Consider the following 144,179-nt stretch of genomic DNA (forward strand, 5'->3'; position numbering starts at 1 on the left):
GGCATGATTGTGCTGTTATCCGTATTGTAACAAAATCAACTAAATGTACAGTACTACCTCGGTTCTCGACCACAATCCGTTCCAGACGGCCGTTCGAAATCTGAATAGATTTTTCTCATTACAATGAATGGAAAAAGAAATGCGTTCCAAGCCTTAAAATAGTCTTTTGTAGGAGTGAATGTAGAGTGTCTGCTGCAGGTGCGCTGTTCCTCTATGTGTGTGGCCGCTGCATGTGGGAGGGGTTGCCGAGTGAGTGACGTCTCTCCAGAAGTGAAGAGGTGCCCGGTGCGTGTCCAGCTCTGAATGTGCGCTTCTGTGCAGTTTGGCTGTGACAAAGTCATAAACCAAGTCACGCTCTGTCCCAGACTCGCCTCATCCCTGTCCCAGCTCCAGCCCACAACAGGACATCAAACCCTGCAGTGAGTGCTCCAGCCTCGGAGGTGTGGAGAGCGAGCACCTCCCCTGTGACACTCTACCACAGTTCCGTGCGGAGACAGGAAAGGTTTTACACCTCAATATGAAGAAAAAACAGTCAGTAAATGTAGCTAATGGGACACGTCTGCATACAGAGGCTGCGTTATACACAATAACAAAGTGTGTCGTGGGTCAGCTGATCCGTCCGCGCACGTTCCGTCTTTTTCGGGGCATTCGAGTTCTAGATTTTCGTTCAAATCTGAAGCACAAAAATTTCGAAATTTTTGTTCGAAGTCCGAGACATTTGAAAACCAAGGTCGGCAAAGGCAGCCCTCCACACAGCATGCTGACATTTTAAGCTTTCAATTGAAGCACATCTGCATCATATCCTGACGCTGTGGGCATAGCGTCGTGTAAAAAAAGACAAAGGTCGGGGTTAGGTAAGGCATGGGGTGGCACTACTTTCGTTCTACATGGAACATAGTGTCAACTGTAAGTGTGCTTCAGTCACAGTGACTTTCTGGCACCACCAGTAGATGGGAGCAACATAAGGATTTAAATACAGCAACTGTTTCTGAGTTTCAGAACCCTCCCTGTGCCTCACGCTCCCCACAACACTTGATCCCCCCAAGACTCCATTTCCTCAGCATCAACATGCAACACGGAAGGCATTTTTGTTAGTACAAAAAAGTCCGCTTTGTCAACATTAATATATTCCTCCAATGGGAATGACTCGAGTCTTTTTTTTGTTTTGTTTTTAAGTACTAAACAGGTTTATTTAAGGGATGCATATCAGCCATCTTTGTAGACCTTGTCGCTCTTTTAAAGCGAAGTGGAACGCTTGCTTTAGAATAGATTTGATTGCCTTTATTCTTCCCTCAATAGTGAATTTACGTAGATATAACTATGAAAATAAGAACATTTAAAAAGTACTTATGACAAGTAACACTATTGAAAAGTGAGATTTGATTACTGGTGAAAAGAAAAGCGCTTCTGACCAAGGGCCAAAATGATCCTCCTACTCATGGACCGATTGTTGCCGCCAATTACAATGAGTTCCTTCTGTAAAAGGAACGTATTCACTTTCACTAAGGAGGTCTGATTAAATAAAGGCTGCATCAATGGGGTGAGGTATGGAAGGAGGCCCTTTTCTGGGTGAAGAGGTGGTGCCACCAATTCTTCATATAAGGTAAAACAATGAAAGTGGAACCTTCTGAAAACGGCAAAATTGAAGTGTGTAAATTCCAGCAGCACAAAAGTTACTTCATATATTGTCTGCGGAAGTTTTCAAGTGAGCGACACGACAGTGAATCAATAATGATGGAATGAGATGGCTCGACTTCTCTGGTTCTTAGTTTTCAGGACACAAAAAGCTCTGCTATGGATTTGGATATCTGCAGTTGAGAGAGGAGGTTTCATTTTCACAGCTCGGGATCAGAGGCTTATATAAATCAGTAATGACACGCGCACACACACACAAACATGCTCGCAACTTGCTACTGAATCATTCTCTCTCATTCTGCCTTTTATACGTTGCTCTGTGGTTTCCACATCTTGGAGGAGAGCATGTCGTGATGCCATGTTTTTTTTTAAGGACAAACATCTTCTTGCAGCTTCGCTTGATTAGTTTAAAATGTTCTGAATTTCAGGATCTGTGTCAAAGTAAAAGAAATACGACGGCGAGAATGTTGTTCCTCAGAAGAATGTGTGGGTGTAAGACAAAAAGACTGCACACGGCTCAGACACTCCAAACAGTCACACGGAGGGAAAATGAAGCAGACGTTTAATCAACGTCAAACAGATCCCACTTTTTTTTTTTTTTTTTTTTTGGAAAAGAGTTTGAAAAAATGAAGAAAAAAAATACTGGAAAACAGACAAAAGACGAACTTGGTATGAGACGTGGAGGCGTTTGGAGGTTTTCGCTAAAAGCAGATGAAACAAGTTATTTAAAAGGGAGCACCATGCATCCCTGCGCTTGGGAGCAGTTGCCATGCAGCACGTGAGCATGGAAATTATTTCTTCAAAAGCAGTTTGCACGGAAATCCCCTGACTCTGAAAAAATATACAACCTACTTGAATATTTTCTCTTCCAAGGAGAGTATTTGTCTCATGCGGTAATGTAGTTGGTTAAGTGTGTAGAAGTAGTTTACTTAAGACCAGCTTTCAGACTTTTTTTTCTTGGACTTGTTACTGTACCATAACATTGCTGTTCATTCATCCATCCATTCATTTAAAGAGAGTAACTTCAAAATGGACCAATATATTTCAATAAAACATTCAAGGTTGGGCGGTTATGAGAGTGCTGTCTTTACCAACCGAAACCAAATGCAGTCGGGTTTACACACACACACAGAGTACAGTAGAAATGATTTTCTAAATATGACATACTGACACATGGGTGGGTGATTAGAACGTATAATCCTTTAAAGCCAAATACTATCCCTCCTTATTGTGGTGTGGAAGCCGAGTACCCTGAGGAGCAAAGCGAGGAGGGCCAAAGATTAGGGATGAGTGGTTAAGTAGATGAGGGATAATGGGTAATAGTTTGGTTTCAGAAAGCATATGATCACCTGGGATTGTGAGGAGAGCTGTTTCTGGCCTGGGCAAGGGAGGAAGACGATTATCCAGCCTCCCTTTGTGTGTGCATTCAGGATCAGAAAGCAAATCCTCTATTTGGAGAGCGGCGAGGAGAGGAGGGGCAGGTGGGAGGCCATCGAAAGACGAAAAAAAAAAAAGAAAATAAAGTGTGAAGAGAGCCATCAGAGTTATGAGGACACCAATATTTGTTATGTTTTTTGTGCGAGTGCTTTTATGCAGACAATGCTTCTGAATTTCTGAAATTAGAGGCGGTAGAATGAGACTCATTGTAATGAACTGTAATACATTTTATTTAAAGGCGGCCCAGATCTGGGTCATCAGCGCTGTCTGGTTCCGTGGATGAGGCCATCAGCGTTACTGCTGCTCTGGATACTTTGTCTGGCAAAGCGGAGATGAAAAGTGCCACTCGGAAAAAGTGCACATTTCGGGTTTTTTTTTTTATTTTTTTTTTTATGTGTGGCGGTCTCACACAGAGCTTTGCACCTTTCATTGTTACCTGCAGCAATACAGCACCCATTAGCCACTCTGCAAGAGATGAGACGACACAGTATTCATTAAAAAGACATTTGGCAAAGACTGGAGGCTTAGCATTGTTATGAAGTGAGAGATAAATGCTCTCATCCGCCTCGAGGGTTCCTTGAATCACATCGCGGTTTTAAAACGGCGAGAGAAGAATTGGCCAGTAAAATAAACAACAGCGAGTCATGACTGGAACATTCGGAGATCAGGACTCGGTGTGCGATGAGGTACATGTTAGCGTGAGGGAGCAAAACGTGCGCGGCATAAAGATGACTTTCACAGCGAAACGTGTCAAATAGCAAAAGAGGGAACCTGAGACGCCGTTGCTTTCAGCTGTCACAGAATGGTGAATTAATAAGAACTAATAACCAGGGTTTGCAGAATAATGAGAGCGGTGGAATGATGGAGTGGCGTTATTAGTCGTGTCTGTGACATCCACCGCGCTAATCTTCCCGGTTCAGTCGAGGAGAACCACCGACAATCTGTGATGTGCGCCGTGCACTTAAGGAAGATCACGTTCACATTCCTTCACACCCGCTCAGACGGCGCCGCTAATAAGCCTCAAAATACTTGATGTGAACTGATGCTCTATTACCATATTTTGACTTTTTGATGGAGAATCATGTGCCTGGAAGCTTCGACTGTGCTCATTTCATCGCTAATGAGTCTGTGACTGATGCTTTAGTTTTACACAAGTGCTTTTAAAGTATTTTTGGAGAAGATAGGCTTTGACATGTTTTATATTCGCTGCTATGTTCGTCTATAAAAGTAGTGGTTTCTATCATGCTGCTCCTGACTTCCTTTGTGGAACTGGTTTACTGTTTGTTAACAAGTTTTCACTGACCACAGTCAAATTTAAGGTTAAAAATGATGCTAGGTTCCATTAAAATAGTGGTTCAAATTGCAGAGCATAGTGACATCTTGTGGGGGGGAGAAACTGAGGCTTCATGATGCTTCATCACTCCTCACAGACCAAAGAAACACTGAAGAGACAAACTTGGTTTGACCATGACCCCCAAATCCCCCACCACCAACCATGTACACTTACTGCAATAGTCGACAAGTCAAAGTACTGATGATGATCTGTTGCGGTTTCATGAAACAGTGTCATCATTTTCACCCCTCAGTAGGTGGCTCACAGATTAAAAGTGATGGGAGACACCAATGAAATTCAAAAAGCCAAAGGTTAAAGAGGAAAGAGTGCCATCTTCGGGGCTCAGAAAGTTAGGGTGCTGTTTCATGAAACCTCATGAACCTTTACACCTTCAATTCATGTCCACTGTTTCTTACGCTGCCTTCACGGTAGGGCCACTACATTATTTTACACTATTTCAACTGCTGCTTTGGCACTTTTATTACAGTTTAATACATTTCAAAATGTTTCAGCTTTCAGAGAAAGGTTTTAAAATAGAAAATGTATGAATAGGAGTAACATGGAATGACTTTTTGCAGCACATACTCATACTAACAAGCCAGGAATCAACAGAACGGAACATAACTCTGAGGGAATTGCAGATAGTCAGACTCCATGTGACCATACTGCTGAATGAGATTTAACTGCTGTAGCATAAGAACATGACTAAAACATGAAATAAAAACTTTGGATTAGCGCTTTCGAATAATCCTATATATGTTGCATTTTGACATTACCTTGTTTTCGGGCTGAAACACCTCGAGACAGCTCAACTTTACTGAACAGTGTGCTACTTTTTATTTTTGACCAGTAAAGCCTGAAGACTTTCCCTTTAATTAGGCGACTGCCAAATCCCTTCACGGCTTCAATGTGGCTCGGGTTCCTTCAGTCACCAGGCACCATGAATCACCACACTTTTATCTCCCCAAAAAAAACTCAACGTTGAATACTTACACAGTCAGTGGATAAGTTACACTCCATAAAAAGTTGGGACTGTGGATAAAGTGCGTGAAGATAGTGAGTTAGCACGTGGAGAGTGATGTTATTGGACTAGCACACACACACACACACACACACACACACACACACACACACACACACACGCAGCTCTAACTATGTCAGAGAGATACCCAGGAGAAGGAAGTTAGCCAGTCATGAAATTACTATACAAATTGAGGTTTGCAGGCTTCCCTGCTCAAACATTTTCACTTTGCGTTGAGACGTGCAAATAAGAGAACGTGTCCGCTCTGATGCTAATAACGATAATGATGACCGCGCTGACAGGTAAATGTACAATGATTCTAATGGTCCTTTATCATGGGAGTTATTGTAGCATTAGTATGTGTTTCAGCCCAGCACATGAAACGGAATCTTCTGTCGCCTCGAGTCACTTTCAAAGGTGGTTAGTTACAATCTAATTTTCACACCTCAATTCATACAGTGGAGATAAAATAAATGTTTTGGTATCATTTATGTGAAAACATTTCACAGTAGAACTCGAGAAATAGAAGCTAAAGAAGTTAATTACTGTTAGTTATATGGGTTATATTCAATACTGGCAACATTCACTTCAAAAAGTCAGAATTGATACAATGAAAGAGTTTTTTTTTTTTTAATGCTAATACGTTTAAGGTTGAAATATTTATATCTCAATACCTGAGCTTTTATCGGAGGTAGAAAAAATGATCATGTGTTTTTGGTGTGCAATTCTGTTTTGTATCTGTAACATTTTTGTCCCGGGACTTTTTAACAAATAAAGATAATACATGCAGTGGTCGACTAGAACAACATTATTTTGCTGGTTTTGACCTTTAGAGGATGAGTGCAAGACATAGTTTTTTTTGTTAGCTTTGCACCCAGCCAGAAAAACTCGGGTTTCACGAAACAGTGTCCTGATTTTCAGAGATCTGCTGTAAAATGTTAGGACTTAAACCACTAATTCAAAGAAACCTCACATCATTTCTAAATTAAGAGTGGCATCTAGTGGCCTCTGAAAAATAGGACACTGTTTCATCAATGCTGCAGTACTGTTTCATGATACCTCAGCTACCCATCACTATCTATAAGTTCATTTGAAGAGAGTCGCTATTTGAAACCTTGGAAGGAAGTTTTTCACGTTCCGCTTGTGCCTGTTTATGCATTCATTTATCACAGCAAAGCAAAAAAAGAAATTGACTTAGTGCACAGAATCAGCATGTTTTTAGAATGTGGTCTTCATGTAATATGTGCAAATATTTTTTGTGATGCCTGCTTGTTGGTCTGTGCGTGTGTGTTTTACAAACACATTGTTAACTGCGTTTAGTGTTAGCGGTACTGTTAATATTCCACCTTGAAATGAAAATGATGACCATATTTCTAATCCACAGATGATACATTTTCAATGTGGTTTTACCCATATTAACAAGAGCGCTCCCTTCTTTGTGGTCAGAACAGCCACCCAAAGCTGACACTTTATCTTCCGTCATCTTGGAACACCAGAGACTCCAGCGCTACAGAAATATGCCCCATGCCTGGTTTTCGTCCTCTCTTTACTATTTATCCAACTATCTATCTTGCTAAATAACTTCACTTGTGAAAAGAGTTTTTCTCCTTTCATCTTTCAGCTCAGAACTTGAACAGACAGAACAGAACAGAACTTGTCACCAGCAACCAAGTCCTTAACAAAAACTCAAAATTCCACCAAACTATGAAGAGCATTTCTAAAAGTATGTGGCTGCAGTAGTTTTCTATTTGTATTACCAAATACCTCTTAAAAAAAAACATGCTTGCGGACTGTCAGCGTCAAGTACGTAACTAAAATCAAGAGCAGAATTATCGAATCAGGCTTCTTTCACCACAGACTCTTGTCTCACTCTTTGTCATGAAGGCTCCATTTCATGTTGACTAATACATTTTTGTCATTGGAAATGCCTCCAAAATCCAAAGTTTATTCAATGTTTTTTTTTCATAATGCCATTTAATTCGCTTGTTTGGCCTCACTTACTTCCTGTGATATATATATCAAACAAACAGTGAGTTGACAGGCAATGCCCGTAATGTCTATAGATACTTCAGAAAACGACAAATTGTAAATGTCTACATGCAACAAGAGAACTTTAGTTTGATTTAAACTTCAAGTCATTTCATTTTATTTTTTAAAATAATACTTGAGATCTGACCGTCACAGCCCTTGAACCCTGATTTTATTTTGTCCTTATCCTCCGGTTTCTGGTTCTTTTATCTCGTCCTCCACTTGACGCTGTTAAGCATGAGGAGTTGCCGACCATCCATCGGTCTCAGCTCAGTTTATGTACTTCTCTTTGTCTATTCCCTTTTTGTGTATTTTTGTCGATGATTTACTGCTTTTCACCTATGTGCCACTGCACCAGAACATTTCCGTCAGTGATTCTTCTCTTATTTTCTCATTATTTTTTTAGTAACGGTGATTATTGTGCTTCCCTGCGACTGGAAATTGCCTTCTGTCCTATGAGACCGTGCTCTGCTGGTATAAGTTCAGTTTTGATTTGTTTTATTTTGTTTCTTTCTGTTTTGGCGGAGCTTCTCAGACGATTGTGTCGTCTCTGACAGCCACTCATGGATCTCCACCTCGGTCAGAGTCAGCAAGATTTGTTGGCATCTGCTTCTCAGTTGAGCCCTTTATTTATTCTTTTTATTCACTTCATTCGCCGTCCTTCTCTTCCATGTCCAATTATTCATTGTATCTATACTTAACTAAAGGAATATTTCCCAGCTTCATCTCCGATTCCCTTTGTGGCTGATGACTCATGTTTGTAGGCTTGGAGGGAAGTGTGATGTAGGTGGTGGTGTATTCCAAGAAAAATAATAGTAATGACAATATTAATAAATGAAGAAAAGATCGCCGTGTGTGTGTCAATGTGTAAATCCTGTTGGCTGTCACCTGAATCAAGGTTATTATAGTTAACAAAAAAAAAAATGTAAATCACTTTTCTTGACTGAAATAAAATAAAAAAATAACTAGCTGAGACTTCATTGTTTGTTTACAAAGCTAATTGAAATTAAATAAGAGAGTAAAAATAGAGTTACTAGAGTTTCTAGTCTTGATACAGAGAATCATGATACATATATATATATATATAAATAATATATATTTGAGTCTAGCTTTAACAGCTCACTTTCAGGCTAATATCAAATACTTTTTATCTAGAGGATAGGATATGGTGCTTATTTCTAGGTTACATACGTTCACCACAGAATACTCATTTCTAGTCCTGAGCTACTGGTCAAGGAACAATATCTCAATGCATGGACGGATAATTTCACTAAAATCAAGCACTTTTATGCTTCATATTAGTGATAAAATCTTAAATTTGGAGCACGACTAGATTCATTCGAAAACTTGAACAGAATGTTTTGTTTTCTTTCAGGAGTTGCACGAGTCTCGTGTCTTTGTACAGTGTGTGCTTGTTTTCCTTCCTTCTTCTTTCTTTCTGAAATGGGAGTCGTATCGCTGCAGGATGGTGCGGGAAGTGTCTCTAAATGTGACTAATAGATCTGCATTTTTAAAAACAAAGTATTGAAAGACAAATACCTGGACGGGGGAATGTACAACGTTAATTCAGAGCATGTCTCATTCACTTTCTTCATACCTGCGGCCTAAAAAAATATGTTTTGCTCAGTCCAAACATACAAATAAGAGCAGCAAAAGCCCTGTCATTCAAAAACACTTGAACAACACGTAGCACCGGTACTGTACTTCAACAAGTGAGACACGGGATACTAGGTGGGTTCCCGACTGTTGTGCATGACAACTGTTTTTATTTTATTTCATTCATCAGGGACTCTCTGCTTGGTGACAACAATATTCCATATGGAAGAGAGGAGCAGCTTAGTTCAGCTTGCAGGAAGCAACATCAAACTATACAGGGCCTCAGTATCGGCTAAGACGGAGGTGAAAAAATCCCCGCTAATTCTAATTCAATTTATTCAGACCTATCACCATGGAAACTGTCAAGTGAAAAGCGTCAAGGAATTATCATGAGAAACAAACAAATCTATATCTACGAGTCTGCCCGTGGCTATCTTACCTAGATCTAACAAGATGTGTGTTTCACATCCTGCCCTCCCAGCAGGGCGCGCGATACGTCACATTTCATTGACATTAATCTTGGCCCTTTCAGTGTTGTGATATCTGCTAACCCTAGAGGGTCGAACTGAAACTTATTCTCAGTGAATCACTGAGTCAGGCGGTGAACAAATTTCCATTTAACCTGAAGTCATAATTTGGCCTTCTTAGGTGAGTGCTGTGCTCAGGGATGCTGACGGAACAGCGATGTGTTTTGAAATGAAGAACTGTCACTGTCTTCTACCTGTTTCTGTGGTGGCGTCATGACAAAGGCTTGTGTGATACTGAAGAAGGTCCAAGGTGCAGATTAAATGAGGCCACATTTTGCATGTGCACATGATCATTTTGCTTTGGTGCGATGAGCCACGACAGAAAAACAGGTATTTACAATGGGATGTTGAAAGTGTTCTCATTTTCAGGCACTTTACAGTGAAAACTGATTGAAATTGTAGATTTTTACGAAATTTATAGAGCAGAGAATGACATCTTAAGTGCTCTGAAAATAAGCAAACTACTTCAGGAAGCTAGTACTACTATTACCAGTAGTACATTGTTTGACATGTTCACATTTAAGTACATTACAGAGTAATAACTTCAGGAAGTAGTGATGGGTACATGTGGGTGAGGTTAGACCCAGGTGCAATGAGTGCTGGACGACAGAAGGCACGGAGACAAGATTAAATAAATGATTTAATGAACAAAGACGACGAACAGGAATGAAGAACGAAAGGCGGCGGAACCAGAACATGGACCGGGAGTTACATGTAAGGTAAAAACCTGGAACAAAAGAGAGGCGGTTTATCATCAAGCCTTACAAACGGGGAGAACACAAACGCACTCTGAAGTTACTCGCGAGGCCCAATTAACGTAAAACGCTTGGTGATGTAAAACACACTCACACACACGAGGAAATAACTATATCAATGAGAAAACAAAAAGTGAGATCTACAAAATACTCACGCGGAAATCTACCATAGAGGGATGGTGAAAGCAGAAACGAAGCGAGAAGAAACAAGAACTAAGGAAGCCAGGCGGAGTGAGGGTTGAGAGAGTTTACCGTCAGGACGCGAAGCAACCATCTGGCAGCGCAGACTGGAACCCAGGAGTAGAAATCAGTGGAGTCTGATCAGCGGAATGGGATGCAGCTGCACTGCTATGAAGCTGGGAAGAAACGAGGAAAAGGAAATGACACGAAATAACAAAAATAAAAGCACAAGAGAAGCTGTTACAGTGAAGGGACAGAAACCAAGAAGAAGCTTGCAAAGTTGTCTGTGATTCTTTTTCTGAATTTCATCCATGTCACTTTTGACTGACGGCTGTCTGTGTCATATTTTTCACGTTCAGAATAGTTTGCCATTGACACAACCCCCCAGCTTTGTAGTGGCAGGATTCTCCTACTTATTTTCACACACTAGCTTTAAAGTCTTCATTGAACCCTGAGGAATAAGCTCATTGCTTAGATGTGGGGAGATAGTAATGGTGTAATAGAATGTCAAAATATTCAGGGCTTTGGGGCACAAATCAATGTGTGATGACTTGAAACACGGAACTTGAGAGAAGCTGAAAGCGGGAAGTACAAAATCCGGCAAAGCCTTGTGTTTTTGTTTTTTTCCTTGCCCATGGCATTCGATAAGCGTATGGCTGAGCCAGAGTCACAAGCTGAGCTCACAGAGAACACACTGCAGTCTATTTCTAAATTTTATTTAAATGTATCTTTAGTGCAGGCAGGGGGCCTCCAACCTTTTGTTTTCTGTGTGATAAATTTACGCAGTGACAGAGAGAGCTACTAATGTCTGGTTAGCATCTATTCATATTAACAGCTATGCTCATAAAATTGACATGACATTTATTTTACCCGACTAAATAACACCACAGGAACTGCCTACCACACTGCATAAGTGGAGCGCCAAGGCATCCTACGAGAATTTTGCTCTGCAGATTCATACATTGTGAAGTCAACGTCTCCACTGAAAGATGTATTTTCCACATAATTTTATCCACCCAGACCAAAAAAAAAAAGTGTGAGATATGCAAGATATTTTCAGTGGGTATCGCAAATAACAGTGCCTCCTTCATCAGCGCACATTGTTCGACAAAAAAATCACCAGGGTCTGATGTAATCCCAGGTAATCTCAGCGGCGTCTATTGCAAGTCAATGTGCTGGTCCATTCCAAGTGTGCGGTCAAGTTGCTTTACCAAGCCACTTAAACGTTGCTGTTCTAAATGGCTGCCAACAATTTCAGTCGTAAATAACTGTTTTGATTCTCACTGAGAGTGAAACAATGTTGTATTCTATAGTCTGTAACTCTACATATTAAGGCTTCGGGGATAAAATAACATATATCCGAGGGATAAACCCAGGGATCCTGCTGCATGGATAAGTATGTTTGATATTGATTGAGTTGGTGGAAGCCTTTAATCACTGAACGGCGATCTCCTCCTAATTCGCTCCCTTGATCGGCGGACTGATACCGTCAGGCGCGATGGGAGGAAACGTTGGTCTTTTCACCAAAGACGCAATCGAAGGCGAGCAGCATCAGGCGCTCTCTAACACGATGATCCTGTGTGAGCTGTAAGCAGCTGACAGGCTGATGGCGAAACAAGAAACACCTCAGTCGAGTGTCGGGATCAGACAGGTGTTGTATATGTAAAGCTGTGTGTGTGATGCAGGAAAGATGTTTCTTGTTCACTTGTTATTCGTCCACAACAGGCGCTGCAAATAAGTGTCTTTGTTTGATCTACTTCGTGGTGGTCACGTTGGAAGCCATGTCCTTATTTTCAGAGGTAGGTGGCGCTCCTAGATTGAAAACACCCTGTGGTTTCATTAAAATAATAAAGCTAAAGCCAAAGATTCTGAAGCTAAATAGTGACCTCGTAAGCGTGGACCGCTATCAGTCTGTCATCACTGTCTACAGTGCAACACCACATTGGATGCAGTGGAACAGTGGACACTGTGGACCCAAATGTCTTCAGAATGTAGACAGAGCATGGATTTTATTTTTACGTTTTTTTGGGTTTTTTTTTTTTTTTATCTAGAATCAATTTGTAGTCAGTAGTGTCGAGTAGTTAAGGTTTCATGACACAGTCTTGAAGGGTTGATGAGGTTTCATGAAACTCTCCACATCTCCAGAGGCCACCAGATGGCACTGTCTGCCGTAAAACGTTTGGACTTGAATAAGTAATTCAAAGAAACCTCACATCATTTCTCAACCAAGAGCGCCATCTAGAGATTAGGACAGTGTTTTGTCAACCCTGAAATACTGTTTCATGATACCTCATCTACCCATCGGGACTAGTCAGTCTCCTCTCAGCATGCCATGGTGCATTGCCAAAGTGGGACTTGGCTTCACTCCACTTCAAATATTCAATGATTTTTCGCACTCTGCGCAGTCGTACAGCTTCAAGTTGGAGTACAGAGGATTGTTGAGGAGGAAGTCTGAAAAACCAGAAAATGTTCATCATTATACTCCATTTAGACTTGATTTGCATTCACGTGAAAGAACGGGATAAACATCACGTCATTACTCAGAACAGATATCGGATAGAGAGGAGCCAAGTCGCACGCTTGCCAAGTCATCATTTGGCGGGTAATTGGTCCCTTTAAACGTGGTAATCCTCACATGATCGAGTGAATGGGAAAACAACCGCTGCGTGGTGCGTTCCTCTAGTGATGGGTCGATGAGTTTTCATGACACAGTATTTGAGGGTTGATGAGGTTTCATTAAACAGTGTCCTGATGTTCAGAGGCCACAAGAAGCCACAAGTCTGCTGTCAAATGTTTGGATTTGAACAACTAATTCAGTGAAACTGCACATCATTTCTAAACCAAGAGCACCATCTAGTGGCCTCTGAAAATTAGGACACTGTTTCATCAACCCTGAAATACTGTTTCATGATACCTCATCTAACCATCACTACGTTCCGCGGCAGTGCCATTCCACTCCACTTCCGGCCTCGATGGAAATTTGGAGCTAGCATGTTTGCTACAACAACAGGGGGAGACGACCCACATCCCTCATGAGACAACCCTGACCCCTTTCTCCTTTCTGGCTCTTCGTTCTATATTTGTTAACCACAGTAAACAAATCCTGCAAGTAGCAGCAATGACTTCACCACTGAGGTTCACCTGCAGTTCAACTCAACAGATGGACGGCGTCTTGTTTGTCATGTGGCATTGAGGGTCGTGTGGCCGGCTTAGCGTGAATCCACCCCTCACTGGATTCAATCTGTGTAATGCATTTTCTCCTGCTAAACCAGAGTCTGTTTTAATCGAGAAAGTTACCACGATTTGTTGCTCTTCAATTTTCCTTGACCTATTCAATGCTCCGTCTCTTTGCCTTTTCACTTCTCCGCCTCCTCCAGAGAAAAGCCACTTTCTCTGTGAATGTTGCCGCTGCTCTAAGCCTTTATTCTCACACCATTTCACTGGCAAGTGTTTTTCTTTTCGCTAACCTCCCAGGAGAAGGACATTGGAGGAGGAGATGTTTGGTGCAAAAGGCGGCCAACCGGAGCGCTGGAGCATGTGCTTCCTCACTTTGCTTTCATTTCTTGGGTACAATGTTGTTTTATCCTTCAGTTCTCACTCACTTGACCGGAGAGCCTTCCTGGAACATTTGTTAATCACGCTTCTGTCCTTTTTATCTTTTCTTTTTTTTTTGGTTTCCCGTAGCAGTGGAGTGTCTGGATGATCAATTACCGAAGTGTTTGCAGGAGTCATAATCTCTTCAGTCGGACACTGTGTTGCCAGGTAACAACAAATATACACTGAAGAAGGAAAGATGCATAATCAGCTCAGCCAGGCAGGTGGTGCGTTCAGTGGCAATGCCGAGTGTCTCTCTCCTGGCCTGCCTGCTTCTCTCTAAAAGTGTTGGGGTCTGGACTGTACCTCTCAACAGGTAAATCCCAAACACCACTAAGAACCACAACTCCATCCTGCTGTACGGAACCTGCCCTACAATGTTCAACCCAGCTCCATCACTCTGTCATATATAATAAAACAAAACAAAACACTAAACTTACTTTTACATAGCCAAACTCAAACAAAACCCGGGATAGTTTGAACGCATGATACAGGATAAAGGTGGAATTAAACAAACAAAACAAGCCTATAACAGTAACTTTAAATGAGACAAATGGGCAGTCACAGTCACTTTGTCACAGCGGAGATTTGCACTTCCTCCTGTGCTTTTCCAATTCTATTTTTGGTCAAGTCAGATCAAGTGAAAGTAGGAATGATTCCATAATAAAGAATGCCTGGGACGGATTGAAAATACTCAGGGTAAGGACGAAATCATATCTATATAACCGTAATTTCCGGGCTATAAGCGGCAAGTTTTTCTCATGGTCTAAAACCTTCTTGTTACACAACAATGTGGCTAATCTATGTATTTTTACAGGGTAAAGCGTCATGCTGCCAAAATATTTAGCCTGGTCACATCAAACCGATGAAATCAAAGGCGTTTTATTTACCTCTTGTTTTTGCTCGCGTGTTCGCAGCTCTGCCAACAGAGACGATCTCCACCAAGGACAAGAGGCTGCAGCTGCTGTGGTATCGGAACTTCGATCACGCAGGAGAAAACAGCTCATTTTGAGCGCTTTAATGTAAAAAAAAGATGTGACAAGCTCATGATTCAAGTGACCCTCATGCAGATTTAAGCTGACCTTCCTACAGTGCAAACAGCACCACTGCACCCTCGACTTATAGGCCGGTGCGATGTATGAAAAAGACCTATTTCCCTCCTTAAATTTTGAGGGTGCACTATATAGTCTGGAATTTACAGTATATGATGCTGTCAGGGTTCACGCATTGATGCAAGAATAGCAACATACACTGCTGACTTCAGTATATATACAGTATGTAGCAGATCTAAGCACCATATATATTTTTAAACACTTTTAGTGGCAGGATGGTTTTGACAAGGTCATTTTAAAAGCAACAGACAAGTAGAAGGAGGGTGCTGATCTTATAGTACAACGGACAAAGTTTACAAAGAGACTGTGTCTTCCCAAAACCACTTTGATGTTCCTGCCTTTGTTCTGTAAATCAGAAATATTGCCACACAATAGACTTGCGCTAAAAGGCGTCCGCTATCTCTGGTGAAACTCCCTCCTGCTGCCTTCTGAAGCAATTCATTCAGAGGAGAAAAAAAACCATCACAGATTGGTTAAAGCAGGTCACAGTGGTCAAGTGCAAGATCACAGATGCATTCACTGAGCTTGTTCCCATATTGTTGACATCACAACACCATTTATTTATTTGTTTTTTTCAATAAGAATTTTTAAGAACGTTTAAGGATGAAAGGCGGAAACTGGTTTATAAGACTGTCTTGAGAAAATCTGGGAAGGTGTGTGAGCTATCTTATCAGGGTCCGATGGTTCTATTATCAAGTTTGAAGGATATTGGGGTCAGAGTTCCAGTTGTTGAAGAGAAGGTATTATTTTTATTCTAAAGTCTGCGGAAACAAGGTCACGGTAGGTCTCCAGAGTCTAAGAGACTTACGGTGAGTTATTTAATTGTGTTCCACGGCCTCCGCCTCCTTTAAGAAAGCACTGACACACTGCTCCACACAGAACCTCCTCGTACTTCTTTTTACCTTGATATATACCTAACTCTGTAACATCATTGCGGTATGTCAACCTCCACCAGCCACTGAATAAATACAGCCTGTGTTACAGGAGAATTAAAATGAATATTATAATATATCGATATAACAGGATATTAACAAGAAAAATGAGTCTAAACAGAATACGACGCCAGTCTCCCTTTTAACTCTTGAAACTTATTTTTGCAGAACACTTCTCTGTTTGTCTCAATAGACATAAATAGTGCACTCCACAGAAACACTCCTTGAAGCATAAACACATCTTTCATTAAATTCCCTTGCAGTATTGTGTTGAGATAAACCGACACATATCTCTCTCACTGTATTACCGTGTTTTTTCAATGTGACAGAGAAACCTTGGACTTATTGTAAATCCAAAAGTTAGCACGGCTACATTCCCAGTGGCGGCAAAGCGGCCTGGTATCGGGAGACCTGCCAGACTTCAAGGTCCCCGGTAGCCATAGCTCTAAAAATTGAGTTTGAAAAATGTGTGCTTTTGCAGGTGCAATGCACATCTTTGGAGCCAGATATCTATTCTTCCGAGGCTTAAAGTGTGTCACCATGTTGTTTTTAGGAGCTTGACCATTAGTGGTGTTATCAGAAGATATGGGAAATGGATAGGATACACAATACATACAGTAGTAATATGAGGTTTCATGACACAGTATTGAACACTTAATGAGGTTTCGTGAAACAGTGTCCTGACTTTTGGAGGCCAGATGTTACTGCAATAAAATATTTGGACTGCAACAACTAATTCAATGAAACCTCACATCATTTTTGTAGACCAAGAGCGCCTTCGAGTAGCCTTTGGGACACTGTTTTATCAACGCTGCAATACTGTTTCATGATACCTCATCGACCATCACTACATGGATCATGACTTTTAGGCCTATCAGTAATTGAGATGTCCTCTCCAAATGAAACTATTGTGTCTGTGTCTTCCACCATCCAACCGTTTCTTCAATAGCGAGTAAGAGCTAAGCTCAACAACACAGATCGCAACACGCGTTGGATCTGATCTAGTATTGAGTCTAAGACTTCAAGCTGTCCACATCAAGGGACTTCAGTTTGATGCTTGTAGCATAAGGAAAAGCATCCTTTTGATTCAACAACACGGGAAATCGTAAAAGAAATTACTCAAAAAATTTGGAAGAGTAAATGTCAAAGAAAGTTGGTTCAACTTAACTAACAACGAAATCAAAAGACTTATCTTCAAAAGGTTAAAAAGTGAGTATCCAACAGGTTTACTGCAGGTACATGTAATGAAAGATTCAATAGTGAAATGAAAGGTGGATCATGACATTAATAATACAGTCATACAACCTTTAAAGGAAAGGATAAAAGGTATGTTTTACTCCACACTTTGGAGTCAAAATCTCTTTATCTAGTTCAGCTATTCATGGAAAACAAAAACACTGCTGTTGAAAGGTTCCGACACCATGTACCATAAATGTCTCAGTACATAGTGAGCTACTCTTCTCATACATGAGATCTTTGCTGAGAGTTTCATCCCTAAAAGAAATGAAACATTTACCCTGTTTTGCGTAATTGGGTTACAGTCACATATTTTTGAATCGAGGAACCATCAGATAAATTTTCCCCGAAGATCCCACTGCAGCAGAATATCTTAAACGAGCATCCGTGTGGTCTGCAGTGCACAAAACGTCCTTTATGCACCGGCAGTTTTGGTTACAAGGAGTCACTTTGCATTTCTCCCCTCCCTACACATCTTTCACATTGTGTAAAACGAAAACAGTGGCAGAGTATTGATTGTTAGAGTGTTTATTTCCACCAGGAGTTGAGAGTGGTGCTGCTCAAGAGCCTGAAACTGCTGTAAGTCAAAGGTCAGAACACAAAGTCCTCTGGGCCAAACAACAGTCTATGTGTGAAAAGGAAAAAAGAGGGAGGGAGAGAGAGAGAGAACAGTTGACTGCAGCTGAGATGTATCAAGTCCTGTCGTCTCCCTTCGTGTGGAAGAGAGAGAACTGCCTGAAGAATCCAGTCTAATTAAATACCAAAATAAATGGACCAGAACAGCTTGAAGTCAAGAGATATTAGAGAGCTCAGCCACACGCCTTCACTTGAGCCATGAAGACAATGACATATGTTTTTTATCAGTGAAACATTCTGGGGAGAAGCCCACTTTAATGTCATCTATTTCTGAAACATTGTGTAACTCCATGGCCGCCACCGAATATTCAGGAAGAATAGACACATATTGTATTCCCTTATTTTCCCCAGCAAGCCTTCCAGGTAAGTGAGTCTCTTTCCCGCCATCACAACTTAACTTCCCTTCCAGTTGACTTTCGCAAAGACAGTTTTATTGAGAGGAATCTTTTTATAGCATATCAAGTATTATGATCACATCATCTGCATATGCTGACATCCATCAAGCTGAAGGACAAACGGGTAAACAAACCGAAAACTTTTCTTCTGCTTTGTTCGGCTGATCCTCTAGAGAGTGAGGGATTGTCTACGAGGTGTTGGAAAAATCTGTTGTTCGTTCACAGAGATCTTGGATCCGGGCTTTGCAACCGGAGTTGAACCCTGTCGCCTGAAGTGTTTCCCTCAAATGGTGCAGCGTAAACCAGCGTCAAAAGGCTTTCACTTTATCAACACTTTTTAGCTCATAAAAGCAACACTCCTGCGAAATGCAGTTACAGCAGATCTTTCAGTCAAGACCCATCTATCCTTTCACAGACTATCCGTGAGGACATAAGATTTGAACCTGAAGTCCATCTACAAACAGCCTACTTTTGGCCAGAGCCTCTGCATTCACCCCCACAAAGACTGTTCTCACAATGTCTATATCAGCCCACATTTGGCAAGTGATTCAGTATATCAAATATAAAGAGGAGGCTGATCGAGCACAGTAAGGAATGTAGGTCTGAATTAAGGCGAGGTAGCGTTGCCTCTATCAATGCTATTGGTATATGTGCCAATGTTTGTCAGTCATGTACATCAGGGCTCTCAAACTCTAACACAAAAAGGTCGCTTTGGGTGCACACCGACCGATCAAGAGCACAACCGATCTGGAGTCTGGATTAGTTGTGGACCTCTGATCTATATGTGCACATACATTTCCTTTTGTATACTCAAATAACGCCACAAACCCAAGGTCATGTTGCCTTCCTCACGAAAGTAAAAAAGGGAGCTTGAGGGTCTTTTTCTATCTCCCCCTTCAGAATGCAGTGGTAAATGTGTCTCACCAAACTGACACATCAGCCAATCACAACGCATTGTTCGGCAATCCAGGAAGTGGTCGGCCCGATTCCGTAAAGTCAAAAAACAAGACATCAAATATTGTCTTTTGCACATGTAAATGTTTGGCGTGTGGTCAAAAGTGTCTTTAAATCCTTTATTCCAGGTTTATCTGGTTTATTAAACAGTTTTTAAAAACCCGATCGTAGATGCCAACGTCGTCATCCTGCGGCAGGTAGGACACATTTCACAAGCCGACCGATTTGGTACGTACAACAGCCTGACGCTGTTTTATCTGACGACTTTATTTCCGAGGCAGTTTAGTGTGACAAATGACAGATGTTTTCCTGAGACCTGAGGATGTCCTACTATATATACCGTACAGTTGATACCTTGGAAGCGAGAATGTGTTGCTTTTTGTGACTTTCTCTGGTTGCATCGTTACGTGGATCATTTAAGTATTTCACAAAAACATTTTGGATGAAGTCAGTAGTCAAATGAATCCAGAGTGTGGCTACCTCTCAAAAGCAAATGTGTTTCCTGGATGCCGCACATTGCCTCAGCAGGTGGACTTTCATCACTATGGCAACAACAAAGAGCCAATTCTCCTAACTATGGAATTAAGTGTGCCTTAAGTGCGAAGTGAACCAACTGCAATCCACTTCTGATGGTGTCCACGACATTTTTTGCACCGCTGCCTTCGACCCCGTCTCATTTTCTGTCATGTGCTATTTACTCGCTTTTGGATTTATCACATTTGCGATTCCTTTCACAGCAGCTAGCAGGACACCCGCGGTTCCACTTTCAGCAGTTTCTGTCTGCGATTTCTCTCCGACTTTCCACAGCTCTCGCATTAATAACTATTTCCATTTTTTGTGATTTCTAGGGTTTTCGTCTCTGGTGTCGCCCTGCAGGTCGTTGAAGCTGCCTGACCAGAGTATGTGATTCAGTGAAGATGCTTCATCAGCTAATCAATCATTCCTTGCATCGATCCTGCCTGGCCTTGGACTTCAAGATCCAACAGGATGGAATCAAAGCAGGACAAGGTAGAAAATCCCTTATCTCTGAAGCTCCGCGGTTCAAACAAAGCCGCTTCTTCAACTGTAAAAATTTTAATGTCTTCATCGCTGTGTCGCTTTAACCATTGAAAGGATTTGTTTTTCACAATTTCTTTCCATTCTATTAAAGTAAAATTGAAATAAATGTTCACATATTTTTCTTTCCATGTTACAAATCTGTTGTTTTCGTTATTTTCCTCTTGATTTTTATTTCATTTTACAGCACTGGTTCAAAAATTATGTTTTGTATTCTCTTTCTTGTAAACCTCTTTCTGTAATGATTCGAGCGGAGCGGGACCCAAATGCCTTCATGGACAAGACTCACGGGAGATCAGAGTAGCAAATAATAGTATTTCATTTTAACAAAGAATTCACAATAATCAAACAAAGGTCGAAGAATCCAGACAGAAAGCGTCACCGAATTGGGAGATATACACAAAAATGGAAATAAGTCTGAACCGGGAAAAACAAACTAACAAACTGTCTTCAAAACAAACTCACGTAGGACAAAAACACACGGAGATCAGAAGCAAACAATGTACTATAACTACAATAACTCAGGTACCAGGGAAAAACCAAGAGATCCGAAAAACACAGAGTGAGCGGACGAGGAGAATTATACGCGGAAGCCAATTAAATACAGATGAGATGGCACCCTGCACCATGACCATCACCATCACAAACTGCACCATGACTGCTACCTGGAGTAAGAGCTGAGGGACACTGCATAGGTATAACTATTCACACCTGAAGCCGATTGAGGGTCATCAATGAACCCTTTATTTTCTAGTTTTGCCAAGCCAGTGCACTCGTAACGTTGACATTTGAAAACAAAAAAAAAGTATCTGAAAGATGAATTTACGAGGTAGTGATGGGTAGATGAGGTTTCACGAAACAGTGTCCTGATTTTCAGAGCCCCCCCGGCAGTCCTGTTTCATGAAACCTCATCTACCCATCACTTGTGTGAGGAGAGAGAGTCAAGGAAAATAAGATGTGTGTTACAAGACAAAAAAAGAGCAGAATTAGTTCAATGAAAGAAAAGTCCCGTGGGCTTATCCCAGCCTCTACTCAGGGTCAAAGTCACCAGGTCACACATAGAAGGACAACCACTCATATAATTGGTTCACCGCTGTGTTCTGAGACTGTAGCAGGACACCAACATTGTTCAAGCGTCAATACAGTGTTCACTGAAAATACTTTGAGGAAAGAGAGACTGAACACTGTGAAACCATTCCATCTCTGGTCGAACAAAGCAGGCCTCTTAGCTGACTCACCGACTCATGAAAGTCCTCACACCACATCCCAGTGTGACACCTTTTTTGACTCGGCACGAGTCCAACAGAGACATGACACCTTACCCTCCGCCAATTTAACCAAACTGATGACACAACAAAAACCTGCCAAAAAAAAAAGGGTTGAAAAGAAAAGCCAGTGTGCTGCGCAGAACTCCAGAGAGCCTGGAGACAGCTTCCACTGAACCTCCTCTTATTAGCTTATTTACTTTGCTTAATAAAGAGCCAATCAATGATCGCAAACAGTCATTGCAGATTTCAAACACACAGCCACTTTATCGTATTGAACCCTGCTTTAATTGCTTTTAATCAATCCCCCAGCCCGACCAGAGTCAACAGAACAATTGAAGCGGCAAGTGAGTAAGTTCAAATCAGGATTTCTCTGAGGATTTCGCTGCTGATGTCTCTCCGCCAGGGTCTGCGTGACCGTCTCATCTCCAGTATGCGTGCTCCGCTATTGAAACCACTGGCCTTCCTCTTTCATTGAATTGCCGCGCGCACCTTGAAAGGGCCTGTTCTGTTGTGGCCTCAGTAGAGACGCTGTAATGAGGCAAAACTCTCCTGCTGCGTAAATTCTGCTATCTCACGTGAAGAGAGAAATATGGGATTCATTCGCCAAAACACAAGCGCTAACTCCAATCCACCACTTAGGGGTTCAGAGTGACGGATGAAGGAAGGTGTATTTGAGTCTTTAGTCTTTATATTTTACCTAAAAACGTGTAATCTCTTTGTGCGTGCACGTAGGTGAGTGCTGAAGAGCCGAGTCATTACGGTCCTCTGTGTTGTTGTTGAGTCGGGGAGACAGGTCGGAGCCCGCGGTGTCGAGGGCGAGACAGATGTCAGCAGCGTGGGTTAAAATGTGTCGCTGCCTGCTGTCTGTGTGGTGATTTTCACAGCGCACAGTTGTGACCAGGGGGCACCATTACTGTGCCGATGTACCTGGATGTGCTCCGGGGTCCAGCTGAAACGCACAGCTTTCTCTGCATCATAGTGTCCCGGCTGAATGTGGCCGCGCGTGACCTGATCGACATGAAGCCGCTAATGTATGAGTTGAAGTTAGACGATTTGTGATCCAACATGCTGTGCATGAAGTATTCTGCTTCCTAGATGGGACATGGCGACTGGAGGCTTTGGGGAGTCACAGCCAAACAGAGTGGTGGTCATGGTCTTCCAGGAATCTGGCTGCAAATAATGTGTTCATTCAGTGATGAAGGGATGTAAACATTATAATGGAAACATGAAGAAATAGAGGGAATAGGCTGTTAGCTCAGTGGTATTCAAATAGCGCGGAGAATTGTGTGGATACCAACAACTCTCTGGCTTGGAGAGAAGCCAGAGCTGTGGAAGGGATTCAGGTGAGTTGTTTCAAAAGACCCTGATTTTCAGGGTTTAACAGCCTATAATCTTGATTCTCGCTTGAGAACACCTGGAGGACTTTGCAGGTAACTGTGAAGTTCCTGAAAACACCAGCCAAAGACAAGGGAAGGCTAATATTTATTGGCCTAAAAAAACAGTATTAGACTGGACAATAAAAATAAACAAAAAATGAAACAAACATATAATCATTTGCATTACTGTGGGATTTTCCCACTGAAATTTCAGCCCAGTTCTTTTGAAAAATAATAGTAGATACTGCCTTCCTCGACAAAAATATCCAGTTCAACTACCATATCGCACAAAAGTATTTTTCGCTTCCATTGGGTCACATGTACGCAATGGCGTGCTGTATTTTGAGACTACTTTTGGGATGAAACCTGCTGCCCCTACCCTCTCCCCATCCTGTCTGTTAAAACAGCGCCACCTTGCATATCAATTCCAATACTCCTTTGTTCAGCAAATACTTATTTTTCACTGTCGGAGTAAGCTAGAAGGAGTGATGGGTAGATGAAGTTTCATGACACACTCAGAGGCCACCAGATGGCACAGTCTACTGCAAAATGTTTGGACTTGAATAAAATCTCGAAACCTTGCGTCATTTCTAAACCAAGTGGCCTCAAATATTTCATCATTGCTATAAGTCACAGGAGTCATATTTTTTTAAGTTGTGGGAAATGAGTTTCTTGTTGGATACGGAATACTTTTCCTTCCAATCCAGCGCAGCTGGTAAGAGCAACAGCAGAAAACAGGTGTTGAATCTTGCGCTTAAAATCAGCCATCTGTGGCAAAAATGCGCATCGACTTCAATGCCTTCAATTATATGCATCAATTAATACACCAAGTGCCCCCTGGGCTTTTTCTAATCTGAATGTAAAATGAGGAAACGCTGCAGTCGTCCATGTCTGATCTGTTGTTCACTCGGTTACAAATGTCACTATAACTACAAACACAGCGGGGGCGGGGGGGAGCTGTGCTCCTGTGATCTCTCAACAAATATGGCCATGATGGAATCACGACTGTGGCTGGTTGGTAGAACGCTGGAATGTAGAAAGTAGAGTGTTTCTAATACCAAAACACATGCATAGAGAGAAAAAGACATTTGATAAAACTGGGAGTCCTGGGAGAAAGGATGGATTTCACTGAAAAGTTGCGCAAGCGCACAGGACACACCATTAGAATGAAGGAAGAAGTTGCATATCACAAAATGTATATTTCGACATAAAGTTATATTATAATGTATTCAAGTATGTTTTTTCCGTATGCTATTTGGAGATTTTAATATTTTTTTTAAGGTTAAACCAATCAAATGATATTAAGGACTGCACTCAGAATGTTTCGTTGGTCCAGCTGTCTTAAGTTATTCAAAAAGAAAAGTGCCTCAGTGTTGCATAAATGAATCTTATATGAGTCGACTCGCTTCTGTAAAAACATCTTTTCATCGGAAACAAAATGCACCGACAGATTGACAGAGATAGAAGCCGTTTTCTGAGGCGGAAGCTTGTTGTCTGTCACGTAATGTGAACATCAGAAACTCGCACTTTCATGTTGTGAACACGTCGGCGTCACTGTTGATCAGAGCCACTTCAGCTGTCGATGCTTCATCTCAGGCTCTCATGTGCATCAACCTCCGACTGTGCCAGTGAGTCAGGCCTGCGTTTGGAGGCTTCAAAGTGTCACTGCTGAACGAGTCAGGCGAGATCTTTCAGAGGTTTCTCTGTTTGTCTTTCTGTAGTCGGCACCAAAGACACATCGGTGACTGTGGATGACGGTAATCTCCTGATTGCTCCCCAGGTGGTGGATGATGTTTGAACTAGAATATAAACTCACAGCCTTTTGGAGAAAACAGCTGGATGTTGAACCAGTCAGGAGGAGAGCAAAAGCACTTCTAACATTATTAAAACACTCGAAAAATACTTTAAAGTTTGTGCTTTTTTCTTGTCATTTAAGCCTTTGTTTATAGTTTTTGTTTGTTCTTGTTTTTAATCCACGCAAATAAAAGGCATTATTATTATTATTATTATTATTATTATTATTATTATTATTATTACTACTATATTATTATTACTTTGTTATATAATATTGTAAAATATTCTACAACAGATCAGAAAAAATATTTTTTTCCTGAAACGATTTATATTTTAATGGGTTTTGTTTTTTGTCTTCTAAATGTCCTTCATGTATGTTTTCCCCAAATATTTATTGATCTATCTTTAAACTGAATATAATAAAATTGATATATTGCGCACATATTTTTACTTGTGTTTCACTGATCATGTATTATTTTAATCATAATTCTAATAATAATAGTACATATGATTATATATCCCCTAAAGTGACTTTTATTTCCCCATATTTTTTGCACTATATGTCTTGAAACACTGCTAACCTTAACTTCATCTTCTGGAATCAGCTTCAACAGTTTTGATAATAATGACAGTGAAGGTATTTGTGCTTCTATTACTCACACTCCAGTGCTGGTTGCTGGAGTTTCAAAGATTAAAAGCTCATGATAAAAAAAAAAAAAAATGAAACTTGAGCTGTACCAGTCCTACAAAGTTGAGTGAATCGTATTTGCTTCATGGATGTTTGAGCCCTTTGAGCCCAGTTTTTTTGTTTGTTACTGACAGTGTAAGCTACAGTATGTAAAAATACATGGCTTTGTAAAACCTCCAACTATCGCAACATTCTCTCTCCCCAAACCAAGGTCACAAACAAGCGTCTTACACCAAGAAACTGAATTTTGTAATGATCTCACGGTTTGTGTGAAATGACTCTGGCTAAAATATGCAACCGGACTGGGATTCTCCGGTGAGTTCACGTCAGCTGAAGCGTTGTTTGCTTCACTGTCACGGTTCTGTTTTCATAGCCGTTTGACCCCCGAGATGGACTCGACTTGCATGTTGTCAAGTTGAGTCTGGAGGGGAGCGTTGGCATTCAAAACAGATCCTTTGGCAGCCGCTTCGCGGTGGGGATCAGCTGTCTGCCAACACAGATTACACAAGGGATACCGACATGGTCTCTGGGGCAGTTTGACAGTTGACCCCTGAAAAAGGTGAGTAAAAACACCGGGGAAGCTCAGCATCCAGGGAAAGTTTGCTTATGTATCATTTAATAAAAAATAATAAAAAAAAGTCCAGAAAATAATTTTATTTTCCAGTGTACCCACAAAGTCACCTTGTGTTGTGGACCCACCGAAAATGTGAATAACAAACTTGGACTGGTGGAGGTTTTCTGTCCTGAATATTCACAGGCAATTATCACCAGTAAAACCTGTTAGTATTAATGAAACTGCAGCGTAGTTGGAGGCCGGCGGCGACCTGAACAGGCCAGTCAGCCTAACACACAGCACACACAGGCAAACCTCCAACCACACACAGACTCAAAGCTTTAGAGTATTCAATCAACCTGTTCTTGGAGGAAATCGGAGCACTCCGATTTTTGTATTTTGCTTAATATCAGTGGGAAGATTAAATTGACTATACTATATCCGATATCGTGCCTTTTCAATTTATTAAGAAGAAATGGTGCAGTAAAATATGGTACTTGACATGGAGTTGACATGACATACGACTTAACTTGACTCGAGGTTCTCAAGAAAAACGGACTTACTTGAGACTTGAAGGTTAAGACGTGAGACTTACTTCAGACTTGCACATGTGTGACTTGGTCCCAAGTCTGCTTGTGACTATTTTAAAATCCAGTAACTGGTATTCAAGAGAAGTTTCCATCAATCCGCTATAGACACAGGAACACTAGCTGAAGACATTAAGATTCACTTCTCTCGAATTCACGAAGTCTACAGGTGATATTGTTTGGCAATAGGAGAATTAGTTTGTCTACTGGTGAGTTCGGGCTAATGCTAGAGAAAACTGCCGCCCGCCATCTGAGATGCAAGGGCTGAAGATGGAAAAAGAAAGATGAAAACTTCAAGACAAAGCAGTATAATTCCCTGTAACTAACAAGATACACATCCAAAGACAATTCTTAAGGTTAAACATTTAACGTACATTGTTTAGCTGTGCTGTTGCTGCTATCGCTGGCACATCGCTCACGAGTTCCAGCTCAACAGTTTGTACTCATTGCTGGGCCTAACACACTATTAAGTAATGTAATAATATTAAGTAACCACAGTAAAAGTAACTTTTAAAGTTACTTTTAAAGTTACTTTTGCAGTAAGAAGTACTGCAGCTAATTCTTTCTAGAAACTAGTCACCACAGACTGATAGGCGGTGGAGGTTTCTTGAAACAGGGACCTGTAGAGGGCACTCTCAGTCCTACACTCTTTGACTCTGAATTTTATTTAAACCTTTTTTTTTTTCCTTTAACCTTGAGCGCAACTTCCTGAGCATTGAAAATCATGACACGGTTGCATGAAGACTCATGAGCCCATCACTACTTTTCCAAATAAAAGAAAACATTCCAGGCAAATCAAATTTCTCCACAGCAGACTGTATATGCAATTAACATGCAGCTTTCTGACCCTTTCTTTTTCTGTTTTTTTTTTTTTTTTTTGCAGCCCAAGTCATTTGTAATTCAGTTCATTTCAGCAACTGAGCCTCTGCTCTGTTATTAATACATAACTTTGTGAATAAATGTTCGAACAACTTTCTTTCTACCTACCGGCGCCACTGTGTGGAGAAAAAAAAATCAATTTTACTTCTTTATTTCACACGATGGTCAAACTTTTCTTTAGTCTCAGCCAAGTCTGACCACAAAAAAAACACATTTCATCTGCGTCGCTTTTGCACCTCATTTCTATCAGGGCTAAACTGAGGCATTGTTTTCAGAGGGAAGAACATCATGAAACACTGTCAAGTGAGGAATCTGCCTTAGAAGACACATCAAGTGACGCTGCAGTTGAGAGAGAAAACTTCTGTTAAAGTTTCTTGATTTTGCCCCCAAAAAAAGGACTGAAGAGATCCTTGAGGAAATCAGCCAACGCAGCTCCTGTCATCTTCTTCGCTTGTGAAAAACAAGACTTTTTGGAGAAATGAAGATTAAAGTTGAAAATACGATCCACCAATTTCTGCTTGATGAATTCAAATGAAACTTGCCTGAAGTTCTGCGGAGAGCTTTGCTGGCGTGTCACTGATTAAACCTTGATCAGATCATCTTGAGGGAGCGGCCCTTCAGACCTCTGTGATTGGAGAGCAGAGAAGATGAAAGGTAAGCTCCATCTTATTGACGTTACGGATGTAAGGACAGGTAACTGGAGGAAGCTCAGCCACCTTTCAAAGTCCCTTGGAGTGTGTGGATGGAAAAGTTGCTGTCAGAACAAATGGATGAGTTCAGCAAGAAAGGAAGACAGGATAGACGAAGAGACTTCCTGGACTGGATGTTGACTTTTTAAACTCAAGATCAATGTGCCATGCAGTGCCGGTTTGTATGTGGCTGGACTTGCCTGAAGGGACCTAATACTCAGTTCTCGACCACAATCCGTTCCAGACGGCCGTTCAAGAAGCGATTTGTTCGAAATCTGAATCCATTTTTCCGATTACAATGAATGGAAAAAGAAATAATGCGCTCCAAGCCTTAAAATAGGCTTTTGTAGGAGTGAATGTAGAGTGTCTGCTGCAGGTGCACTGTTCCTCTATGTGTGTGGCCGCTGCATGTGGGAGGGGTTGCCGAGTGAGTGACGTCTCTCCAGAAGTGAAGAGGTGCCCGGTGCGTGTCCAGCTCTGAATGTGCGCTTCTGTGCAGTTTGGCTGTGACAAAGTCATAAACCAAGTAACACTCTGTCGGTGTGGAGAGCGAGCACCTCCCCTGTGACACTCTACCACGGTCCAGTGCGGAGACAGGAAAGGTTTTAAACCTCAATATGAAGAAACGTACGCACGTTATTGTTTTTACGGCGTTTTTCGGGGGGGTTCAAGTTCTGGATTTCCGTTTGAAATCCGAAGCAAAAAAACTGTTTTCGAACTCCAATTTGTTCAAAAACAGATGTACCACTGTACAACTTATTCCATGGTTTTTAAAATTCTCTTGGACTCTAGCGGACGTTCAATTTGCATGATATCCATCCATTAAAAAGCCATTTTTCAGTACTATACACAAGGGTAGATGAGGTATCGTGATACAGTATTGCAGAGTGGATAAAACAGTGTCCGAATTTTCAGAGGCCACTAGATGGCACTTTTGGTTTAGAAATCATGCAAAGTTTCATTGAATTAATTGTTCAAGTCCAAATACGTTACAGCTGATGGTGCCATCTGGTGGCCACTGAAAATCAGGTCAGTGTTTCATGAAACCTAACCGGCCCATCACTACTGTACTGTATCACCCATTCATGTTGGCCATAGGTGTTATAGGTCATAGGCCATAGGTGACATTACTGTTAAATAAAATGTTAAATAAACTTAAAATTAACATTTAAATTACCTGACTACAAGATTTTTCTATTTCTTTACCTACATTAAAACACTAATATTTACACAAGCGTTCACTACCCACAGCCCTTTGCGACACAGTTCACCCAGGTAGCTACCATATGTATAATATCTGTGTTACACAGAAAATCCTATGTCATTCCCTTAACAGACTGAATGAATAGTATATGAAACATGCAGTGAGGACGTGTAAGGTGGAAGTGCCCACACGGGCCCCACGCACATATCAACAACAGTCACATGACGCCCAAGATATTAAAGATGGAGGCCACTCTACTGCAGATCTGGACTCACACCTCCTTATCACATGCTTCTTTTATAAGAGGCCACTGCGGTTTGACCCTGTCCAATTTCTTCTGGGAGACCAGGGAGACATTCTTTATTACATGACAGTGCGAGCGTGCGCCCGGCTCTTATTTACATTCCGTGTTGTCAAAGCTCATTAATTGTGCGCCGAAGCGGAATCCAAACCCGGGCGGCGCTTTTTTCTCTGACTGAACGAGTGATACCGCGGAATAGAGAAGGAGGGGATCGGCAGAGCAAACAAAGCCTTTCAGAGAAAACGTTCCTGTATCTCCATTAAAAGAAACCACGACCTTGAAGGTAAATGAACAGAGTTTAAGCACGGCCAATTAGCAGCACTGCTTGCTAAGCTGGTCACTTAACACAGTCTGTGTCAGCATAAATTGGATATTACGGCTGGAGGCGCTGTTGCTATGACTGCTGACCAGTGATCAAAGGAGGAAAGGGCCATTTGTCGTCCACACACTCTTTGGGTTTCTTGTTCCACCGGCGATAACTCTGAATGGAGTTCGAATGGGTTCACACTTTTTAGCGTGAGTCTTCCTGTATTCTTCTTCTTCTCCATCTTCTTTATGGTAAGTCACGAACTATGGTCTCAGGAACAGCCATAGTTTCCATAAATTTACAGTAAGAAAAAAACACGCACGTTCACACCGTCCTCTATATTCCAAGACGCAACAAAAAACATACCTTGCACATGTGCCGTCAACCCCAAAAGACAAGAATGGCTTTCAAATTAAAATCTGTATTCATATAGAGCACCAAAGCACAAACAAATCGCTAATAGTGTAAACACCAAAACCGACATTAGCTTCAGTTTTAAGTCGCCATTGGTCATTGACTTGTAGATTGGCTGAATGGTACAAGGACAGAGCTGAAAGTTCTGAAAGTACATGCAGGAAGAATGGAGGCTACGGTGGCCAGGAGAGCTCACGATAAATGCAAACACCAAAACACGACATTTGTTAATGCTCTGACAAATTCCGACGCTACAACACAACAACATTAAGCCGCAACATTTCTACATAAACTACAATGGAAGTCACGACGGAAGTTCCCACAGTGTAACCCAATGCCACAAAAAGGACAATGCATGGTCACCTGCAAGGTGAAGAAAAAAAACGTTCCAATACACGTTTGAATTGTTTGTCTGCGATCAAAATCGGAGTGTGAGCATAATTATAGCTAGAGCTACTACATTATACAGGTATAGAGCAGGTACGTGCACATGGACTCGTTGACACAGTTATACTTTTAAACATTAAACACCGTAGATTTCTGAAAACCAGAAAGTAACATCAAACACGTCAACTTAATTTTCCAAAATCGTTCACCACTTTTCTATCAGTGTTTGGTCATTCGCTTGTTAACTTCCGTTGTGGTTTATGTAGTGATGTTGTTGTTTTGTCACGTCTGAATTTGTTGCGCCTTTTGCAGATGTGTTGTGAGCTAATGTTTCTGACAGGGTCTTTGTATTTGCTGTGATCTATAATAGTTTGGAATTTAAATTTGCCGTCTGTTTGCTTATTTGAGCCATTTTAGCATTCCTATATTTAAAAGTCATATATATTGAAAATGCTATTTATGTCTGATAAAAAGACTCACTGGAAGCACATTTTTTCTCAACAATTTTAGAGTCATAAAATCAAAGTAAACCAGGCGACCTGGAGACAATTGTAGACATAAAAGGGCTAAACCACAGTGCCAACTGCAAAATTGGTGTTACACAGTTGAAGCGGTTGCTAAGGTAACGTTCAAATGAGTAATGTTTCGCTTGAAAAGCATGGAGAAGAAAGCCTTGCTTGGCTTTGACACTAAAACCTCCTGCACCAAGCGTTACAAGTAATTATCTTTCGGGGTGAGAACGCACACGTGGCAGGCTTATTTTAAACAACAGTGCGCGACAGATGTCTCACTGCCGGGTGTGTTTCAAACGTGAGGTTGAGTGTGTTGTGGTGAGGTCTCTATGAGGAAGAAAGGCATGAAGAAGCGCGCGGCACCCTGGACTTTCTCATTTCCTGGTGTGTCTCATAACAAAAGCGTGTTTAGTCTGCCGGCTGTGTGTGTCTGTAGGTGTCCCGCGTTCACATGGTTGCCTGATTGTTTGCTACAGGGGCACACAACAGGGGGCGGTGACGGTGAAAGCACAACACCCACAACCAGCTGGGCACCCGCTCTCCTGCGCCTGCAAGGAGGTGGGTTGTGTTCAAGAGCACGTGCGAGGAAAATTCCACTGAACGCATCGACATTATTGCAGCCGGTGGAGAATCTTGGTCGCAGTAAATCAACCAGTTGAAGCGGAACAATGGCGGCCTGACGCGGTGAGATCACGGCGAGATATTCCGTTAATATCTCAGTCGACCTGCAGACTAGAAAAGAGCGGTAATTGTTTCCCCTGAAAAGAAATCTCCATTAGTGATTAATATTTTTTGTCAGCGTGAGCTTCTGATGCTGCTTGTGTTGAATCGTATCGCAGATGTTCTTGTTCATGAATGAGGGCGGCAGAGAAATGACCGCCTCGACATCCCGCCGTCTGCACGGCAGCAGGTAATTCAAAGGCGTGTGCTTCTTAAAAATATCTTTTTTTCAAATGATTGGATGGCCAGCCAGAAGATGGCACATTCTCAGGTCATGTCTCCTGCGGAAGTCAGAGCAAAAAAACAGCAAAAAAAAAAGAAAAGACTAGGACATATCTGGGTCCATAAGAAGCTTCAGAGGTGTTCGGTGAGTCGTGGATGCTGCTTATGCCGCCGTCAAATCTCCATGGCTTTGATTTTTCTACTTCAGCCGTCACTTGAAATGCACTGACATAGTGACCTTATCAGTAGAGATGGTCCGATCCGATCCACTAGGTCAGTATCGGATCCCATACTTGAGTTTATTTCGAGAACCAGTCCATTCCCATCCATCAGCGAAAAACATTCTTATTGCACTTAGCACAAAATGCCGTAAAGAAGGACGAGCGTCTGTGTTTGCTGAGAGAGCTGCAATCCTGTCTTCCATGTGGAAGTACTACTGAGGCGAGAAGTAACACAGCAGCGAGTAATGTGTGCAGATTGTCTCAGGCGGTGGCATCAAAACGGGAGATTCCACTACAACAAACTTGATAAAGCAACTGTAGAAACATCACCGGAAGGACTAGAATATTTTTCAGTCGAGCAGAAAGAGGGAACTGCGGCGACGCTGCAGGAGGCTCTCCACAAGACTGCAAAACTCGCACCAGGGATCATCGAGGCAAATATTGCCAATGACCAACCGCGATCGAAAAATGGGTTTTCGAGGATTGATGCAACATCTGGAACCGCACCGTAAGAGACCAAACCAGCACACTATCTCAGCTCATCCCACTCAGGTGACCCACTCAATCTCCAAAAGGCTTAAAACACTCAGTCGTAGTAAGTTTAACTACCGAAATTTGGAGTTCGGACATGTGTCCATTGATGTTGGACAGCACAATGACAAACAACTCTGGTTTTACTCTCCAAAAAGTGTCAGTGACTTTCTTATTGTTCCAGTTAGACATGGACAACTGAACTCCCAAGGAGTCCACCATAAAAGATGGGGTAAGAGTTGCTCTATTTTGAGTGTCGCCCAGAAGACTGAGCTCCTCAACATATCTCCAAGGCTAAGTTCGACCACCCAAAGGGGGAATCTCTTCTCCATCCAAACCTTTTTCTTTTGGTCTTCTCCAAGTATGTGACCATAGTTGAGAGTCGGAACACAGGAATAATGAGAGCTTTGCCTTTTGGCGCAGCTCATTTCGTGACTCAGGTCCACCTTGGGTTGGAGCTCTCTTCCAAACTGGACAGGACTCTCCGTCCATTTGCAGCTCAGAGCCATTGTCTCTTTAGAGGATTTCCATCCACCGTTATTATTAAAATCATAATAATTATTATTATAAAATGCCAAGAAATTCTGCTCATAAAAATTGTGGACTGATAACAGGGCAGCCGTTGCGACACCGGTCATATTGGGACCAAGGGGTTGGTTTGAATGGGCCTCGTCTCCCCAAACACCTCTCACGGGATACCACTCGGAATCCACTTGTAAATCATCCTCAGAGAGCTCATGACCTGACCGACCAAACTCAGAGGCTCCTGCCAAGAGAGAAAACAGTCCTTTTTTGACAATGACTTTATCTTGAGGGATAATTTACAGGGACCAAATAAATTCTTGGTGGCAAAAAAAAAATTTCATCCTTCATGTTTGCACTATAAACATATGTCAAGCTTGTTCACTCGTGACCCGACATGCGTGTTGTGAAATGAACCTTAGCACGTGGCCACTTTCATGCCGAGCCGGTTTCCACTCATGTGAGGGAGATACATGCCCAGTTCGTAAATGGCACTATGATTCCAGTAATGCCGCTGCTCTCCTATTAATAATACAGAACACACATGAAAGCGAGGAGAACACTTCTACCAAATCCCTCTTAATGGAGACAATCAGAGTCTGAAAGCTGAAACGTGCTTCAAGGTGAAAAACACCTCCAACCACAGGCTGAGCTGCATCACAGTGCTGAACTGAGATGGCCCTTTTTAATACACATTACTATGTGTCTTTGGCAATATTCTCTCCTTTAAACTGTATACAGTATGCATGCTGTATTATTTCACATATGTTTGTGATAAAAAAAAGGGTCTAGATTTGATGTTTCACTGCCACATGATTGAAATCCCATTGTGCAAATATTTTCTTGTGTGAGGCAAAGGTTACGTCTTCTGTACTGTCATGCTGTCATGTGACCAGTGTGTTGGTTTGTTTTGTTCTTGTTTGCTGTAGGACTGTAACGTTTCCACCCGCCGTCCAATTGAGCACAACACAGTCTGATATTCTGTAGACAAAATGAAAGTAGGGTAGTAATATTGGGTGAAAACATCAGGGTGTGAGCGGAAATGAGTGGTCTGTGGCTGGTCAGTCGGGGGGTGCTGCCCCACACTTTATGTTGCATTTCCACCGACCTGTACTGTTTTTTGCGGACCCTCAATTGGGGGGGTTGAAACCCGAATAGCGTACTGATATCTGTGACGCCCACAACAGCACTGACTGGATGGGAGCCAGCAAACTCTGAGTGGAGTTGCGACTGCCGTCATTGTTGTTAGTGAGCGGGAATACGACTAGAATCACCCACGGGCTTGAAAACGATGAAATGTTTCTAGGTTTATGCGCAATGTTTCTTGTGCTCATCTGAAAGGACATTGAAAGGTTTGTTTCATGAGCACAGGTAAGTGTCGCAGCAAGATGAGACTCTTTAGACCCAGTCTGTGTTTATACTGCCTTGTGGGGACCAATTCTTGACAACATACTATCCTTGTGGGGACCTTATGTCTTTGTGGGGACCCTTTGCCAGTCCCCAATGGTCCAAACCTCAATTTGAGGATGAAACATCAAAATAACTGGGTCGTTATAACTAGGCGTCAGTTTGGTTCATTGTCCTGCTTAAGGTTAGCCATGTGTTTTGGATGGTTAGGTTTAGGGGGAGAAGCTGGGGAAAGCATTATGTCAATGAGAAACCTCACAATGTCCCCACAGGGACAGCAATAGAAACAGGTGTGTGTGTGTGTGTGGCTTGATGCAGAGAGACAGTGGGATTAATATTTTGTAATTACACGTTGACGCGCTTCAGTGTTGTGTGTCAGTTGGAACCCAAAATACAGGCGAACTTTGTGTTTTATCAGCAAGCTGTGCTCTGCTGAAGTTCTGAGTCCCTGCAGAGGTCCAGTCAGACCTTGCAGCGTCAAGTGTTAGCTCCTCAAATGCAGCACTGACCTCATTAACTCAGTTAACTTTATGTTTTTGAAACGTCTTTATGTTATTAAACGTCACAAATATCCATAAATGTTGACTGTGGGGATGGGCGATATGGACAAAAAAAAAAGTGGTCCATTCCATGTGTTGGACACTACAGTCTCTCTTGAAATTGTTTTATGATGAAACTTATCAGTGGAGTTTGTCTCCAACGTCAGTATTTGTTTATGTTTAAATATAATAGTGGACTAAATGTAGAGATGAGAAATTCAATGTTTCACGCCTCTGGTAGAAGCCGCTGGTGTCTGACTGACTGCTCTGACAGCTTTATTTAGGGGTTAAATTGAGCCGTCTGTCTGCTGTATCTCATGTCTCATCACAGTTGACTTGAACTATGGACCACTCTGGACACATTTCCGAGACGCTATTGAAGAAATGTTAGAAGTAATGTGGATAAATGGTCATTTAGTCATATTCTATTCTCCAAATCATTATACAGACTGTCAGTCATTTGTCTTGTGTGATGAGAAAACTTTTCAGAATTCTCTCTTCTAAAATGGTTGTTTTTCATTGCCTTATTGAAGATTTCACTGTATAATTTGTTGATGGTCCCTAACTGATGCCGGGTTGTAGCACTAGAGAGAGAGTGTGTCTGCGATCTGTGAACCCTTATGGGGACACGGAAGAGGACGCCGCTGCCAATACCGGAGCGGAGCTTCGTCCAATATCCACCTATTCTCGACCACGGTGCTTCACCGAGGCACCAGCGCAGCAGGAGACCTGCATGTGTTGATGTGAACCAGAGAACCTATGAGGACCACTCCATCTAATAAAATAAACACAGATACAGAGACTCAGAGTCATTCATTATCAAAGGTTCTCTTTGTTAAAAATAAGTTTAAAACTGCGATTGTGAACCAAAGTCCACCACATTCTCCACAACTGTCACACGCCGATGTCGGCTGTCAAACGCAGCGGCGCTGGAGTCTCATCATGTTCATGTGTGCAAGTCCAATGCAGTGAGTGTGTCACGTGTTTATCAAATTTATCGTGAGATGCAGAATTGCCATTGTAGAGATTGTGTTTGGCTGTACATCGTGCACAATAAGTTATCGCCCAGCCCTAGTTGTTATTGTTTTCACATGCTCCTTTCCTTTTGGCGTCCTAGTACTTCAGATCCTGATCGGGCTTTTTATACCTTTTAATAAATGCAAACTCCTCCTGTGAGTCTCTTAGATCCCAAAACATATGAATGAAGAGTGTTCACGGAGCACTGGGGTAACAACAGAGAGAGAGAGAGAGAGAGAGAGGTTGGTGCCTTGTTTTACGATCATTCACATGATCAGGGGACAAAAAGTTGTGTTACATCACGTTGTCCTTGCTTGATCCTCTACTGCTGTTAAAACATCACCACTCCTGCCCCCAAAAGAGTATTGAACTCAGTGGGAAAGCAAGTCGGCTCAGAGGCAACGGGACCCGCTCCGAATTCTGAGCAAGATGTCACGAGCAACAACATGCTACCTGTAAAATTTAAATCATTGTATTTTGGAGGGTCATGTGACACCAGAGATTCATCCAATCAGCAACTTAGTTCAGTTCAGTCAGAAAACCGGGTGACGAAAACTAAACAAGAATTCAGCGAGAGCTCTTCTTCAGCGTCCAAAAATTGACACTTTTTTCATTTAAGTCAAATTTATTTAGTTTGTATTTATTTATTCATTTCTAGCCAACAGTTAAATGTGTGTCGTGCCCCATAAAAGGAGGCTGAGGATCCTGTCAGATAGCATCATATTCCAAAAGTGCCTTTCGCCTGCTGTTTACTTTTACCCTCTTTGAGTGAACGGCTTTGGCAGGGTGAAGAAGAGATATGCAGGGTTACAGCGCTGAGCGATGCATGGCAGGGATTCTTGAAGGTGAGAGCTGTGTTGTGGCTGAATAGTGAGCGGAGGGAGGTACAGAGGGAGAGATGAGACAAGAGGGGAATGATTGTGTTGACAAACTAGCACGGAGGATATAGACGCTGGGCGGGGGGGCGGTGGGATGCCACATGCGAGGATGACACGTCTCCGATCCCCTGGAGGGTGAAGGAAGGAGGCCAGTGGCTGCTGGCTGACTGACACTCGCCCTCACTGACCAGCAGCCGGACAAGTGAAGCCTTTAAAAAGGGGGCGGATAGAAACATCCTCCTTACTCAGCTCTCACTTTAATGTCCTCCTGGCAGGACTTCTGAGAGCTGCGTCGACTGTTTCTCGCCACAAACAAGCAACTTTAAATGTGCCTGGGTGTCTGGGTGGGAGGCCTGGAATAAAAGCCTGATTGCAGCCGCCATTGATTTCCTCCCATTCCACGCGCAAATCAGTGATTACAAATCTCTCTGCTGCTGCATTTGAACATTCTTAATACACTGGCAGCGTGAGTCACTACTCTCTGCTGTCTCAGAGAGGCGCATCACTGGCGGTGCCGCACTGCCCCCTGGTGGCCTCACACCTGACGGGCAGCGCGCTCGTGTGTCTACAGCGCCATCTGCTGGCGGGAAACCGCCACCGCCGCCCACAGGCTCGTGAAAGAGTTTAACACGGGACATAAAATGAGAAGATTATCTCAGAGTGGGAGTTGAGGAGCCGCAGCGGCTGTGAAAATGCAAATAGTGGAATAAGTTGAATCTGATAAACGGGCTGCAAACTTTGAAGTGCCCTCTTGAGTTTGGGGCCTCAGAGGACGGAGGGAGGAGTGAAGTGATGGTTTTATGGCGTGTTTAAAAAGGCGTTCAGAGGGGGGTTTGACTGTCTGTGAAAGGCGCGCAACATGTGCGTTTAAAAGAATGTTTACAGACTAGAACTGGTGGATGAAAGCACGCGTTCAGAAATCCAATTCAAGAAGACTCTTGACTTCGGCCAGGAGCAACTTTTAGTGTGGTTCTTGAGAAGATGTTTGGCACGTCCAAATGGATCAGAGAAGGAAGAGAGTTGTGTTGCAGAAATGAAATGTGGCGTTGTTTCAAGTGTCACTTAGGCATAAAGTAGATGTGTTACAGAGGCGCGAAGGAACCCCACATGCAATTCTGACATTTTTTTTGTGTGGTTCCCCTTTAGTTATATTCAGTAGTCAGTAGGTGCTGCTCTGGGGTCAATGTCCGGGTCGCTATTTTGAACAAATGTATGTGAACTGATGTGTATTGAAATAATGTAGAAGCGCATAATGTTGTGTATGCAGTCAGCTTATGGGTCATTCTATGAGGAAAAAAGCAACCAACATAAGCTACAGTCACTTTATTCCTACATTATATTTCAAAGACACATGACCCGGGAAAAAGAAATCGGCCCAACAATGGGATAAATCCATAAAATATTACCCCATTTACTGTCACTCAGGAGTCATTTTTTAACAGAGACGGTGCACGCCATCTGAGACATGATAAAATTGAAGAGTAAATAACAGTATTTAACCACCAAAAAGTGCAACTAAATCATATAAAAATGTGTTGGTTCCTGCAGGGGTTTGAGTGATGTCATCGGTCGTCCGTGATGCCTCTTTCAGAAAATGTGTCTTTGTATACGACAGAACAAGTCAGCGTTACGGGGTTCTACGTGATATATGAGAAACGTTTTGTGGTCATACTTTAGATTAGGGAGCAAATATTAACACAGTGAGTAATGACAGAAAATATGGTCAGTTGTGTTCCAAAAAACATTTAATGGTAAAAAGAATGAAAATGTGATTTTAAAAATGTGACATTTGAATACACTTGTTGGAGGCTTATTTTATCAGACTCTTTCCAGGCATGATGAAACTAGCCTTAGCGTTGCTAAAATGATTTAAAAAATGATGCAATGAGGAAACATGCATTATGTAAACACTTCACTTTGGTGCCATGTCATTTTTTTAATGAGAGAAATGCAGTATTAGTGTGTAATGACCGTTGCAGAGCTTGAAGAAAAGGAAAAAAATGAAGAAGTACTTTTGATCGCACCAGCAAAACATAAATCTCAAATGATTATTCGACACCGTGGAGGCTATTTTGCAGCAAATGTTTCTGTACTAAATGTATTTCATGAGAAGTGTGTACTGTTGTTGCTCAAGTCAATTTTCTTTGCTCTCATGTGGAACTTCAAGGGAAGAACTAATATTTGACAGGTGAAAACACAATACTTGAATTCACTATAAAAACAAAAATGACATTTCACATGCCGGGAGGAAGCCCACCCGCAGAGGCCTTAAGCTGGACTCAAACCCGGCGCCCTCTTGCTGTGAGGCTGCAGCATGAACCCCAAACATCTTCCACAGTCTCACACCAGAGTGAATGAAAACAGCCTTAACTGTGAGCAAATGGCCTGTAAAGCCTCGCACAACATGGGAACGGAACGTACCGGCGCCACCCGGAGGCGGTTCTCACTCCTCTCCTGAACCACTCTCTGCTGCTAACATCTTTATCATCCCTCTTACAAAACGGCCTTGTTGAATAAAACAAACCCACATTTGCCTTTAAGACTGCAAAGACTTGTTAATTGTTAAAAAATGAAATGGATTTGCTCGGAAGGAGCCGCGATGATCCGCAGCGGCAGCGGCAGCAGCAGCAGCAGCAGCGTAGCCTGTGGGGAGTTGAGCGCGCGGAAACACTCGGTTAGACAATTGATCCAAACAGACTCATTAATGTATGTGTTTTACATATATTCATTTCCACCGTTAAATATGAATGAAAATAAACGTATTTGTTTTTCAAATGAGCGCTGGGCGATCAAATAGTTCAGACACACCTCATTAAAGATACAGGGCCCAGAGCGAGCGATGCATTTTTAAAAGGCTGTGATTCACAGTGACAACACGCAGTCGGCGGCTTGTTGTTGCCCCGCGTCTGATCCATGGAGTGTTTCTGGAGATGAAGCTCTTCTTGGAAGTGACTGGGAAGGCTAATGGAAAATTCCCGCTCAGTTTGTTCCTCGTGACCTCTGGCCGTCCACTTACCCGCCGGAGAACAGAGGCCTGATGGGATAACAGAATTAGTTCGGTGGCTTTGAACCCACAACACTCTTAATAATTCTAGAAATAATTCGGTTTACACTTGAAGAAATGTAGCAGAATAGATTCGTGACATTTCTCAGGAATCACGTGATAATAATAGTATTATAGATGCTGTTTAATTGTGACAGTTGGATGGGTGTGCCAAACTCAAGGCCCGGGGGCCAAATCTGGTCCACCATGATGTTTTATGTGGCCGAGAGTATAGAATATGTCTTATGCATGTTGATATTGTGACTTGTCAACAGAATTTCTAGGCACAGTGTCTGAAGTTTGGTGACTCCACAGCCCTATTTCTACTCTTTGCAGATGATGTGATTTTACTGGCCACATCGAAGTGAGCTCCAGCCCGCAGTTTGCAATGGAATTGGTTGGGATGTGGATCAGTTCCTCCAAATCTGAGTCTGTGGTTCTCAGCCTAAAAAGGGTGGACATCCTGGAAGGGAATGTCAGCCTCAAGAGGAGGAGGTTAAGCATGTCAAGGTCTTGTTCACGAATGATGGGAAGTAGGGAGCGAGGCCCGGGTTCTTAGCCTTTTTGATCTCGGGGCCCACCTTGGACCCGGGGCCCATTCAAGTAACAGAACTGATTCATTACTCTTGATGTGTGATCAATAACCATATTTAATGTAAAAATAAGTAAATAAATCAATAAAATAAAATAAAATAAAACTTCTGAAATGACATGAAACCAAATGATCATTGCAAATATATATGTCAGAGAAAAGTCCATCCAGCAGCAGATCCAGGTGCAAGTCATATTCATCAAATTTACTAGAGATAAAAAGGGTAAAAATGCGCTTCATGCAAACTGTTGAGAAAATTGGAAAAACTCTGAATAAAGTGACTATAATAAATCCATGTCTAAATATCATAGCGTAAAAATAATGTATTTTATTTAAACTCCATAGAAAATAGAAGTAAAGTGTAAATAAAAAGTAAGTAAAAGTTTTTAATGCTGGGGACGACGACATCACTTTCTTTATCGTTTTTTCCTTTTCATGATCTTCTCCATAGTTGTTAACTATCACAGATTTGCATCTGTCAAGTCAATTCAGTGGCACACTACTGCCGCCATACATGGCTAATATATTAAAACTGAGCATCTCACGGCCCAAAGATGTAAAAAAAAAAAAAACTTTTAGCGGCCCTCTAGGAGGCGCTCACAGCCCAACCATGGCCCTGTGGTTAAAAGTCACTGCAGTGAGGGATTGACTAGCAGATGGGGCAGCACCGGTCTGTTGTAGTGAAGACAGAGCTGAGCCAAAAGGCACGTCTCTGGATTTACCAGTCAATCTAAATTGCAATGCACCAAAATGAAAATTCTGGCCTGAAACCAAAACACTGTCAGAGCTATGATGTCAGTTATTAGTACCGCTGTATTTTTGCTGTGACTGTGTGCTTCTTCAAGAGAGAGCATTCTGAACAAGTAGAGCAGCTGGACAAGTTCAGGAGACTTTCTCTGGAGGTGGAAAACAAAGATGGCCACTGTAGGCAAAGCAGGCAAGGAGGGTGCAGGCAGTCGATTTTCACTTCCATTTCTACATCCAAATATAATCTTAATATACAGTGGTAATGACTATTAAAGGAACACCATGAAGGAGCTGGTTCTCTCTGTTGTTAGCAACTGGAAAGGGGCAAGAATGGTCGCAATTCAGACCCGCTACATCGCACAATTTCCAACATGTAATATGTGCAGTGCAGAGTATCAAGGACGAAATGAACCATAAAAGGTTCAATGGAAGCAAGGATATTAAGAAGTGTAAATATGGCATGAACCCTATAAAAATAATTTTGCATGCATTTTTATGAGCAGAAATGATAATAAAACTATGGACCAAACATCGAAGATGAAAAGGCAAATTATTTCCAAAAATATTTTGAATTTTCTTTCAATGAATATTGAGGAAAATACTAAAATGACGAACAAAAGGAAGACACAAAATTTCAGCCATCAATGTATTCTATTAACTGTTGAACTAGTACTGGCTAAAACGGAAATAGGACAATAAAGAAAGTGACAGTGATCAGTTGTATAGTTTTAGTCTGACCTCATGACGGCCTCAAAAACACAGGCGAAGGGCTGCACATGGCTGCACTTTGCCCATATCTGGTCTCAAGTCTTTCTCCTGAAAACTGAAAATGCAATATTAGGCCAATATCAGCTGAAAAAATGCATCCTGAGTCCTCACCTGTGGTCATAAGCAAGATACAAGCCGCTAATATTATCTTTCTCGGCAGAGTGCCTGGGCTCAGCCTGAGGGATGGGGTCAGGAGCAGGGACATTCGGGAGAGGCTGCAAGTAAAACGGCCACTCCTCTGCATTGAGGAGCCAAATATGGTGAGCGTGGGCAGACCCACGCTGGAGAGATTATATCTGAACTCTGCTGTCTGGTTTTGGCCCCTGGTGTGAGGGAATTCAACCGCACTGCTTTAGAGCTGAAGCAGCCAATGAATCTATCCAATTTCATAGCTCCAACTTCGCCCTCAAAGTTCAACTTGTTGTCAAGCGAGTCGTCTTTGTTTTATCATTGGTCTTTTCGTTTAACTTTTATGCTTCTCTGTGTCTAAAAGGGAAACTCAGACGGTGCCATTCACTCCATAAACGTTTTAATAAAGCCTCCATTTCTTCATTTAATAATACACATTATCCAAATATGCAAATACCCCCCCCTTTAAACACTTAAACTGTCATCATCTAAACTGATCTCAGATGAAAAGAGAGGCGTTATGAAGTCGGCTCCGAGAACTGTGCGGTGTCTCAAAATGAAAGAGGAAATGAGAATCATAATTAGAGCCAACGAAGAGGCAAATATGTGGCAGGTTGATAGGTCTGGTGTTCATTAGATACTCAGGCAACGCAGGAGACTTAATGCCCAATAACACGATGGATGACCTCATATTGTAGACTGGCTTCTCTCTAGTGTTGCTCAGACCTCGGCAAAGTGTGGACCGGGGCCACATGAGGCCCTCTTGAGGGCAGAGTAAAACAATAGAACGGTCAAAATGTTTTCGACAGCGGACAGTTTTATACTTTTTTTTTTTACTATTTCAACAAGTTTAGGTCTTCAGTTTCACTTTTTTTTCTTCTTCTCACTTATTTTTATTTCTTGTCCCAAAACATGTTTGAAAGAAAACTATATGTATTTAACACCTCATTAAAATATATATATATATGCAAATATATATATTTCATAATATGTCATATAAAATATTTCTTTTAGTCTTCAAATACATTGTCCATAAAATAAAAATAAACTAAAAATAAACAACTGAAGTTCATTTTTTTAATGTCAGGAGCGGATACTTACTTACAAAATAGTACTGAAGTTTTCCCATCATATTAAGGATCTTTTTCTTCATCCCTCCTTTCACTCTGCTTGACAACAATCGCAGCATATGATGTGGCACCAGGGGAAATGTAATTGTCCACCCCTGGTGAAACCACAGCTGTGTTTTCAAATGAACTGTGTCAAATAACCGTGACCCCTGAACTCACCCAAAACAACTGGTTCGAGTTGGTGTTTTATTTTAGTCACAAAGCTGAGAGTGAGAGAGAAGACGCCACCCACAACCAGCCGACATCCGAAACTGTCGTTACCAAGTTCATGCATTGGGTTCGCCGAATTTTTCATTTGGATGCATTATGCATTGACGTCGAGTGACCAGCAGATGGGGCACTTTGCGCGCTGACGGCGCAGGCGGTGAGTCATTTTCCTCTCTAATATGGAGTCCCGCGCTCTCCACGTGCTTCTGAGTCACCGTGGACTGGAAGCTGACATGTAGGTCAGTCGGAACAGACGACGATCGTCAGGTGACGGTTTCCATCCGCGGAAGTACTATTACTCATCCGCAACGTTAACAGCCGGTGACATCAATTACTACTATTCAGTGCTTTTATGAGATTTCTCACTTCATCTGAGGACTTCAACAGTTCGCTTGAATTTCTATTCACATACCGAATATCAAAAGCAAAACACACAACACGTTTGGTTTTTATTGAAATTTATTTATCTTTAAAGAACCAATGAGAATTGGGGATATTTTTTTTTTCCAAAATGGGTACAACAATATAAAACTGACCATTTCTCATTCTTTTTCACCTTGCCTTTCATGTTGGATCATAGGCTCCGTGTCTCTGTGTGTGCATGTATGAGAGCGGGAGAAAGCGCAAGAAACTGTAGCCAGTCGGTGCACTGCTAACCAAACTAAATCAAAGTACCTATGACAGATGTTTTCAAGTTTGTTTGTTTTTTTTCCTGTGTAAATGCTCTGCGCTGGTGGTGAGTGTATTGACCATAGCTTGGTGGACTTCTGAGGTGGACTTATTATTGCACTCAAAAAAAAAAAAAAAAAAAAAAAAGATTGGAAAAAAGAAAGTGTCCCTGCCAAAATTGTAATATCCTCTTGTGAATAAATATATCGCAGGTAGACATATTCAAACGGCGTGTACCCCTAAACTGAAAGTGACACATTACTGCATATCAAGTGACTCTTCCCTCCCCCTCCCCCACTTAAACAACGAACCCAAAATGGACAGTTACCATACATGTTCTACGCTTTACACTGGTTCAAAAGACACATGACCCAATCAGACATTCATAATTTCATGAAGTAAAAGCTCAATTTTTTTTTCATCACCATTTGTTTTTAAAAAAAGGGAAATACATCGATTACAATTGAGAAGGGAGAGGTGGGGTGGGGGGGCTAGCAAAGTAAGAAGGATGGACTGGAAATAATTCTGGCCCGTGGTCGAGCGGGACCTCCGCCCGCCCGTGTGCTTTGACCTCTTTATTGGTTCGGCTCATAGACCCTCTTTAATTCTTTTGATCACTCTGTTCGATTAACCATGACTCACAAATCATCACAATAATTACTGATAGCACTTCATTATTTTTTTATTCCCCCTCTTGGTAGAGGACTCCTCGACGAGTGTGCGGGGCGTCGGTCGGCCGGTGGGTCGTCTACTGCACGCAGCAGTTGTGGCCGTTGGTATCCTTGAACCGCAGACGCATTTTGGGTCTGTATTTCTCGAGGTAAAAAAGCTGTTTGGAGTTGAAGGCTCCACGTCTCTTCCTGTGACAGTGCAGAGATGTGAGGGTGAGGATTTCAGACAATGACCACAAAGAGCATAGTGTCAATTATTTAGGAGCCAAATTCACATCTGATAAACGCGCACAAGAGGCGGTTAGTGGTTCTCACTGACGTGGCTGCCACCAAGGACAGATGCGCGCAGTCTCGCCTACCTTTTTGGAGCGTCTCACAAAGTGTAACTTCAAAACATTGTTCATCCAAGGCAGCTGAGCCCAGGAACAGAGTAGCATCTCGCTGAATAGAATTACTGTCATCAAACTGCAGCGGTGCACTCTATTGTCAGCCTTTCATTGTTCAAATTCTGTTTTTATTTTCCATTCAAAACAGAGGCAAAAACATTTTTTGCTAAAACTGAGCTAGTAAATTTGATCAAAATAGGTTGCCACCCAAAACAATTGGAAAAGTTCTCATATATGCCTTAAAGGGTTCATTTAAAAAAAAAAAAAATTGGCACAAACACATTTGCAAGTTAAACACCTGTGGCAGGTATGATTACCGTAAATTCCAGACCACAGAGTGCACTGGAATATTAGCCACACCCACTAAATTTAAGAAGGAAAATAGATCTTCGTAGTTCTGAACTTTAATCATGAACTCCTCACATCTTTTATTTACATTAAAGCGCCTCAAAATTGTGCCGTTTTCGCCTGAGTGTCCAAAGTTCCGACACCACAGCCGGTCTCAGCTGCTGCTTCTTCTCCAGGAGATTGGCTCTGTGGGTGGAGCTGCAGACACACAGGCGAAAACTGCGGCTGATTTCATCGGTTTGATGTGTCGAAGCTTAATATTTTGGCAGCATGATGCTCTTTAGCCTGTAAAAGTCCATATATTAGCAGCATCAAGTGGCAGGGCTCAGAGGGTGAGAAAAAAATAGCAGCCAATAGTCTGGAAATTAGGGCAAATAATTACCATGTAATTGCAATAGTTGTCATGTTGAGTGCATGTGTAAAGGTGACTTACTGTCTTATGAACTGAACAGCATCTTCATATTTCATCCCACTCTCAATAAGAGCTAAGGCAACCAACACTGGAGCACTGCGGGCCAAAGAATCCAGGCGACCAGGTGGAGAAGACGGAGTGGGAAAGAGAGAAGAGATAATTTAATAGTGAGGCGCACATGATCCAGAACAAACGCTCCAGTCTGGTGAATAAGATAGGAGCGGGGGGAGTGGAGGGAGTGAGGGTGGGGAGGGGGGTTAACCTGGGAAACAGGCCTGGGAAATCAACAGGGGTGGGCAAGTTCACACTTCCCCCTGCTGGGCCGCTCATACAGCACACTCATGAAGATACAGTGATAAGTTACAAAAAGACAACTATCACCTTTCCCACCGGAGGGAAGAAAATAAATAACATCTGGAATCTGAACCTCACCACGTTCACAGAAAGAGAGCGGCATCAGTTGAAACAGGTATCCAAGTTTCAGTCTTCAGTTTGAGAACAGGGGGAGTTTTTTTTTTTTTCTTTCTTTTTGAAATTGCTGTGAGGAAGTGTTGACAGCAGCCACGCCTGTCAGCAGCTCTCACTCTTCATATGAAGCAAAACTCAGTTCTACATTGACGCATTCATGTGCCTGGCATTTGCACATCTGCACAGCCCTCGTGACATAGAAACATCATGTCCCTTTCCGGGCTGCGGAGTAAAAGCGGGACTGTTGTTCCTCATGAGAGCTCAGCTAACCAGCTGCTTTTCTATTTTCAGAGCCTGTTGCACAAACGGCAGCAAGAAGAGTAGACGGAGAGAGAGAGAGAGAGAGAGACAGACAGAGAGAGAGAGAGACGGAGATAGAGAGAGATGGAGACATAGAGAGAGAGAGAGAGAGAGAGAGAGACAGAGACAGAGCGAGAGAGAGAGACAGAGCGAGAGAGAGAGAGACAGAGCGAGAGAGAGAGAGACAGAGCGAGAGAGAGAGCGGCCAGAGTCAAGATGATGAATGATCAGCCAAGGTGCTCGTCGGGGAAGGGGGGGAGGTGTGAGATATAAGGGCCAGGTTTTTAATGATTTAGCTAAGACAGAGTCAAAATCCAGCGGACACCATGTTAACATGGAGGTATACTGGAGGGATAAAGCTGGAGACAATCATGATCATAGCCTTCGCACTGTAGGAACCATTTTAGATCCTTTTTGGGATCCAAAGCCTTATAATAGTGGCAAGAAGAACTTCCGACACCATTTAAACACAAGAATCTCTCAAAGTAGAGACAGAGTTGCCAAGTCACTCTTGGTTTTCTGTGATGGAGCTTCAGAAGAGATGAGTTTTCAGTTTTCAAGTTATCTGACTTGGATCTGATCAGGCGAAGAAAGCCAGTTAGCGCTGCATGTTATTCAGTGTCGATGGCAGAAGTGACAAGTATATAGGGGAAAGTGACCCAAGATAAAGCTGTCCACATAAAATTGGTTCGTCAAAGTGGTGACTATTGTTCATGTGCAATGAAAAGGTGCAAGAACACCTTCAGTCAGGAAAAGTTTTGGGCTAAATTGTTTCAGTGATCGCAAGCCTGCGTCATATTGACGTCTGCTCAGACGCATCAGAAGAAAAAGGAGTAGGATGAGGATTAAATAACCAGCATCCAGCTAATTTCACCTGGATCACATGGTGATAATCCAGCACGTCCAGCCTCAGGAGCAACAATGGGCAACTCTTCGAAGAACGTGCTAACGTCTACTTGGATCAAGTGACGAGACCTTGGTACACATTGGACTCAATTCTTGTTTGACTCGGGTTTAAAAAGAAATGGTTGCATGAAACATTATACTCCGATCGGCTGCTCTGTTGAACATGTTTCTGTGATAAGATACTTGTTTTTTTTTCTACAAAAATTATCCCTTTGTTGAAGATGATGTGCTCACCCCGTCAAACGTATTAAAACTGATGTATCAGAACAAGCAGATATTATGAGGGACTCTGCCGCAGTTTAAAAATCAGGTCTGAAACCCTGGATCTTTTCCTAAAACGCGGTTCAGCTCACCTCACCTACCCTTTGCCCAGTAACTAATCCGACATCACATCATTGTCGCCTGTCAAAACAACGGATGAATAGATATTCAGGGGAATAATATCAATAATTTTTACATGTCAGTAGATCTTCCCACACTACCACACCTACTCTGAGTCATTTAAAGTACATTTAATCAAATGTTTTCGCAGAGCACTCTGTCCGTTGACGTCACAGGCATGAGAGAATGAGAGAGCGATCTCTCTGAGCAGCATTTAAACACAAAAGCAGTCACACTTGGAGATGTATTCCAGCAACGAATATAAACAGGCTCCTCATTCAGGACTAGTTTGATGTGTGTATTTTGGTGCCGCGCTCCATGTCCTGAGGGGAGGATAGTTCTAAGAAACCAAATACGTTCTGACAGTGCGAAAGCGGATGATGTTATTGATAACAATGCTCAGTGGAATCACTCCCGGGAAGAGGCTAAATAAACACATTTTATGAGCGACCAGAAAGTTTAATTTCAAAAACTAGTTAATAAAAACGACTCAAGAATGAACCTGTCATCAGCATTTAAACTGGTTGGTAACAGCACATTGGGAAAAGGTGGAAAAATCTGAAACAACCACCCAATAGCAGAGATACTACAATGGAATAAAACTAGCTTTGTATTATTAATGGAGGTGAACAAAGAGCTCAACAAACTATCAATCTACTGAGCAAATGCCAACTCACCGGCCAAGCCCTGCCACACAGTGCACAGCGATGCAGCAGCCAGGTTCCTCTCGGAACTTGGTGTTTAGCAGCTTGAGCCAGTCATCCACAATCTGAGTGGGAGGAGGTGCGCCATCGTCAAAAGGCCAGTCCTGCACACAGGGAGTTGAAAGTATGGGTGGGGAATATAAAGCAAAACAATAGTTCTTGAGAAGGCGCAGTCTCATACCAGGACTTGGATCCCCTCTTTCTCAACTGGCGCTTTATCATAAGTAGCATCACAAACTCTCACCAGTGTCTGCACCTCAAACTTTTTCAGCTCCTGTCAAAACAACAGCAGAGATTTTTAAAACCAGCATATACCTCGTAAACTGATGGACACACAGGGAATTAATAGCTTACCTCGGTGAATTTGTTAAGCGTGGCGTTGGTAGGGTTGTGGGTGATGAGGAACCTCATGCACTCGTAGGTGATCTCGACTGCAGCGGGGCGGTTCATATTGGCAAGACGGCTTTAAAAACAATTACAATACAAAACACTCTTTAAAAAACTCAAGGGACTTTTTTTTGGCTCAGAGGTCAGCAAAGACTAGAAAACTTCCACGCTCTACGAAAATGGTTGAATAAATAAAAATGATGTGTGGCGCAAAATGGGTTTACTATGGGACGACAGACACGGGTGAAGGGTAAAGAATAAAAACAGGAGACTAGTCCATATGACTCCGGGATGGGGAGAAAAATGGTTTAGAACAAAAAAAAAGACTCTGAAGGTTAAAAAAGGAAAAAGATGGAGAGACTATGCAGGAATCATCCAATCCGTTTACCCCATTCAGGAGAGCTGTTTGTGATTGGCTGTTTAAGGAGAAAGCGGTAAGCGAAGGCTTTTGGTTTTGGCTGGAAGAGGTCAGTCAGGCCAAGGACTACGCAAGTTCCCAACAAGATCTTTGGAAGAGTCAGCAGGAGTGGAAAAGCTGGCAATCAGGGAGGCTTCTGGATAGCGTAATCCCTCGGGGGGCGGCCGATTCACTTCTCCACGGAGGTGAGGTGCTGTGCCTGGCAGAATTCTCCACTCACACACGCCATATAGGTGCAGCTCAACTCAACACAGAAACCCTGAGGAAGAAGAAAAGAAGCCGGTCAATCGTAGTCGCGACCATCAAAACAGACCTACAGAACAAGTGTGTCGACTTCATGAATGTTGAGAATCCTGATCTAGGTCTCATCTGCATCTACTATTTTATCTACTATATTTCCCTCTTGATTTACTCAGTCTGAATGAGATCACTAGGTTCACACAAGGAACAAATAAGAACACTGACTTCATCGAGTCACAAGGAAGAGATAATGTCTACTCTGGAGCTGCCAAGGAAGCAGCGGCAGAGGCATCAGCAGTCTAAACTACACCACCACAAACCAGCTGGAACCGTCTCTGAGCAACTTCTGACGGAGGTGAAGCCACAGTGGTGGGGGTTGACAAAAATGTAATGGTGTTTTGAGGAATGGCCAGGTGCCCCTTCACTGTGCCGTGTATGTACAGAAGGTGGAAAACAGAGAAAGGACTTGAACTTAAACAGTGTGTCACAGGCATTAGTCACAAGGTAGGGATTACAGGGTGGGCAACGCTTCAAGCATTCAGCGCATTCAACTCCCACGCTCCCCTTTTCACCTTTACAAAGTCATTGCGACACTTTAAAAGGTCAAAATAAGTTATTATTCACTCATTAAAAAACATGATTTCTCTACATCAATGTCTCTTATAATAGTCCATCTCCACGTTTTAAAACAAATGTCGTGTACAGAATTCCCTTCCTGTAACTGCCAAGGAAAACAAACATTAAAATATGCATCCAGTGCATGTAAACACGGCCACACCAGCTTAGACTAACAAGGATTTCATCGTTTGCTGTGATCACCCAAAACACCTTGGTACACATCATCTGTTAAAATAGATACATTGCAGTTAATGTGCAAGAGCTTTGAGAGTGCATTTTTTGCATCGTACATAAAACTAGGAGAGAGGTCACTTGAGCATGGCAGAGGCCCACACATGGACCCAGGGAAAGTTCCCTTAGTGCCATTTTCTTATCACGTGTTTTACTCAAGCGACTGTAGCTGCCAAGGAGGACTGGAACGCACAAGGACAAAAAAAAAGTCAGCTGGCCTCTGAGCAGCAAACCACACTCCTTTAGGAGAAAAGAACACATGGATCGAGTGAAAAGGGAAGTGCAGCGCTGCAGAAACAGACTACGCTAGTTGATAAGAGTATCTCCGAAAAGGACAGGCAAACTTAAACAGGTGATAATGTTGCAAATTGAGGGCATGGGAATGCCAACTTATCATGCGACATTGAGGTTCTCCAAGGAAGGGACATTTTTTTTTATTTACGATGCATTTCTGAATTTGTATTTCTATTTTTTTGTGACATATATAAAATGAGGGTTCGTAAAAAGTAACCTGTGAAGCAGCCACAGGCACCAAGAATTCCAAGGCTGGACTGACTGGTCTGGAACATTGCTGAGCATTTGGATCAAGCAAAGTGAGATTCCTCAGAGAACAGAGCAGCTCTACGCAGAGTCTCTAGTGACTAAATGTTCCTATCCCGCCACTGAGTGATGACTTCACAAGACGTGTTTTACTCAATGACATCGACTGGTTGTGGCACCCCCGCAGCGTGTTCTGTATGGACTTAGAAAAAACACACATAAGTCACTTTATATTTATATTATTTTATGTCACATTATTATTGCAATTTGCACCTTTAAATTTCACAGATTCTGTGAAGGACATGAAATGAATCGGTCCGACTCGAGGGAAATTGTGTGCAACTACATACTAACAAACATTCTTATATTTAACTCTTTAACCTCCATTTGACCTATTTTATCTGACCTTATTCACAACCTACAGAACACCGGTATAAGAGCAAGCAAATAATGTCTCCTCTTGGAAACCACACTCAACTGTAGCCAATGTGCACACCTGATAGATGTCAGGTGTCCTATCGCTTGCACGCTCCCACTGCTTGTACATATTTATACCAAGTACACACACCACTGACACTGAGCTGCTGCACTCCAGTTGGGGCCATGAATGCACCACAAGGGCAACAGGGTCGTTCTAATATCGGAAAAATAAATAGATGAACAAACAGTTGAAATCCTTATGGTAGACGCAACTATTTAAACAGAGTAGACTTGGTGGCTGGCCGCAGAGGTCACGCGAAAAGTGTAAAGTCTGTCTCCTTTCATGACTTGCGAAAGACATCAGCAGAACATGGAACCATGTTTGGTAGTCTGAGGTTACCTGTGTTTTTGTCTGCAGCAAATTTTGGGCAAGAGCAGACTGAGCCACCAGATGCCAAGAAAGGCCGCGCGTCTGCAGATTAATAAAAAGGGCCCACAGTCCGATGTTCTTGGTACTCGGCTTCTGACCACATTGCCCAGCCACAGAACAGCCTCAACACAACAGTCATAAAAGCACAGTTTTAATCGTAAGAAACAGCAGAAGGTGACCCTAAACATAAGAAATCACTGAAGCAATGAATTTATTAACCGTATTGGCGCAGACAACTTTCTCTAGCTGACATGGCAAGAAGACTATGATGACTGCCTAACCATCCAAATTAGTAGAAAATCTAACTATCCAAATTTATGAATCCAATTTCCCTTAGCCTTGTGTATTGAAGTTGCACGCCTGCCTTCAAGCCAGAACAAAAGAAAGATTTCTTTCACATTCATCTCCATGAGCTGGGCTTCCACTCCTTTTTCTGGGCCTCACAAGCACATCCAGTGTAGCAAGCTAGAGAACAACTTCCCAGGCATGCCTGGACGGGACGGTATAAACCTTAACCGTTCTCAATTGAGAACAATAAATGACAAAAAAAGTTTTGATTACACATGGCTCTTTTTTTCACACTTTATTTGAACATGATTGAAAACGTAAAATACGGCACAGTTAAAACCAAAGCAGGTTGTAATGTAGTAGTGGGATGGAAGGACGAACGAATGAAAGATGGATGAACACCACCCCTTCTATTTCCATAAACAGAGAACCACCCTTAACACACACAGCACAGTCCACTTATCGAACTGTTTGCAGCCTGTGACTAAGAACAGATAACCAGTGGGGTGATCAAAAGCCTCAGATAGAGTGCTCGGAGAGACTGACCCTTTACTGAGAAACACATGCTCACAACCATACAAGCAATACAATATATGGAACCATGTCTGAAATGAATGCAGACATCCCCATCATAACAATACATTTTCAAATGGGATTTCACTTACTGCCAGACCATACTAACACACAGAAACACTAAGTTCTTAAGTCAATAAATTTGATATTGAGATTAAATATTGGAGGAAGGACGGAAGACAGACAAAGGGGACCATGCATTTGCCAGAATATACTTCAAAGTTACTGATTATTTCAGCTTAAAAACTTCACCATTGTCAACACTGTTTTGAAAAACATTGTAAATGAAAAACCTCTCAGTAGCTGTTTTAACATCGTCGAGGCCAAAATGGATCACCAAGCAGTGACTAAAACTCCATCCAGGTAGAACAGCTTCAGTGAATATCCATCAGGATTCATCCTTTACTGCTTTCAGTGACCACAGTGACATAGTTAGAGTCCAGAAAAAAAGAGTTGCTGCCTCAGTGCGTCTAAGATCAGACCTTTATATTATATGTAAACAGCTTTGACCGACTATGGAAGATGAATGTAATTCAGAAAACACTACCTTGATAATGTGGTTAGTAGCTCTAGCTTACAATAGCTTACAGCTTTAAGCCTGTAGGTAACCATTTAGCTCGACTTTGATCGGACCAGAAGATCTATCTGCACCTGCACAAGCTTTTGCAGCACCACACAAGGAAACACTGCAGTGTCAAACCCAGAGGAAGAAGTAAAGACAGTCTAATAACACCATTTACATTAGGACACACGAACCAACCAATCTAAAATGTTTCTACTGTCCACAGAAATCCAGTGAAAACTACTGTAAATGATGTAGTACATACAGTACATGCCTACAGTTTGGAAACACGTCTTATATTCAATGCATTCTTAATTTCCACATAGTAGATTCTCACACATATGGAATTATGCGGCAAACAAAGAAGTGTGTAATTACTCGAAACATGTTTGCTATTTTAGATTCTTCAAAATAGCCACCCTTTGCTTTGATTACTACTTTGCTCACTCTTGGCATTCTCGCAATGAGCTTCATGATATAGTCACCTTGATAAGGTTTTCCAACAAGTCCATCATGACGTTTATTGACAAGGCCAAGGATTTGCAGGGATCAGTCATCTAAAATATGGAACATATTTGGAGTTATTCAACATTGCTTTGTTTGGTACATATTACATATGTCCTGCTTTATATATTTCAGGTCTTCAGCGTATATCTACAATGTAGACAGTAGTAAAACTGAAGGAAAAACACTGAATCAGAAGGCGAGTCCAAACTTTTGGCCTGTACTGCATGTTAAGTTTAAAATGACAATATAACAGAGTATCTTAAGATTTTGTGATAGGCAGAACAATTGTAGCTGATGTGTTGTGCGCCAGCATCAAGTGCTGACTTTTGGGGAGGTAGCAGAGGCAGAAATGTGAATAAAAAATATCTATTGAACTACAACGGGACACTATTGGTTCTATATTCGGCTTCTTGAACATGTTGTCAGCTCCATGCCTCTGGTATCGAGTGAGATATTGTGAATTTCTTTCTCTACGGGGTAGACACCAGGGTTTACGAGGCCAGATGGAAAAATAACAGTTTCACAGACAAGTTTACTTCATTCAGTGAGTCTGAAGACTGGACACATGTATGTGCAATTTACTTCAAATATTGAATAACTACTATGGAATAATGTATTATTCATATATGGGAAGGACATTTTCCTTTAAGATATATCAGGCAAAAACAGCAGCTGCTTAGTTTGCCTAATTAAGTGGACAGTTCATCTCAGGGTTTCACTTACATGTCTGCATGAAAGGTGGCAACCCCAAACTTGCCGGCAGCAAAAAGCTTGTCGCCAGTTATATACAGTAGCTTGTTTTCTCCTCATTAAATTTCAGTACAGAAGGCAGGGATACAGACATGTGTTTGCTAACTGCAGTGCTGCTGACATTTGGTGAGTACTTAGCTTCACAGTGCAACATCAGGGGATGCCTGTTGCTACAACAACAACCATCCCAGTAGTGACAACAAGCACTCCTGCAGGGATATTAGGCACCCGTGAAATGCTCAGAAACACAACAGCGTTCTTTTCAAACATTTACAGAGCAAAGCAAAAGAAGCAGCGTGAACACCCAAGACTGTCTGAGTAGAGAGCTGACGTTAGCGTTCCGCACAGACAGAATTACTTTTCGACTCAGAAACCCAGCTGGAAGCATGAATTATACCCTGTGATCTTCGATCAGCAGCTCCGTACCCACAATGGACAACATGTACTCTTGTTATGAAAAGTAGTCACACATTTCATGCACTTATTAAACTGCTTAAGGAGATGACGATAAAACAAAACAAAACAAAACAGAACCAAGGCATTTGAAAAACCAGCCAGCTCATGAGCAACAATCCAGAGTGTCCCATGCACAAAAAGAAAACCTTCTGGATTAGTAATGTTGAAATGCCACAAACCGCCGCTCTAATAACAACACCTGTTGACAGCGACATGTTTTACGAGAGCCCTGTAGTGAGGAAAGGTAGCAGTAAACACCAACAACAAAAGGTGGCTCGTATTCCTACCTGTTGCTATAGTTTCAGTATCAGGCTTGCTGCAGCAACTAGAGGAATTGGCAATCTGTCAGGCAGTGCCAGAGGGAGGAAGCTGGTTTCTCAGCACTGATGCTGTGGCAACTACTGTAAACGAACCACCAGCTGACAGGGAAATGACGAGATAAAAAACTAAATGAATAAGTACATGCATAACGTGATGTTCCCCAGGCATATAAACCTGTGTACTATGCATTTATAAAACATCTGCATTTATTCTGCAAATGTAATTCTGTAAATGATTTCAAAATCGCTGTAATAAAGAAATGCATTTGTGACAAATGAAGAGGCTGTTGTTTTACTGAAACATTTGATCAGATTGGTTGTGAAATAAACAAGTAACTTTAAAACAAGAGTCCCAATGATTGAAAAAGCTGCAGCCTTATAGTTTTAAAAGGAGCGACTGTGAAGAACATTCAATTGAAACGGCAGTTTCATCTTACTTTTACTTGATTAAAATTTACTGAACATCACACCTATTAAACACAGATAGGCAAATGGGAAAATAAACTTTACTCACACTTGTTCACTTATCTATTCAGATTGTACATTAACACGTCAGCTCTAGGCCAATACTCCCTTTGAAAAAGCAGAACCACATGCATAACTTCATCACAAACTCTTATCACAGAAAATAATTGCCAACACTTCAACTCAAGAGTGTGCTCACACAGCAACAGGGCCGACCGGCCACTATGTAGGGTGCAGCATGGTAGCTTTCCCTCCCCCATCAGCCTTTCCTGGGAAATAGTGTCAGGTTACCGAACACTTGGTTCACCTTTCAGTATTATGGTAACCAAGGCTGAGAACTTCCCCATGTCACACACCAACAATCTTGGCACAATACACAGCAACTGCACTGCCCTATGTTGGTGTAAAATATCAGGTTGACAACCAGTCATATTTCAGCGTATGAGCCCAAACTAAACTCGTGCACAGCCAAAAAATAATAATTCAGTTTGCACACAACAGCTCATGAATATGGTAAACAAAACCAGGATTCATGATAATTTTACATTCATGTACATTTTAGACTAATACATGTAAATGGAACTCAACTTTCAACTCAACAATCCAAAAGAGAAAGGGTGGTTGAGCCCCACCTTCCCCATATCTTCCCTTTAAAACTATTGTACCGCTACAGTACCAGACAGTAATGACAGTAATGTTTTCTGACAGTAATGGACACATTTTTGTGTAAAAAGTCTTCCAATTCCAATGGTTCGCAACTAGACTTCAGCTAACTGATTTTACAATTGTCGTCATGAGCTATCCTATAATGTCAAGTACACAACATTGGTAACCAACATAAATGTATGAACTTGTAGGTCCGATGTCTACTTCCTAAAATTATGTTTACACTTTCAAACATCAGCTAGAACGCTGGGCCATTATGGCCTAAAACGAATCCATTCACGGTAATACGTTAGTATACAGTATGTCGCAATGCAAACCGAATATTAGACTAAAAGTGTTGTTGTGAAAAAAAAAAGTATGTTTGATTACATTTTGCAGATTTTAAAATGAGTATCACAGTCTCCATCGCTACTAATATCATTATTCAGGACTTATAGTAATAAAAACAACATTGAGGAACCGACATACCCCAGATTCATTCATCAGCCCTTTGTTTTGGTGTCTGCATTTGGAGCATTATTGCAATGGTACGGAGCAATAGAACAGAGTGAGAGCAGCCATTATCAAGCGTTATTATCTTTTATAGAATGACAGGTCAAGTGTATCACTATAATGATTCTTAAACTGGGTTAAGTAGGCTGTTGCACAGCAGCTACCCAGAAAACAAATTTAATGAGCATTTAAAAAGTATTGTGCTCCCAATGGAAGTTGCTTCAAGAAACCTGGATTGCAAAATGTATGCCATGCGCTTGTATAACATTTGAGATATTTAAAACAAGTTTGTCCGCATCCTTACTGCATGCATACCTGGAGGAATGCAACAGATATAAATGTAAACAGCAATGTCACACTAATGGCTACATTTAAGAAGGTATTTGTGGAGAGGAAATTATTGTATTTTAACAAAGGTAAAATGCAAATGTAATGATTGATCCAGGACAGAATAGAAAACGTGGTTTAATTACCGTTTCAGATCAGGGATGTCCCCGATCGGTTTGAAGAACTGCTACTCTACGTCACGTGTGGTCCCGGAACGCAACCCCGAGAGAACAGTGTATACGTAAACCAGTAGGCCAGGACCTTATATACTATATGTCATCATATGCATAGATAGCCAGACACTAAACTTGTAATGCTCAAAGTGAAATCTGAGGCAGCGGTGTCATGTCTGTTCAGGGATCATGTGCTGATGAAATAAAAAATACATTTAAATGGTTGTTATGCTATTATTAATGAACAGTATAGAGAAGTACTCAAATGCCAGTACTTGAGTCAGCAAAAAAAGAGGTATTGGGACATCCCCAGTATTTTCTGCGACAGACGTGCCACCATTCTTATTCCCAGACCAAAAATGTAGGAAAGCATCAAATGGTCAGGGAACAACCAACAAATAAATGCGGGTAGCTTGAGTTCACCTCAAACTGTATTCAAATAGTGTTTGTGCGAGTCTAAAAAGCAATTTGGAACATTACAGCGAGGCTGCACAGAAGTTGAAATGGGCATATAAGACATTTGCGGAACAACACCTCCACTGCTTTTGAAAGACAGTTTGGAGGTACAGCGCCACCTCCTGCTTACTATGAAACATTTTACTTTTCACCCACAATTAGCAGTAGACAAATACTTTGTTGGTAAGCGTACTACTAACCCTAAAGCGACCTATGAAATACAACTGTACCTTCAAAGGATTACTCTGATGTACTTGATCTGCATTCACAACTGATTTGTGGAAGAGTTTATTACACTCATACTGTGTGTAAACATGCTATGGCCGTCTGGTTTGTTTGTTAGCTCTTTTCCATTCATCCGTCTTTATTAAAGCCGAATGTCAGTTTTATCTTTGCTTGGAAAACATACAGCATTGCAAAGAAAATATTTTCTGTGAGGAGATGACTAGTAGCAGGCTGTGCAGCTGATAATTTACTGAAGTCCTAATAGACGTCTCAATAGTTAAGAAAAATACAGTTCCGGTTTGCCACAGTCAGGAATCTGCTCTAATGTGATAATTGAGACTTATAGGCATATTTTAACAGATATTAAATGACAATATCCAATAGCAGTTCCTGCTCAACACTTATTCACTATAGAGTAGCCCATATGCTGATATTCACGTCACAGCTGTGGTCTTTCTTTGCCGACAACAAAGGACAGAGGGGTTTGTACATCCATAAGAACAATTGTTTATTCCAAAAAGAAGCATCCTAGCGCATCCCAAGAACACCACAACAAAGGTACAACATCAACAAATGTGTCTTTGTTCATCAAAGACAGGGTGTCACAAACCATCTAACTAAACGCATCTCAACATCAGGGCACCTTTTGTGCATTGACAAAAAATACTCAGACAAGTATGCTAGAAAATGCTAGTGTTCATAAGGTGGTAATAGTACGTTTCTTGTTGGCAAAGCAACCATGCTATTGAGCACACACATTTGAAGTGGTCCCAGCACTATCTGACCTGGCGATCAGGCAATGCAAAACGACTCACTTCACATTTACTTTGAATTCAATTGAAAGTAGCCAGCCGACTTGTAGGCATGAGTGCAACCTTTTGTGTACAAAGTTGCTTTTGACATCAGACAGAATGGGAAAAAAAAGGTATTGCCTGTTGTCCAGAGAACCAAGACCTCAACTGGAAAGTGATCTAAGGTTGTCTACCAAACCTTCTGCAGGCAAATGAGGTCACCTTGCAGTGAGTCATACACAAAGAATGTGTAATTAGCCTACCTGTTATACCAGTTACTGATTCACTCAGTCCACCGGATCAAGGCGTGCTCAAGTCGTTCATTGGTAAAAGGGGCTCACTAGAAATTATTACCGGCGTGTACACCAGCCATTGAAAGGTCATAAATTGAAAACTGAGAGGCATGAGGAATGAGCTGGGCCTTTACAGGCACAGCTGCTCAAGTCAACTTCCTCCCCAGGTCCATTTCCTCATTTCACTTGTGGCCATATGGCTGAATGGTCGTGTGCTTTGTGATTGAGAAAAACCTTACATAGCCAGATAAAAAAAAAAGCCTACAAGACGTTCCTTTACCAAGAATACCATACACTAGACAAATAATTCAAAATGAAAGACCATGTAAGTGGGTTCACTTTGTTAGATTTGGACTCGATGCACTTGGTTTGGTTCAGGATTTATTTGTCGATTGAGCCATTGTTGGGAAACGGTCGAACAGCACCATTTTACTGGCTGCATGGTCTTAGTACTAGACAATAATCGATCTGTAACACCACGAATAAACGACAAACCGCAACGTTTTACGCCAAAGTGTAGACTGGAATCACATATATAGACACCAGAGCACCAAATAAAGCGACAACAGACTGAAAGACTGTTGGACTGACATTACGCTAGCACATATTCATGGGGGAAAACCCTACACGACGTTTGACTCGATAAAGACACGACATCGCATACTTTGGGCCAATTGCGCAAACAAACATCGTGTCGCTGACACGTCGTGGTGTTAAAAGCCACAATTTGTGTGATTTCCTGTTCTGCGTTTGCAAAAAAAAAGGCAAGCAACTGATGCTACATTAGCCGAAGCTAGCGCATCCACACCACTTCAAGCGGAACTGACAACGTCGACTCGGCACTCTGGGGACAAATTGTTGAGAAACATACGTTGAAAATACATCATAAAACCGGTGCTTTAAACACAACATTGACCGTTCAACCCGTCGACACCACAGCTAGCGACCGCTTCCTTGCACTCGTAGGCTACAAGTTAGTTTAGCTTCACCGGAGTTTCGCTCTGGCAACCATTTATGGCAAACAAAAAGAAAACTCGACCAAACTGTACGCTGACATGGCCAGTAGTACTTACAAAGAGCAGGCTAAACATTGATATTCCGTGACTGCGAAGAGAAAAGAGGGCTGAGTGCAGGAACCTCCGTAGAGTCGCCTTTTTTTGTTCTGTCTCCAATGTGGCAGCCTCAAATGTTATTGGGGAGGAGCCTCGTCGGTGGAGTGATGCCTTCAATAAACTCGGATTTGTCAAGTTACACTCATACTTCACAGAGGAAAGTAAATATCACGATAGAACTGAAGTACGCGTGAAAAATATGGAAGTCGCGTGATCCATATAAGACTTTTACGAGTTTAATTTATTGATCTATTTATTTAAATTACAACTGCTGCGTGAACTACACACCCTAAACCATTAAAGCGGCGCTCAAAATGGTCTATAAAATGACTTGTCCGACACAATTATTGATTCAAAGATGCAAAACTGAAGGGGAATAGGTTGCATTTTCATGTCGCTATATACACATTACCAGTTAAACATTTGCGACGAGCTGTTCTCTACGATTTCGCTCTGTTTAAAATGCGGGGGAATTGTACTGGCCGAGTTTATCGGATGCCGTGAATGCTGCATGAAGGTTTCTGACGTCAGTTCAACGTCAGAAGAATCCGGGTCTCTGATGACAGTTCACCATGATGACGACAGTTCCAGAAAAGAACCACCTCGTTCTCTCACAGCGCTCGAGGGATGTTTTGTTCCCTGAATAGTGTGGATGGAAATGGTATTCAATGTCTTGAAGGTTGCCATGATAATACTTGACGTGTCCATCACCACTAGTGCAACGCTGATCGACTTCACATGGTGTGTGTGTGTGTGAGATCACCGCCTCAGAAAGACTGTCAATACTAGTGTGTATTTATATTTGATGTGCGGAGCTTGTATTCCCTTGGATTGAACTGCGGGTGTTCCAAACATGGATGACTCACTGATGGGCAGTGCAGGTGATGTCAGCGGATGAGTAATGGCAACAAGTTTTAAGCAAACGCTTCACATAACTTTTGCATATTTCCTTAGTCATTGTATGGCTCTCTCTGTTGGTAAGTTCTTAGATTACAACTGAGCATCACATAAAATGCTTTTCGACCATTGTTACATGAAAAAAAGTCATTTTTATTTTTTTATTTTTATTCCTTTTGAAAGCCACAACAAGGACAAATAAACAGAGCCAATCTTATGAGACAGTTTTTTTTATTTTTATTGATGTGATATCAATATAATCAAGTACTGTAGATTTTTGTATAAGCAGACAAACACTTTCAATCAAAAAGAGTGCATTTAATACCCCCAAATTCTATTGCATAGAGTGCACGCAAAATTCCTATGAAGAAGATACATTGTACATGACACAAAAAATACAAGTTCACAAATAATCCTTCACAAAACAACGCTGGAAGACAACTACATGTTGTAAATGCTTGCGACTCATCAGTTACGTTAAATACCATTTATACGTTCTAGGCTTCGGTGGTCACGTTTTTTTTTTCCTTGTTTTTTTTTTTTTTTGTTTATGTTTCTTCGGCATCCCTATTAAATTATTCTAAATGTATAAATACATCTTCATTAATTCCATGTGCAAATGGGAATGGCCATTTGTATTTGCTCAAATCAATACAAACAAGTATCCCTTCAGAACCGAAGCAAAGCTTTTTACTTGTGTTTTAATGAAGAAAAGCACTTTGTGTTTCAAAAGATACATGAAGCTTTACTGACACTTGTTGTCTAGTGATTTGCACGCAGAGCGAACTAGCCAAGCAAGTGACATTGTCTATGAAAACACTAAGGAACAGGAAATATTAATAATAAAAAAAAAGCCACATGTGCATCACATCATCACTAGTTCATCATGGAAAAAGTCAAACAACCAGAGGAAAATAATACGAACAAAAAAAAGAGATACAGTACACAACACGCCTCGGACTGTCTAGGAGACTCGATAATGATCGAATGAGGTGCCATCATTGAATGAATACTTTTGTCATGATGTAACTGAAGGCTGACAAGCACCAATCATGTTGTTTCATAGGCACAATGGAAGAGATTTATTTATTTATTGTTAAATAATTGTGCTTAATTTCAGTCTTTATGTCAAATATAGACAGAAGCGCTTTTGGATAAATATATTTCCTTTCCTGAATGAAACCAACAAAACTCATTAAACACAGTCATGAATCAGTGTGTTATCATATAATTATTTTTTGTAAATATGTTGAACCTTCAAACTTAAAAACAATATATTTCCCTTATTAAAAAAAATGTTTTCTTTTATCTTTCTTCTCTGACCTAACTCTAAAATCATGTGGGCTTATCGTGACCTGTGGTCAGCGTGACACAAGTACACACAAACTTACACGCCACCACTCGCTGGACTTAGTTTTGCACATGTGGCGCACACACTGGTATAGTTAATGCTTCATCTGACAGAAACCGGTGAATACATAACTCACCCCTGCCCCACCACCTCTCCTAGAAATCTGGCGAGAGGCTGTTAAATGTTACACAACCTGTATTTCACAACCTGTGGGGCCCAGTTAGTCCCTTCACTTATTCATGGATTAAATCCCCTTTGCTTCCAATATCCGTCTTGCATCACTGCTTTTGTGGGTAGAGAATAGGGCTGCATTCAAATTCATGTTGAAGTTCAGCTTCCACCTTCTCATCTCATTGTAAAAGGTCACATGGTTGACCAAGAAAAGCTGCACACAGTGAACACGATGACAAGTTTTGCTGTTGTTATTGTTCGTTTTGATGTACAAATGGCAGGGCAGATATGTGTATCTGAGTGTGGTATTCATTCAAAGTAAAGTTGACCCAAGTAACTAAAAAAAACATGCACTTTTAATGCTCAGATTGTGCGATTATAAAGCATACACATTACGTGGCCAATTATCAATATTCAAGGAATCAAGATTCCTTTGAAAAAAACAACACTAAAATATATATGAATAAATAACAAAAATAAGTCATTTAAGTGTAAGGAGATGCATCTGCTGTAACTCCTCACTTCAGGCTTTATTTGCATCATATATGTGACTGAAATTGTAACTGCTCCAGGGATCAGTATCACAAGGCTTGGAATACAAACGATTTAAAAAGAGGGTTTTTCTGATGGTCATAAATCTCCATTGCACACTGTGATACTTCGATGTGTTTGACCTTAAACTGACGCACAGTTTGGTTTCTCGCAAGTTATGAATCCTGACATTACACATCAACACATGTAGCACTCTGCTCTCAGAAGTAAAGACGAGGTCAATTTGGTTGAGGGAAATAAGCACCAAACAAAAACAGGAAATATGAATGCAGCCTCAGAACGTTTTTCTTCCTTCTCAAAGTATTATTAAAAGGGTATTAAACTGTGACCCGGCAATACATACTGTATATTTGAACGTTGAACTCTTTCACGTGGCATGTAAACATCGACTCTTACCTCACATATCATCTAATGTCCTACAGGTGGAAAACAAAGCTGTTCAATGTCCTTCTGAATATTAAACAGCTCAAAGTTCAACTTGTATTTCAGCATTTCTACTGTTTTCTTTTCCATGATATACCTTTTTATGTAGCATTTTGTAAGCTACCAGCACTGACTGTGGCAAAAAAAAAAAAAAAGAATGTGGCAATGCAGCGCCCCCTGTTGGCTCGGCATGTGAAGTAACAGGGGATGTCTGACACACATTCGTCTGACCTTCTGGACCCAATAAAAACAACAATTACAACATGGACCAAATAATAATACAACTATGTCAATATTATAACTTCTATCATATAAGCTAGAAAACACACAATGCAACCCAAAAACAACACACATTTGAAGGACATAAAAACAAAACACAGTATTAAACTTTCCCCTGCCTTTTTTTTTTTAAATATTCCATTCTATATTTCATTGAAAGGATTGACTGGTGCGTTCAACGGTGAGACTGACACAAATGGAGGGATGTGATTGGGATGGACTTTTCATGGACATAACATATCTGTTTTGGCTGCAGGTCATTTAGATTCAGGCAACTCTTGAGGTGACAGTATAGAAGCTTGTGTCATTGGCGATAAAGGGTTATGTAGGACAGAGCAAGAATCCAGAGAAGGAAGAGTGGATGTACTCTGTGGAGTAGAGGCCATTCGCTTGATCCGACGGCATCTGGACCCAAACTTGATCTCCTTCCTTCAGCTCCAGAACAGCACTTCCAGATGCCTGGTCCATGTAGCCCTTCTTGTATTCATCATAGGTGTAAGTGGCCGGTACATTGTTCTTGTACAGGGCCACCCAAAGACTAGTTCCCTTCACGTGCATATGGTAGGCAAAGTAGTAGACACCGGACATGGGGGCTGTGAACATGCCGGTGGAGGAGCTGTAGGCATTCTGTCCATTGTACAAGGTCCGGTCAAACTTGATGGGCATACCAGAGGGAGGAAATGGTGTGGTGAGTATTGCTGTGAAGGCTGGAGCTACAGAGGCTGAGAGTGGAACCTGAGTGTATGCTGGGCCTTTCCTGTCTCCTGGCACTTCACCTCCCTCCAACTGAGAATCTGTAGGCCCTGCGACAACTGTTTGGCCATTGCCTGAAGGACCTGGTGGTCCTGGAGGCCCAGGAGGGCCAGGGTTACCATTAAGCCCAGCAGGACCTGGCTTTCCCGGAGGACCTTGGGGACCAATTGCTCCCTTCTCTCCCACCTTACCAAGCCCTGGGAGACCTGGAATGCCAGGTTCACCTTTAAGACCAGGAGGCCCCTGTGGCCCCATTGGTCCCATTGGTCCTTGAAGACCTGGAATACCTGATTGTCCTCTGGGGCCTGGAGTACCCATAAATCCTGATTCTCCCTTTGGTCCTGGAGCACCAGGAAGCCCAGAGCCACCAGGTAGACCAATATGTCCTGCTTCACCTTTTGGTCCAGGCTTACCAATTGCCCCAGCAGGGCCAGGGATTCCTTTTTCTCCACCCATACCAGGTTTTCCAGGGATCCCCATGGGTCCTTGATCACCTCTAAGTCCAGGAAGCCCGGGGGGACCCTGTGGTCCCAACTCACCCTTTTCACCTTGCATTCCATGTTTTCCTGGAAGTCCCATTGGGCCCTGAAGACCAGGTGCTCCTGGCTGTCCATCAAGACCTGGTTCTCCATTTGTGCCAACCATTCCAGGCTCCCCTTTTTCTCCAGGAGCACCGGGTAAACCCCCATGGCCCTTGTCCCCCTTTGGTCCACTTAGACCAGGTTTGCCATATCCTGGAGTTCCAGGAAAACCTGTAGCACCCCTAAGTCCTGGTTCACCTTTTGGCCCTGTTAAACCTGGCCCACCTGGCAGTCCATCTAGCCCTGGCTTTCCTATTCCGGCTGGACCTGGAAGCCCTTGAAGACCTGGAGCTCCAGCTTCCCCAGGTTCCCCTCTGTCCCCTGGAATACCCTGGTCACCCTTCAGACCAGAAAGTCCAGGTAAACCTTTTGGTCCTGGTTTGCCAATACCTGGTAGGCCAGGTGGTCCTGGAGAACCTTTCAGCCCAGGGGGCCCCCGCATACCTGTCGGCCCTGGTTTTCCATTTCCATTCTCCCCTTTCAGACCTCTCTCTCCAGGAATTCCGGTAAGACCTTTATGCCCTGGCTCACCCCGTGCGCCAGGAGGGCCCCTGACACCAGGAAGACCCGGTTTCCCATTAAGCGAAAGTCCCGCTGGTCCAGGCAAGCCAGGTTGCCCTGGAGGACCTCTTGGACCTGGTTCACCACGAGGTCCTACTTCGCCATTAAGCCCAGGCATCCCCTTTGGTCCAATTTTGCCAGGGATACCCGGAAGACCTGGTTTTCCAATTCCAGGGAAGCCCGAAGGCCCCTGGGGCCCTGGCTGACCATTAAGTCCTGGTTTACCCAGTCCAGGTTTTCCTGGAGGTCCAGGTGGTCCAGATGGGCCTCTAGGCCCAGGTTTTCCTTGTGGTCCTGGTTCACCCTTCACTTCCATCATGGGTGGCATATCTGGAAGACAAGAACAGAAATCTGCTGAAGCTGAAGCTTAAGGAATTCAGATTACTTTCTGTCAGGGTCTGTCAAACAGTTGTAAACCTTTTCTACTTCCCATCTATTCTACAGTAGTTATGTTGTGCATTTGTCTCAGCTGTGCAGCTTCCAAGATTCAGCCTCCAGGGGACACTGTATCACTCTGTTGTCCCAGGTCTTTCCCTACCGGTATCAGTGTCTTATATGCCATCGACTCTAATTGCAATGAGACCATTTCTTAGAGCTTAGATCAACCTTATTGGCACGAAGATGGTGTTTAATGTCATGTTTTAAAGTAATTATATCATAACAATAATGAAAGAACGTCATGACTGATGCTTGGCTTCCATGCTGTTCTTCCTCCCTGACATCATGTCATTGTGTCCAGTATCTGGTACAATGGTACAGTTTGAAGCTGTCTCTACTGGGTGTCTTTCTTTAGTTGAACATGATTATGAGAAATGCCTCTCCGCGTTTTGCGCTTCAGCTTGTTAGATTGTTTTACCTATAAATGTGATGTGATGATGGACCAAGTCTCACAGGCACCCACGGAAGGCATGGGTACCAAATGCACCGCCCTTCACTAGCTGGAAGTGATATCTTGAATAGTCTAATAGCAGCATGAAATGTGAGTGCAGAATGACGTAGCAGAGAAGACTTCACATTGAAACTTTTACTTACTTATGCGTCCTTGCTTACTTTCTTATTTTAGCGTTTAAAATTCAGAAAACATATCAAGCTGCTGACTGATGTTCAGGTGAAAATAAGAGGACAAAAAGAATGAAATGGTTGGAGTTAGGGATGGGCAATATGGACAAAAAAAGATAAATCACGATAAATGTAGTAATTTCGGCAATAACAATAATTATCACGATAAATCAATTTTCATTCTATTCCATGCGTTGTACACACTACAGTGTACAACGAAACTGTTTCATGATGAAAATTATTACTGGGGTTTGTCTCCAACGTCATTATTTGTGTATGTCTAAATATAATTGTTAACCAAGAGATGAGAAATTCAATGTTTCATGTCTCTTGTAGAACCCTCTGCTGCACCACAATAAATGATCATTTAGTCATATTCTATTATCAAACGCATGATACAAAGTGTCAGTCCTTTCTCTTGTGTGATGAAAAACATTTTCACAATTCTCTCTCCTAAAATGGTTGTTTTTCTTTGCCTTATTGAAGATTTCACGAATACTTTGACCGCTCTAGAATTTGTTGATGGTCCCTAACTGATGCCGGGTCGTAGCATTAGCGCTGCCTGTGAGAGTGTGTCCGCGATCAGTGAACCCTAATGGGGACACGGAAGAGGACGCCGCGGCCAATACCGGAGCTCCATCCAATATCCAAGTATTTTCACCACGGTGTTTGACCGAGGCGTGTTGATGTGAACCAAGGCAGATGACTGCGTCAGAGAACCTATGAGGTCCACTCCATCTAATAAAATAAATGCGGATCCAGAGACCAAGAGTCGACTAATGTCCTTTTCAAAGGTTCCCTTTATTAAAAATAAGTTAAAAACTACGATCGTGAACCAAAGTCCACCACACTCTCTACAACTGTCACGCGCCAGTGTCGGCTGTCAAACGCAGTGGCGCTGGAGAGCATTGCACACTGTTGCAGTCTCGTCATTCATGTGTGCAAGTCCAATGCAGCCAGTGTGTCACGTGTTTATTGAATTTATCGTGAGATAAATCCCTAGTGGGAGTGGAAAAACAAACTGGAGGAGAAAGGTCATGAACATGAATTGAGGGACTGGAACTAAAGAGATGACTGAGAAGATGATAGAGGTGAAGAAATAAAACTGAATAGTGTAACAATAGGGAATGAAGGAAAGCTAAGAAGAAACAAGAGAAAGGGCGATTGAATTAATACAGTATAAGAAAGGAGAACAAATGAGGAGACAACGATGAACGCGACAGTTGAAAGGGAAGATTGAGGAGGAAATGAACAGCCGGTGAGACTGTGTCACAACGCTTACGATTACAAACCAAACAGAGCAGTGTTGCTATTACTACCCTATATGTTACTCTCACGAGACACGAAGAAGACATAACAATGCAGTAGCGATTTATATTTAACCGCCTCCCCAACCGCCGCTTCCGACAATCCTGCCTCTTTTGTGCAAGAGGTACATTATCAATAGGTCTACCACAGTGGGAAGAATAAAGGCAGTCTCATCTAGCCTAAGCTTTTGACTCTGGGCTGCCCCCCGGTGGATATATTGGTGAACAGCAACACCAACATAAAGAATGCATGAAAGTATGTTATTTCAAAAGCACAGGTACATTTTCGAACGTAAAGGGAGCATAAATGGGCCTTGAGAGAAGGGGGCCCGAGAATGTTGAGGAAGGAGGATCGATAGAGATGAGCAGAGATGTTGTACATGAGGACAGCAGGCTTTATATATATATATATATATATATATATATATATATATATATATATATATATATATATATATATATATATATATATATATTGTGACAAAGTGGCTGAGAGTCACCCATTTGTTTGTTTGGATTACCACATATATATATATATATATATGCTATCTATTCTCAGAAACGATGACATTTCCATTGGAAACAGATAAACCACATGTAACTGAGTAACTATTACTCAGTTACATACTATTACTACACTTTTCATATTTGATCATTAGTATTTTTTACTTTTTTTTTCATGACATTGAATCATATTTGACTTCAAATACTGCAAACAAAGCAAACATTTCAACATGTTTATGGGGAAGAACAGAAGAGGACCAACACAATTTCAACAAATCTAGAAAGCTTCATGAAGAGTCCTAGTTTTTAGACCTCGGTAGGGGGCGCTCCAGAGAGCTGAATTCAAATGTCCTGCTCAGCTCAAAACCCCTCCCTTCACATTCACCGTGACATTCCATCCCGTTGTTTGCTCGGAGCGCAGTTGGGCCAAAATTAATCCCGAGCACAGATTGAGTGGAAGACAAGGTACATTCCGGACAGGTCATCGATCCATATACGTCCCTGAGTTCAGCTGCCGGTTATGTAACGCTCGGGCTTCACTCTGCTTTTCCACAACTGACTGAATTTGAATTTAGTTTTAGAAGAAAAGCCAATGGCACTGTTTAATATGATAAAACACTCATAACTCCTCATAGATTGTTGCACGTTTTTGTGTGTGCGTGTGTGCGTGTGTGTGCGTGTGTGTGTGTGTGTGTGTGTGTGTGTGTGTGTGTGTGTGTGTGTGACACCATTTAAATAAACACAATAATCTTCGGTGAGCAATGTTACTGAACGGTCACTAGATGGCAGTGAAGGCATTATTTTTGAGTGAACACATAACGTTGATGCAACAGATGGATTTCCATTTTTTTGTGTGAAAATATTCAACAAAACATGAAAGAAGGAAGTAGGGTGGCTATTATAAGGCACGATTATGATTTTTTTTGTCATTATTTATACGAATGAGAACAGCCTCCAACATTGCACATGTGTTAGTGTCTGCATATCTGTCAGATTCCATAGATTCATCATTCGCCTGCTTTTCTTCCCACTTTCTTCCCACTGTCTTCATGCGCTCCCTTCCATTCTAGAGTGGGTGATAAACAGTGGGTAACAGTCTCCAGATGGTGGAAGGAACCACCGTCCCAGTAGAGTTCTGTAAACACTACTGAAGACAATCTGGCCTCCATTTGGCCCAGAGAGAGAGAGAGAGAGAGAGACAGAGAGAGCGAGAGAGACAACCAGATTGTGCTGAACGAACACACACAAATTCACACAAACAAATATGCAGACAAGGGCAGGAACATTCAGGGTGACCTTGGAGTCAACAGATGTGAAAGGACAACCTTATTTATATAAATCAAAAGTTTATTATTATTACTTTGTTTTATTCGCCCATTTATTTTCAATTTATTTTTTGAGAAAAATAATAATAAGATGATTATGAAGATGACCAACAATAATCCATTGTATATTCTGAGTATTTCACTTTTCATATTTTAAATTTCAATCATTTATTTGCTCTTAGTGAAAAAATTTCGCATGGTTGCTTTTTATGCATTTATTATAATTTGGTACAAATTAATACCATATATAAATAATATATACTTATTTACGGCATTATTATTATTATTATTACCAACAATAATAATATATTATATATGTAATATTCAGTAAATACATTTTGATTAAATCACATGTCAAAGCTAGATGACATTTCAATCGTTAAAATCTTCCTTCTCACCAACATAATGACCTTTGCCCTCTCGGAACGGAGGTCCAATGGGTCCCTTCATCATCGGCTGCATGTACTTCATGTGTGTGATGGGGGGGTAGCCTCCAGCGAGGGCCTGCTCCCCCAGCATCAGCAGCACGCAGACGGTGGCAAACAGCATGTTCTCCAGCACAGCAGGCGTCAGGGGTCACGAGGAAAGAGCTGGGGGAGAGAAAACACATGGAGAGGAGGGTCAAGACAAACATGGGTGATGCAAAATGGCATGAGTGAGAAGAGGCCAAATAGAAATCTGTCCAATCCCAACACACAACCAGCCAACATCTCAATGGTTTAAGAGACTTAAAGAATGTTCATGTGAGAGCGCAGAGATGATTTATTGGCTTTAGCGCAAACCGTCTCAACGCCTGCACGAGTGATAAATCTTCGTGTCGCTCCTCTTGCTACCAGTCTAGACAACTACAGAAAAACACAGACTGTTTCAACAGAGAAGTCATGCTGAAGAGTTCAAAGTACTTCATTATAAAATGCACACAAACTAGACAGCAAGTGAGTTAGCAAAGCAGCAACACTGTTGCTGTCTGTACTGAAGGGTCGATGAGGTTTCATGAAACAGTGTCCTCATTTTCAAAGGCCACCAGATGGCACTGTCTGCTGGAAAGAGTTGAACAACAAATCCAATGAAACCTCACATCATTTCTAAACCACAAGCGCCATCTTTCTTTTCTCTTTGTGGGCCATATAAATGAAGTCAAAGGGCAGCATGAGGCCCTTGTCCCTTGGATTTCTAGAGTTTCAACAACGAGGGAATATCACATAAGAAAACGTCACATTCATCACCACTTTCATCCCAGTGGCCTGGGTTTGATTCCTAATCAGAAAACGTCCTTTTTGCCACATGCTATCAGAATGATTGACTCATGCAAGTTGTTTAATTGACTTGAATCTCCCTCTTTGGTGGATTATGGTTTGCATTTGTAAATGGTTTAATGTTTCTCAAAGCAAACTTTTGATGCATTTATCTTGCATTTAAAATAGAATTAAATCTCAATATTCTCAAACGTGTCGAACCAACTCTCCCCATCCTGTTGAAAAATGTAACGCAACAGACTCAGATGTTTTCATTGAAGCTGGGTCATGAGAAATGAACCGAGAGTCTAAACTTTAAAAGAGATGAAGAGATTCAACTGTCGCACGATGATGCGGTTGGTAAACAATAAAAGCATTGTTTTGCTGTCACATCACTGGGCTAATGATGTTGTGCATTTGGGCGCACTCAAGCAACATTATTCTGAAATCAAACTACAGATAAAAACAAGCAAAGCATTCTTAGACAGTAAAAATGAGTTTAAAGATCGTTCAAAACTGACGCAATGAGAAAAACTCTTCTTCACCTCACTGTTCAACTGAATCATTGGACAAATGGTGAATCATTCACTGAAACCTGTCCGTTGCTTTAAGCAATGACGGGAAACTGCTTTTCAGTCCAGAAACAGAAATGAAAATCAGATGCAGACGGGGGGACGTGCATCCCACATCGCAATAATCAGTCTACTGAATGTCTTTCTTGTAAAAATGCTCTGCTGAGGTCATTTGAAAAATATCTAATAACTGGCTGAACTAAAACAAGTGCATGTTCTGCACAATAGAACAGCCACCTGACAAAACAATGTTGATTTTGAAACAAGACTGCTATGGAAATAAATCTGTCTGGTTATCAGTTATATGACATTGGATTTCTAAGATTGAATAGTTCGGCGCTGAATGAATTTAATTTTGATTAAGACCGTGGGATTGTTTTTTAGTTACCTGTGTATAATATATATATATATATGGATTGTTTTTTAGTTACCTGTGTATATATATATATATATATATATATATATATATATATATATATATATATGTACAATAGTGTGGCAATATGTCAATTTTGTGATATATTACAATATTCTACACATCTAGGATATAAAGGATCGGAGCTTTTTTCACAGACATTTAAAAATAAATACATAAGTAAATAAAAAAGACCTTGGAGTTTGCGAAAATTTCAGTGTTGAATGATCAAAATTCTCAGGTGAAAAAAAAAAAATCAATGTAAATTACTTGAACGTTAAGTTATTCAGTGACAGAAATGCAATGTGAATTATATAATAAAAGTCTGAGTCTGAGTCTGATGTGACAAGTTCTCCACCATACAGCCCATGAACAGCAAAGCACATGCTACAGAGGGCAAAGAGATGAGCCTGTTTTTGCCTCCTAACTTTGAAACTTGACCACATATGAAGCCTATAACAAATATTATTATACATTACCAATGCAGCAGCAATAACTGCTAAAACACAATGAAGGAATATCATTGTTTCGTTCAGCAAATAGGAGGTTTGGAAAATGACAAACAATAAGTACAATGGTGATAAATATTGAGTCATTTTCATCCAGTTTGTGAGTTTCTCAGATCCTGAATAATCACTCGCACTTGAGGACAAATTTCAGTTCTCAATTTAAATCGATAAGTGTTCGGACTAGTTTTGGTTTTCGCCATTGCTTAGAGTTGCTGCACTCTTTTTTGCAGCTTTTCTACATTGAAAACATTTGGAAGCATCTCTCTGGAAGACGTTTTCACTCATTTGACAGGACGGGTCAGACAGGTACCAAAGCATTTCGGAAGTAAGCGAGGGGATGAGGGAAGACAACAATGTGTCTCCTCTGCCTCAGAATCGGATTTAAATTAATAAGCAAGACAAATATTCCAAGCCTCCCCCTAGCAGCCAGAAGGGAGACGACACAACGTCTGCGATTTTTTAAAGCTAATTCCATATCATGGCCAACTTTTTCATTTTCATTGCCAAGCTGTTAACACTTTCATCCTGCAGTGTGAAAATCTCAGCGCTGGATTCCCTGACAACTCTCTCAGATTCAGGCCACAGAAAACAAATTTAATTATATTTATGTTAGACTATACAGAAATGTGAACCTATTGTAAATTCCAGACTACATAGCACAACTGAATATAAGCCGTACCCACAACATTTAAGAAGGAAAATAGATCTTGTTCATACATAAGCCGCACCGGTCTATAAGCCGTGGGTGCAGTTGTGCTGTCTGTGTCGTAGAAAGGTCAGTGGTGCACCCGAGGTAAAAATGCGTGAGGATCACTTCTAAACTAGTTTTGAAAACAGGGTCCAGCATCGAGACTGACTCATGAAACAAACTGGGCAGTGTTATGAACTTGAGTCATGAACTCCTCACATCTTTTATTTACATTTAAGCGCTCAAAATGTACGGAGGAAAACACATTTTGAGTACTTTAAAGTAAACAAAACACCCTTCTATCGGTTTGATCTGAATATTTTGGCAGCATGAAGCTCTTTTGTCTGTAAAAATATACATGCCGTGCCTTTGTATGAGCCACAGGATTCAGACCACGAGAAATAAGTAGTATCTTATAGAAAGTACGGTAATTGAACCACAACAGGTAAGCAAGAATATTTTTCAATGAGGAAAAGCTTTTTCCACTTTTTAATAAAGAAGAGATTTTTTAAAGACCTCCAGGCACCTTGATAATGCAGGTGGGAGGCCAAGCTGACCTCACTATAAGTGGTCAGACATGGTTTAGATGCCATTTTTCCAGACTTCAAATGCAAATCTGCTCCACCAAGCCAAAAAAGGAGTCTGCTCTTCCCAAAACAAAACACTGCAGCATCTCAAGTGGCCCGGCTGAGACAGACACAGGAGCTCTCACTTTCCCCTCTGTCGTCTGCCCTCGCTAATCGTATCTGCAGCACTGGGGAGGTGAGGTTGAAGGTTCTCCGCCCCTCCGCTTCCCTCGAGCATGCGGATCCCAAACAGTGGGGTATTTCCTGAACCACGTGCCGCACACATTATTGCCGAGCGTGAGGTTTGGTGTCGCAGCAGGATGCCATTTGTGGTCCAACGGACTCCTTCGGTTAAGACTCGACACCTGAACATCATTATCAGGGAATTTTAAAAGTGAATGAGTTAGTTTTTACGATAACCGCAGGCCCGTAACAATTCGATTAGAAAAACTTTCACCCAAAACCTCAATGATAAACTTCCACCACACGCCAACTTGGGTGGTCGGTGACCGTTCTGAAAGGGAAATAAATCTGGATCCTCCTGAGGACCTGAGTCATCCATTTGCACTTTTTGGATTAAAAAAGTTTGGAAAAAGCTGTTAAACAAATTGTCACAATAATAGACGTAAATATGTGATTATTTGACTCAGTTGTTAACAATGCAAACACAATACTTTTCACAGCATTCCCATAAACTCACTTGTTTTAGAGTAGAAACCCCCGTCAACACAAGAACCACCTTCTCGCAGTAAAACCAATGAAAGTCGTGAAATAAATCCACCACATTGAGCTGTTGTTCTTCTATAATCCTCAGTCTAGACGTCATAAAGGACTCATGCTTTTTGATTGACCTGCATGACGAAGAAAAAATGTTTCTGATAATAAGTTGCCAAAAGTGCAAGATGTGAGTCTTCACAATGAAACAGAAGAGCCCAAATTTATACTCTTTTCGCATCAATTTCTCTAATGTACTGACAGATTATCTTCAATACGTCTATTCTATGAGATGAAAAATCACCTCAAAAACATTGCAATGTGAGTCAACTGTTGCAGTGCATTATGGGTCCTTTGCATGAGTGATAGAAGCCATATTTGTGATTATAAAAGGTCACCACTCACACTAATATAGATGACCAAAATCGGGTCATGGACATTTGACATCGCATGTCCAGATTTATTTCTGTCCCAAGAAGTGGAAATTAGAAGAGCACATGGTGTAAAGGTGACCCCAAAGAGACTACATCATGGGAAGGGGAGCAGAGGAGGAGAAGAAAAAGAGAAGAATATGTGGGGATAAGAGTAATGATGGACCATGTTTGCCAAGTGGGGTGTCAAAAGAAAGGGGGTTAAAAGCAGGAGGGAAACTTATAGCCCTTCATCTGGAGATGACTTCATTCATAGGCACGTGACTGAAGTCCCCGAAGCATCGATCTGAGGTCAAAGTCTGAAGTCACGGAACGATAAGCCAGTGAAAATGTGCAGTGGCTCTAAATGCAGATTAAAAGTAAATGTAGGGATTAAGATCAGGGAAGTATATATTTGACGCACACAAGACTGCCCACACAAGGCCCTGACTCAGGTGGGCAAAAGGTCATTGAGACTGGCTCAACCCATCATCCCCACACATCATCCTGACCAGGTCCCACAAGTGCTTCCTCCATACAAAAAATATGTGTAAGGAATTGGTGTTAGGAATCATCATTCACTCGTATGCCTTCTGCAGGGGGCCACATATATAACAATAGTCAGGTAGTTTTTGTTCAACACTGTACACACTCAGTGGTACACCTCACCTCCTTCCCTCAAGGTCATGGAAGCTAGCAGGAAAGTTTGCCGGTGGCCTGCAGTGACGCAACCTAAAGGCACAGTAGGAGCGAACAGAGCCATAGAATGGATCATATGCACCACAAAAATGACCGATAACATCTGTGTCGGAAGCAGCGTCATAAAGTTCTCATGTGCTTTTTGCTTTAGTAATACAACAGTTTTATACATCTTTACAAGGAACAGAGCGTGAGAGTGAGCACTGCTACTACACTGAGGCCACCCACATATTTTGCCATTGCTTAATCACGATCCATTGTGGTGGAAATGTAGAAGGAAAATCAAATGACTCACCTAAGAATGGACTGAGGATTAGAGGTTGAAAACACAACTTCACCCAACATGTCTGCCATTGTTTTATAGCTTTACTCTCCACAGCATTCGTTCAGCCCAATTGCAAATATCTGCGCATTAAGTATGACATCCTTCCACAGTACGATTCTTCAACACTACATTAGTTCTTGAAGCTTTTTCAGAAGTGTAGTTCATCCAGAGGTAAATGCTTGCCGTGGCGAGTGGTCAAGGTATAGCAGGAATGCAAAGGCTCATTTGAGAATCACTGCTCAGAAGGTGAGAAATGTTCTGGAACTCTAAATTAAGGGGCTAAACTTGTAATAATCACAGAGTCAATTGTTCCATTCTTTCACTGCCAGACGTCTGCTGCAGTTGCTCATAGCTGGGCATTAGTTTCTGCAGGGAAAAGCCGAGAAAAGTCTGCACAAAGTCTGCTTCTTTTAAAGGGTTCCAAAAGGAGCCACTGCATGAGTGCACTGCGCTAACACACCTCACATTGCCATGAGCTACGAATGCTAGCTGGTGTTAAAAGGGGAATGGAAAGTTGCGAAGGGAAGATGAGGAAGAAGGAAAGCGCCGTGTGAATAAGTTTGAAGAGAGAGACAAAAGCAAACAAAGTCAGATACCCATGGTGCGGACATGAAGTTATGACAGGCAGAAAGAGAAACTATCAGATGGAGATTAGAAATGCAAGAGAGGGGAGAGTAAAACCTGTCCCTTGTTGACCCACATCAAATGTGTTGCCTACCAATCTTCTCACTCCTTTTGCTGGCAGCCAAGATGGCTACACATCAACATGCACGAGTCTCACACACAGAGAGAATATCAGCTGGCAGCCAAACACAGAGTAAGGTCTATTTTTCTGTCTGAAGCCGAGTGAAGGGAAGAAACAAAGAGGTGGAAGGGAGATTATAATTTAATAAGGGACAGGATATCTTGGTTCAAATCCCCCCTGAAGGAGCCGAAATGCCTGCTTGCTTGAGGCTACTGAACTACAGACCGACTGGGCTTAACATGAATGGACTTTACTGGCACGGGCGGCGAGGCAGACGACTAAAGATCCAGATAATAGACCGCAAAATACAGAAAATCCTAGCAGGTGTGATATTGCTGAAGATGGATAAAACAAGCATTAGTTCGTTCGTGCATCACACTTATTCAGCCACGAGTTTGCTGTATACGAGCATTTTGTTTGGATCAAAAGAAAAGATGAGAGGGAGTCTAAGAATTTCCTCCGCCAGTGGCTAGGACTCGTAGAATTCCATGCTTAATACTGGACAAAAAAGAAAACTTGAAAAAAAATTATATAAATTCAACGGAGCACGCAACCTTTTACTTTATTGAGCTGGAAAATTCAACGTTAAATAGAAAAGCATTCTGAGAGCACAAACCTTGAGCTTCAGTCGACCCTCAACAAAATCTCTGGGTGATGGGTAGATCATGAAACAGTACAGCAGGATTGACGTTTTTCAGAGGTCATTAGATGGCGCTCTTAGTTTATAAATGATGTGAGTCCAAACATTTTATATCAGACAGTGCCATCTGGTGGCCTCTGAAAATTAGGACACTGTTTCATGAAACCCCATCAACCCTTCAATACTGTGTCACTGAACCTCATCGACCCCTCACGACGATCTAAACCTGTCCTTCTAAAAAATTATCCTAGATCCAGATGTCGATCCGGATCTCTCCCAAAATTGACTCATTTGTTCCTTGTCACATTTCACCTATTTCCTGAACATGTCATCCAAATCCTTACTTTTCAAGTTCAGCCCACACATTATCTATCTATCAGTATCAAGTCTTCCACTTATTCATGTTATTTCACTTTCAATTTCTTCTGATTTGTGTGACCATATTTACAAACTCGCGTTATCAGTTACTTACTACATTTATATCAGATGTCATTGCAAGCTTTCACATGGTACAGTAACTATCTCCCTATATTAGGAAAATAATGAGTTTTTTTATGTCTTTGTGACATAAATGAAGAGATGTTACAGAGATAATGGTCATATCTTGCTCCCCTGTCGGTGACATCAGCGTACAGAATTCATTCTGGAGATTTACATAAATCGCTGACTGACAATAACAATACAAGTAACACCCGACTTACAACCGGGATCGGTTCCGACCAGCCGGTTGTAAGGGTTATCGGTACTACTGTAGTGGTAGATGGCTGTGTGAGAGTGAGATGCTGGGATAGTGTGCTGCTGTAACTGTCGTATGCGTTGCCGGGCTGCTACGTGCTGCGGTGCCAGACATTGAATAAAAAAATAAATTAAAAAAAGCATCAGTTAGTCGTGGTCATAAGTACATGTGGACGTAAGTCGAGCAGGTCGCAAGTCGGATGTTACTTGTGTATAATCTCAGTTTCCAGTCACAGATCATGTACTCCTTAGCAGTGGTGGGTTTACTATACTGGAAATACATGTCTCACTAAATGAATATGAAAAACAAAATGAACACAATTTAGAAGTCATGCATTCTTTACCAATTACCTATGATAAAAGTTCGACAAGTGAACGCCCCTTCAGTGAAACACGATCCACCCAAAAATATATTTTAATCTTCAATTTAATCCAGTGTATTACTATGACATGACAACCATTTTAGCACCTCTGAATCCAGTCTCAGTTCCAAATCTTCTCTTGCTGTGCGGTGGCTGCTTAACCTTTTAAATTGAATGTGTTCTGTCGTAGAACTGAATGAAATGATTTCACCTCAGACTTATTCCTGCAGCTCTTCATTTTCACTGAAAATCAAATATATGCCTTAAAACCCACTTGAGGACCATTAAATATTCATTGGTCTCCACTTGATTGATCTCTCACTACAAACACTGCTGAGACTTTAGGTCCCTGGACCACGCCGGCTGAAAAGAAACCCACCACAAATCCTCGGTTTTTCTCTTACTCTCACTGGAATGCGTAGACCACCAGCATACAGTGTATCGCCCCCTACTACTGTGGTCCTCACTGAAGCCCACCGCACCCACCAGGGTCAATGCAAGTCTTTATTAACTGCTGGCTAAGAGCAGAGGCTGTGTAAGAGGACCCCGCCAGTTCGGCCCTCACACCTCTCAAAAGCCTCTGCTGCTGGGCTAAGTAAACATGGCTCTGTGTGTGTGTGTGTGTGTGTGTGTGTGTGTGTGTGTGTGTGTGTGTGTGTGTGTGTGTGTGTGTGTGTGACTAAGCCAGGTCGAGCTAAGTACAGTCTTAAAGAGCCACCAGAGAGCAGCACAAGTCACATCAGGAGTTCTAGCGAGTGAAAGACGCCGTGGTTAAGTGAAGGTCATGTCCAGTCTTATTTCACGTCAGTGTTTGACTTGTTCAGCTGTGAAACATTGCGATGAATGCTCATGAGTGTCTGCAATATTGCACAAGCAAACAGTTCTATTCGTAAGAATTCAATTGGTGATGTAACCAGTTGACCATTGGAGATTGGAGTATTTTATGTCACTCAGATTTAGGAGTACATGAGGGTTCTTTTTGCATCGGCCTAGTACGGGCACTCCGGTTTCCTCCCACAGACCAAAAACATACAGAGGCTGATCAATGAATCTAAACTGTTGGTTGGTTTGGGGTGTGTTAGTCAGTTTATAAGGAGTGGAGTCCCATGTCTTTCGCACCTGGAAGCTGTGGATAGGCCCCTTGAGGAATTCACTATCCCAATGTGGCATAAAGTGAATGACAGTAGATAAAATAGTTGGACTGTACATGCATACTCGGCATAAAAATAAAACAGACATCTTTACATTGAGGAAATATAGTCTGACAGAAAAGGGGGGACTTTTTGCAGAGCAAAATCTAGCTCTATCTCTACGTAAAAACATATTGTCAATAGAAGTAAATAGCTACAGTAGGAAGTATTCAATCATAAATATGACATCTTGACATGAGGGTATTGTTTTGTCAAAATCTATGCCCTTTTCTGAGAAGCACAAAAACAGACACCATCGCCTCTGTGACGCCTGAAACATATGCACACTTCCCACAACACAATAGGAGCCAAAATCAAAAGTCCCCTATTGTGTTTTCATTTTAAATATTATTTAAAATGTTGTATTTACAGAATTTAGGTTTACAAAATGGCTGCCTTGCTTGAAATGCTCTGCATTACGGAGAAAGAGCAATAAGGACTACAAAAATGTCTGACATGCCATGCCCACGGCTTGGTTCTAATATCAAGTGATCCTGATAGAATCATCTAACCTTCATAAAAACCAAACTGACTCACATGTCATATCAGTAAGACGTTATCTGCGGCATTTTTACATGTGAGCTGGAGACCACGTGATGACACAGCGATGTGAGGAGTGATGCTGTTTCGCTGGACCACATAAAATTCACAGCTCCAGTCAATCGAAGTGAGCAAATGGTTCACCCAGTCGTCCTCCATAGATCTGCTATTCTCCTCATTCCTGCAGTCAACCTCACACAGAAGTGGTGCAGATGAAGGAACAGACCTCCACAGTTGACTCGAAACAGATATGCACGAGAAACCTGGAAATGACATCTAAAGCGATATGATGCAGGCAGACTGTGATTAAGAACAGATACAATCATGACAAAGACCTTTAAGGATTCTAAGTAAAATATGGTTATTTAAGGGGCAGATGACGAAAGCAGATGTGAGTAAAGGTATCAGTCAAGCAAAAGTATCACCTTTCTACTACATTTTGTTTGACAAAATGAAAACACCAGCTGCAGCTTCTTCACTTACTGTTTCAGCAAATATCGACTCTGCTCCATGTATCCAGGGACAAGAGCAGACTGCAGCGCATCGTACACTCTGCAGAGAAGGTGATCGGTTGCAGCCTGCCACCCCTTCAGGACCCATAGGTCTCCAGGACCCAGAGACGTGCAGGTCGGATCAGAGCCGACCCTTCTCATCCTGGACATGGACTGTTTGTTCCTCTTCCCTCTGGCAGGAGGCTACGGTCCATCCAGACCAGAACCTCCCGTCACAGGAACAGCCTCTTCCCTCGGCCGTCAGACTGTTGAATTCGTGAACAGCCTTTGTTTATTTTATTTTGTGTATTTTATTGTATTTTTTCTGTCAGCACTTTATTCCAAAACACTTTCCTAGTTGGTGGGCTCCCCACTGACCATGGCAATAAATTCTGATTCTGCTCCATGTATTGACAAGATTTGGCATGAAGTAAGGGTGAGACTTGGCTAAAAAGCTTAAGTGGAGAGAAAAATGACAGGTCAGTCAGCAAGAAAAGATACTGTTTCTATCAGCGGCGTTGCAGGCAGCGCCACAACACTGGCCTGTAACTGCTGGCAAACAGGGTGACTCCCATGTTTGCTCCCTCTTATGAGCGATGAAGCACACTTGGACTCAATATTTCATTTGAACCAAGACTCCTCACCCCTCCCTGCACTGAGAGTCCATTTATCAGGACGTGATCAGAGACACAATGGAATGTCTCGGTTTGCCGCGAAACGAGATATTCTGATAGAGATCAAAGTCAGCTGGAGTTGAATTGTCAATCTGAGGCAGTTTAGATGGACTCACAGTTGGCTGTGTGATAGCGGCAATTAGAGTCCGGAGCAGTTAGTTATGAAAACAACAAAAATCTGTTCAAATTAATGGGGTTATGAAAGTGTCTGGTCTGACTTTTAAACGCTAAGTTGTTTACTGGGAAAAAGAGCTGTGGAAGAGAATCAGTAATGACAACACCTAATTGTCAAGTGTTGAATGAACTCTATTTCCTCGCTCACCTGCTTCATGGAATTCTTGCGGCGCTGCCAAGAGCGAGCAAAATTGAACGCTCTGTGAGGCTAGACGCAATAATAACCTGCTCATTATGCATTATGTTGTTAACGCTGAGGGAAAATAGTACGGATCGGTGTTAATCGGATCACACCACTCAACTTAAGCAAGATGTGAGGAGGTTCTGATCCAGACATGCAACGGTTCATTATGGTTCTTCTTAGGATCAGATATGTGAAGATTTCAGACCTGGCATGCAGAAGAAGGGGACATTCTTTCGAGTATGAAGTTAGTTAAGATTGATAGGTCTTTGCTTGGATTATGACAGAACCACTGGAGGGATGAAGCAGCTTCTTTGTTTGAATTTGGCAAACGTCTAGACTAGACAACGGAATATGAGTGGAAGTGAACTTTGAGTTGAAACGGCAAAATGAGATCCACTATCTAGAAACTATGTGAGCTAAGGATGTAGCATTACACAAAAAGTTCAGTTTGTGGTTTGGTCCATTATCAATGCAGCAAAGGACAATTGGTAGTTCTGGCTTTCCCTCTAGCATCAGCACGCTGCTTTTTATACAGGATTCTAAATTAGGAATCGTAAAAAAGAAAAACTGAATAAAATAGGATAAATAGGAAAATGAATCATGCTGCAACAAAAACTCAAAAAAACACAGTATCATTATCCACTTTTGTAGATAGACTCCAATAATGCAGAGAACATAAACACTGCTGCCTCCTCACTCACGATTATAAGTTTGTTGTGTGTCTCAGCACTTCTGTCCTGAAGACGATACACTCCTGCCCGGGTGAAAACACACTCTGTGGGAATTCAAAGCTAACTAGTAAGATGATGATCGTGAACTACATGAACCTGGTCACCTGGTTCGGCCTTGAACAAGGCTTCAGAAGTCAACAGCCACATCCCTTGTGCATGGCTCACAGAATTGCCCCCTTAATAATTTGTTGTGGTTGTCATGCAGCGTGCTGCCTGTTGTGCGCACTTGGGAACATATACTAATAGTTTTGTGACTATTTGCGACATTTCATGACTCAGTAATGAAGGGTCAGTGAGGTTTCATGAAACAGTGTCCTGATTTTAAGAGGTCACCGGATGGCACTGTCTGCTGTAAAATGTTTGGACTTGAACAACTAATTCAATGAAACCTCACATTATTTCTAAACCAAGAGCGCCACCCAGTGACACTGTTTCATCAACCCTGCAAGACTGTTTCACAATACCTCATCTACCCATCACTAGTTCCGTGTTTACTTGGTCTGATCACCCATCCTACGTGTGTTAACACTGCGGTTGATAATTCTTATTTGTTCACAGACATGAGAGAAGAAAAAATACACAAAATAGCGATTTTTACAACATTGACTCATCTTTTTCATTTTTCATCTGCACCTGCAAATAAATATTTGTTGCAGTGCCATTGATATCTTGCCCAAAGGAGCCCAGTGCCAATGTTCTGAAGTGTTTGCTGGACAAGGTTTGTCTGCACAATACAACAATGCATATTGTGTGTGTGCATTGTGGATATGTCTGTGCACGTGTAGTTGATTCTAAATGAATTGCGCGGGAAGTCACAGCGTTTCCCCTGGAGGACCGCAGTCCCATTAAATTAAGGAGATTTAAATGTATTATTTGGTTTTCAGTCTTTTAACTTTACAAGAGTTTGGTTCACTCTGACTGCTTTTACACACCAATTTTGTTTCAATTAGGCAGATGTGCATTACACAAGCGCCAAATGTCAACCATCTGCTTGCAGTCAGAGGTGTAAATAAAGTGGCTTAGGATTTAAAGAGTTATTTGCTTAATATGCACAACTCATTAGGCTGGTCAAGGGAATTACATGAACCAAAAAATGTTCTGGCTTCATTGCTTAATTTGCTGACATACGTTACAGCGTTTTCCAACAGAGTTGGCCGAAGCTTCGACTGCTCATACAAATGTGCAGTCAAGTAGAAGCCAGGCTTGGACAGGATGCCAAAAAATGAGTTCCCTACCTACAATTCATTTATTCATGTTTTTATCCTGTTTAGCTTGACTGGTCTCAGGGGTCTCTGACAGACAAAAAATGATTTTGAAAATCCATATGTGGCATGACACAGAACATATTCCACACATTCCACACAACATTATACGTAATATATATATAGAATATGTATACAGCAATGTTGTATGGTTTGGAAACAGTGGATGGAGGTAGCAGAGATGAAGATGCTGAGGTTCTCTGTGAGAAGGATGGATAGGATCAGGAAGCAGTAGATCAGAGGGACAGCACATGTGGTCAGGTGTTTATGAGACAAAGTCAGAGAGGCTAGATGGAGATGGTTTGGACATGCACAGAGGAGAGAGAGCCAGTACATTGGTAGGAAGATGTTGAGGTTGGAACTGCCAGGCAGAAGGTGGAGAGGAAGGCCAAAGAGGAGATTTATGGAGGCGGTCAAGGAGGACATGAGGGATACAGGGATGCTGGTGCCCACTAGAAGGCCTCATTATGCTGAGAATGGAAAAAAATGTAAAGACATGTTGAGCAATTGACCTGAATATTTTTATTATGTAACCAACCAGAGTTGCCAGATGTCACATGAATTTTTGATTTAAATAATATATCATTCATTTCAATCAGTTTTTTAAGTGTAACATAACATCATCAAAAGTACAGTGTCAACTGGTGAAACTGAATGGTAAACTTTCCTTCAGGCATCAAAAAAAAAAAAGCGTGATCTCTCTGAGGAGCCGTGTTATGACTCTAAACAAAGCTGAAAGTCAGTGCCAAAACAGGGTCTGACAGGGATAAATAGAGAATTTGGGGAGCAAGTGGGTGTTGAAAAGTCCTTTGCCAAGTTTGTTTAGAGTTTCACAAATATGTGTAAAGAACAACACCAGCCCGAACGTAGCCAGAGAAGCATTTTGGGACCATTGACTCAGATTACATAACACATGCTGTCTCTCTCCAGACACATGCCTGAACTCTCTGTCTGTTTGAGTAAAGTGAGATCACCGACGAGAACTTCGACTTCCTCTGAGATATGCCCTTGTTAATGATCCGTCAAATTTTACACATGGCCGGCTTTATGTTCTCTAAAACACCTGGTGCTTTTGACAGAAAATGACTTATTGAGCTGGATACTGACTCTTCAGACTTTCCACTTCCTCAGAAGCAACTCTCTAGTGCCTCAGGAAAATATCTGAATTCTCATCAAAAGGCTAGATCGGCACTCGTCATGCACAGCTATTGACTCAGTAGTAAATAACTGCGTTCTTTTTGGGGAACCTTAACTTCATTTCCTTGACGAACAAATCATAAAACATGCCCACAATACACACATACACACACCACAACTCAGTCAGGCTTGTGTGTCGATGTCCCATTCCAGTCTTCCCACACATGAGAAATTCTGTCTTTGATACCAAACTGGGCAGAAGATTAAAGTGGAGTGGCGAAGTGGTGCAATGATGTGCTGTCTAGCAAGTTCACCTCAGTGAGTCATGATCCACATTTACCCTGGGAGCTTGAAATGAAACTGGGAAATGAGGTTTTCATTGTTGAAACAAAAATGAAACAGGGATTGACCCAAAAATTGATAAAATGTATACATATTTAAAACCAGACAGATTATTTCTTATTTCTTTTTTAAGACCGATGAGTGACACAGAACCTCCAATATTTCAGTCCAGCGGTTCACAATGGGGGTGTGAACTTATCACATGACATTTAAACTAATAGTCATCGGTCTGTCATTCATCCTCACTGTCATGTTTGTCACTGTGGCATCGTGTGCAAGCAGTACATTCCGCTAAACATTGCAGCTGCAGTGAGCATCAACAAGTCACTCTAGTGACAAAGGTAAAAACCAGTGACTCTTATGGCTCATCATGACCAGTTTTCATTGCGGCTGCATTCTTCTTATTTATATATCAGCTAGGTCTGGGCAATGAAATAAATGAAAAAATGTTTTTGTTTGTCATATCGTTTTTCATTCTCAATTACTCTCTGAGACTCTGAGAGTCACAGAACGGTTAGCTTAGTGGTTAATGCTACAAATGAACTCTGAGTTGCCAAAAAACACAGACGAACAGTCAGATAGATCAGTAGAATAAACATACTGAATTTTGGCTTCAGACATCACGAGAAAGTTCACGCCTGCGACAACAGAATGTATGAAAATATTCAGAAAACGGCGACCTCTGGTGGTCAGGGAGCAGGGCCAAGCAGTATATGCTTAAAAGAGATACTTGGTGACATTTTCCACCAAATGATAATTTTTGAATAACTCAAAAAATTCTGCTGTGATACCGTTGGACTTGTTTTTAAGCGTTAAAATCACGCCTCTAAATTCAACAGAGAAAAAACTAATGATGACAAATTTCAGAATTCGTATAAAGTCAAAGTCAGTCGACCCTCGAGGGATGAAAAAAAGTGCAGCACAGGTTCAGACAGATGAGCTCAATTCCCTATGAAGTATTCCATTTACGACAGCTGAGATTAAACTGTTTGTCTGAGGAGGAATCACTTTGTCCCGAAACAACTTGTGCAGTCATGGACTTCAAAGAGAAGAGGAGAGAAATAACATTAACGTTTTGATCAGTGGAGAGATTCAAAACAGGATTGATCTGACAGAGTTTTGATCCCACTCTCTGTCGCCTCAAAAAACATTAGCTTCGTACAGCAAAAACATGCGACAGCACGAGTACACACGACAAACATCCGAGTCAAGACCTGCTAATCACTCAGTCATAACAGGAATCAGGAACACATTACAGAGTGATCGCACAAATGAGCGTGAAACATCCGAGAGATGAGATGAAGTTCATCTTGGAGAATCTGCTCAAGCTATTATCTTGTTCCTCAAACCATGCGGTTCATGGAAATCCTAGGCCTCAGCCAAACGACATGCCTCTTTCTACGTACCAACTTCCAAAATTCTGCTCCCCCTCACTGCGCAAACTATTTTCTGAGGACCTGACTTCAGCGACGCTCTATTAGTTCACCAGGTGCAGAGACAAACTTCAATGAAGCACAATTGTCCTTGGAGTCGGTGACACATTAGCTCCGGCTGTTGTACGCCTTCATCTGATGCCCGTGCACGTCAACGTGCTTGTGTGTGTGAGAGTCAGTGTGTGTTTATTGCTACAGTAGCTGGAAATATGCAATCATTCATCTCAGCTGTGAGCTTTTGTTGTTTTAAAGCCCTTGGAGGTCCTTGTATCGTGCTCCCCTCGAAAAACTGGCGTTGGACCCAAACTGCAACCAGATGGGGGAAGATTCTCTACAGTCCACCAGTGCATGTGGGCACAAATGCCAGCTGGGTATTTCTGTTGTCAGTGGTGAAATGTCAGAGCGGCTGAGGAACTATTTAGGCCCAATAAATCAATGCGCTGTGATTTTTACTGATGTTTAAGAGTAATGCGGTAATTTGTGGCAAAAAGACAATTTTTAGTTTTACTTATTGACACATTGAGAAATAATGTTTGCGTTCAAAACTGTAATTGATAAATCTGCTTTGTCGTAGCGAACATGGCATAAGTATAAGGAACTATAAAGGGACAGAATTGTAATCAGCAAACCATTATGCGAAAAAAATGATATACAAAGAGCTGATCACTTCTTGTGTTTAACAGTGAACTTTTGTGTTCAAGCAGAACCAACAGTGCTGCATTCAAAGTCATGGGGAATAAATCATGTTTCATGACGTCAAATATGAGACAATTCTCTGTTTCAGGTAACAATGCTATTTTGACACGTGTGGATGCTCAGCTAAATGCAGCGCATTGCTTTCTGGAAGTGATGGGTTGGTGAGGTTTCATGAAACAGTGTCCCGATTTTCAGAGGCCACCAGATGTTTGGACTTTAACAACTAATTCAAGTAAACTTGACACCAACATCACCATCATTAGGACACTGTTTCATCATCCCTGCAATACTGTTTCATGATACCGCATCTACCATCACTACTTTCTTGTAATGGAAAGTTTTTCATCCCAAAACTTGTCAAGCCGCTCCGCCACAGGGGGGCTACATGAACCACATCAGGAGAAAGTAAATTTACAATTGAATACCCACATTTTTTTGACAGAATAAATAGCTTAAAAAAATAGGATTAATATCAGACTACTGATCCGAGCACAATTTTGACTTGAAACTAGCCATCATGGTCACCAAGAACATCTTTCTAAAGTTCATACTTGAAGTAATTGAATTTTATTGTTGATCTCTCAACCAAAATCAACATAATCTTAATATGAGTATGACAACATGCTTGCGACCAGACAACCTTTAGATGTATTGTCATTCCAGGATTCTTGGTGAAACAAAGCACCAGTGTAATCTTCCCATGGTCTACCAACATAACATGAACTCAAAGGAGGGTAACATCTGGCTCCATTGCCATAACATGTCAATCCACTGCTGATATAAACAGGGTATTAAAGTATCGAACAACACGGTTATTTGTCCTTGAAACACATCAGTTGACCGCTGTGGAGCCTTCTGTCTGATCTCACACACGGTCCCGAAAACCTCTTGTCCTTTACAGGAGAAGGGTAAGTAGTGTGTGAGTGAAGGTTGTCAAGACCATGGTGGTTAGCCGTTGCTTGTGGAGTGGGTACCCAAAACCCACAATTAACCCTGAGATGGCTCGTAAGTCAGCATATGCAAATTCACCACAAATCCTCTCCTTCCTTCCAAATCATTTACCCACTGCTGAGAAAGCACAACCCCGGTCTCGTCTGACGTGCCTGCTTTAAGTGCAACTCTGTATGATTTGGAAGCCACTGTGTTTACTTAGGTTTGGGGAGATGGGAGGAAAACCACACTTCTCCTCACACATATGTCAGCGAGCGATCTGGTTTTTTCTTTGACCAAAAGCAACACAAAGTATGCTCAGGGAAACATGGAGTCATGCTTGAAAACCCTTCACATGTTTTCGGGGTCGGAGGTGGTGCATGGTAGACTGTTCACCGAGTACAAAGGTGGGTTCTGGTGCACTACAAAGGGTGAGTGTTCAGTAAGTCACAGGTAATAGCTGGTTAATGGACCATGTGTTTGGGGAAGCAAATGTGGTGGTTGGTGTTTGTGCTTTCGTCCATGAATGGATGTAGGTCTATCATAAAAGACATTGCGTTGCACTGAGATTTTACAAATTGTCCGGTACTATTGAATTATTGAGTCCATCTCAGATGATGTTTTGTGTTGTGACAGCTAAAATAAAATGAAAAGACCAGTAATCTGGAAGCAGACATTTATCAAAATATTTTCTCTAGCTCTGTTTGAACTGATTTTATAGTACTAGTAATGCAGTAACTATTATTATTGTTATTATTATTACTACTAATACTACTACTATTAATAACTATAATGATAATAATAATGACTTATAGTTGAATGAAAACTTGATAAACCGGCTCTATCCTCGACCTTATATTAATGAAAATGAACACAGTGGGCTTTGTGTTATACAATTCCTAAAGATAAATATTAACACCATTCTAGGGAGTTGCTTTATGGCCCGTGGATTATACAGTAAAACCTCCAAATCTAAAGCTGATTTCCTCTAACACTGTACCATAACATTGTTTCTAATGATTGGCCATATAGAGACTGTAAAGCCGATGAGGTAAAATGGGGCTGAACTAGGTGTGTTTTCAAAATATATAAAATTTCCTTAAAATTAAAAAAAAAACTTCAAATCATCGACCTTACATTTTACACATTTGACATTTAATGCATACTTTGTTTGCATAATATAGCGTCTGAAAATCAATCGCAAACTTTAGACCTTCTGAAGTGAACCTTATTATTTCTTGCGAACAAACACAAACGTAATTGTCATTGGTATATGTGGTATCATGAAACAATCTTGCAGGGTTAATGAAACAGTGTATGGATTTTCAGAGGCCACTATATGGCGCTCTGCATTTAGAAATTATTTGAGGTTTCATTGAATTAGTTGTGCAAGTCCAAACATTTTACAGCAGACAGTGCCATCTGGTGGCCTCTGAAAACCACGACACTGTTTCATGAAACCTCATCAATAGTAAGTGCATTAAAAACATGAATGAAAGTTTGACCAAAACAAAAAAAAAGAAGTTCTGTCTCTACTGTTGTCGGCCACACAATGGAAGTAGGACTCCCACCTAAAATACTGCCTATGGGACAAGCACTCAGACAACGCAGACATCGAACTTGTTTCCCACCATCTCATTATGGTGAACGTACCTTCAGAATGGTCATGTTTCCAGATCTCCAGTACTTTCAGTTAAAAATACAATGGCACAAAATGGTCAGCCTAGTGATGGGTATATGAAGAATCATGACACTGTATTGAATGGTTGGTGAGGTTTCATGTTGATTTTCAGAGGCCCAGATGGCACAGTCTACAGTAAAATGTTTGGACTTGAACACCTAATTCAATGAAACCTCACATCTGGTGGACTCTGAAAACTATGGCACTGTTTCATCAACCGAACTATACTGTTTCATGATACCTCATCTACCCATCTCTAAACCAACCTCTCATATTAGCACATATTTGGGCAACCCATCCTCACTCCAATGGTGTAATACATCGAGTTCTCAAATGTGTCCTGATCTTTTCGGGTAAACGTGATCAGAAAAAGAAATCAATGGAAGGAACCTGTGTAGTACTTTTCACTCTTATGAATGGCTTTTAGATACTGTATCTACAGTATGCGGTTCACACGGATATTGCGGAACAACTAATGGCTGTCAGGTACTTAATGTTCTATTTTGATATAAAAAGTTAAAATTTCTGTTGATGTCAAAGTGTCAGGGATGGAAATCATCTCTATTGCTTTGCTCCATATTTGCACTCAGTTATGCTAACATTGGCCAGAACAGCGTGGTATGAGCGCGCTGTGTTTGGACGGCTTTCCATAGCCCCTGAGCGGAGAGCAGTGCAAATAGACATAATGCCAAAATAAAAGCTGCTGAAATGCAGCGCTGCATCAACCATTGTTGTACTTGGATGTAGATTTAAGATCATGAGGCAGACACATAAATTCGCACCACCTTCCTGTTACATGCTCATGCGGTGGCTTTTGTGTTTTCTGTCCAAGGATGGAGGCAAAGTCAAACAAGGACGTGGTAGCGGACTGGTCAGTAGCATCGATGTACTGCACATAAACATGTAGAAACCCCACACGAAGAGGTCATAAGAGGAATGAAGCAGACAAAAATCACAGTATTCAATCACAGAACAGCTGTTACTGTGGGAAATGTTTTGCTTTGGAAACCTTTGGAGCGATAATTGATGGAGTTGGCAGAGTCGCCAGCCATTCACATCTTCTCTTTATCGCTACATCATTCCACAGACGGAGGAAATCACCTCTCTCAGAGAGGAAGAACGACATGATAAAGATTAAAAACCCAGACGTAAAACAAACTCTGTCTGGCTTCACTGTTCGTGCAGTTCCCCCTTTTTTTTACTGGACCACAAGTCTGCCCGTGGCACAACTTTCACTGCCTTTGTCTCCCCTGGACAACATTTTAGAACGGCTGTGGTTTCTCCTGGAAGGACTTAAATAGCCCTAATAATGCTTCGTGAATGATGAGTGCATGATGTCTGCTGTATGCATATTTGTCTATGTGTGTTTATGTGTGTTGAGTGTGTGTCGGCTTCGGATCTCAATTTCCATCGGCATTGCCAGATTTATTTCACCCATCCGCCCACGCACCCGGCACTCCAACTCAAAAACAGCCTCTTGATCCGCACCACAATGGTCACACTTATTTTTGCTTGTGACTGCATTTTCCCACTCACAGTTCTGGTGTTTTTAACCAGTCTCGGTAGGACAAACAGCTACTGTGTATATGTAACTACGACATGTCAAGGAAGTCTGGCCAAGCAACAAATAATGATAAAGGTGTTTAAAAAAGATCTTGAGATACAGCCATCTGTTGCTTCTCATGTCAATTCAACAAAACACTTTTGATTGGGTGCTTTCAAAAAACGTGGCATGTTAAATAAAATATGATGATGAAACGGATGTTCAGATACTTGGGTTTGATAGTTTACCGCCAGGTGTTTTTCACTAGATGTAAAATACTGTTAGCTAGTGCTTAAAAGGTTCAATAAAGTGCAAGTCCAATGCAGAACAAGCCTTGGGGGCTATTGGATCATTCATGTCCCTTGCTTGCCATGTACTCCCAGGGTTTTGGGATGCTTGTTGTTGCTCTTGTTTTTTTTATAATTGAATGTCTATAGAATGCAAATGGATGACTAACCACATTGCAAGAGGCTAAACAATGTATATATATATATATATACTGGTTTGAGATATTGCCAGAATAGAAATGTTCTTCCAAAGCTAGACAGGACAAACAAGAGTTTAAAAAAAAAAAAAACAAAACGTAATAACTATTTTCAAACTGTTATTTTCCGTCGATTAATTTTCATGACAATATGATTATTTCAACAGAAAATAAATCAGACTGTCCTCCTGACTATCTCCTCTTTTGACTCCCACCCTCTATTCTGAGCTGTTGTCTTCACATTCTAGACGGCTCCTCACTTTCGCTGGGGAAAAAAAGGCTGAATATCTGAAAGTAATTGCAACTCATAACTCCCTGTGGAGTGAATGACAGGCAGGTACAACAATATTTTATGAGGTTGCACTGAGGACATACAAGGTGCATCTGGGGTTGCAGACAAAGCATGACAACAACTGATGCTCCATTTACAATAGTAGTTTACAAAGAAGCAAAGAAATGCTGTTTTTCATGGAAGATCTTGTCTCTATTTTGCACTGTCACTGTCTACATACAGTATAGATAGGATCATATGTGGCTCTCCTCCTTACTGATGGTGCTAATGAACTCACCATGACTGGAACGCACAGTCATCTGAGGTGCTTCCAAGTGAAACATGACCACATGCGAAGTGAAAGGAGTGCCATCCCATGGCTGAGCCCAACTTCTGTCCATCTTTTAGGCATTGCATTCCCAAGCTGTGCATGCAGTGGACTATGTGCATCAATTGAAAGCCTGATGCGTCAACATTGGATACGATAATCCACTTGAAAACGTCAATATAATACACCATCGGAGTGGGGCTAGCGTGAAGCGCGAGACACATAGCCAATTTAAATGATAGATTATGCGTTACATGGTTAGCAGCAAGGCATAAATGGAGATATGCCAAGATCTTAGGTCTCCATGATGGATATTCAAACTTTAGGAATATTGGACAGTCCTCAAATGGGATTGTCATGTGACTTTTAAAATAGATGTCAGGCTTCGGCTGAACGATATATTGTTATTATACCCAGATCAAGATATGCACATTCAAGCTATAAACACCACAAAATCAACCATCATAATTCCACTCACTTTGCAGATCCTTTCATATCACAATGCTTGTATTTTTGAATCCCACAGAATACTTTTCACTAAATAGTCATTTAGCATCATGTCAATATCAAGATAACTGGGATTTATATCGCAATATGAAATTCAGTCAGGTAATTATCCATCCTCATGAGAAGTGTGGTGTTCAAGTGCTGCACGCTGTACACCGGAGACTGACTCCACCTCTACTGGTGGCGACATTCCGCTATATTTTGCGTCAATGGAAGGATGAAGAGCTGTTGATTGAAACAGGGATAGTAAAACAGGGAAAATGTACTCATTCTTTAAGGCAAACTCTCACCATGTGTGCACCACAATGAAGATAATATTTTACAATTTATTCTTTTGGAACACACTAAATTGTTCAGCGAAAGTACTGACTTTTGCAGCATCAAAATACATTTTGTCGATGCGCTTTTAGCATTAGCAAACACGTTAGCCTGCATTCTAGTATGTGCAAAAGCTTCAGTAAATTAAGACCGACAGACTTTTCCTTCCAATTCAGAAGAATCCGATGCTTCCAGTTCCCTTTTATTTGTCAAGTGAAGACGGGGAAAAAAAAGGAAGGAACATCAATAGATCACTTTGCTTTTAAGTCTAAACAAATCTGTCTCCACTTAATAGTTTGTGTTTGACTGTCTATTTCTAACCAGCCATGAGACATGCAGCATGTATCCTGGCCTTTACCCCTGATGTGGTGGACGGCCAAAACAAAGCGGCTCCCATTTCCCCTTAAATGACCATTTTCCATCACCGAGCAAACTAATGAATATAAGAGCAGCACTGTTGCACTCCAATTTATCCAGTTTAATCTCGAAAAAGCAGTGAATGCCGACACTGCTCCGTGATTAATGGCCTCGAAAGTTCACTGATTGCTTGCGTTCTGAGGTATTACTGAGCTTGTTACTCAACTTAGGGACTGGTTCTCCAACTCCAGGGTAAACAAACATTTCAGTTCTAAAGACATTACGGAAAACTGAGGAATTGGTGTGTTGCTGGGAGCCAGCTTCCTAGTTTGTTTTGACACCAGATACCTTTCTTCGGGGATCAAAGGTCCGCGGGTTGCTTGGAGCGAACTGACTGCTCTGCTCTCCATCGACCAACCTATTTTTCTATGTTTTTATGTCTTTCTGCTTCCTTTTCACGATAATTTCCTTTTCCACATTTTCCTATCTCCGTTTTCATCGTGTCGTACTTCAGTTTTTTGTTTTTTTTTTGTTCTCCCCTAAATGTTTCCATTCCCGGCCCCCTTTTCTTACAGTCCCTGGTGTTTCCAATATCCCAATCACGCCTTCACCACATGTCAGGAAGACTTGGGATTGTGTGGTTATTGCCCCGATCTGGGACCAGTCCAGCTCAGGCTCCATTGGTCTGCTTTGTCAGTTCAGTTTGAGGAGTAGACTGGGGCTCATGGTTACAGAATGACCACTACTCTGGTTTAAATTAGCAGCGAAGCAACACAATAGCGCTTTCTTGCTGGCGGCTCGCAGGAGTTCGAACAGGAAAAGTCGAGGGAGAGAAAGTGTGTAGCCATCTGCAAACCACATGAAAGCCCGTGGTAATTGATTCAAAGCCCTTCCTAATTAGGTATTATGTTTGTTGGCCAAAGAACATCCTCGGAGAATTGATTCAACTTCTGTAGTCTTCCCCATCCAAACAATGACAGAGTAGCATGCTTAACATCAAGTCACTGTTTTATTTCCGTCATCAGATTCTGCAGTCTATCATCAGCTGACTGTCCAGATTTCGCCTCGGGTCACGTCCATTTTTGACCCTTTCATGAAGACGGACAGTGCCGCGTTACGCAACTGCACTTTGCATTCTTACACCAATCGTGTTTCTAAATTGCCTGACGCTGGCTTTCATGAATAACGCACAATTGTATCCAGATTGAGGGAAGTTGAATCTCTGTCGGATTTCTGCGATGTTCGTTCCTTGAGTAGCAGCTTCAAAGACTGCCATCTGCATACACAGTGTCTAAATCCATGGTTTAAAGTAAAGTAACCCAATTGAACCCGGGGGTAAACATCCAGTTTCTGTACTATCCAGAACTTCTCCAGGTTTGACTGGTGTTGTAAAGACCAACATGCGATGTCTGACAGGCCAGCAAATCGGATCATTGCCCTAAGAAATCGACATTCATGACTATTAATGCAAAGAGGTGCCAACATGGCACAAACTCCTGTGACCGATGAAAAACAAGATATACCGCCACTCAGAGACGTTGGTTTTAAAAAGAGTTATTTCCAGAAGGTTTGTAAAGGTGGAATGGACGAGCACATAAAACAGCAAACTACATTTTGAAGTGAAAAGTCCAACCCCCTCTTGACATTCAGTTGAAGAACACCTCCAGAGCTGCGCATTTTGAACTTGCACGTCTCATTGACAGGGAAGAAAAATCCAAACACAAGAAGGAGCGGAAACAACTTTTAACCTGCTATAGTTTTACAGAACAGTAGATTCAACAGATGACTAAAATGCCTCTCTATGTGTAAAAGCTGCTGTCTCTACAACTTGGGGACATCGTGTGCTGGCTTGTTCTAGATTACATTATATTACATACAAGAGCATAACAAGATAATTCATAGGCAATTTGGTTTTAAAAACTGCGGCTTCCGTATTATACCAAAAGGCTAATGTCTTCCTCTGCCACCTACAACTGGGACCCCGTGAAAAACATCAACAAAACAACAAAGCATGCTCAGGTTATAAGGGAAATATATGGGCAAAGGGCAGAACTTCGAAAGACAGTATACTACTCATGAAAATAGGTTACATAATATGTCATTTAAAACATGAAAAAGTCTTCATTTTACGCTTGTATAGATTTTTGGAACTCTGGCTGTGGATGCAATGCATAAGACGACCAGTTTACTCGAGTATGGTTTTACACATAATCACATGAATCCCACAGAAGATTTCAGAGGCCCATCTCAAATTGCTAGTGAAGTCAATCAAGTCTGTCCAACAACGCTGATCGACATTTTCCCAACAAACGTCCGCTCGTGTTTGCATGAGTCTTTTTCCTATTTACGCGGCTGCGTTTCAGTGAAGCGTTTGCAATTACCGAAATGTACCAATAAAAATAAACTTGTCTTTGCTAGTCAGAAGCATGAGAGCAGAAACAAATGCCGCCGCCGTTACTTCACTTGTGCATTACATTTATAGATAATATAAACAAAAACGGAGGCCTGATTCCATCCGCGCTCGGCTAACTCAAATGAGCTGGAATAAGCGTTCCTTTTTCATTTATTTCATACAGGATATGATTAGTATAAATCTTGAACAGACTGTTTTGTTGTACACGGCCTAATGCCTCTGAGCATTGAATTATGAAACATGTGTTGCTGAATGGGATCTTAGTCTGTGCAGAAAGGATTTAGCCTCTGAGCCAAGGCTATTTAAAAATACAGACTGAAAGAAACAGCATCCTGATCTGAACAATCAGAAGATTTTGCGGTGGTGGCAGGAAGGTAGGAGTTTAGCTGTGCTATTTTTTTTTCTTCCTTCATTTGGCAAGCGTCAATCGCTATCGGTTTCCAGTTCAGTGACTCTGAGGAACCACTTCTGGGTTGAGCTCGCCTTTTGTTCGACAAGTGGACGTATCTGAGATCTTAAAAGAAACAACCAGAATACATTGTGTTCAACGAGACGGTGAGCCAAGCTAAATTACAGATGTTTTCTTGAGCAGGGACCGACAACCCCTGCCAATTTGTTTAAAAGACAGGAGAAAGTCTCACATGCTTGTCCATGTGGTGGGCACCTGTGGTTACCGGCAACAAGAGAACTGCAGGGGCAACGTGAGACAGCAGGTTTGCGAAATATTTAGTTTGAAATGATTGAGCGTATTATCTTACCAAGGTATCAACGTTGTCACTTAAACAACGTTTTCATTTGAATAACAACCACAGCAACGAAAACAGAAGCTGTCAACATCTTGTCGACGCAGCGCCAAATCTAGATCGAGCTATTTAAGTGAGAGTAATGATCGTGAATAAAAGCAAACTCAAAGTGGCTTTTGGTTCGACAATGGATGTGAATGTACTGGTCAGCACATTGCTCTGGTTTTACTGCTTCCACCCGAAGCAGTGGGTTGGAAAAAAAGGGTCTAGAAAAACAAAAACAAGGCAATTATCAACTGGTACTGACAAATTAGGGTTTTGTGAGTCATATGTTGGCCGTAATCTAATATTAAGAGTAATTTGGGAAACAAAATGTTCACATTTATTCACCCACCGCAGTCATGGCATCACTGTTGAGGCACAAAGTGAATTTGATTGTATTCAAAAAACACATTAGTGCACATGATCTACATGAGATATTTTAAAAAGTTTTTTTTCTGGCCATAAACAGTGTCAGACTAAAGAGAGTTTTTGGACTGGATGATGCTGATTCATCTCTGTATGTTCCCTCTTGATAAGCATCATTCTCACCACAGATAATTTCTTGCAATGCTACCCAAAAAATTCAAATATACATACAAGTTTGCTTTGTTAGAGAAGGGCTCCTTGTGTACAAAACACAAGGAACTGCCTTTGAAAATGACCATGAAAGATATCACACTTGGTCCTCACCAAATAAAGCATGACAGCTTCAATATAAAATCTGAAAAGTATTGAACTTTGCCTAAGAACATATCATAAAAAATCTGAGACCAATTGTCCTTGTCGCGTCTGTTCTCTGAGTCTCTGTTGTCATGTGCCTCACAGTGCTGTGGCCCAACATGAGGCGCTTTGACTCTGTGAACACTGTGAAAGGGCATCTGCCACAAATTTCATAAACATCTGTAAATGCCTTTCGCTGTGGGCCACCAACATCTGAAATTTGCTGCCATATGCTGTGACGCCCCAGTAGCTATGAATATGGTGGCTGATGTTACAAATGCCATTGGTGTCAGATTGTTGTGTGTACTAACCCGCTGTGGCCGACCACTATACGCCCTGCTGAAGACCTCAGCCTCTCAGCTGTGTCAGTGCTGTTTTCCAGTGGGCATTGACCCATGGGGAAACATGAAATCCATACCCTTCTGACTGCAAGAAATGAAGCTGTAAGCGGTTGACGGAAGGAGCAAGTCTGGGATGAAATAAACTAGTCATGTATTAGATAGAATTCTACAGATCTATTAGGCATTTAAAATATTGGTGGCAGTAGCGTTCAGAAACACAAACTAAGCAAGGAAGACGTGGCTCCAGACTTAACCATCTGTTCCTAGTTCCAGCATCGACACGACAATCTAATTGAAATATAAACAGACACCAACGATCACATGACTCTTTAGTGGAAGTCTGTTTTGGCAGAACAAAAAGACATCCTAGGAAACAACCTGCTGCCATTCCGTCAAAAGTGGAAAACAAAATCAACAAACATAAAATGGTTATGGCCTCCACTTCTCTGCCCAGATGTGACACTAATGAGCTCCAGATGATTTGGTGCTACTCTGTCATTATTGCAGTTAAATCTTTTCCCTATTTTATTAGAATTGTTCTCGCCTCGAACGTTAATGCCACATCACTTAGCAAGGTGTTAGCTTCTTACCGGAATCATCAATGATTTTGACCAGAAGTGAGCGCTGGTCAATTCGAGTCAAGACCTCTGATCAAAGACTCGAACAAAAACTGCCTTTCAGTCTCATTAGAATGAATATTTTAACAGGTTTGTCTCATGTGTAACCCATCAATTATTCTATACATATCTGGACATATCTTGCAGTTTAAGGAAAATGAAAGAAAAGCAATGTCTACAGTTGGAATGCAATGGTTGAATTGACGTATTATTGATTGTTTTATTTAGCAGCGATTCATAATAATAATGCATCACCAATGGACGCAGATGTCTACTTTACTCGCGTCAATATTTGACTCGGCAAAAAGCGAGTCAACTCAGTTTCAAATGGAGACCAAGAAATTGGACGGGAGTCAGAGCCCTTGACAGCAAGACAAGGTTAAAATCAATGTCACTGAATGTGTGACTCTGTCGTGGTGAAGATAGATACTGTTCACTCTCCAAAACAGATGGCGCACAGTCACACTACACGGTGCAGTTTAAGCCTCTCATCTCTGCTTTAGGTGGTTATCATGAGGGATGTTCTGACCTTAAAAGATCAACAATATACAGTGGAGCGGATTCTCAAAAGTCAAGAATGGAAATGTGGAGGAGTCGAGACAGTAAGACAGGGATTTGTTGAGGAAGAGATCTGGCACTGCAGTACTAATAACTTCCTCCTTTTTTCACCGTCAAGTTCTTCTGATAGTAAGAGCACATACTGTCAGGCCTATCTGAGCTCGGATGTCGACAGTCCCTGCCGACAGAGTCAATGGAAGACGGAGGAAAAATAACAATGGTTATCTGCCAAGCCTCCTCGTTGCTTGCTCTCCCTGTCTCTCCTGCTCAGTCCCTCACTCACTGCCAGCCCAATGGAAAAACTTCCTTTGCTCCAGAGACAGTTGTGAAAGAATGAAAGAGTAAGTGAGAGACAGAGATTGAAAAACACAGACGAGGAAAACAGACAAAATTATCAAATGAATTTATTATTTAAGCAATTACATTAAATTCAGGAAGGAGGGGGGTGTTTTGAGGTGGTTTAATTTTTTCAAATGTTTTGACTATTTTGGCAAAAACTAGACTGTGCAGGTATTTCTACCGAGGAAAATGTAACAATGTGTTAACTAAAATATAAATCAAGACGATTATTTAAATCTGAGACATCACATTGGTTTTTGATGTCAGCACTTGAATATAAGCCACTCTGTCCCTTTGCAGTAGTTTTGAATAGGTTTCAAAAAGTTATTTTTGTATTTTCTGTAATTTGGATGATTCAATATTATGATAAATAAATAATACACACTCAATCAATACAGCAGTTTTAATCACCTCTTATTCATATTTTAATATAAAATAGGGAAATAGGTAGCTCAACGACAACCATTTTACGGGAATATAAATCTGAATATTTGAGCAAAAACTCATCCAGATCGTTTTTAAATCTAAGAATGGACTGAGTATATTGACATCCTCTGTTTGTTTGATTGGTTCTAGACCTCCAAAAAGTTGCTGTGACTCTTCTAAAAGCTTGACTCCTTTGGGCCGTTCTTCATCTCAATGCAACTGCGCAGACTCATTCATCAGGCCTGTGTCCGGCCAAAGTGGCTACTGCTTGATGAACAAAAACAAGCAAACTGAGCACTAACACGCGCGACAAAATATAAGTCTTCCTGCATCAGCAACCTAAAATATGTTTTTCTTCCCTAACCATCTGTATTTCTTCCCTCACTTTCAGCAGAAAAACAAATCTAGCCTATTAATCTTGAACGACATGGTCCAGGCTGTTATTAAGTCGAGGTCTGTTGTCTGTAACCGCCACCCTTCACTGCAATTCCTCATTCAAGAGTTAGAATTTTTATAAATTGCCTGCATGTCGAGTACAGGAGCGCTGCTGTGTGTGTGTTCTGACTGGTGTTTTGGTTCCCTGGAAGCGAAACAGTAAGTTGGTGTTGACTTTTGCTAGAGAATGAGTGGTATTCTTCTTCATTTCCTGCTCCAGAGGCATAGAGCTGACTTGTACCTTTGACAGCCAACGTTTAACGCCAGCTTCAAGTGCAGACAGAAATAATGAGGAAAACCTACACAAACTTAAATTCATTGAAAATGACAACAGCTGGGAGTAATGTGGCCATAAAACAACAGACTTCTATGTGAGATTTAATTAAGTGCCCCCTGGTGGCCGCAAAGTGCCTTGTGAAAACGGTAAATTCATTCATAAAATTATCACCTAAACACCACTTATGTTCTTTGAATCAGAGTTGGAATTGGATCTTACAGCCCAAATAGTCGCTGTAAAAGGTGCCTGCATGTCTCTGGCAGTGGAAAAGCAACATACAGCCCATGTATTTTTCAGGGCTTGCAATCCGAGCCCTTCATTGTGGCTATGCTGAGAAACTCACAAAAATACAAAATGGACTGTGGAAAGGCCGTCATTCTTGGTGAGCTAACAAACCACATGCATTAATATTTGGTTAGAAGCCGCCCCCATCTACTTAACACAGCGGGGTTGCTACGGTAATGGGTTCATCTTTCTTTCAACCTTGGGCATGAATATTATTGTTTTTCCACTTTCGATGTATTGTGTATCGTCACAAAGTGATGGAGAGACAACCACAGCAGACAGGGAAAGATTAGAGGGTCCAGAAAAAAAGGAGAGAGAACAGGCTTGCAATCCCACGAGCATCTCTAGAACTGCGACACCAATACCATGAAGGCAACTACTTTTTGTACTTGTTGCCAAGCTACCTTGGCTTCTTGACTTCCACCACCAAGGAATCGTTGCATTTCTTCAGACAACGCAGTACAGGGGATTAAAGGCAAACATTTCATGAACCACAGAGGGATCAGTTCAAATTCCCATGGGATGTTTTTGCATGGACCTGACCAGGGAAAGGCAAATGAAACTCAGATCCCTAGCATAGCTTTTATTTAGTTTGAGAAACAACAATGCCGATATCTAAAGCAAGGGTAGGCAAACTAGTCTCTCTTCACAGACCAGACTGGTGAAGCTGTATGTGATGTTGGGCTTGCACCTCTCCAGCCCTGTGAGGACGGGTTTGCACACCCCGGCTCAAGAGGCTTCCCAAAGAAAAACATAACCCCACGATGTGTGAGCTAGGTGACCCTTTCATTCCCCACATGTCCCTGTTTGGTTTGAGGCTATGATCTAAAGCAAAAATGCATGAATAAATGGGGAATTTTAAAAGATGCATATATTTTTCTGTATTTCATAACACCTTGTATGTGGCGACTGGACATTAAAGGCATCACCAACAAGATAAAAGACAAGAGAAGTTGGAAACGGTGGGTTCAAGTACTGCAATTTTAAAATGATTTTGACACTAAACAATGATGAAATGATTTGTATTCATATTGAGGTAAACAAAGTACGTTTCACATTCAGTCAAACCACTAGCCAAAAGATGCTCTTGTGTTCATATAAGTATCTCATCTGCACTAGATTGAACCCTTTATTTCACAGCCACCTACCATTATGTAACACGCCTCAGCATCATCTGGAGGACATCTATGCCAGTTACCATGATATTCATAAAAACAAAGCCCAGTATAAACAACACACTGGAGGTATTAGTGTTTGGCATCAGCATGCACACATTCAACAACGCCCCCGCACTCGACAAGTGACATTAATACAACACAGTGTCCAAGCCAGACCTGGGTGAAGAAAAAAAAAAATGGTTCCGTTAATCTGCAAGCCATTACTCTGCGCTCAAACTCCACTCAGAATTATGCAAGTCCCATGACTAAGATATACAACGTCTGTTTTATATTTCTGTTTTTTCTCCTTCTGTTTCTATTGGCCTCCAACGCTGCAGCCACATGCGATGAGGTGAAGCGGGATCGCAGCTGTCAGATAACCAGAGGGCAGGTGACACTTACCTTTCTCTTCAGAGGGCAGACTAAAGAGCACCGGTGGGGCGGCGGTCGGTCCGAAGCTTTAGATGTTTCTCTCTTCTACCTCCCTCCTCGCTTCAGCCACGTGTGTCTTCCATGGGATGCAATGGCATCAGTTTTCTTCAGCAAAGCCTCTCGCAAAAAAGAGGAGTGGTGTCCTCGCACCTTTAAGATGTCCAATAAGATGCAAAAGAATAAGAAATTCTTGACAGGTGGCACAAACTTTTATCTTTCAGTCTCCCGAAAAAGAGAAAAAATGAAAAAAGTCCATCCACGTGGTGTTTGACAGAAAGTTTTTCTTTTTTTTTTAAAGTTCTTAAAAGAGGAGGTAAATCTTCTTATTGCCTTCTGTCAGATGTCCAAGCTCAGGTCTGAGGAGCACCTTCCCAAATCTGTGCACTCTCCCTCTGTAGGGTGGAAAGTAGGAGGGAGTGAGGGAACGGCAGAGAGGGAGAGAGAGTCAGAGGATTGAGACAGTCAATCAGTCCGTCAGTCTGGCAGCAGGGCAGCGAACATTGAGCTAAACTTTGTAGGTCGGAGGAGTCTGCCCTCCCACTCCTCGGACTTATAACCAGGGGCTGTACACCTCGCTGCTCCAATCCTGGCTTACTCGACGGTCTCTCTCCCACATGCTTATTTTCGGAAAGACAGGCAGGATTGTTCGATTGCTTTAACCCCTTTCGTACATAAAGCAAGTGTCTGTGGCTGGCTGTGCTGACGGAGAAGGGGAGTGAGCAGGACGGGGTGGAGTAGAACTTGGACGGGCAGCAATAGGATAGGATGTGAAGGAGGGAAGGGGACAAACACAGACTGGAAGAAGGGATTTCAGACTTGTCTCCTTCTGTCACTGAGGTCCTGCACTTTTTATTGCGCTCTTTCGCTTTCCAGGAAATGACTTTGCGCTACAAAAATTAAATAACCAAACCAAGTGTAAGACAAAGCACTTCAGTGGTGTTTGTTTTTTTTTTTAAATCTTTCCCATAAACACCTCTTTTTCTGTTTTGTTCAACTGCGTTCAGCAATCCTGGTGCGCAACACAACGCAGGATAACGGCAGTACATAGAGGGGCTTTGTGTTGCCCTTGAAAATGCTGCAGCTTGTGCATAATCGTTACATGATAGCGCTCTCTTGGGGTTAATCACTGAAGCATGGCGGTAAATGACATTGGTTCACATTTCGCCACTACAGTGTCGCCATTCATTGCCCCAAGATGTATTACAAGTATCAGGTCAGCCCTGCATTTAACGCGTGCCAAGCATTTGGCGCTAGGCTCCATACATTTTCGTCAACAGGGATAATTGCAAATAAAACTCTGGATGTTGGCTAACATTCCCGATGAACTACTTTCATTCCTTATCGCTAACAGATATCCTGAAACTGAACAGGGATTTGCTCTGAGAAGCTTGCAGAGCGCAACAGGCTTAGCATTCAGTGTTTAATTGGGAGTGTTAGTGGACGTTGTGCTTTGGTAGTGGACCTTGAAGGGAAAGCATTTCTGTGCTGGTGATTGGAAGTGACGGCCTCGCCTTCTACTACGTCCAAGTTCTTTTTTTTTTTTTTTAGTAATATCAGATACTCTCTGTGATTCAAATAGATACTGAACCTCTGTGAAGAAAACTCTTCTTATCATTTCATTCAACATGGTCCACAAGTGGGAGTCATTAACTTCAAGATCCATTCTTGTTATCACGGTGAACCTGGCCAAACAAAGTTACCGCACTCGTAATAGACTTTAAATGTTACTAAACGGTTGTTATCTAACAACCATTGGAAGCGCTCAAGTCCACCAAGAACATTTTTCTCTGATGACCAACAACCTGCCCATTTCCTGCACACATCTGCTCACATTCCACTGAAGTCTGTCTCTACCAAGACTGTTCAAGTTTCCAATGAATGAGAAACACAAATGTGAGGGTGTTGCATCCATCCTTCCTACCCTACTTATCCAAGTCTGGGTCACATTGACAGCAAGGCAGCACAGATCTCTTTCCCTCAGACACCTCCTCTGACTGGTATCTGCTGCTCCATTCCTGACTAACTGCTCATGATCTTGTGTGCAGGTAGGAACCAACGGTGATCCAGAACGTTTTGCACATTGGCTTAGCTTTTTATTCCAGTCAACTATCTCTGCATGGCTGGTGGCTAAAATGCATATCGTGGTACAGACTGAATCCCGAAACAAGAGGATGAATCCATAGCAATAGTTAAAGTCTGTGTGTGCGCACTCAGATCATGTTGCAAATCTGTGCCCATGCAGTAGCCAATGGCAGCTTTGCCATGCTTGTATGTTCAAATGCTAATGTGAGACGGTGGCAGCTGGGTTTGGCACTAGCCTGATATTGTATCTCGAGTCATCAGTTCGCACAATCTCATGAGAATTGAAAAATCATGGACCAATGTTACGTGCTGATTGAAATGGTTACTTGACCAGTCCAACGTTTTTGTGATGAAAATGATGAGCTCCCCATGTGCAGATATTTTACCTCATTTGCCAAGGGTTAAAATAGTTTGTTCTTTCAGTAAAAATGTTTTAAGCAATTCATAGTTTTATCTATTAGTCCAGATGACTTTGCTCATTCCTTGTGGAACAGATGAACTTTCGTCGGCCTTCCTGCATGAACAATCCTCTCAACTCCATTATGACCAGCACCGCAGCGCTATACAATCAAAATGAGAACTCAATCCTATGGCTTTTGTTGTGAGTCCAGGGTACTAAGCAGTGCCCATTGTGTTTATTCGATGGCGTATAACTTCAACATCACATTTACTAGGGATGCAACAGAAATTCAGCCACTGAAAATGGCCCAAAAGTGCAACTTCAGTCTGCAGACTTTCATTGTGTTGCACCTTGCAACAGCAGCATCATGTGCTCCCACAGACTGTGACAATTGCCACTTTTATTTAGTCGCTAACTAGTGACCAAGTGACTTGCAGCAGTGTGCGTGGATGCGGAGAAATTGCAGTTAACTGAATGTAACTTCAAGTAGTGATGGGTTGATGACGTTTCATGAGACAGTGTCCTCATTTGCATTTGCAGAAGAAGGTGGTGCTCTTGGTTTAAAAATTACGTGGGGTTTCATTGAAATGGTTGTTCAAAGCCAAACAGCTGACAGGGCCATCTAGTGGCTTCGGAAAATTTGCAGATTATTTCATGATTCTGGCATAATAGTGCTTATGATGTTTATGGCGTGTTTAGAGTGTGAAGCGGCTGGGAGGAGGATCAGCACCTCTAAGTCTGAGACCATGGTTCTCAACCGGAAACAGATGGATTGCTCTCTCCAGGTAGGGACTGAGATCTTGCCTCAAGTGGAGAAGTTTAAGTATCTCGGGGTGTTGTTCTCATGTGAGGGGATTAGGGATTTGGAGATTGGTCGGCGAATTGGGGCAGCAGGGGCGGTATTGCAATCCCTTTGCCGCACTGTTGTCCATAAGGGAGAGCTGAGCCAGAAGGCAAAGCTCTCTATATACCGATCAATCTTCGTCCTGACCCTCACCTACGGTCATGAGCTTTGGGTCCCGGATACAAGCCGCTGAAATGGGTTTTCTCCGAAAGGTGCCAGGCGTCTCCCTTAGAGATAGGGTGAGAAGTTGTGTCACCTGGAGAGGCTTGGAGTAGAGCCACTGCTTCTCCACATTGAGAGGAGAGGACCAGGTGAAGAGATAATATCTCTACGCCGGCCTCGGAGCGTTTCGGGATCCCCCAGTCGGAGCTGGTGGATGTCGCTCGGGAGAAGGGCGTTTGGCGTGACCTCCTGAAGCTGCAGCCCCCGTGACCCGGCAACGGACAAGCAGATGACGATGGATGGATGGATGGATGGATGGATGGGTGTTTAGGGTTTTGGCCTTTTTTTTCACCTAATTTTCGGTTTCAGCCATGAATTTTTATTACGGTATTTTGGATTACTAAAATATTTCCTAACTTTACGCCGTACTGTATATCATGCCTCCACAGCCCTACTGGTGACCCTGAGATACTCATCAGAGTAAGACTCTGACATCCAAGAATAAGGACCTAACTCCTAAGTCAGATTGCACCCTGAGGTTACAATATTGCCCCTTTTTCTCAAAACTATGGACTAACTCCTGACATCAGCAACTTCCCACTCTGCTGAGCACCTTCACAGTGACATTGTAGTATCATCATGCAGCACTTCTGTACATGTTCTGTACGTACAACCAGTAAGAGAGGGATTTCCCATCTGGGCTGCTCTAACAAGACAGTAGGGTGGAAGGTGTTATCGCACTTGAACATTTCTTACAACATTTAGCTTAAAAAGTCAGCTCACATCTTCAACAGTTGGCAAATCCTTATATCATCCTCTACATTTCCCTGGACAGCCACAGAGTTAGGAGTCACTAGATGTGTAATTGATGATGGACTGACCAACTACGTTGCTTTCTAATCTCTTTTGGATCAGTAAATGTGGGTCTGTCTGTTAGCAAATATAACTCCAGAAGTGCTGAACATATCCGGGTGAAATTTTCCAGAAATGTATGAGTATACTATAGCGAGGAGCCTAGAAAATTCTTCAATAATGGGAATTGTTTTATTGAACTTATTGTCTGTTTTCTTTTATTAGGTCCTGTTTAATGAGCACATGTCACGGTTCTGTATCTAAATATTAATGTATCTTCACAGCCGAAACTCACAGCTAGTGACTGTTGCATCAAAGGCGCTGTATTAGCAAAACTTAAGGCCACTGTGATTTTTTTTTCTTCAGCAGAACAAGTCTTTCAATCTCAAGTGAAGGCGGTAAATTGAATAATCTTGAAGAAAAATAAGCAGCAGGCGTCACGTCTGTAAAATAGCAACGGTGCAGTCAGAGTTGAGTGAATGGCGCTCTGAACATGGAAAGGGTGGAGTGACCAGAGGCAATGATGTCATCAATAGGAGCCCTGTGTGGCTTTTGGGCTTGCCATTCATTCACCCCCAGATGTGTGTTGGTAGGTGACCAAGCACGTATTGTCGTTAAAGTAAAACTAACCCTGTACCTCTTCTTATATCCATGCATTCTCAAGAACCCTTCTCAGAATCCAGTAGTCTTTTGGAAATGTATTTATTTAGTGCTATAAGCACACGTTTTTTTTTAAACAACCTGTTCGCAATATCACAGTCCACATGTCTCCTCCCACCCACTGAATTTACAAGGTGAAACATTCCAAAATAGGAGTGGAAAAAACACCTGGTCTTCATGGCATTGCCTTTTTTTTTTTTTTACCTCCATTCACTTTTCCTCCGTTGCTCCAGTCCATTAGTAAGAGTAAAAACAAACAGCCAACGTTTACTGACTGGAAAACGATTGCATTGCATCACTCGCCCTTGATGTTTCACGAAAGTCCAAAAATAAGCTGTGAAATGCAAGTTTGCGTCACTTATACCCTCCACCCTACACTCCACACCCAGTTGACAAAACATAGGTCCACAATGTGGTAACTCATAGGGGCTTGTTCACCTCTAAGGTGGATTGTGTGGACGTGAATTCCGGGCCGGGTCGTTGGGTAAGTGGGGAGCAATGAGCTTGTATGTTCCTATGTTGGCAGTGTCAATAGCCAAAGTGTGTCCCGGGTGGAGTTGTTTGTGTTTGCGATGATTGGAATTAACCTTGGATTGGTTATTAAGCCTTGTTTATTTGTTCGGTCTATGAGGAAAGTGTTGCGTTTACAAGGGTGTTTTGTTGCCAACTAACACCATTAGAAGTTACTTAAATATAAGCTTATTCTTAAAGGCTGCATGGAAAAATGCCTTCTTAAGTTTAGACTAGTTTAAGGACTTCAGGAATAGCTGCTCGATGTAGCTTCCCCAATGGGCTAAATATGGATGAGGAGGGAGCAAGTCTCACTTTGGAAGTCCAGCATTCGATTCAGTGTGAGCAATTGCTAAAAGTGAGTCAGTAACACTTCATAAAATTAATGAATTAAACATGCCATCCATAACTATGAATTCATTTTACACAGAAGAAAATTGATATTTGTAAAACCCCAAAAAAGGAAGAGAGAAAGCAAGTTAAGTATTAGCCTACAGGATTTATTTGGAAGAAGAAAAGTGTATCCACAAAAAATATTATGTATCACAACCTACAAAAAACTCCAACCTAACAAATCTTAATTTTAGACATCAAGTTATCGAATGTATCTTTTCCAGTCACTACCATTTAACATGCCAGAGCATCAACTCATAGAGTGCAACGGTTTGATCTCATGGTAGATTTGGCATGTGGACAGTCTTTACTGCAACCAGCATGCAAACTAAAGATAACTGACAATGGAAACATACAAATTCCATTTCAAGGAGTCAGTTTTGTTGGAAGATCTGGGTGAGATTTTAAACTGACTCTGGGACTGAGACTGGTGGATGGATTCTTGCACATTATTACCACACATTCTGGGCTTGGTTCCTATAATGTATATCGAATGGCCGATCTTGCAAATTAAAATTTTTTCATCCAATGTTAAGTTTAAGTAGGTTAGATCAAAATAAAACTAAGCCCAAAAATGTTGACCCGACTCTGACCCGGACAAGGCCCTCACACATGGAAGGATGCCCCTATATTTGGGGTAGTGACCAGCATTCTCTGTCCAGCATTCAAAGGTCATGCTGAGCCGTAACCCAAATCGATTTCACTTATTTACTAGGGAAGCTAGTGAGAGGATTCAAGCCGCACGTTTAAGTGAGGAGTTCCTCACTGGCTTTCATACATCTGGCATTCTGATGTTGCGCAAGTAACATAGAGATCCAATCACCATGTTTTTCACTTTCAAAAACAACATGTCACATCCTTTGTTTCTAGACTAAATGTGCTGCAGAAACATCTGCACATCACACTGCTCTGAACTTTTAGCCACATTTTTTAAATGAATGGCAAAAAACAGAGCTTGTCTCACAGACAGAAACACACACAAAAAACACCTACATCCTTTTTGAGAGTCTCAAGAACAATAACAAATATTCCAGTCTCGCATAATATAACAGGGTTCTTTGCCAGGATTTTTAAAAAATCCCCCGCCTCTTTAAACCAAAATGAAATGAAGACAGTTTGGACATTTACTGAATTGATGGCAAAAATAAACGCTAGTTTGATATGATGAATGTAAATATCACTGCAATCTGAAGCCGTCCTCACCCATGTCATCTCTTCATAAGTTCAGTGCCCAGTCCAATGTTCACAAACTGTTATTTGACACGAGCCAAACAGTGAAGCGGAGGGTGTCCGACGGGACATTGGCATATTTGGACTGGTTGGACTTGGATGACTTAAGAACAGGGCTCAATACAGCATTTTTTTTTGGCCCAGACTTTAGGATAGTGAATTTTTGTATTTTGAATTTTAGATATTGATTTTTCTTGTTACATACCGAATCTTTGTTATTGATTTTTATGGATGTACATCGATTTATTTAGTGCTTTTCTTATTACCGAAATCAAGGTATTGGACTTTTGTTGTTACACAAAATGTTAGGCGAAAGTAAGTAAGTAATTTAAGAGTGAAATACTGATTTCGACGAAGAAAAAATTCAGTCAGAGAAATTCATACTCAACATCCAATGGCATCAATATACGTCCAAACACCATCTTCTTGACTGATTCTTGACTATTTTTTAACACAAATATTGGCTTCCAATGACACAAATCCATCGATTATAAATAAGCAAACTGCTCCTCATTTCCAAACCCTTCTCATGACCACATGGGAAAAATACTGAATATATTAAAATGGGTGGAAGAAAGCAGCATTTGAGAGGTGCACCAGACAAGAAAGAAAGGCCTAGTAAAATTATACGATATGAAATTCAACAAGGGGAATTCCACTGAGACGTGTTTTGGGTTCGTGCCACCACCCTGGTCTGGCAGAGCAGACCGCAGTCGTGTAACCTGAGGGTAAGAGAGCAGTGGTTCTGGCTGGTCTTCCCCTGTCTCACCTGCTGGAATGCTCAACTTTGCCCAATGTAATCATTTAACACTGACAAAAGGGTGCAAGGGGCAGCACGGTGAGAAAAAGGATGCCAGTGTTTTCTCTCTGGGAAAAGGCCCTCTGGAAGGGTTTCAGGAGAGGCAGTTCCACCATTTGTCAGGGAAGGGAATTGAGGGAGAGACGACCAACAGCTAATGTCATAAACTACAATTACTGCTAAATACTCTGGAAATATATCCCATTTTCTTCTCATTAGGAACTTACATTAACGCTATTATTATCCGCTGTCCCAAAAATATTTTGCAGACATCACAGGAAAGTTCCTCAAAACCCTGAAACGGTTATATGTATATAAACACACAACAGCTAATGGCTAATAACCATTACTGCCAGCGAACAACAATGTGGATTTGAAGTCTCTGATGAATGGTTATCACCTTTCATTCATCACACTGGAAGGTGCTTACTAACCCAAACATGCTTTGCCATCCATCATCCTGCCAATCTTTGTGTTTAGGCTAACAAGCTTTGCACGCAAATGCTAAAAACAACACACCCAAATTGCAGATAATTACATCAACCAAGCAAGTATGGAATAAATCTTTTCTTTTGTAATGCCTGTTGACAGTCACCCCTGACATGTCAATAAGGTCTGTTGTTTTTGGCAACACTGCCCTGAGACAGAGACGCACTGTTGCTGTTTTCAAAAAGGTCCAACACAACAGCATTTCCTTTGTACTCAACACTTTCTCTGATCTACAACAATTTGTGTAAGATAGCCATATGGTAGCAAAAGGCACGTGGAAAGATAAGAGGTCACATTCCATATCTGCTGCTTCCCACAACAACTCAGAGTTGCAGGACAAATAAGCCGAAAGAAAGGAGCGATGCTGAATAAGCGAGCATTATTGCCTGATGCTGTAAATTGACAGTGATACAAAGCATGAGCATAACTGGAGCAATGGAATGTAATTTAAGTCCCAAAACGCAAGTTATACACGGCTGCTCTCCTGGTTTTGAAGAAAAGGCGGGGGCTACTTGATTGATTCTTCCAGTTGCACATGCTTTCGCCAGTATTAAGTGCACACAGCCGGTGTTCTACCGGGGTTTGTTCCCCTGCCGTCAGATGTTTCCCTGCTGCAATAGTAGAGACCTTTTCAATGTGAAGCTGCCAAATGCTCTTCTTCAGGTGCTTAAGTGACAGCATCCTTCTCCTCCACTGACACATTTTGCTGGTTTACCAAATGCTAATTTTAATGCCAAAAAAGAAATGATCTCCCTTATCTTTCATGTACCACAAACTCTTCAACCAACTGGTTGTAAAATTTGTAATACCATTAGTTCAGAATAATTTGCTGTCAGGAGTGTCACAATACCAAAACTGCAAATTCCATAGCCAGGGAGACATTCAATAACATTTTAGATGCCAGAAGAATTCTAAATTTTTATAGTAATTTTCAGTCTATAAGCCGCTCCTTTTTTTCCTTTCTGAATCCTGTTCGTCCAGAAACTATGGTATTTGCATTAACTGATTCTCGCTGCACAACAATGGTGTTCCATATATGTATAACTGTCTGTGTGTGTTTTTTTTTCTCCTTTTGACCAATACCATTGTAAGATGAATTCCAAAGAATTGCTGATGAAGATTTTCTACTTGTAATACTGATTCAAAACTGGGTCATGACCTTTGCACTGGCACCAATCCCCGCCTCAGCACTAAGTAGCTTGTGTATTCTGGTCGCAAATGCCTTACTGTGCTCCTTCTAAACCTGCAGCTACAACATGACCACTACTTTAACACATTTAACAGTAAACTGCCAGACTAACTACCTCAGCAACACCGAGAATAGTCACATGCTGTTTAATGCCAACAAAATTCTGCCAAAATCACATCATTGATATCCATGTTTTTTTTTTTATTCCCACATGATGCAACAACTTTATGGAATATCTATATATGCAAGGCCCAATAGTTGTTATACTGGGTGTCCCCCAAGGCTCTGTCTGTGTGCTACTCATAGCTCCCACGGTGATGTGTTGCTGCTGATGGCATCTTCCTCTGCCCCCACTTCTCTCTTTTTTTCTTCTGTCCTGTGCATCCCACCTTCACTCTGCCCTCCTGTGCAGTATTCACTGGTCAGACCACTTAAAGTAGTGAGTGCTGTCCTATTTCTGGTAACTCTTAAGGTTTCTGACTCAAAGAGGCAGTTTTGCGTGTGACAGTACACTGACATCACCTGCTCTTGTGAAGTACCCAAATCCTTGCAAATGTTGAAATGTAATTTACAACTTCTTAGGAAGTCATCAGCTTTTTAGGTCACAGTTCCTGGCAGCAGCTGAGCAAGTTACGCCAACGTCTACACACAATTACATGCAAGTTTGAGCCATCTGAATGACCTCTGTTTCCTGCATATCTCTGGGTCTGGATGTGGTTTTGTATTCGATGGGTCTCATTAATTTTGAGTCACATTTAAGATTTGTCAAAATGTTTTCAGCAGTGTTTCTCTTCACTACGATTTTGTCACCTACTACATGACACTACTGTTTTTGAGCACTGGGTTCATGCATGATGCTGAGGGTTAATGCCCTAGGTCCTGGCTGTCAATGAGGGAAGCAATGACATAATGTTAAATAAGTCGGCATTGTCCTCATGCTTCAATGTCCGCAGTAAAAAGAGAAATGACGAAGATTCTGAGACCCAAAAGGTTTCGCAAAAGATGCCACATTTGCCAAACCTACCATGCAAAACCAGGTGGGAATAAAGCAGCAATTTTTTTTTTGAATGCAGGATAATTCAGAAAGCCTGGCTTGAGCAAGTTTGAGCTGCGTATCTGTGTTTCATTGGCTACTGAAGCAAGGTAGAAAGGTGCAGCGAATTCAAGCCAGGATGGGTTACATCCATGGCAGACCATGGGATCGAACACAGAGTCGTCGATGCAAATATAGACAAAACTCATTCTAATTCTCATTTGCAGACAAGTAGCTTGCATGAAAACTGTCGTAATTACAATTAAAAGAAGTTATTTTTTTCTTCTCACGGATGTAAAATTTGCTACAAATGTTGGAAGTACACAGATTATCACTAAGATTGAGTGCCAGTACTTCAGTTCACAATGTCTGATTCATCAATTTAATCTTTCATCCATGCAACGTTTTTTTTTTGTCTGTTTAGATATTGGCCCACCGTGGAGGTCTAGGAGGTCCCCTGGTGGGGATCCTCACAACAGCAATGTGTCAATTGAAATCATCGCAGATCTTGGTCTGTCATTTCATCCACACATATCACATGGTCACATGTAGTCGGCGGCAAGTCGACAAAAGAAATAGTAAATAGTCGCCTCCCTATTCTGACCATCAGCAGATTTGGCTGTACTTTTCAAAACAATAACAAGATAAGAAGAAATGATTCACACCTGATGCATGTCTTTTGTGCTAAGCTCAAGCCTGACTAAAAAATGTGTTCAGGGAAATCCATATCAAATAATGAAATAATACTGTGAGTATTACCTGTAGTTTAAGTGTAGGAGACTTTCTCTTGTCTTTTCTTTCCCTCTCCATCTTCAGCTTTTCAGCATTTATCAAGTTGCATGTGGTCACCCAGCAGATATGAAGCTATGAGAAAGATAACAGACAGCAGGCCAAGGTCTTTGGTTAGTAGGGTGAGATGTGCCAGAGTAACAAAGACCTCTGAACCTTGCAAACACAACTGCAGAACTACTCCAGTGAAGACCACCCACTGACGGGCCAAAACCTGCTTCTGTGTCTGGGTTGCTACTAGGGCAGGTAAAACCATGCCATTCTTGGGTGGACACAAAGTCAAAGACAGATGTGCCAAACAAACTGTAGTACGAAAAATGTGAAGAAGTGGCCTTGCTTTAATGTAACACAGAATTCTCAGGAATTAGATTTACATCTCAGGTAATTGCCCGAGCTTTAAATGTCTGCCGGCGACGATTGGTGCCAATGGAAACATTGTATAGAAGTCTGTAATGAGAAGCATGCATAGCTGAGGATTAAGTTAAGTCCTGCCTTTACCAAGGTTTGCAATAATGTTTGCTTTAAGTCAATGTCTTTAAGACACATTCACTGCTTAGTTGAAGACCCATATGGTGAAGCTCTACACCAAAACACTGCCCAAAGACAAGAATAGGACAACTAGGACAGCACTAGTAATTCAGCTATTTAAAACAGTTACTTGCGATGTGTTAAACACTGTCCGAAATAGCTCAAGAGATGTGGATCTCACGGTCGGCGGTTTGTTAACGTCCGCCCCATATAGTATTGGGGTGACGGCATGCTGCGCTAGTGAGTTTATTATGCATTTAAACAATGGAAATTTGGACATTTAAGGGTCGATTATGAATCGCTCACATCCGAATTGGCGGCAATATTTGCAGGCAAATGTGACCTTTTTGTATCGCACTTCATCTCAACAAGGTGGCCGTCAATAAGATGACGTCGTGCTACGTCGAGGAGCGGACGAAAGCTTCGCAGAATCACAGAGGTTGTTTCATAATGCGCTAATAGTTGCGATCTCAACATTGCGATCTTCTTGAGGGACTTACTAGAGAAACCTCAGTCAGTCGCTCCGTCACACATATTTCGATTATATTTTTTATCCAAAGTTATTACCCAAAATTCATTAGATAGATAGATAGATAGATAGACAGACAGACAGAGAGATAGATAGATAGATAGATAGATAGATAGATAGATAGATAGATAGATAGATAGATAGATAGATAGATAGATAGATAGATAGATAGATAGATAGATAGATAGATAGATAGATAGATAGATGGACGGACGAACGGACGGACGGACAGACACACAGACAGACAGAGAGACAGAGAGATGGATGGATGGATGGATGGACGGACGGATAGATAGATAGATAGTTGACATATTGATAACAATGTATATGCACACAATACAAACAACAAACCCCTATGCAGGCCTAATGCAGGCCTGATTCTGTCTGAGTTGTTAATCCATTGCTTTTGCTACAACAGCTATCAAGAAGCTTAACTACTTTTCATCTCTTCTGTCATCTGTTTGCACAGACAGTGGTGTGTCTAACCACAAAACCTTAGGGAGGATGAGCACAGGACATCTACTTTTTCTGTCATAGATTTCCTGCTTTAACCTAGCTGAGAACAGCAGATGTGGCTTTTCTTTCCTGAGACAGATGAATAAACGTTTTTGTTGGAGATAATGCCAGAAGCTTACGCAGGACAGGACAAGGTCAGGACTTCTAATCAATGTATTGTGCACTAGAGTGTCTTTTGGAAGGAGACGGATGTTGACTTTTAAAATGGGAAAAAAGCAGCGTAATGGTTAGGGTTGCTGTTGAAATACGATGCCCAAAATTGATCCTTTCTGGAAAGGTGTTTGTGTCATTTTCTAATTGTTGTTGTGGATGTCATTCGACGACAGTCTGTAGTGTCTCTCATTGTCGCATGAAAACCCTACTGGTGTGCGAGGCATTTGTTTGCAGGCCACACACGTAAAATAACTAATTTGTAGAATTTCTACAGCACCAACATAACATTGGCCCATGCTTCACTTAGCTCGGTCATATGATATGTCAAAAAAGTCTACCACACCTTGAAGCCAGTCCATGAAAATGAAGGTTGCTTTAAACTGGTCCATGGTGCAAAGGCCCGACACTAACAACTTATGGTTTACCAACATCATACATCATCATCAGCAGTTGTTGCCACAGATAGGGTAGAAAAATCGATGGCTATTTGTCATTAAACATTAAGTTAAAGGGGCCTTAATATGCTTTTCCAGCTTTCCTGCCTTACATATCTGTTTAGAAAGCTGAACTCCAGTTATGCATGACGTGGAAGCGCCACATTGTCAGGCTGTTGCATTTATTGGTGAGTGGTGTTTTTGTCCGCATGTTAACAATCTGAGGTGAGCTCAGCCATGTGACTCCATGAGGCATACTTTCAGAGACTTTCTGACATTAGAAGTATTGCAGCCAGTCTTCCGATATCCCATAAAAGCCAGACTCGCAATAGTAATAGTCAGCGTTGCTTTCGTCAATGATGACAATGATGACAGTGACAAACTAGACAGGGCTGCCTGATAACAATAACACGTTTTCCTTGACATGATGAGACAAGCGGAAAATGGATGTAAGTGATGACATTTTTGTATGTGTAATCCATCATACGTATCAGATGAAGCGCCCATATTTGGCACGCCCACCACCTGCCCAGCTGCGGCGCTTCATATTCAGTGACGGATCATGGTGGCAGCATCATCTAAGGGAGTTAGAGGATGAAAACGTGCAACTTTTCCTCTTGGCGGTAGCTCAGTAGCTTTAGTGTGTTGCGAGCTAAACATTGACAGTACAGAAGACAAAGTTAAACAAAACAAATTATACTGAAACTCAAAAATATTGTCTCTGACTAAAATGTTTTTGAGTCGTCTAGAAGTAGACAAGAACTATTACAAGCAGAGATTGCTAAAAGGTGACTAACACTAATAGGCATTTTCATCAAAAAGGTCAAAGACAAAAACTGAAATGGCTGTCAAAAACAACACTGGTAATAGGTGTTTATACAGTACTGTGTGTTTCAGGGTGCACCTGATCAAACCTGATCAATGTGAAGAGTTGAAGCTGAAGCTTAATCTGGTACCGGTCACGCTGCGTACTGAGCTATAACATGTTGAAATTGCCACAAAGAAAACCCAGTCAGATGGTTACAGAGGCTGCCATAATGTCCGTGGGCACTTTGCCCACCTTGCAACATGTGAATGTGTATGACCTTGAAGGTGGTTACAGGGGCCACTTGGTGGATGTTGGCAGCTACACTTTCTTCAGTCCGCCCCAGGGCTGTGGCTTCACACATTGCTTACCACCGTCAGTGTGAATGGGCCATGAGAGGAAAATGGTTTCCTTAAGGTGCGTTTGGTATCGTAAATAAAATACAATAGAAGTTATTATTACAGCACATCAAAATCCAATCGTGATTTGTAAGGCATCTTACGGGAACAAAATGACTTCAGTGCTTCACAAGGATCCAATATCATTTTAAAAAAGCCCCTGAAACATCCAAGATTTGGCCTCTTTGAGTATGTATAACAGTTTCAGCTGTCGTGAGAGGAAGAAAGCTGAGGGGCATACATACCACCCTGTTACTCCCTTCACAGCGATGGGCCAAAAAAGGCAACACTACGATGTGTTCACTGACAACACAAGGCAATTTCTCACAGGAAAGTATTTCAACGACTTGATTAAAGTAGCAATTTCAGTGCAATTGCATGTAACTGCAAGAACAGCAACACATATTCAACTGAAAAAAAAGATAAAAAGGGCAGTATTTTATGACTACAGTGAAGGCTTGAAAGAAATAGTGGCTATTACTTTTTACGTTTTAAATATTCAGATCTGTCCGACATCCATCCCTGTGAGATTTTGAGCAGAGTTGATAGGTCTTTCCATCAGAAGGAGCCAGCTGAGAAGGTTCAGTCAGGAACATCTATTTAAAAAGAGAGCCCAGTTCACACTGAGGACCATGTCAAGAGATTACTGCTCTGCACAGGCCTGGGAACATTTCAGAATTTGCTCAGTCAGAGCTGCCAAACATTTTGAGACTGCCTGCTGAAAACTTTTCGCCTCCACGACCTGGCAGCGAACGAGCGGTTGAGGACTTCTGAAATCCAGACTAATTGGGCTTTTAAAATATACATCTATAAGATGATCTCATCCGTGAGACGTGAAACATTTTTGCAATAATGTGCTTTTTTTCTTGCTTGGGGGCTCCTTTTCCTTCTAAAGCCAAACCCTGGAAAAGATATTAGTGTGCGAATTGTATGAAACCTAAACCCACATCACTTTGATTCCACATTCCATGTTCATTCGATGATGTTAAGTGAACAATATTGGACTAAGTCTTTCAAAGTAATGGGAGCTAAATGCCAGTAGTACAATTTGGTTCCTCCGAGATTTTGCCTTCAACTGTATAGTGACTCACAAGATGTACGGGGATCTGTATATAAATGGCAAATCTGTTGAGCCGCTGCTTCTCAGCGTTTCTGTGGTGTACTCCATTAACTCTGCTAATGTATCCAACCCATCCTCACTCCCATGGCGTAATATATTGACGTTGGGAAAGGGGAATTTTGCATCCTATACTAACAACAAAGGCAGCCTTCAGCGTTGCCTGTTAAGACAGCAACAAAAAAAAAAAAAAAAGAAGGAGGTCTGGACGCAAAAATCCACCTTCCCTACGTCAATGGGCCTGTCCCAAGTCCCACCCTAACACTCGGTCTTGCACGTTCACATGTAAGTGTAGTGTGTCCCAATACTCATGAGACAGAGGGCACGAGCTGTTCGTCCCTTGAAATGATCCCTTCAAACCGAGGGGGCTCCAGAAGTGACTTGAAATCAAGTGGTTAGATGAAGTGATTCCGAGGTTACCAAAGTGCCAAATGAATAACACAACTTAAAAACAATGGGGGATTGGACAGTAGGGACATTTTAGTAACAAGAATTACTCTTACGTTTGTGTACTCTCTCCTCGTATCACTCGTAAGCAACCTAAAGGGTCTATCGTGTCCGACAAAATTAACAATACAACTTCTTAACAAAGAAGAGATGCCTAGCATTCAGGCTAACGCTAACAACATAACAGATGTATCATCGTAAAATAGCAGCGAAGCATTTCCAAACATCTCGAACACTCGATGTAAACGAAACTCACCACGGCAGCCAATGACGCTTACATTGTCTTTACTTGTGACCCAAGTAAATCGTACTGCCATGAAGTGCTGTCCCAGTCTTTAGGTACGTCAATCACTTCTGACTTTGTCATTGGAGAGCACTTCGTAGTGGGGGGCATTCAAAACCAAGTGGTAGTGTTTAGGGTGAGAAATGGGATTGGGCCAAAATATCACACCATGGAAGTGAAGACGGGTTGAATTTATCATTACCCAACCTACATTTCTTACTCACAGCAAATCTAAAACGAACACTGGCATAGTGTTTAAGAACCGCCACGTGCAGTGTCCTCACACCCTTTCCGACTTAATCCTGTCGCCCTCCATCTTCTACATACTTCTGTCTTGGTGTGTGTTTAAGAGTAAGCCTTCAACCTATCCAATAAACTGCGGTTCTCTCCAAAACCATTCACATGGAACTGGTTAGGAAGGCATTCCTTCCATGGAGGGAATGTCTGGCACCAAGCTCTTGTAATACAGAAATCATAAACGTGAGGTCCAGCCTAATCACATCCCATGGCATCCTCGCCCTCTCTGAGCTCCCTTTTCCTCCTTCCTCTTCCTCAGTGCAGTGTTATTAACAAGAGAATGGGGAGGCCGGCAGCGTGAGCTGATTCTATCGTTTCCTTTCCTGTGCAACACGAGGGTGTAAATCATTTGTGGAAACAGAGCGGATCCGTCTCGGCTGGCTGGCGAATATCTGTGCCTTTCTGATCCTCCTTCAAATTCCAAATGAAAATGACCTTATTGCTCATAAATAATACATAAAATGATAGGAATCAAATGGCCATAACACAGATCACAGGTTTCTCGGAGCAACAGAAATATTCAACAGACTGCGGTTTTGAGCTATGAATGTAACTCGCCTGACTGTCTGTTGTTTATTATGTGTGGCAGTAAAATCTGTTTCTGCACTTCATATATAATAAAAAGAAAATATACCAAATGTTCATTTAGCGTAACACATCATTCCCTACATCTAAAAGAGTGAGTTTGGAGGATTGTCTTTTCCCCATATAAACCTCAGCGTGATGGTTTAATAAACTGAAATGGAAATGCTTTAACCTTTCATGGGTGGATGTGGTGGGGGGAAATGTTGAAAGAAAACATAAGAGAGATAAAAGTGGCGCAAAAAAATGAGCACTGCTTAAAATAATACCATAAACTAGGGGACAATAAACACAACATGTAGTGCAAAGAGGAAGATCCAAAACGACCATCTGCTTGGGAAAAGACAAGACTGTTTTTGAAAAAAAAAAAACAGATTTTATGAGATTTATTCTTCTTTCTGCTCCTTTTCCATCCTGACTTTACAATGAAACTGCTGAGATTATGTATTTTTCTCCCATTGTATTCCACCACAGAACACAAAATGTTACTTCGAGGTCACATCCAAGTTTGGGAGAGTACAATTTGGACTACATTTTTCCCAGAACATACAGTTCCCAGCATAAATCCCTTTAACAAGTAAGATTTTAAGCAATGTCACAATGACCAAATAAGAATTCTTTGTTGTCTTTGTCATTTGTGGCCCCCAGGATGCAGTTTTGCACCCTGCCTCTGGCTCTCACAGGGCACCCCCTCTTTGTCCAAAATAAGATGTTTCTATGGATAACAGGTAGGATTTACCTTGGAAACACCTTTTTTTACAGTGCAACACGACCACATCACTCAAATGTTATAAATCTGTCAATATGACCATGTCAATACGACCAGATGAAACCCGTGCTGAAGGATAAAATCTCATACAAGCAGAAGTTTAGTGAGATCTTTCAGCCCTGTAATACATGATGGGACAAGAAGCTCATGTTGACATTCAGTGGAGCTACTCATGAGGAGTCTTTAATGCAAATGAATGGCAACATCAAGCAAAATAACTAATGACAAGCAACAAAATCCCCCCACTCTACTGGCCTTTTGACCCAGCCTCAACAAGACGTTGTCTCTGGTGGCCGCCCAGTCAATAGTGTTTGAGACCCCTGCTGCAAATGTTAGGTAGGGTTCAGATCAGGAGACATACTTGACCACTGAATCTCTTTCACCTTGAACAATAGCACTATGAACCACCACTTTCACTATGAACAATAGCAATGCTTTATTAAAACGTATCTTGGCAACCCCCTCATGATACGGTACTCATCACAATGTTTGGGTCACATATCGTGGTATCACAATTCCACACAGTGAGCTTCAAAGTAACTCACACATTATTCATGATCAAAGGACAAATGAAGTAAAAAATTATGTAAATGAATTTATTTTATTTTATTTTTTTGTTTTTCAAACATTGTAAGAAAAACGCATTGATGCATATATTGAACAAAGTGTATCAAGTTTTCGGTTAAACGACTATGACTTGAAACTTGCAACTTTGTTTTTCCTTTACAAATGTACTTTGCAGTGCAGCAACATATGAATTTTCATTTTTACATTCACTACATTCACATCAATATCACATTGAAGGTTAAAGTAGATCTTGCCACATATATTTTCACACCTCTGAAAAGACAATAAATAACAGATCAATTCCCAAACCACGGACAAGGACCGAACTTTAAGTAGACAAGCCGTTCCCAGCATAAACAAACACATTATTCTTTTTTGAGAGGTCCCTCCACTCTGCCTTTTAATTATTCTCTTCCACTACAAGTGGCAAGTCCCCACCTCTCACGGTTTGGGTTTCAAAAGGAAACAGTCCATCAATGGCTCCTTAAAAAAATGCCACAGCGAAACAATGGTACCCTTGAATTTCTACATGTAATGTAATCAAGATAAGGCACAATATTGTTTTTGGCTGGAGCAAACCAATCAGGATATTCTCTCAATATACTGTACATGAGAGACCAGCGCACGTGGAGTCCCACCTCACTTAAAAGCACCGTCCGTTTACCACTTCCTGTGCTGGAGCAGTAGCAAACACTAGAAAGGAATGGATATGGAACTCTGTGTCTGACACACATGTTGATTATTGAAAGTAAAAAAATACACTTGATACAGTTTTGAGTCAGTACTTTCTCTCTTTGTACAAGGATATATCCATCATTTGTTTTATTCCTCCTCTCTCTTTCTCACTCTCTTTACGTGGGTAGCCAAAATAACAGCAGCAGGCAGGAGCAGCAGCAGTAAGCTGCCCGGGTCAATGTGTTGGGGTATGCATGGGCTCATGTTGAGGCCGGCTAATCACCTTTCAGATCAGCATGGAGAACAGAGGAGACTTTACCTTTTATCCCAAACCAAAGTCAACAAGGAAGGATTCCTGAGAAGCATTGCAGACATTCTTGAAAGCAATAAGGAGGAGTAAAAAAAAAAAAAAGGAGCCAGCGACCCTGTTCTAAAACAAAAAAGGAGCAATAATTGGAGACATGGCAACAGAAGAGAAGTGTTTTAAACACATCCAAATTGTTTCAACTTTAAGACTCGGGCCAAGAAATGAGTCCATACTGGCTTTTGTCTTGGGTCGGACCACACGTGTTTTGGTGAAGGGAATTAACGGCTCCTTCACCTGGGTGATGTTTGCACAGATGGACCTCTTCTCTCAGAAGCGGCCTCAGGTTTTTTGGCAGGAGATACTTCCTTCCTCTTATTGGGTGTGTGAGACTTTGCAAACAAAGTCAATTAATTGTCTTGCCAAAAGTCTGGGCCGGACTAACCAAGATCTCCATTTTTCTGAGTTCTAAATAGCGAGCAAGGGCCTAAAGCACAGACTCAGTGAAAACAATGTGAAACCTTGGTGCAGAGTTGGAGACAACGTCAGAGATACATGGACGGGGTCTTCCACTGATTTTTTTCCAAGCATGGGTGTTGGTACTGTGAAAATGATCTCTGATATTCCTTTCTTAATATTTAATAATGCAAATACTGCAGTGCAGTGTGTTTTTCACTTGGATTGGATCAGACTCCTGGCATGATTTCAGTGAATTTTATTTAATAGTAAGTATGGTTTCATGCGGAGGGCTTGTTGTCTCGCTTGCTGAGTGGATGAGTAAACGTTAGTGATGGCTAGATGAGGTATCATGAAACAGCATAGCAGGGAAGATGAAACAGTGTCCTAATTTTCAGAGACCACTAGATGGTGCTCTTCCAGAAATCATGTGAGGTTTCACCGAATTAGTGGTCCAACTCCAAACATTTTACAGCAGACAGCGCCATCTGATGGCCTCTGAAAATCAGGACACTGTTTCATGAAACCTCATCCACCCTCCAGCACTGTCATGTTACGTCATCGACCCATCACTAGTAAACAGAGTATCGATAGATAGATAGATGAATGAATGTTTTATTTACTTGATAAATAATTAAGCTAAAATAAGAAAATGACAATGCAATAGTTGGTTTAACTGATCGATACATTTCCTTATGTGTTCAGAGTCAGTGCCACACGGTGGCCTAGTGGCTAGCACTCTCGCCTTGCAGCCTTCCTGCCTTTGCATGTTCTCCCCATATGTGTGTGGTTTTCTCTGGTTTTCTCCCACAATCCAAAAACACATTGAACACTCTGAATTGCTCATAGGAGTGAATGGTTATTTACACGTGTTGTGCGGCCGGTGACTTGTCCAGTGTGACTCCCACCTGTCGTCCGTTGATGCTGAGATTGGCACAGCTCCCCCTGCAACCCTCCTCTGGAGGACAAAGCGGAATAGAAGAGTTTTTGGAGTGACTGAGGAGTTTATGTGTATTTGTATTTCATTTAAGGGGCAAATACCTGTTTGGAGATCTTGTCCCTGAGACGGATGAATTGGTCGGCCGGATTGGATCTAATTTGGCATATTGATCGATTGATTATTAATTTTCCATTATAGTACAAAAGCAGGTGCAGGCAGGATGGAATACTTGTAGAAAAGTGTCAGGTGTGATGTGTGACAAAAGGGTGTCAGCAAGGATGAAAGGGAAGTTGTACACAACTGTGGTCAGGCCAGCAATGTTGTATGGTTTGGAAACAGTGGCACTGAGGAAAAGACAGGAGGCAGCACTGAAGGTAGCAGAGATGAAGATGCTGAGTTTCTCTCTGGGAGTGAGCAGGATGGATAGGATCAGGAAGCAGTAGATCAGAGGGACAGCACATGTCAGGTGTTTAGGAGACAAAGTCAGAGAGGCTAGATGGAGATGGTTTGGACATGTACAGAGGAGAGAGAGCCAGTACATTGGTAGGAAGATGTTGAGGTTGGAACTGCCAGGCAGAAGGTGTAGAGGAAGGCCAAAGAGGAGATTGATGGAGGTGGTGAAGGAGGACACGAGGTTTGTAGGTTTGAGAGAAGAGGAAGCAGAGGACAGGGTGAGATGGAGGAGGATGATCCGCTGTGGTGACCCCTGAAGGGAGAAGGCGAAAGAGAAAAGAAGAAGAAAAGAAGTATAAAATGAATGCTTGAACCAGTGGAGTTGTGTGGCTTCCTCAAGTCGAAGCAGAAAACCTTCGATAACTCAACAGTGGGGAGCGTCTGAAGGGATCGCTGATGTCACGAGTCACACTTATTACTTTGGCAAAAAGTTGACGGGGAAAATCCCAGCGTTAAATTCTCTGACAAACAGGTAGGAAACAGAGGAGGACTCCAAGGAAAAGACACTCCTTAGTGGATAAGCGATAGGGACGAGGCAGATATTTTTAAAACAAAAACAAGGATAGGATCTCAAACATTTTGGCCCTGGTTGTCAAAAAGAAATCAGTGAATAACTTGGCTTCTTTCCTTGCGGTGAAAACAGCATGGGCTGCGGGCGGGAGCCAGAGCCCACAACGTCTAGTCTGGAAGGTTCTCCCTGTTGGAGAATTGGAGCATGCAACCTCCTGAGAACCACGGCACCAGAGACTTATCCTAATCATGGCTCTGGCAATGCTTTCCCTCTAGGTTATCTCAGGTATAATATCATAGTGACTCAAGATTATTTTACCTTCTTCATATCACCCCTTTAGCCTCAGTACAAGCGTCTGGGGTTTGAGGTGGTGCTTGAAATTGCCAAGACGAATATCCCATTTCCCAGGGTCTGTTGGATGAGGAGTATCTGGGAACATCCGAAATCGTGAAATACTTCTGTGTTTCACGTTTCAGAAACAAACAATCTCTCTGTAGAGCCGTGGAGGCAGGCAAGAGTGAGTGTTATTTTTGTTAAAACGCTGAGTTTATGGCTTTCAGTGAGCTAAGCTTTGCTGGCTGTCAGACCAGATGACAAATGACAGAAATGGACTGGGTAGACGAAGGGAAAGGAATGGCACAAGTTTACTGTGGCCATTTAGTTGCCACAGTCGAATCAGACCATCTGCAGCAAGCGGCATTCTCAAATGTTCCGTTTTAAATAAGTGAAAAAAAAAAATCTTTTGCCATGGGTATCTGGCCAGAAACACTAAATGGGGATGAAAACAAGAGTCATTTCTTCTCTCAGTTTCTTATAATAGTATTTCAAACAGCATATGAATCAACAAGCAAGACATTTATTTCGCTTAGGTCCTGGCTTACAAGCAAAAACAAACTTGAATAGGGAAAATGGACCACAGGTACATTATGACTTGTACATAAAATAAACACAAAAATAGATTTTGTTTAAGCACACATTTTTATTGTAAATAAAAACTTTTGGTGGCCATTCTAGGGATTATTTCATATGTGTTCCCCAAACTGAATTGTTCCTGAAAACATCATGAGCATGAAAATAAAAAATTGAAAATAAGTGAAAAGTTTGCTCTGAGTTGCTTCATTCTCAAAAAATAAAAAAGCAGGGCATGTGATCTACAATTATTTTTCATATTTTATGATATGATGTAGAAAAAAGCAGCTACTTTTTGAACCAAATAAAAGCTAAGCAGTGACACCTACTGTGACAAAACCTTCGGTCACACTCTACATTAGGGAACATATATTAACATAGATAAATCACTTATTTTTACACGTATCAGCAGCATATTACCCTTTAATTAATCTTTACAAAGTACTTAATAGTGTCTTGTTATGCCTGACCGCATTTTACCTATAGAATTAGTCACTAAAAGTTCACTCTAAACAACATCATTATGACCAGTTACTGACTTTATTAATACTTACTATGTGTATTGACATGTAATCTGCAAAACGTGTATTTTATGTCACTGGATATATTGTAAATGAAACAACAAAGTTTGACTTGGATGGACTGGTCATGGGTAACAACGTGTAACACTGAATTCACCTGAGTGAATTCAAAACTATAAAATATCAGGCAAAAAAGTGAGGCTGAGCGGTGAAATAAAAAGCAAGGGATCTTAAATCCTGTTTGAATTCACACCTACACGCAGCTGCTCGCACAGGGTGTGAATGTTATTTTTCAAGTGCTCGCTTCTCAAAAAAACATTTCTTTTATGATCACTAAAACGTGTATTGGGTTTCATCTAAAAGGCCCCTGATTCAGGAGTACTTCCACTCCTGGAGGTATAACATCTGCTAACATTACATCTTGTGCTTTTAAATCAGGTTGATTCTTTATTCCAATAAACTTTAGTGGTTTGCTTTGCATGTACAGACATGTGAACAGCTTGTTGTGATTATGCAAAGGTGCAAGCTTTGGGACCAAGGTACCACAAGAGAAAACATTTACAGCTTGAACCATATTCAAGACATTTTTTCGGAGCCCAGACTGAGTGCAAAAAGACAAGGCAGCTCTCCAGCTAAGAAAACTGTCAGTGGCAGTTTAGCACAAACACATTCAATGTCTTTTATTACCAAGGTTTTCAGTCTCCGATGTCTCTCTTAAAATAAAATGCAAAAAAAAAAAAAACTTCCTGAACTCTTCTACGTCAACCCTTAAAGGTTAACAGCTCATATTTTCCAAACATTTTCCGCCAGTGTGTTTACTTGTGACTAATGAAAAGGCTTCCTGAATGGAAAACATGATGTTTAGCTTTAGCATTGGCATCAGACCTGTTCTGATTTTGTTCATCCTACAGAAAAAATAAATATACCATGGAATGATAAGACGACTTGCGCCTTGCACAACTAAATGAACAAAACTCATGGTAAGTGTATTTCTCTTTTATATCATCTTATGGTCGTATTATAAATCATCTTTGTCAATTGAATACAAATCCAGGAGAGAATTAGAATCAATGTAGACAGATAAACAAACACATGTAGAGAGTAAAGGATACATTGCTGTAATGAAACAGAAGACAGACGTCCTCCACAGCCTTCTACAGTACAACACTGCCTCCAGTTTCCTATTTTGTGCAACCGGTACATTATCAATATTTCTCCCACAGTCGCCATGTTTGTTTTCAGAGTCATTGTCATTGTCATAAACTTTTGACTGTGACAATTTCATACGTAAAAGGAGCAGCAATGGCCCTTTAGGAACAGACGAAATATTGTCCCATGATAGCCACTGTTTGGAGTCACTTCCGACATAAAAGACTTCAGTCACCAAAAGCTGTGGTCGATATTTAACTCATGAATGACCACTAAAAACATGTCAAAGTGTGTTTCCTAACTTCACTTGTTTTTCTAACCGTAGAGCTGTTTTCGTTCCAATTCCATCAATTTGGCACACTTTTTTTTATTTGACCAAAAGCATACATCACATTGAGGGCACTTACCACAAATCAACTCCTGCTGGCAGAACTCATCAGCTAAGATCACATCTCACTAAAGGACATGTACAGCCTGAGCATTGACCAATCCAGCGTGCTTTGCCTTCAGCTAAGATTATTTTGACAACCATTTTGCTATACTATTTAGGAATTGGCATAGTTTGTGTCGGTTGTCCTGACAGTAACTACACTGTAATATAGGCAGAGCTCTGCAATGAAAGGTTTTACAGGATGAGGATACGCTCACAAAAACACATTTCACATTGCCCTGCTCCTGCTGAAATATATTTATTTATACAAGTAGTTATACAAGTCCTCTATGGTGAATAGGTCAACAGTGAGCACAACTTTTCATGTAACTGACATTAGAAATAAGCGTCAGCAGGCCTTACAGGATTTTGAGACAAGTGTTCGCTATGGCAAAAATATCATATCACAATGAAATCACGATTTCAATTTTCTCAAGATTTTACTTGTATTTTTGAGAGTAGTTTGCAAGTTTCTGCTCAGTGCAACCAAAACACAGTCATAAGGGTTAAAAGAAACAGACAATTTAGGTCAAAGAACAGATTAAACATAACAAAGGGAAACAACAACACGCAGACAAAGAGCACTCTCGCAACACAAAAGCAGGCTTTCAGTCAGCATGGAACTTTGTATCACATCAGCCAGGACCTGACTGTTTTCTTTCATCACCACAGTCATTTTATGTGTGTTTGTTGATTTTATTGAAAAGGGTCAAATGAAAACAAAACAGAAAAGATCGAACTGCGAGTTGGGTTATTGGTCCTGATAATAAGAAGTCCCGCAGCTTTAAACCATATGACTGTTTAATCTTGTTTCAATTTCTTAAAAGTAGGCATCCTTGATTCCTGTTGCAGATTATTGGCTCGGAAAAAAGAAATTCTGTCTACTTCATCTGGTTTGCACTGAGTTAAGGTTGGTTCCTTTACCTTCTTTAGCATAATCTTTTTATTGTTTTGGGAAGTTTACTGTTAAATCTTGGACATTCATTCGCTCATCGTTGTTCAGATCATCGCTTCGTAACACTAGCAGTTCTTTTGAGCAAGTGTCAATAAAGGTTTCAAAAGACGTCACATTATCAGTTAGCTCAGTTCGCGCTGAGTCTGCACTGTCTTCAGTGTCGCAGGTCAAACCAGAAAACCCCTTCAATCATGCAGTCATTCTGCCGTGACCATGTGCGGTCAAGTTTGGAGGCGCATCAGGTTAAAAAAAAAGTCCAAGACTTTTTGTAGAGGCGCTCTGTCAGCTGGACATTTGCTTTTGTTTTCTCTGGCCTGGGAGTTTAACAAAGCCAACACAGAATTTTGTGGCTCGGAGAAAAGGATGTGATAGGTTTCGACTCTGTTTGGATACTTGCAGCTGGATATTTTTGTTGCACTACTGGCAAAACACTGGAGAATTCCATACTAGTCATAATGTACGACTTATTCCATTTGACTAAACAAAAAACCGTGCAGTATACAAATGTGAAAATAATATCACAAGCAAGTCAAGGCTACATCTATTGCGAGGAATAGAACAGCGTGAGGCGAACAATAGAAAACAAGATTTGTAAAACAGCGAGAGTCTACAGATGTTTGAGACAAATTCCCCACTGGATATGTCGAGACAAAGCATGTGTCAACAGCCATTAAAGAACGTCCTAATGAATCAAGACCTCGGATCTCTGCCAGAAATTCCAGACTATACTTGGGCTACACCACTCAGAACTGTGGAATAAAGAACAGCAGCTCCACACGCCAAGCATGACTGGAATGCCATTAGACTTCATCAGATTTATGCAGTGGTTAAAGCAGGGGTACGTGTGGCAGCTAATTTCAGATTTATGGGCAACGGGCATAATCCACTCGGAGTTCCCTGAGTAGACCACACACCAATATAAGTCATTAGACCGAACTGCAAGGGGTAGTTAATTGAGTTAAAGCAAGACTTTTTTTTTCCTTCTGTACTGTAAAAGCTCAGATTCAACTCTGATGTCTGACTGATGTCCTGTGCGTGACTGGGACCCAAAGCTAAGCTAAGAACAGATAACTGACCTGTCCCAGTTTCCTCATGTATTTTATGGACCAGGTTTCTGCGTAGACTGTTTTCAGATAACTGTTTTATGGGCTTCTAGAGAGTGAAATAACAAAACACCTGCCAAGCATTTATGATGGAGAGGTGTGAAAGCCTTGCGTAAATGGCGGCGTATTTAGATTCAACCACACGGATTCAGGTTGCAGCAGAGTGGGATGATTAATGCATCAATTCGTGTCAGGCAAAACCCGAACAAAAGAAAGTGATGGAAATTCAAGGCTGTGAATTATTTTTGGAGGTTGATTCGTACCACTGGATTCTGCAGAGCTCGGCGCTGACAGTCCATGACAATCCGTTGCCTTCGATCAAAGGCCGCTGGAAGGGCACCAGACTATGTGATTTGAGATGGAAGTTTCTGAATTGCTGCTTTGTTGTGGAGCGTGTGCTTTTTATATCAATTCAGAAGTAATAAAGACTTGTTTGACACGTGACAAACTCTGACCGGCCGAGGACTAACAAAGGCAGGACTGTGACACAATTCAAAGATCTGAGAATACGCATAATCCAAATAAGGAAAGATTAGGATAATAATGTATCTTGGTTCAATATGTACGAGGTCCAACATGAAAGAGTCCAATATCTCAGGCCAAAACGTAATCCAACACGGAGGAGAACACAAACATGACCTGGGGAGGGGAGAGTTGTGGAACCAAAAGACAAGTGGCGGTCAAAACGCAAAAAAAAATTGGATGCATTGAAACACACACCAATGTACCAGCACAGAAAATGACACACCCTGAGGACAAGCAGACAGTATGTCTCACCACAGCCAGTGTGATAGCCAGTGGGAGCTGGACCCAGTGACATACCTGGCTGTGTTCTGAAGGAATGTGCTGAGGAGCTCATGCATATCCTCAGAGGCATCTTCAACATCTCCCTGGGCAAAACAGTTGTCCCCTAGAGTTTGTCAAAGTGGCAACCATCACAGCTATTCCAACAACCCATCGCCCATCTAGACACATGCCACTCACATCTCGATAAACAAACCATCCCATGGGCCATATCAGTTTGTGAAGCCAACTCAGTTGCTCTTCATGCTGCATTCACCCACCTGAACTCCAGGGACTCCTATGTTGAATTGAACTTCAGATTAGATTTTAACACCATCATCCCCCAATAATTCATCCTAAAGCTCCGCCATCTGAGACACATATCCTCACTTTGCAACTGGGCAATGGACATTCTGGCAAAGTGGCAGCTGACTGTGTTGGTCATCACGCAGAGCCTGGGTTGAGGCATTTGCAACATCACATATTGTGTTCTAATTTGGGGTTCAATTGTGTGAGAGTTACAATGCGAGAGCATGTCTGTCTGTGCCGAATTGTTCGGAGCTTTGTGTCAGCTAGCACAAGGACAAGTTTTTCTGTTGTGGACATCAACATCTGCCTGTTCTCTTTTACATTTTGGAGAAAAAGGTAAAAGCAGGGAGCAGTCCTTGTCAAGGACGGACTGTCAATGCTCTTCCAACTGCCACCAGGATCATTGGCAAGGGGTGAAGTGGGAAAGTTGTCTTGCCTGAGGACAGAGGCTGGAATGGACCACCTACACTGCACAACAACATAAACCTTTATAAACATAATCATACGCAGAGATTTAACTTGCAACAAAAAGTCATATCTGCATCACAAAGAACAGCCAATTGCACTCCCCAATACATGAAACATCCGACTTATGACCTGCTTGACTTACGTCCACCCTTACTTACGACCACTTATGCGCTGCTACGCATCGCGTACAACGTTACGGCAGCACAGTATCCCAGCATCTCACTCTCACACAGCCATCTACCAGATCAGATTGACATCGTGTATCCTATACAGTAGTACGTATAACCCTCGTGTCGGGCATTTTACGTCCAATCCGACTTACGACCGGTTGGAACCGATCCCGATCGTAAGTCGGATGTTTGTTGTATAGGCTGATATATCAGCCATTTTTGGGCGATTTTTCACTTGTCATGCAGCTATCTACCTCCATCATTTGCCCAATTGCCTTTTTTGAAACCTCACATTTTTATCTTTATGTCACTATAAGGCTACCATACAAAACATACAATTTAGCTTTCTGTGGTTGTGTTGGGCATTTTTAAACTTTTTTTTTTTTTTCTCACAGTGTTTGAAGTTTTTTTTTTCTTTTGTCAATTGATGTTTTCATCAATGATTTCATTCATGATAGCTTTCCTCCCTTAACCTGTTGGCTAGACCACTGACCGCATAACAATCGTTCATAAGGATTATCAAACCGTTTTTGCAACTTAGTCAGTCAACATTTTTCTTAAGCAGTAAAAACATTTTGTATAAGAATGTATACTATTTTTTCTCATGGAAGGTTTGCAAAAAAATCTCCACAATGTGATTTTCTTAATACCAAAGCCAAATCTAACAAATATTGTCCAAGAATATCAGCCTCATGTTGGTTATCGGCTTAGCCACCAAATATTGTTGTGGGTATCGGCCCTAAAAAAAGCATATCGGTCGACCCCTCCTTCCAAACAGCGCGCCCTCCACACCAGGATCCCACAAAAAAAAGGTATCATTGAATGTGTTGGATCTTTAGTTGAAGACAATGCTGCAGAAATAACTGTTCTTTGGATTACCGAGTGATTTATTGCTATTCCATATAAATCAGTGACACATTTTCAGCAGAAACTATTGCTCAAGTTTGACTGACTTGTTCCTTAATCCAATTTTAATGAAATGCGGCTGGTGGCGTGTTCCCTGTACAATCTTATTAGCTTTATTGTAAAAATGTCATAACTGAGGTTAAACTGACGCTGTCTTTTAACAGTCCGAAAACCAGCTGCTCAAACACGAGGGGAAAACAAATACTATGAATTATATTAGCAGCACGAATATAACACATACACGTGTGTATTGATATTCAAATTTAGAGCCAGGTGTATCCACTCAGGGGGTCGATTTCACCCGGAGACCCTGGAAGGTAATTTAATCTGTGAAAGTTTCATGGCAAACAAAATTGCCAGCTCTGGACCTAAAAAATCCAAACATTAGATCATTTTCTAACAATGTCTAACATTTTTTTTATTTGAGGTTTGTGGCTTGTAAGTCTGAGTTTTCAGCATCAAGGGTCTCGTATAACCAATGCGTTAAAACGCCATTATGTGGTCATATCCAGACACCCTGCTCCTGCTGAATATCAGGCATGTTATTACCAACTTTGGATGACCGCTGCATGCCTTTTCTCCAATGTCAGTGTCAACAAGTTTTGTGAGGTATTCCAGGGTGGCCAAAGAATGCTGAAAATGTGAAGGTATGGGCTACGGTTGGATCCAAGTGTGCAGGGGGTAAGAGTGGAATTTGTTTCGAATAGCAATGAAAAGGTTGTGTGAAATTGATGGAAAAAAAGACTATAAAGTGACGTAATGTACTTGAGTTTCCTGAATTTTTTGGTTCATTTGTTTCATTTTTCAGCCCTAGACATTCATATTGGGCTCTTAAACAGGTTCCTCTGAGGTGTTCAGGGCCCACATTAAAGACAGGGCAGCTCCCTTTCACTAAATCCCTTCAAATATTTACGTCATTTTCACCAGGCTTGCGATGCTCTCATAGCTCAATTGCTCCTGTTAAACCAATCTCAGTCAAAGAAGCTTAGCTGTGGACAGAAATTAAGTGGACCCTGACAGTACACGCCAAAGAATTCCCCTTTAAGGATGTCTTTCTTTTCTCAATGTCAATTTGTGTGTCCCGTGCCAACCTTTTTCACTTGGAGCAGTCAAAACAGATATAGTCATTGGCGTTACTGTATCCTCCCAGTACTGCAGATCAAAGGCTGCCGTGGAAAAGCTTTTCACTTGGTCCTCAAGGGATAATACTTCATTTCAGTCATCTCAAACGGTGGCATCATGCTGAATTCCTTTTTTGGGGAATTTTTCGGATTTGACGTTACACCTGCAAGTAATTAAAGGACCTCGGGTCAAAAAAAAAAGTAAGGCTGTTTGTGAAGGGGGAAATAATCGGATGGAATGATTATCCTACAGAATAAAGAAATACAACATGAATGCAACACAAAAGCAGGACCAGACCGACAATAATCTGATAGTAGTCTTCAGACACCTGACCGGTTAAATTATGTTCTCATGACTGGGTGGAATAAAAACCCAGAGCCAAAACAGCCTTCCTGCAGAAGGCCTGGTCCACAAAAAAGAAAAAAACGCATCATTTTTCCCTGCTGCTAAAAGGGAATCGCATCCATAGTACACATGTCTGCCCTGTATATATTGCATTAAACTAAGAGGACGAGACTAAGATTTTGTCTAAATACACTGCCTGGCCAAAAAAAAAAAGTCGCCACCTGGATCCTGGATCAGAGGTCGCTGCAGTTGGTCAGGTCTAAGTTCAGCAACATTATGTGCTCAAAGAAAGAGGTCAGCTGACAACCTTACAACAGAGAGAAATGACACGCCAATGTGTAAAAGGGAAATAAATGCAAAGGTGGATCAGTGGATTTTTTCTCCCCTGAGGGCATATTCCAAGATGACAATGCCAGGATTCATCGGGCTCAAATTGTGAAAGACTGGTTGAGGGAACATGAGGCATCCTTTTCACACATGGATTGGCCACCACAGAGTCCAGACCTTCACCCCATTGAGAATCTTTGGGATGTACTGGAGAAGGCTTTGCGCAGCGGTCAGACTCCACCATCATCAATCATTGGTGAAAAATGAATGCAACACTGGATGGAAATAAATCTTGTGACACTGCAGAAGCTTATAGAAACAATGCCACAGCGAATATTGTTGTTGTAATGAAAGCTAAAGGCGGTCCAACAAAATAATCAAGTGTATGACCCTTTTTTTTGGAGGCGACTTTTTTTTTTTGGCCAGGCAGTGTATAAGCCCATAGTTACATTAATAGGTTCAACAGGTGTTGCTGAAAGAGAACGTCATTTTTTTGCTTTTGTTGTGAATTACTTCTGTGGCCAAAGACCAGAGAGCTGGGGCAATGATGTCAACACATTCATGGTTTTAGTTATGGTTCGGTCGTAGGGCTGCAACTAACCATTACTTCGAGAATCAACCGGTCACAATTAGTGAAATTGTCACACAAGTTGACATACGCGAAAATGTGTCTAAATTGTGCACAGTTGTCAAGTTGTAAAAAATTGGGGTGTGGTAAAATTATTTTTCACCATTAAAAAAAATGGAGGGTTCTACGTTCCTGACACAATGGGATATGCACAGACAGCCCCACTCTCTCTCTGGTGCTCGGGCACCAGCCGTTTTTCCTTGCATGACAAAAATTCCCAATTTATTTTTCAGTTTTCAAAATTCTTGAAAAAAATGTAACTCCCTCATCAGTTCCATGCACTAAATTTAGAAGTCTCAAGCTCGATACAAATCCCCCCTCAGCACCTAGTACTGGTTGCAAACTGTAGTAATGTGTAAAATTACAACCAAGTTGGCAGTTGACAAAAATTGGGGGTTGAGGAATGTGACTTTTCTGAATGTAGTGTTATAAATAGTAAACTCTTGTATAGTGTTAAGTGCTCAAACTTAACATTCTCATTGCTAAAAATGTGGTTTAAATAGTCTGTTGTCCCGGAGCGTCAGCAGATGGCAACTCATTGAATAATATGTCAATATGTCAAAGTTTCTCAATACTTTCAGTACTGATATGAGTTGGCATTGAGACTCTGAGTTAGTTTTTATTAGAGCAAGCAGCGCGTCTGGGTATTAAGTTTTCAGATATGCTGTCTGACAGGTATCAGCCCATAGTCTTTGAATATACATAATCCATTTTTGGCAATTATTTTAAATTATCATGACAGTAATTTGATGGCTCCAACAAGATAGGAACACTTTTCACCCTAATCATAATACAGTAGTACCTCGGTTCTGAACCACAATCCGTTCCAGACGACCGTTCAAGAAGCGATTTGTACGAAATCTGAATAGATTTTTCCCATTACAATGAATGGAAAAAGAAATAATGCGTTCCAAGCCTTAAAATAGGCTTTTGTAGGAGTGAATGTAGAGTGTCTGCTGCAGGTGCGCTGTTCCTCTATGTGTGTGGCCACTGCATGTGGGAGGGGTTGCCGAGTGAGTGACATCTCTCCAGAAGTGAAGAGGTGCCCGGTGCGTGTCCAGCTCTGAATGTGCGCTTCTGTGCAGTTTGGCTGTGACAAAGTCATAAACCAAGTAACGCTCTGTCCGAGACTCGCCTCATCCCTGTCCCAGCTCCAGCCCACAACAGGACATCAAACCCTGGAGTGCGCGCCCCAGCCTCGGAGGCACGTTATGTTTTCTCCGGGTTTTTTCAGGGGAGTTCAAGTTCGGGATTTTCGTTCAAAATCCCAAGCAAAAACTCTCAAGATTTTAGTTCGACCTCCGATTTGTTCGAATTCCGGGACGTTCAAAAACCGAGGTACCACTGTACTTTATTTTGGTGAGAGTGGCATTGCATAAATCCCTTATTTAGTTACACAAATGTTGAACATGTTTACAAGAAAAACATTTCTAACATGCCTCAGAACAGAAGGGAGATGGAAAAGAGAAAGATCCAGAGGGAGATAAACAAGGACTGACCTGCTGAAGTGCAAGGGCCACTACACAAAAGGCCGACCAAGATGGTGTTGTCACTGATAGAAAAGAAGAGGAGGAACAATCTGATTATGACTTTGTCAGGTGAGTAGAATGTGAAATAAAAGACCTGCCATCTGTGTCTGTGTGCGTACCTGAGGGGGGGCTCCACAGGAGGGAGGGGCAATTTTCCATGCTGTCAGTGGTTATTGTGCATGAACTGGATGATGTTTTACAATAGAACAGTGGAAAAGAATCTAAAAGGATCGATGTGCAAACCAAAGACAGCGACGTAACGGGGCACACTGACAGGACCATATGAAGAGTGTCTGGGGAGGGCCTGGTGAAGTGCTGCGGTCAGGTAATGGACGAGAACCGCAGTAACTGTAATGGCACTAAAGTGGCAGGTAACCTTTGGGTGAGTAAAAACAGTGACTAAGCGCGCATGTGAGAGAGCACTATTGTGCCTTTCCCATTAATAGTCATTAGTAATGAAAGAAAAACATTCACTGTGGATACACTTTTCTTGGAAACATTTCGTTTTCAATTCTGCTGCATGTCACTGTTTCAACAACACCCATACTATTACATTTCATTTTAATCTTTCAAGAATAAAATCCCTTCTTTTTTATACTGCACGGCACTTCTGGACAGTAAATACATCTGACATTTTTAGTGATGTCGACCAAGACCCAGGCACTTCCAGCTATTTCATGATCCCATACAGTACAGTAGGAACAGAGAAGGAGACAGGGCTACTTTGTCTTCTTTGCAATAGTTCCTTCTCCCCCGTGGGAATAGAAAGCAGTTAGCCACGTCACTCATTGTTTATTTAGTGTCTGCAAGCAATGTGTGTCTTTTTTTACTGCACCTCTGTGTTTATGGGACGTATACTTCAACACTTACAAAATGGACTTGTTCATAAGATGCCTTGGAAACTGTGAGGCCTGTGGAACCAACAGTAAAGTTTTCTGTTGTGCACGGACGGTGATTGATAGCCAACATGATGCTCTAGCAGCTGAGCATGTCGATGCGTGTCTACACTACTTCAATGAGTCAATGTTAAGTACTTGGCAAAAAAGTGAGGAAAACATTTAGATACCATGAGCAGACACATGAGACATATTTACTTAATGTTTCGATGGAGATTGACAGTTCATAAGAAGTCTTGACTAAAATTGTACCAAAGCTAGGAATGATACGATGGTCTGGATCGGCATCTAGACCAAAATGGCCTTAAAGGAAAAGTGAATATTCCTGATACTTCCTAACCCATATGAAGGCATATGGTACACAGCGCAAAACCACAAAGGGGGGGGAACCACCCTTCCAAAAGTACGGCCCAACCGACTGTAGACTCAAATTAATTTCATTCTAAATTTTGCACGAGATTTTAAGAGACATCTTAGACTTGTTTTTGTTTTTTGTTTTTTTATGGGATCAAGTCAAACACCTTTGCATTTATTTCCCTTTTCCACATTGGCGTGTCATTTCTCTCTGTTGTGAGGTACAGCAGATAACCATTGTTGCAAAGTAGAAAACTTCATGCTATCCATCTATGTTTCATAAAAGCATGTTATTTCTATCTTACACCTGGTTGTGCTTATGCAGTGCCTGCTAGCGGTTGCTCTCCATTCGATCATTTTTATAGCTGTCGGTAGTGTGAAGTATGAAGTCAGAGCGGCTTTCATCTGAAGACTTGGTGCCTGTGCTGCTGTCATGTTGACACTTCAGATTAATTCAAAGTTAACGTGCAGAGTTGTGTCTTTTGTTTTTAATTCACCGGATGCTCCGAATCAACTTCAGTCCAGAGAAAAAGTAGAAGAAACCGAACTGTAACTCCATGTTTACATCAGAACTCTTCCTCAAGGGGGTTATACAGGTGCTATACTACTACTATACCGTACTAGTGAGGAAATAAAATAAGTCAGCACTTTGTATAACATGAGAATTCTGGCTGTGTTTGATCAATATCTGGGGGATTAAAATACCCTTCTTCTCTTTAAATAGATTTGTCTACCAGCTGTCTTTGGGCCCATTAGTCACATTTTCTTTAGTCTGTCATGACCCATTCCCCGTGACCTTGGGAGGGAAGTGAGATTTTCCTTGGCACTTTGAATATTCCAACTTGGCATTTGAATATCAAGAGCAGTTACTGACTATGACTGACACATTAAGGGCAATTAAAATCACATCTAATCCGCTGAAGAATGCCGTGTAGTCAGGGTTTGTTGGTACAACGCTGGAATGTTGAGGCTTTTCGAGGGATTTTGTAACCTTTTCTTTTATTTGGTTTCACAGAAGTACATCAAATCTTCACGGCCTTCTTGCAGACTCATTCTGTGGGAAGCAGTGAGATGCAATGGGCCAGCTAATAATTTGGGGAATGTGCCGTGGATATAAGATAGGCCCAGATTGAGGATGCACAGAGCCAGAGGAATGATAATTATGGTGGAAATCAAACACCATGAATTGTGAGGTTTTTCGACATTTCCCAGTTTCCTTCTCCCAACTCTTCTTCGTTGCAACCTCCTCAGTCCTCCGCCCACTTTATTCCACTGCCCCGACATTTATTTTCTTAGAATTTTCTGGCCTGTACTCCGCCCTCGCTTTATCTCGCTTTACTTTGTTTTCATGTCTCACTAATTCATCCCAATGCACCAGCCAAAGTGGCTGAGATTCCCATCTTTGCACTCAGCTCACACACATTTTGCACACATGCAAGAAGACAATCACACAAATGTCCAGGCAAGACAAATGACCCTCATCAATGTGTGTCCATGGAATGTACAAACAATGTCGGTCTCAGGAATTCGACCTAGTAAAGGAATTCCTTACTAATAATTTAGATCTGTGTGCAATTTACCCTTTTCTCTTGTGCAGACTGCTAACTTGAAAGGCAAACGGTGCATACACCAGCATGTCTTACTGTACACAAAAAGATTGCTTCACAGAGGAGAAATGATTTTGAAGATCAGGAGCAATTGACCATGAAGCAAAATGCAAAGGAGGGAGAAACGGAAGCCAATTGTATTGACACCTCTAGGAAAAGTTCTACTGGAAAAACAAAAAGTATATAAGCGGAAACATATACCATGATTTCCGGACGATAAGCCGCCACTTTGTTCTCACGGTCTGAGCCCTGGGGTTTATACAACAGCGTGGCTAATATATGGCTTTAGATTTGAGGCTTTTTATTCGCCCATAAAGCACACAGAATGCGCTGTTTTTCCCTATGGCTACAGCTCCATCAACAGAATCGATCTCCTAGAGGTCTGGAATCAAGAAGCAGCAGTGGAACTTTGGGTACACGGGTGAAAACAACGCATTTTGAGGGCTTTAATGTGAATAAAAGATGTGAGACGCTGTCCTGAGACAAAGGGTGTTCAGCTCAAAAGTGGGATGTGAGCACAAGCGAGTCAGGTTTTGGCCGCTGACTTGATCCCGGCTGGATCTTGAGATCTCTAGACCTTGTCTATTGTGAGAACAGCGTGGGTAAATCAAGCCGCTCCATATTACGCAGCTTCTTTCCGCAATTTCCTTACTGTCGACACTGGACTCCTGTTTTCAAAACTAGTTTAAGCTGGTGCATCACTGACCTGTCCACAGCACAGACAGCACCACTGAACCTGCAGCTTATAGACCGGTGCGGCTTATGTACGAATTAGTTCTATTTTCCTTCTGAAATTTCGTGGGTGCCAATAATATTCAGGTGCGCTCTGTAGTCCGGAAATTACAGTAATCACTGTTTGGAAAGATAATGGAAAGCAGGGATAAGAGGTAGAAACAATACGAACGGCAACTCTCTGGAATGCATGTCGTTGAATACGCTTTTGGTATATGCAATGTGTTGCCTCTACCTTGAATTTAAGAATGATTCTAAAATAGTCGGAGGAAAAGCTACTATTTTTAACTTGGAATTACCACTGAAACAACACATTGCTACAAATTCTGGAGGTCAGTTTGACCTCCAGTACAAAACAGTACACTGAGAACACAGTTGTATAGCTGTCATCCATGAAGTGATGAACATCACAAGTCAAAAAGAAAAATCATTTAATATTTTGATAATTACACAGCAACAATATGAGTCATTTAATAAAGGGGTAAAAAAAAAATCTCTATTTCTGGATTGCTGCAAACTTTTCAAAATTTCAGTAGTAAGCCTGATCAGTTTAGTGCTTAGAGATCGGTTAAACTTTGGATTTGGTCTTATCAGAGTTGAAAAGTTCTGGCCGGCGTTGTTTGCCTTCATGTTCTGCTACTGACAGCAAGACAAAAGCTTTCATCGTGATAAATGAGTCTGGCATTCATGTGAGAGGTTAGACCTTATCAAAAAAATTTGCAGAATTTGCATACAATACTGATAGGGGAAGTGTTTCTGGGGTCAAAATAAATCTTAATCAAAATAAACCAAAGGATTGCTTGGGTTAAAATTCTTCCTGTTTGTGAAAGTGGGCCTATCATAACATCCTGCCTGCAGTCAGCGAAAAAAAAAAAAAAAAAAAAAAAGTCTGATTGGACACTTAGCTATACAAACATGTAGAGAGTAGATAGGATATTCCACAGGGTATCTCCCGCGAAAAAAAAGAAAAAGAAAATGAACAAAATCAATGGCAACCACCGATAAAAAAAATGTTTTTTTTTTGACAACAGATATTAATAGTTTATATAAATGAAATGAAAATACATTCTAAACAACTTTCCCCAGACTTGACAGTGGCTTCTTACAAAGTATTTAAAAAGGAAAGAAATCTAAAGTTACCTTGCCAGAAAAATCTCCACTTTCATTATGCATAATGTGGCTGACTGAAAGCGCATGATGATTAGCCACGATTCAAGAATTCAAAGATGTGTTCTTCTTTGGAATTGAACACTGGAACCCTGTGACTCTCTTATTAGTTGCAGGTTTGAACTTATAAGCCGCGCAGAGGTAGTTTAACTGAGGTTGCTTACTTCTTAAAGCACAAAATGTTTTCGTGAAAAGTAATACCTCAATGTAATTCCCAAATAATTATGCCATTAGAAGATCATTCCAGTAAACGTCACAAATCTTTGCAGGCCATCTCACAGTAGGGAAATGACTATGAGTGTACAAATGTGACTCTGGAGGAGGAGGAGGAAAAACGGGAAGACCTGGATGGTGTCCAGGGTAGAACGAAGCATGACAGGACGTCTCCCTGTTTTCAACACATTGGTTCAGCTTGTGGGGTCTCACAGACTTTCAGGAAACTTCAGGTGAATACAAGAGTGAATTTCAGTAAATAATATTTCTCAGAAAGGAACTATGACAGAAACACTGATCAATGGACTACAACTCCTCCATGGTAGAACCGTGACTGAAAATCAGTCTTTGAAACAAGAGTATTGTGTGTGTGGGAAAAGTGTTGTACTCTCAGTATCCATGCAAATGAAAAGTTATTTAGACGCTGAAGCATCCAAGCCTTGCTGCATTCTTGTGAGGTCCTGACATTGACTGATGCACTAAGACGATTGCTGGATTTCTTTCTGTCCTTTTCATCCCAACAACTTTTTTTTTTCAGTAACTGTTGGGACTGTGTTTCTGTAGTCTCTCCAAACGCCTGACATTCTCATGTCTAGTCATGACCTGATCCATGGGATTGAATTGCATGGAAATGCAAGTTGAACATGGTGACATGCAACTGTTGTCAACACTCCTTTGCATGTAACTGACTAATGCTAGAAGCTCGTCTCAGGAAAAGCCACTCAAAATTACCAGTATTTTGGGATAATTCAGATCAACATTTCGAAAATAACCATGACTTATTCCCTATACAGAGCAGACAGCCTCAGACAAATTGCCAAATATGAGTAGAAAATGAAGGTTGCGAAACATTAAGAGCCTTTGCTTGCACTTATTTGTGGAGGTAGTTTCGCACATATGATATTATGAGCTCGCTCACTCACAAACCAGCGTGTAATGACTAGAAATGCTCTGCCATAATTAGCGTAAAAGACTCCAAGATTAGGAAAGTATCCATCCACACAGGAGGTGAACCGAAATGTTCCTCTGTGCAGCCCAATTTTATGTAGAATGCAGTTTGTTAAGGCATTCATTTGGTGGTTTATTTTTGTAGGAATTCTCCGTTTACTGTGAAGAAAATTCGACGTTGTTATTCAGGGTGAGCGAAAACTTGATTTATACTCGCAATTTCACTGTTTTTCAAGCAATTTCGGCCGGGGTGTAACACAGCTCTCACCCAGTGTAAGCAGCTGTGGGCTCCAGTCCTCCTGGCCCCATGCAGACTGCAAGGGCTTCAAGTTTGTCAAAAGTTGGTGCTTTATAGCAAATTTGCTGACTCCTCAGCTGAATTATAGTGACTGAACTATAGTGAAAAAAACGCTGATATTAATACAATATTAATAATATTATATATATATATATATATATATATATATATATATATATATATATATATATATATATATATATATATATATATATATATATATTGAGAGAGAGAGAGAGAGAGAGAGAGAGAGAGAGAGAGAGCGATAGTTGCGATTGGTCTTGGTCTCGAGACCTCTCTTTTAAGGTCTGTGTCTCCAAATAATGTGTGCCTGCACCCTACTCAAGCTCCTTTGTGGATCAGTTTCAGACTCCTTTCAGACTTCTTGTTCTTGACTCGGTCTTGACCCCCAAATATCTTGGCCTTATCTTGGTCTTGATCTCCAAATATCTTGGATTTGTCTCTTTCTGGATACTCTCCAGTCTCGATCATGTTTTGGACTCAGTTGGTGTGACTGACTATAACACTGTTAATACAATTACATCCTGGTCGCACAGGTTTTCATTTATGGCTAGGGAATTTTTTTTTTTTGGAAACTTGATTTTTGAACATTATAAACAGAAATTGAACATTG

The 144,179-nt window shown here is 41.5% G+C and overlaps 2 protein-coding genes across 2 annotated transcripts; both read right to left on the bottom strand.

Annotated features, from left to right (window-relative positions):
• Window positions 1-44,776: 44,776 nt before the first annotated feature.
• Window positions 44,777-61,159, bottom strand: ptp4a2b (protein tyrosine phosphatase 4A2b). Its single transcript, XM_053862656.1, has 7 exons — window positions 61,006-61,159; window positions 50,080-50,368; window positions 49,659-49,767; window positions 49,486-49,578; window positions 49,278-49,408; window positions 46,567-46,641; window positions 44,777-45,588 (listed from the first exon to the last, which is right to left on the bottom strand). Exons 2-7 carry the CDS (start codon window positions 50,082-50,084, stop codon window positions 45,477-45,479), a joined length of 525 nt encoding a protein of 174 aa, XP_053718631.1. The 5' UTR covers window positions 50,085-50,368; window positions 61,006-61,159; the 3' UTR covers window positions 44,777-45,476.
• Window positions 61,160-62,206: 1,047 nt separating this feature from the next.
• On the bottom strand, window positions 62,207-104,053 carry col8a2 (collagen, type VIII, alpha 2). Its single transcript, XM_053863927.1, has 3 exons — window positions 103,451-104,053; window positions 71,206-71,397; window positions 62,207-66,942 (listed from the first exon to the last, which is right to left on the bottom strand). The coding sequence occupies exons 2-3, from the start codon at window positions 71,354-71,356 to the stop codon at window positions 65,039-65,041; spliced, it is 2,055 nt and encodes a 684-aa protein (XP_053719902.1). The 5' UTR covers window positions 71,357-71,397; window positions 103,451-104,053; the 3' UTR covers window positions 62,207-65,038.
• Window positions 104,054-144,179: the final 40,126 nt, after the last annotated feature.

Source organism: Synchiropus splendidus, chromosome 4 (genome assembly GCF_027744825.2).
Source record: "Synchiropus splendidus isolate RoL2022-P1 chromosome 4, RoL_Sspl_1.0, whole genome shotgun sequence".
Taxonomy (NCBI): Eukaryota; Metazoa; Chordata; class Actinopteri; order Syngnathiformes; family Callionymidae; genus Synchiropus; species Synchiropus splendidus.

Bases quoted from the DNA above. Each gene is read 5' to 3' on its own strand.
- ptp4a2b (XM_053862656.1), bottom strand. The intron at 49,579-49,658 runs GTAAGCTATTAA...TTGTTTTGACAG, and splicing joins CGCTTAACAAATTCACCGAG to GAGCTGAAAAAGTTTGAGGT. The intron at 45,589-46,566 runs GTAAGTCACCTT...GCACTGTCACAG, and splicing joins GCTGTTCAGTTCATAAGACA to GAAGAGACGTGGAGCCTTCA.
- col8a2 (XM_053863927.1), bottom strand. From the start codon at position 71,356: ATGCTGTTTGCCACCGTCTGCGTGCTGCTGATGCTGGGGGAGCAGGCC. The intron at 66,943-71,205 runs GTGAGAAGGAAG...CTTGTCTTCCAG, and splicing joins GGGCAAAGGTCATTATGTTG to ATATGCCACCCATGATGGAA.